This window comes from Lathyrus oleraceus, chromosome 5 (assembly GCF_024323335.1).
Source record: "Lathyrus oleraceus cultivar Zhongwan6 chromosome 5, CAAS_Psat_ZW6_1.0, whole genome shotgun sequence".
Taxonomy (NCBI): domain Eukaryota; kingdom Viridiplantae; phylum Streptophyta; class Magnoliopsida; order Fabales; family Fabaceae; genus Lathyrus; species Lathyrus oleraceus.
In genome coordinates this window covers 512,309,540-512,428,861 of record NC_066583.1, presented here as the reverse complement: position 1 = coordinate 512,428,861, position 119,322 = coordinate 512,309,540, and the positions used below count along the sequence as shown (strand labels likewise).

The window sequence follows — 119,322 nt, the reverse complement described above, 5'->3', positions numbered from 1 at the left end:
TGATGAATGATGAAAAAAAGAGTGTGTGCAAATTGTGAGAATTTGAGAGAATTTGTGAATTTGGAGTTTGGATCTAAGAAAATGATTTGTGATTATGCAATTCTGTTACAATTAAGACTTTATACCTCACACTAATCCACTTGTTAATCTCAATTAGGCAAATTGGAATGATTAGTGCAAAATGCATTTGTTAAGCAAAGTGGCCAAAATGCCCTTTTTCTTATGCAGCCAATGTATCAGTCAAAAATCAGTCCAAGCAAGTTCAAAATGGTATTTTGGATGTGTTGCAATTGGTCCCAAGTGCATATGGCTTGTATTTTTGAAAATCACTATTTCACACCAAAAATTCAAATGAGTTCACTTAAAAAATGCCATTTTGCTATGATGATTTTTGGAAAAATGTAATGATGCACCATGCAATTTCATGTTAAATGTGGTTTGCTCAAAGAAAAATCAACCAATTTGGCCATTCCATGTGAAAGTTATGGCACTTTGAATTTAGGCATTTTCTGAAAATGAATGGACCATATCTTGCTAACCACACATGGGAATTTCAAGTTCTTGGACTTTTTGGAATGGTGAGATCAAGATCTTCAACTTTCATGTTGGACAAAATTCCATTTGAAGCTTGTATGATGAAGTAATTTTGAGGAGAAAAACCTTCCATTTTGGGCAGTTGAAATTACAGGTCACCTGCCATTTTAGGAAACTTCTTATCTGACCACCAATTCTTCAACCTTGGTCTTTGATATGTCAAATGAGACTTATATGGACATGAATGAGGCCTTTCAAACCATCTCATACCTTCCAATCCATAAAATCAGGCATAGTTGACCACAGTTGACCGCAGTTGACTTTCTAAGTTTTCTGAAGAAATTCAGCTTGACTGTTGAGCTTTGATCATCCAATCTTGGGCCAAACCACTTCAAAATGATCACATAATCACATGAACTTGATAACCAACCTTAGGGCTTTGTCTCAATGAAAATAACACATGTTTGCTTGTTTGACCTGATCTCCTGACCAGTTTGACCTAATCTGTTTGAAGAACTTGCACTTGGGCAAAAGGCAATGCAATGTTATGCAATGGACTATGTTATGTTAATGACCTAATGATGAAAATGTATGCACAAAAGGTAGGGTGCAAATTCGACGTTTACCAAGACCAACAGAGAGGTAACCAGACATCAACGGACGACGGATGAACTGGGAAGACTCGACCAGACGTCATAGGACGAAAGGGAGAAGCTCGACGTTTATCGACACCAACGGAGAAGGAGAAAGCCACTTCACGAGGGAAAGGCACCACAATCAGAAACCGAATAGGACGTCTACTGGGGATTCTGGCTGGGAATCAACCAGACATTAATGAATGACTGGAGAATAGGATGTACAACCAAACGTCAGCGGACGAATGAGAAAAACTCAACGTTTATCGAAACCAACGGAGAGGAGAATCCGCATGGGGAAGGGCACAACTAGACGTCATAGGACGACTAGGAAAAACTCGACGTTTATCGACACCAACGGAGAGGAGGAAACTCTGAGGGGAACCATATGGTATTACCAAATGATTTGTGGGGAATAAACAACTATACGTCAACGGACGCACAGGAAAAACTCGACGTTTATCGACACCAACGGAGAGGAGGTTCAACTGGGGACGACCCTGTGGGGAAATATATCAACTATACGCCAACGGACGCATAGGAAAGACTCGACGTTTATCGACACCAACGGAGAGGAGGAATGCTTCACTAGGGAAGGAGAACGACGTTACGAACATCGAAAGATGATGTTTACCGACACCAAAGAAGAAAACCAGACACTACGCATGACTGGGAAAGCACCGAAAGATGGTGTTTACCGACACAAAGGAAGACCAGACACTACGCATGACTGGGAAAGCACCGAAAGATGGTGTTTACCGACACCAAAGAAATAACACACGCGGGTGTTAACAGAATACTGACATCTACATGTCAGGGCAAGGCTACACACTTGCAGGGGATCTCACTGGGGATCAAGGTCACGACAGCGAGCAAACAGGAAGGAACACCAAGGATACCGGGTTGTAGGCATGAAAACCGGTGACCGACCAAGGCGTGAATTGGTTAGTGTTCCAAAACACTCATCATCCTGAAGAGGGCTAGAAAAGTGATCTTGTTAAAGGATGGACATTCGATTCCACAGGGAATACGAATCTTACTCTGCTGGAGAAAGCAATCAAAAGATTGACCAAAGAGTGCATGAGATATATCATCTATAGCCGTCAAAACGTAGATAACATACTCGCATGGAAGATTATCCATAACCGGGTTGTAGGTTGTTAGATGGATAAATCGACCGACATCATCCTGAAGAGAGCAAAGGCAAACTTGTTAAAGGATGGACATTCGATTCCGAACAAAGGAATACGAATCTTACTCAACTGTGGAGGACGACTTCGACCCAAGAGCGCATGAGATATATTATCTATAGCCGTCAAAACGTAGATAACATACTCGCATGGAAGATTATCCATAACCGGGTTGTAGGTTGTTAGATGGATAAGCGACCGAACAGAAAGGCATCGGGGTACCAGGAATAGGTATGCAAAAGATGACCAATCAAAACAGGATAAAGTTGCTTAATCAAAGCAAATATCCGAGAGGCGAAAGGAATCTCAATACCGAGACTGGGTAAGGATAACCACAAAGAGGGGATTACATCTACCGGTTAGTAGGCAGAAAACCACGGAAACAGGAACCGTTATCAACTAGGATGAGCACAAAGGGTTGACTCCACGAAGGGGAGAACAGAGGATTCACATCTACCGGCTAGTAGGTAGAAGACCACAAAGATCGGACTTACAACTACCGGGTTGTAGGTAGAGGCCAACAAACAGTCTGCTGAGAGACAGAGTGAGAAAAAGGATTCGCAACTACCGGGTAGTAGGTAGAAGACCGCAAAATCTGCCAACAATTAGAATGAACCACAAAGGTTACCTCTGCTAGGGGATGAAAGTGGGATTTTACAACTACCAGGAGTAGGTAGAAAACCACAAAGATAGGACTTACAACTACCGGTTTGTAGGTAGAGGCCCACAAACCCCACTGAGGATAAGATGAATGAGTGCCGGTTAGTGAGCAACTATTCATTTATACCACAGGGAATCACAAGAGGCAGCCACAAGGAAGCCAATTCATGATCGATCCGAAAAGGCAAACGGAATCAAGACATCCTAATGAGGAACAACCCAATAGGGAAAACCCTTCCCAAGGGGAGGGAACGGAAACAACCGTCATCCACGAGGATCTAACTCAGTGGGGAGCGCAGAAGGAAATGATCGACACTTTCTGCCTAAGGGGTCGACTCTACATGGAGAGATCAGACACACCCACATCTGCTAGGGATATTGACCCAATCTTGCAAGATGCTACCAATCGGGGAGTAACAATGCTGGGGATACCCACTCGACTAAAGAGTCACTTGTTGGGGAAACACTTCTCTCGACCCTACTGGGGAACCCAATTCTGAAATCGATCCAAGCGATGCTAAACTCTTTCCAACAATCTATTCTCGGTCACCATGGCTAAGGGCTAATGGATATGCTTGCAATGCAGATGCATGAGAGTTTTTTTTTTAGCGCAATGCCCCATGATCACGGAAATGCTACGCACTAGTGATGCAATATGCTATGCTTATCTAAATGATGAATGCATAAAACACACGTCTCCTCCAAAGACGACACCGGGGAACTCCAGGAACTGTGCTGAGGATCTCATTACCACGTCAATTTCCACCCTGCCGGGGAACGATAAACTTTGCTGGGGATGACCTCCATCGAACCCGATCCGCCTGGAGATTACCCTGCCAGGGGAGGCAGCCCATGCTTATCTCTACTGGGGATGATTTTCTCCGAACCCGATCCGCTTAGGGACCTCGCTGAGGGAAAACCATCAACACAACCTCTGCTGGGAGGACAGCTTCAGACTTGGAAAACAATCACAACTCCGCTGGGGATATGGTAACCTTCAGGCTTGCTGAGGAGGCACCGATCTCGAATCTGCTAGGGAGGTGACACTCTCAAACCCATTGGGGAAGTACGGTCTATCGGACACGGGCCGCCCTTCGATTCGTCGAACACTGGTGTTCACCATCCTACCACAGTGTTGACTTTCCACTTTGGAGAACTCCCAGACTCATATGGACTCTTCTGATTCATCCCACGAAGATCGAATTCCTGGGATCCACACAAACTTTCCAGTCCTCAGACTTTGAAGAGTCTTCTTGATTAGCTTTCAGGGATCGTCGTCGTAATCCTTTACCGTCCGTTCATTGTTCGTCTATCCCTCTGCCCCTGGTTAGACTCTGTGGGGATTTCTTTTTTTTCAAAAGGCTTCATATCACCACCTGTCAGCGAATGAAGATAACTAACAGCACCTGCACAAGAGATTGTTAGATAAAAGCGTGCCCCAGGCGTGCCAACATTTTAATACCTAGGTCACTCAAATTTCCGAATAAGATTTCCAGATTTCAATCTTATAAGCATGCATCGGAAGGGACCTCTATGTTTCAAAATGCAAATATTCTTATCAACAATGAACGGATGTTTTCGTAATCAAAGCGGTAATGAAAACAAAAACAAAACTATTTGACTGAACGCATTTATTGACTGAAACAGAAAAGGTGGCTCAAAACTGAGCAATACACAGGAGGCAAACCCTGGAAAGAGGTGATTGCGCATAAAAGTGAAAAATCTACCCTAATGGCAATGTGAAACCATGATCTCATCGGGTTCCAACTCGGTTACACCCCATATGTCCTCAAGACTTTCCGCACTTTCGGCCTTCTGAACCAGACGCTTCCGATCGATCTCTGTCGGAGATTATCCAAGTCACATCTCGAGCACAAACGGTCATGCTGGACGCAGTTGTTCGTTTCAATCCCTCTTTTGCCTGGACCGCCCTTTCGGGTTTCAGTCCACCGGGATACCCTTTTTTGCCCAAGTCACCCTTGTGGGGTTTTCGACTCGCCGGGTGTACAGTTCTTTTCTTTTATTATCCCTAACTTTTGCCCGAACCTTTTCTCTTTTTCTTGGTTCGCCGGGATGCCCCTTTTTTTGCCTGGACTCTTTTTATTCTTTTTGTCCAGCGGGTCTCCTTTTTTCCACGAAGTATCTTTTAACTGCGTCCGCATCCGTAGGGGATGGAAAATCCTCGCCACTCATGGTCGTCAGCAACAAGGCTTTGTCGGAGAAAGCCTTCTTGACCATGCTGGGGATTCATGACTGTATATCCACTTGCCCCACGATCGTCTCGAGGAGGAAGGATCCTTTTCAACACCAACTCTCTTACATGGTACGCACGAGGTCACACTTCTCGGTTAACAACACGCTTCATTTACTGGGTACAACTGCCCCATGACAAGTAACTGTCAGCCCTCTTCCTCAGTCAGGCTCCAACGCGTCATACCGAGTCCTAATCCACTCATCTTTTTCAAGTCTACGTCCAACGGGACCCCATGACGAAACCGGAGTCTCAAATGGTAGTACAACCTTCATCCCATACCGGAGTGAGAAAGGCGTTGCCCCAGTAGATGCACGTACCGAAGTACGACACTCAGGATACCAACTTCGTACTCAGCCACCATAGTTGGTGCATTCAAATGTTATCGGGGAAGCACTAGCTCACTCACTTTAAACTCTCCCCATCAGACATCAGAATCCGTTCGGATTCAGGGTCAGGCCCCTCCTCCGGGATCGGTCACTCTCAATCTTTCGATTTGAGCACCTCGAGATGTCCTCATCAGGGACCTCAGACTTCCTTGGTTGACAATCATCAGTGGGTTGCTGGGTGAGATAATCATACGATACCCTCCTCTTGGTTGCTTTCTGGGAGGCATACTGAATATCATATTCAGTCGACACTATTTGCCCTCACGCAACCCGTCCGTTCAATGTTATCTCCTCAAGCACATACTTGATCAGATCCATTTTGGACATCCACAAAGTGGTATGAATCAGCATACTGTCTCAGTCGGCGAGCAGCCTATGCCAAAGTACATCAAGTTTTCTCGAGCAGTGAGTGTATTGTTTCACAGTCGATAAACTTTTTGCTTAGGTAAATTGCATGCTCTTTTCGACAAGACTCGTCATGCTGACACAATGCACACCTCATAGACCCCTTTGAGGGCCGTCAAGTACCAGATTAACAGTTGTTTCTTCCACGGAATGTCTCAGAATCAGAGGTTCCTGCCACTCATTCTTTTATCTTTTCACGCCTCTTGGCAGTCATCATTCCACCTGACCATTTGATTTCTTTCTTTTTTTTCGGTTCAGGCGTTTCTTGCACTGTTCTTTTTTTTTTTTTTGCAGGATCGACCTCGATTCCTTCTTCATTCTCAACATGCCTCGGCAGCTTGCCGGACAGCACTCCATAAGTGCGCGACTTCGAACTCAACAGTATGAGTTATGTCAAACAACTTGATCAAGTCCACCGGATGCCCCTCTCTTGCTCGGGACTTTGTCATCATGTCCTCCACATGGCGTTTGCTTTCACGATGAATCATATCATGAAACAAAGTCACCGTAGCCCTTTGATCCGTGGCACCGGCCTCCTTCTTCACCTTATAACAAGAAGGTACTCTTTGGTGTGATGGACATTGTTTACTCCATATCATCTGGCGACAATTCCACTTGATTTTGGCCAGAAAGCCATCCATGGAGGTAAACACCGAGAACTGAGCTGTATTATCAACCAATACATCAATGTGAAGTACCGGGAATTCATCTCTCGAACTAGCTCTATTCACGTCTCGATAGTCCACACACATTCTCATCTTTTAGCACCGAATTCCGCCTCACTGGAGGACAGCCTTCTCTCCATGGTAGCTCGTGCCCCACAACATGGGTATTCCACCCTGGTGTATCTTAATGCAACCAGGTGAAGATATTAACCTGCTCTTTCAACAGGGCTACCATTCTGTTCTCGACTCGCCTCTGAAGCGGCCTCAACTTTCATTTCCCTTCTGACCTCGGCGGTGCCTGAAATATCAATCTTGAATCGCTCCTCGTGCGGTTGAATCACCTTCTCCTCTTGTTTCAACAACTTGGCTAATTCTAGCAGATCACAATCTTCTTCGCCTTCTTCTTCGGCATGATAGATTGGATTATCGAAGTCATACAGAGGTGTAACCAAATTGTTATCAATGAGATCAGGAGGATAATCACTTTTGTGGTCGGAACCAAATGAATCAAAAGGAAAGAGAATGAAAACATTGCCACTTTTATTTTTATTTTTAAAACTGCAAAAAAGTGAAAAACAGGGAACACCGCTTTTAATCACAAAAACATCCATTTATTACTGATGCAAAATGTTGCACAATGAAACACATGAGATGGCCCTTACAATGGACCATTACGTTTCGGGCAAAACGTATGGCTTTCATGCAAACAAAATAAAACCAGAAATCCTACACCTCAGGATGAGTGACAGTGGTGATTTCGGAGGCCTTCCAGTTGCCTAGTACGCACGATTTTATCCACAACTCGAGCTCGCGGTCACGGTCGGTCTCTTCACTCACTGAACAAGCATGATCAGAATCCAGCATTCCTGCACTGACAAAGATGTACGGCGGACGACGTCCTCTGCCTGGTCTAGACGACTCTTGATCTGGATAGCCAATCCCGAACATGTCTGCCTTTACCACTATGTCAATGATCCTGCCCCAGCCTCGAGCCTCTTTGTTCTTCACCACCTCCAAAGCTTGTTTATAAGAAGAAATGGACAGCTTCTTCTCTTTCTCAACAACAGCATCCTCCACCTTGATGGTTTCGATTGCTTGACTGGGTGCTTCAACTTTTTCACTGTCCATTTCCCCTTCCTTCATCCCCTGGGTCGTATCTTTCATCCCTACACACCCCTCTGTGGCGATGGTAGCACAACAATTATCAATAGCAGGGAAAGCTCCCTCCCGTACCAGAGGTTTTGGGACCACAACCATTGGAACCTTTAACTGATCTTCCTCAACCAACTCCATTCCTTTCTTGACCTTTTTCACCATCTTCACTTTTATAGGACCCTGCCTGGGTACAGGGTTAACATCACCATTCATTATTTGTGCCAAGTTGATGGTCTTGGAGTCCACCATGTCTTGGATGACATGCTTGAAAGCCCTACAACCCTCAACGTTGTGCCCGGGTGCCTCGGAATGGAACTCGCACCTGGCATTCTCATCATAGTGTGCAGGCCTCTTCTGTTGTGCTATGGGAATCAAAATCCTTGGCCGGACTAACCCCAAATCCCTCAATCTCCTGAACAGAAGAGTGTAGGTCACAGGTGGTTCCTCAAATTGACGCTCCTCCTTTTTCTTCTTCACCTGGCTCCTAGCTCTCGGTGCCTTCTGTTGAGGTGGTGGTTGTTGCGGTGGTACAAGTGGATTACCAACAGGGGCGGTTACGGTGGCAGCATAAGGGTGATAACGATCCTGACTGCGTTCCCTTTTTACCGGCCTACCAACTGACTCAACCTCCTTCTTGAACGGACCACTGCCAGAGGGTTCCTTTGCTACAGAGTCAGAGGGATTTGTCACTTCAGATGATGGAGCTTTTCCTTGAACTTTCTCCACCATCAGCCACTTCTCAATCTTTTCCAATCTCTCAGCCATGGCTTTCTGCCCCAAGGCAAGCCCTTGCACAACACTGAACAAATCCCTCACCATCTCTTTCAGTTCAAGGATGTCGGTGTTGGGAAGATCCATCAGTTTGGATTTGTTGCCCCTAGCAGGATATCTTAGCAAACGAGCTATGCGCACCGGTTGACACCTACAAAACAGCAAATTGGTTAGTATGACTCACACATGCAATGTCTATCCGTACCAGGAATATTCCTTCCTTTGATTCTAGCGTCACTGAGACAGATAATTTTTCATCAATAACAATCTGACATCTGGATGTCTCTCAACCAGAATCTCAATCAACAATGGACCCTGAGTACGGATCGACATGGGTTGAATGCGGATGAATGCAAAATGGGATGATGCAAATGCATGAATGCAGGTCACTGCGTCACCAAGTCATCTGAAGACCCATTCTCTGAACCAGTCACAGTCAACTGAGTCACCATAAATCCGACTTGGGGAGTTCCGAAATAAACGGAACTGGAGGTTACATCACTATTATCACAGAAACATCCACTGAACGGATGACAGCCAGATCCTCTGAACAGGTACTCTCAAATTCAACCCGGGGATCCGAAATAAACGGAACCCGCTGATAAACCACGGACAGAACTCCGGCATCCCAGAAACAAATGTCCATAATTCACAGTCACCATCAGTACCAAGAGTCACCAACAAGTCACCAACAAGTCAGCAACAGTACCTGTAAAAATGATCATTCCCTCCCCACTCACGGGTGTCATCTAGGCCAGGGTAAGGTCGAGAGAAACGCAGGATAAACAACCCTTTCAAGAATATCATCCTGTGCACACCAGATGTATGCACCGATAATACTCCATCAGAGTCTGAACTGCTCGTGATATCAATGTTCCGCTAAGTGGCGCATACCACCCGCTTCCCATGAATCACTCTATTCCTAGGTTTCCTAGATTTCACTCATAGCCTGGGTATTGGGCCTTTTACCTCGAGTAACTCTCACCCCCAAACAGAGAAACACAGCCAGCACAGCAGATGAATATGAATGAATGCAAACATTAATGCAAACAGTAAATGCAAACAATAAACAATGAATGCAATAAATAAAGCAGCACAAAGCAACCAAAATCCTAACCTAGAGAACGCTAGGAGAGACTCGCTCGGGGAAGATGGACCAACAGAAGGTCAACTTCTCTTGTCCCCAGCAAAGTCGCCAGCTGTCGCATTACGCGAAAAACCGGCGGGAAACAAGAACAACAGAGCCGCCACCGTGCGTTATTTATCCCAAAAGAGGGAAAGGAAACGCTCAGAGTAAACCTGGAAAAAGCATGGTCTTGCGACCAAAGAGAATGGGATCGGGAGTCGGTTATGCGAAGGGAAGGTATTAGCACCCATACGCATCCGTCGTACTCGACGGGATCCACGCACAATAGGAAGGAAAATGGTTGCTAAAACACTGCTCAAACACACCCACACTGGCTGGAAGAGACACAAGAAAACAAACGAGACTGACTCGGCAGGACATCGCGTCCTGGGCCTACTTAGCCTATCAAGCATAGACATCAGAGTCAAAGTAGTTCGAACTGGGGAAACGACACATGCTCGCTAGGATGTCGCATCCTATGCATACGTATCTCCTTTGGACGAAGGAGAATCAGAGCATTCGTAGCTCGGCTAACACGCTCACAAACAAACACAGGCAAAGGCAAACATGGAGCCTGAATGCCAATCACTGGACTTACATCAGCATCCGAACCAAAACACACACAAGAAGGCAAACGCGGAGCCCGAATGCCAATCACTGGACTTACATCAGCATCCGAACCAACAAACCCACACTAGAACCCGAATGCCACTCGATGGACTTACATCAGCTTCCAAGCACACAACAACACAAAACAAAGACACAGGCGCCCGGAGAGATCTGCTCATCTCCTGCCTACGTACCTCATCTGGTATGAGGATCAGGGCGACGTAGTTCCCCTACGGAGGGACACAAGGCTAGCCTAACCAGATAACAGAGGGAGACACAACTAGGGAGACTACGACTCGAGCCTAGATGTTATCATGCAAAATCATCCCTAAGTTAAGGTTTCTAGCTAACTTGCACAGGAAGCAAGCCTATCCTAAAGCACAAGCAATAGCAAATGATCACAAACAGCACGCACTATATGCACACAAGTGAGGCTCAAACAAGGGTGGGGCTGCAAGAGCAAGCCAACTGTACAGGGTGAGTTTTGCTCTTAACCTTGACATTGAGAGCCAAGGTGAAGCAGATGAAAGGAGAGTGAAGATAAGACTTCACAGCTCTTATCCCTGGCCAGGGAAAGCTTCAGACAAAGGAGCGTGGGTACAGAATGTGGGAACCCTTCTACACTCAAGACACGGACTCAACTGTACAACTGTACAAGATCTTGGGTTTGTATCCCAATGCATCAACACATTGGTGTGAGCAGAGGGATGACTCAACAGAAGAGCGGGAGATAGATTGCATATCTCTCTTATCCGCCAATTGCCTCATAGAGGTCTTTACCTGCTTGGGGACAAAAATAAACAAGCACAAACATTGCCTCTTAAGGAGGACTTCAGACAGGTGCCTGGCTAGGTAACAAGCCAGGTCTTCCAGACTACATGGAGACAAGAATGTTATACCTCAGTGCAAATTGCTTATCAAGCAAAGCAAAGCAATCTTAGCAACTAATGTACCTGAAATCAATCAAATACAATCAGTATACCAATCATAAAACCAAACAGCAAATGGTTCACAATTAACTATACACAGACAAACACAAGCCAATGCACAAATGTGCAAGCCATTAAGGCTCAAACTCAAATATCAAACCCTGCAAAACAAAGTCAAAATTAGCTATACACAAGTCACAAATCAAGTCCAATGGGAGCACACCATCAAGCAAAGGCCATTTGTGCTATTAACCTGAAACACAACTCAAAAGTGAGATCACAAGCCACTAGTCCAAGACTAGGGTCAAAAGGAGATGAAAAATCCAAAACAGCAAGTGAAAAATGATAAAAACCAAGATAAATAAATTAAGAATAGAATCCAATTGGTCTCACATCAAAGCTATGCACCAAATTCATTTCATGCACAATTTAAGTCAAACTAGGCAAGTGTGAACCACATATGAGCAAACAGAATGATCACAATCAAACAAATACCAAAACAGCTCAATAAATTCTACAAAAATTCAAGTCTAAACAGAACACATTCAATGAGCTTAATATCAAATTTCATGCTATTTGGACAAGAGGAAGTAGGGAAATTAAATTCAACAAGTCAGGACATGCAAAAATCAATCCAAACTAGGTCACCAAAGGCACATCAACTTCAAGCAAATGTAAAACAGTGACAACAAATGAGAAATAAATGGGACCAAAGCCAAAATGACATTGAACATGTTAAGAATCATTTCACCAAATTTCATCTTCATATGATAAGGTATGAGAATTTCACAAGTCATGGAAGTTAATCACTCAAGAAAAGCACACAAATGATCAAACAGTAAACAAAAATACCAATCAAATAGGAAATTGATCAACAAATCCTACAAAATATCATGGTGAAACTAGACATACAGATGGTGTCTCATGCAAAAATTGGGAGCAAATGGCAAAGCATAGGCATGGAAACAAAATTCATGAAGTTGACATAACATAGTGTGACACACATTGTCACACTCAACTTAATCACATCATATCTCTCTAACCAGGAACTCAAAATTAGCAAACTATACATCAAAATCACCAGGAAAGAGTCAAGAACATGCCTATAAAATTTCATGCATTTTGGCTAAGGCATCAAGATTTCATGATTAAAATGGTAAAACATACACATGAAGCATACATATCAAAGGCATTAGACAAAGTCAAAAAATTCACCAGGCACAACTTTGACTATCATACCTAAAAAAAACTAGAGAAAATTTGGAGATCAACACAAAAATCCCCATCCAATTTGGACAAAAAATGAATTAATTGTGATTTTTTGAAGATTGGTGAAAAAATGAAATAAACATTTAAACATGAAAATGATTTAACATGGCGCCAGTGGCAGAAGCGTAATTAGCTGAACCAGGGGGCAAAACGCCCCGTTTCACTAAATGAAACGGCATCACGTGATTGGTTGGTTTGAGCGGTAAACAGGAAATTCAAATGGAAACGCAGGAAAATGGATCAAACGCGAAACTGGAGAAGTTCTTCGCGTGTTCATCAATGAAAATTCCAGAAAATCCAAATGCACAAATCTTTCACCAAAATGAACAAATCCTATATGGTTGGAACCGTCTAAGCTAACACAATCACGATATCCACATGAAATTTCCTAATTCCTAGTGTACTGAACAAATCGAGCAAGAATAGGTTTTACATTCAAAATTCAATTCAAGATTTCTCAATGAATATCCAACGGAAATGCACGATTCAAGCTTCAGATTACTCAGCAATGAACACTCTATTGAATCCATATCTTAATTTAAGCAATTGAAATAATTGATTTCTGACCTCAATTCGAGTGCAGGTATGGATTTGATCGCTTCCAACCTTGAAATCGTGAAACAGTTGCGTATTGAGGTATGGACAAGAATATGGAGTCAAGATTTTAGCTCGAAACAGCTTGCACTAGTGGTAATCTTCAACTGTCATGTACTAGATGCAAAAGCCATAGCCATGATTCTTCAAAATCCTTCTACTGTGAGCTTCAACAGAACTCTTACTCCACCTACAAATGATGATTCACACCAGAAATAGCAGAAAAATGGAAGAAATCTTGATGAATGATGAAAAAAAGAGTGTGTGCAAATTGTGAGAATTTGAGAGAATTTGTGAATTTGGAGTTTGGATCTAAGAAAATGATTTGTGATTATGCAATTCTGTTACAATTAAGACTTTATACCTCACACTAATCCACTTGTTAATCTCAATTAGGCAAATTGGAATGATTAGTGCAAAATGCATTTGTTAAGCAAAGTGGCCAAAATGCCCTTTTTCTTATGCAGCCAATGTATCAGTCAAAAATCAGTCCAAGCAAGTTCAAAATGGTATTTTGGATGTGTTGCAATTGGTCCCAAGTGCATATGGCTTGTATTTTTGAAAATCACTATTTCACACCAAAAATTCAAATGAGTTCACTTAAAAAATGCCATTTTGCTATGATGATTTTTGGAAAAAATGTAATGATGCACCATGCAAGTTCATGTTAAATGTGGTTTGCTCAAAGAAAAATCAACCAATTTGGCCATTCCATGTGAAAGTTATGGCACTTTGAATTTAGGCATTTTCTGAAAATGAATGGACCATATCTTGCCAACCACACATGGGAATTTCAAGTTCTTGGACTTTTTGGAATGGTGAGATCAAGATCTTCAACTTTCATGTTGGACAAAATTCCATTTGAAGCTTGTATGATGAAGTAATTTTGAGGAGAAAAACCTTCCATTTTGGGCAGTTGAAATTACAAGTCACCTGCCATTTTAGGAAACTTCTTGTCTGGCCTCCAATTCTTCAACCTTGGTCTTTGATATGTCAAATGAGACTTATATGGACATGAATGAGGCCTTTCAAACCATCTCATACCTTCCAATCCATAAAATCAGGCATAGTTGACCACAGTTGACCGCAGTTGACTTTCTAGGTTTTCTGAAGAAATTCAGCTTGACTGTTGAGCTTTGATCATCCAATCTTGGGCCAAACCACTTCAAAATGATCACATAATCACATGAACTTGATAACCAACCTTAGGGCTTTGTCTCAATGAAAATAGCACATGCTTGCTTGTTTGACCTGATCTCCTGACCAGTTTGACCTAATCTGTCTGAAGAACTTGCACTTGGGCAAAAGGCAATGCAATGTTATGCAATGGACTATGTTATGTTAATGACCTAATGATGAAAATGTATGCACAAAAGGTAGGGTGCAAATTTGAGGTGCTACAGTATGATAGGTTAAGTAATTTTCTTTGCGAACATGGTTTCAAAAAAGGTAAAGTTGATACGGCTCTTTGTATCAAAAGAATTAACCATCATACTATCTTAGTTCAAATTTACGTAGATGACATCATATTTGAATCCACAAATGAATCTTTATGTGAAGAATTCACATTAATCATGCAAGGAGAATTTGAAATGTCCATGATGGGTAAGTTGAGGATATGCACTTAAACACCTATGTCGATCACCGTGAGACGCAACCATTTGACTATATAGTGTTATACTCTGGATGGTTGGATCACGGTTCACGTCTGACATTTCCTCATCTGCCCGAGCGCGTCATGCGACAGTTCGATTACACCCAAATTATTCTCAGACACCCTGATGTCTTCGCTCCTCCCGTTATGACACATAGATATATGGATGTCATGTTTGATGATTATCTTAGTCATTTGGTACCAGAGGAGGCATATAGTACCATAACTGATAGTGACTAGAACTATGTAGATGGATACATCAGGTGGTTCTTCAGGGTATCACATTCATAGATGGTGTAGGCTACTCCAAGAGATCCATCGAGGTCAACTCATTAGGAGATACTAAAGGAGGAGCAAGTTAGGTTAGGTTAGATCATGCTCATGATGCTTTGCCTAGATGTCACCGTATTGTGGAGATTGAACAGACAAATATTGACAAATGTATATTTTTTTATGGTTTTGGGGTGAGGGAGGTCCTAGATGCCATTATGATGGAGGCACGAGAGGCACTAATGTACCAGAGACAGCGTCGGAGGACGGGGTGAAGATGATACCGGGGAGCTCTAGTCCGTCATACAGTGTAGTTGATAGTATTTGTAGTTTGGATTTATGTTCGGTTGTTTTTTATTTTTACTTATTTCGACTTCATTGTATATTTCGATTTTACTGTGTATGTCATGATGATTTATTTTGACTCCGTATTTATATATGTCATTTTTTGCACATCAGTTGTATGGTTTAATATTCATCATATAACAAATGCCTTAACATTTATAAATCATCATTTTCATCTGAGTAATCATAAAACTAACTTAACATGCACTATTTGACTGGTTACGGAGATGCATCTCCGTAGACCCTAAACGGAGATGCATCTCGAAATCGATAAATATTTCAAATGGGTCTTTCAGAGAGGGCTGCATAGAGTGTGTTTTGAAATATTCCAAAGATGTATCTCCGGATCAATTATAACATTTTGACTTAAGACAATTATGCGTTCGGAGATATACATCTTCGGAATCTGAGGGCCATTTTGAATTTTCCATAAGATGGGATAAGAAATCCCCTCAAATATTTAGGCTAGCCCGCAGGACAAATCCTAGGAAGTTTATTACTCGGAATCCCATGTTGAAAGTTATTCGAAAGAGACTAGGTTCGTGGCAGAATAAATCTTTGGGAGGTTCCTTGTTGCAACTCATATATTATGTTTGATTTGATTTTTCTAACAAATGATTATCCATACAACAATCATCTGCAACAGGTAGATTTCATCAATGCAAGTAATAGCAACGAAATTGCATACATCTTTCATAGCAAATTGAAACATCCATTGTACTTGTTTATAGAAAAAGCATTCACACAACACCACACACAAATGACAGAAACAGAAAAAGAAAACAGAAGCATTGGTCTATTAATAGAGTACACATTCCTTGATTATATAGTAGATGATTCAATTCAAGGAAATAATTTATTAACCACACAAACTGCATCTTCATGTGAGCTGCAACATGGAGAATATGAACCTGTTCGCATGAACACAGAACTATTAAAATCGAGTATGACACAAATAGCACAAGAGAACCATAAAATAGTTAGAGGAAAGAGTACCTTAATGTTTTAGATATTGAGTTGAGTAGGAATCGGGCGCAACTCGTAGTCATGAAATCTTGATCCTACTTTCTGACGAATTAGTACTAGCGGAATATGATTGATAATCCAATGGCATGGTCCATCTTTCTCTAGATCAATGCTGTCAACTAATTCAACCGGCATATCAGCAAATCCGAGAAATTGAAGTTTTTTCAAGTGTTGAAGGTCTTGCGGAACCACCTTCAGTTGAGGATTGTTGTTGAATCGGAAGTGTTCGAGACAAAGTAAAGCTTCTTCGTCTATCGATACGGAACTTAGTCTATTTAATCTAGTCAAGTCCAACTCCTTCAGCTTATGAAACCCTCCTTTCTGAAAATGCAACCTTTCGCCAGAAAACGCATCATCCCACAAATTCAGCCTCAACAAATTCGGCAAATTCTTCAAAGAGTCTAGTGGATCGTCTTCGAAGTTAGACAAACCGAGTCTTAACTTCACAAGATACTTGAGATTTGGAATCCATTTAGGCAACTTTGTTAGTTTGCATTTCAAATTCAGCACTCTGAGATGGATTGGAGCTGATACAAGATCCAAGTCAAGGATTTCATCCTTCGCTATAGCACCGATATTCAGAGATTCAAGGTGATCCATCTCTTGTATTGCTTCACATAATGCGTCTCCGTATTCTCTCCGAACATTCTTTATGCCTAACTTTCTTAACTGTTTCAACTTTTTGAGCTCTTGGATAAGGCCTTTTCCACCATGATCTGCTTCCAAAAAGTATAGTTTTTGTAAAGATATCAAACTTCCAATACCTTTTTGCATTTTCACTCCGATCGTAAAGTTCAACATAGAATAATGCCCTTCGTATTTTCTATAATAAGCCGGAAGAAGCCTTAGCTTTGTGAGCTTGTTGATCTCTTTTGGTAACTCATGCACTAGAGTTTGCCTTAGATCCAAGGTTTCTAAGTTGACTAGCAAACCGATGGATTTGGGAAGAACGGTAACTTTCGTATGACTCAGGTTCAAGTACCTTAGATGGAAAAGATTCCCTAAGTTATCAGGAATAGAATTCAACAAAGAATTCTCAAAGTCAAGCACTTTCAGAAGCTTGAACTTGGTGGATAATCCATCCATGAGCTGTTTAGGAGATTCGCCTTTGTCGAAAACAAATATAGCGCGAATTCCCGAGTTGCTAGTGTTTGTCAAGTCGTTGTTGGAGATAGCTGCTATCGAAAAGCGTCTAGTTATTCCAAGAGTGACTTGTTCATCATCTTTATGGCATAAATGACAGAAGCTTAAATCTTTCATTTTTCTAATGATCACTTCGCGCAACAAATCATGAACTTGGCAACTTTTGACTTTTCCATCGAAACCGCCTCTGGAAACATTAACCAAACTTCTTTGTATCAACTCTGTTAGGCACTCTTCAGCAGCTTCCTCCAAAGTTCTACCCTCCTCGTGCCTAACAAACCCTTCGGCCATCCATTGTCTCGTAAGTCTCTTCCGATTGATCGTGTAGTCCTCAGGATATATACCAAAGTATAGCATGCATGATTTCAAATGGTAAGGCAAGTCATCATAACTAAGCGATAAAATCTTGACTAGACTAGTTAAATGCACGTTGCGATCTAACTCCATTCTCAGATTTCGACTCACCTTTTCCCACTCGAACATGGTTTTGGATTTTGTTGACAAAAGACCACCGATGGCCACAATTGCTAGTGGCAGCCCTCCGCATTTTTGAACGATTTCTCTGGACATCTCCTCGAGTTCTGTTGGACACAGCCCTCTAAACGCCTTGTTGCAAAACAGCTCCCATGCTTTGTTTGGAGGCAAAGGTTGTAGCTCATGAACATGAACAGGAAAAGATCTCTTAGAATATTCCGCTACGTGCATTTTTCTAGTTGTCACGATGATTCTACTTCCTTTGTTGTTACTAATCAAGGCATGTTCAATCTCATCGGAAAAATTGTCTTTCCAAACATCATCGAATAAAACCAAGTACCTTTTCGACTCAAGGTATTGTCTCACTTGATTAATCAACGCTTCGTCATCCATCTTCTGCAGACCCCTCGGAATAGGCTCATTGCTGTCCTTGCAAAACTTCTTTATCATTTCTGTCAACAGCTCTCTGATAGTGTATGTTTGAGAAACCGTGATGAAAGATCTACAATCGAAGCTCCGTTTCACTAGCTGGTTATTGAAAACATGCTTCGCGAGAGTGGTTTTCCCGAGTCCTCCCATGCCAACCACAGCAACCAACATGAGCTCATTGTCTCCCTCCACCAAGCATCTGACCAACTCATCTCGCGCAGACTCAAAACCGACAACTTGAGTCTCTTCAATGAAATACGGAGCCATTCGAGGGTCACCAATTCTAGGAGCTTTAGTCCCTCTATGGCTTCCCGCTTCATTTTCAGACCGAAACTCAAATCTCGTACTTCTTTCTTTGATTCTACCAAGCGATATCTTGATGTCTTGAATCTCAGAAACAATCTGATGATCTGTATTCATGATTGTGTTCAAGCCAGGAATCATTTGGATCACAGATTTGAATAGAGAATGGCTTGCCCTCTCTTCCAAATACATGATGTAGTAATCAATGACATCTTCTATGCGAAAAGACGCTTCTCTCACCTGCTTCACCCAAGTTTTGACTCCATTGGATCCTCCTCCTCCTCCACCATCATCAGAAGCCTTTCTATCTGCATCCTTGAGGAAAGCATGGATGCTCTCAAGTTCATCTTTGATGTCATTGAAGTCTCTTTCGATCCCTGCTACCGAAGATCTTTCTTCTACTGCAAATTTGCAACTTTCTTTTATCACAAATTGGCCTAGTTCTTGCAAAACAAATGACACAGCAGTTTCTGCCATATCATATCATATCATTGTGTTCATGAATCAGATTAGCTTTTGCAAGAATTTTTTTAAGCAATCCAATTAAGTTCAAGTGAAGTGCATTGTTTTGGTAAAATAGTTGTGATTTGTGGGAAGAAGTTGACTAATGAATAGTTTAGTCTACATGACACTATTTTTCTATTGTAGTGTGGGGGACAAATACAACTCTTTTCAATTTTGGCTGCTAGACTTTTGTTTTTTTATATAGTGCTTGCAGAAAATGTAGGTATAGTAGGTAGTTGTGAATGTTATTAGTTTAATCTTTGAAATTTGGGGTAAGCAACTATGAAGCACGGATTTTGACACGGACACGGATATTTGGATACCGATAATATGAAAATATAGGACACTGACACTGCATATAATAATATTTGAGTTTCATTTATCTCTCTATTATTAAAAGAATTAGAAATATTCTAATTCTAATCAAAACTAGTATTTCTAATTCTTCATTGATATCATCGTTTTAAAACATGTTTAACCCTTTTAAAAATGTATGAGATTTGACCAAAAAATGTATAAGGTATGATGAAGGAAAAAAATAATTTCTTTTTGAAAAAGTTGTATAAATTGTGTGACACGTGTTATATGAGTGTGATACGGGTGTCGGACACCGATTCAACAAGTGTCGAAGCATATAAAAATACCATTTATTTAACGACACTTGTTTGACTTTTCCGACACGTGTAGTACGGGTGTCATACAAGTGTCCGACACCGACATGTGTCGGACACCGATACGTGTTAGACACCGACATAGTACGAGTATGAATTTGTATTTTGTTTTAAAATGAGATCTATAAACTATATTTGGATATCATAAAATGAATGAAGTGGACTGGAGCAGAACTGAATGGGGGCATAATGGAGATTCGTTTCCATTGTTTAGAAATTTTAGTACGACAAGTTCTCCGTTGCGCCCAAATCAAAAAAGAAATATGATGGTAAATGATGGAATGAAATGAAATTCTTACTAATTCATTCCACTCCATCCGATTTTAAATAATTCAAACAATGAAATATCATTTCATTCCATCTCATACTGTTTTCCTCCATCCAATTCCATCGATTCAAATAAATAATTTTCCATGGACATTGGCTAGGCATCTAATTCAAAAAATACTTTTCACATTTAGTCATTTAACCAGTGCTTTTAGGCTAGGCTATGTTTGAATATCACAAAATGAACACCGTAGAATGGATTGAAATATAATAGAGCGGAATAAAGATTTCATTCTATCATTTAAAAAATTTAGGACGTAAAACACGAGTTCTTCATTCTACCTAAATCGGAGAAAAAGAAATATACTGGTAAGTAATATAAAGAAATAAAATCTATACCACTTCATTCAGTTCCGCTCCATTAGATTTTAAGTGATCTTAACAATAAAATACTTCTTCATTTCATCTCATCTCATCCCACTCCACTCCATGCAATTTCATTGATCCAAACAAAGCCTTAGAGATACTTCCACACTCATGCTGAATCTAACCATTTACTTAGCAACTACACACATACCAACAATATTTGACTTTAAAGGTACCTCCACACTTTTGCCAAACTCATAATCAATCTAACCATTTACTTGGCAATTACACATACAACAACATTTGACTTTATAGGTACTTCCACACTTTCCTAAATGACAAAATCAGGAAGCATTGACTTAGGTTCATTTCATTGACATGTTCAAATGTTGCATTTGAAGCAGTGCAATTCCTCATACAATTACAATTTATTCTTGACAATATCAAGATGATACAACACAAGACCAACTTCTTACAGAAGTAAAAAAAAGTTTAGAACATCAAAAGAAAAGGGGAAGGAAAACCTATGGCTCCTAGCAGCAACTTATATACCCTCAGTGCTTAAAACACCAACAAAAACATGTGTCATGGCTTTAAGCCAAACACTAGGGCAATGATTAAAACTAGGAAGGAAAAAAACTTGAGTTCATAAACACAAGTTGTATCCTCCCATGTAACCACAACGAAGCCATTAATATCGAGACGAGCTTCCCCATTCATCTTAGGAAAAATACGAGGCGTGAAGAAAAAGAAAAGACAACGGTTACGCTGATATTTTCCTGCATAATCGACTTGAACTAAAACACCAACTTTATCTATACATAGTATACTTGTCTTTCTCTTTCTTTCACTAGTTCCTTCTCACAAACAGGATTTGTGAATTAGGATGTTGCAGAAGAGGAAGATTTTTCAATGGTTCCGAGTCATAATCCGAGCCCGAGTTGAACTTTATCTGCATATAAAGCTAACATTTATATAGGTCCAAAAATAGTTGTTATCTTTATATGTAATTTTATGATGTAGATTGTTTTCGCGTCTTTTTCTTGTAAGAGAAGTTGCAAGAGCAAGAAGAATTATTCACGGGACAAACCTCATATTTCTTGAGTAACGATGCCAGCAATGTGGCAACAGCTTGGATAACAAGTTTCTGCCCAACGCAAGAACGTGTACCGGATCCGAAAGGAAGAAATGCTGCATTTTCGCTTGGATCGTTTAGTACAAACGAGCTGATTCCATAATCAAGTTGTTCTTCAGAACCTATAAGAAATATCAGTATCGAGAGATTAGCGATGGTATCGAGTATTGCAATAAAGGCACGTCAGAGTAGTAGAGACATAATCCATAGCGAATTGAGGTTACTTATAAGATACAAAACCTGTCAGCTAAGTAACGAGATTTGTACCTGATCCTTCTGTTACGTTTGACAGAAATCGGTACGGATTAAAATCACTTGCATCTTTCCCCCAATTGAAGTCATCCTTCTGTACCAATTGAACCGGAACAACCAGTAAAGCTCCAGCAGGCACGGTTACACCATTTGCGAATCTCAAGTCTAACACACGGATGAACATTAATGAACAAGAAGTTAAATTTCCGCATTTCGAGTAATGAACATAATAATCTATATTATACTTGCTGCGGTGAAGAGTAAGGAATATGTCACCTTGTTTCGTAGAACACCTCTGCAGCATGGGACCGGTGGGGAGAAGACGCGCAGATTCATAAATTGTCGCCAATAGCAAAGGCATCCTATAAACATCTTCATGCTCGTATTTTGAAGGGTTTCTCCCGACGATGCTAATCTCCGAATAAACCTGCAAAAGCATTGAAAATAAGCAATAGGGAATTGTATAAGAAGATTCAGTATAGGACTCAAAACCCAAGGTTTTGATCACTCGAGAATAAACAAAAATAAAACGATTGTAGCTGTGAAATTTAATTACGAACCGGATAAGTAAAGACAGAATAAACACATTTCTACCTTATCTTGTATTTCCGAATTCATGATAAGATTAGTCAACACGTTGGCGATTAAAGTAGCTATAGTTTGAGATCCATGAAGCATCACACTCATGATGTTACCGTAATGTTCTTCCTTAGAATTTTTCTGATCATTTGCTGATTTTGTTTCTGGGTTGGAACTCTCGCTACAAACATTTTGATTGATATGGTCTAAAATCTCGAAGCTCTTTCTGCAATGAAGAATCTCTTCAGTTAAGCATCTTAACTTTTTACATAACCGTCGATACCTCCAAAATCCTCGATTCCAAAACGGAGTAACATTATAGGAAGCCCAAAAGCAAGCCTCTTTAGCAATCATCATAAGCAGTTCTTCGTATATCGCAGCCTTCGGCCACGCCAAGAAGCCGTCTCCGAAGAATGTGGCTCCCATTAATGTGAAAGCCATATGCCGAGAAACCAAACCACAACTAATGCTTCCTCTGACTCTAATCTTTTCTATTTGATCTACGATAAAGTCTGCAACCTTCCGAGGATTCAAATCAGCCGTTTTCATCAATCTTTCGTCCAATTCTGTTTCCAATAATTCCCTTCTCTTTCGAACCTAAAGAGAATTTAAATTAAATTCAAAGCAGCTTATTCAGAATTCGAACATGTTACATAAAGAAGACAGAATACGACATTCCTTCAGATATTTGAGATGCATATCGAAAATACACAAACAAAGAGTAGTCAGATATTTCAGAAGCTCACAAAACTTATCTACTAGCATAAACACCAGTGAGATTGTTTGAGTTTACGAAAACAACTTATGCCATGTTCATAAGTCTTTCATGATAGCTTATGAAAACAGCTTATAACTTATATATATAAAAAATGACAGTTAAGAACCTTTTCATACAAAGGAGAAAAAAAGCTTGATTGGCCAAAAGCTAAATGAAATGCTTTTCCAGAAAAAGGCAACTTATTCTCAGCTTTTATGAGCATCTCTTGAATTATCACTGGATCTTTAACCGACACGAGAAGCTTAGTAGGACCTAACCACAGCCTAACAATCGGTCCATACTTCTCGTGAGATTTCGATAACACATCTGAAAATCATAATCAAAATCAAAACCAAAATCAAAATCAAAATCAAAATCAAAATCAAAGTAACACATACGATATATTACAGAAAAAGAAAAATAAAGATAATGATCACCAGTGAGATTTTCTTTGGAAAGAAGCTTGAAATGTCCGAAAAACGATGAAGCTGGAGGTCCAGGAATGGTTCTAGCTTTATACAAGAAGGTGAAAACATTGAAGAGTCTTGTAAGCAAAAAGGAGGTGATAACAAGAAGAAAAAGCCATAGAAAAGCATTGAATTCTCTTGCTGCAAAGTCTCTAAGAAGCTGAGAACGAGTAAAGAGAAGAGTGCTGTTGTTACAGGAAGATGAAGATCTGATTTTGGAGTTGAGAAGAACGATTCCTATAAAAGTATTTGGAGCAGAAAAGGAAGAAGAATCAGTGAAACATGATGAAGAATCGTTCATTTTGTTTCATGGATTGTTTATTAAGGTTTGGTGGTTGATGAAGATGATTGTTGTTCTGTTTTTTTCTTATTGGTGTTTAGAGAGAGAAAGAGAAGAGAGTAAACTAAAACAACGTTGTTGTTTGTTTTTGGAGTGTGTGACGGTGTCGTTTTGTTACAATTATTGTGATTGAATTTGTGAGTAAGATGAGAAAATTGTTATGTTGTTTTTTGTTATTGTCATAATTGGAAGCTAATCATGTGAGTATAGTTAATTGACTTGATTCATACTTAACAAAGTAACTAATATTTTGGATTTATATTTCTTAAGAATTTTAATCAATTATTAAGTAAATTTTGAGAAATAAATTTCAAAAGATGTTTTTAGAATATTGAGAAAAAAAAAGTTGTCTGAGTGTGTGTATGACTATAGTACTTGTATTAGATTCGATTTTATAATTATTGATTTTAGAAAGATAAGACAGTTGATCACATGATCAAATGGCGAACTTCTAACATATGAGACAGTTTCTTGATGTTGCTTTTTAGTATTTGATTCTTTTACATCAATCATCATAAACTTCTCGCTTGTTGATTTAATTCAATCTTTCTTCTTCATTTGATACGAAATTCATGGCTTTCAAAGTAAACAAAGCTAAGAATGTTGTTAGTACATCCTTATCTAAAATTGTAAGTGCTCTTTCACTTCTACATCCCACATGTGTTGAAGAAATTGAATTTTTTTCCAGAAATAGGATTGTAGTGAAACAACATGTCTATGATCATGTGGTTGCTGCACAGTTGCACATTCCAGAGATTGTTAATCTTATGGAGCATCAAGAGATTAATAACTTTTTGAAGGTCTCCATAGAATACAATGAAGACTTAATAAGAGTATTTTATGATGGCTTAGAATCAAGGGAAGGATCTACATTATGTTTGAAGATGGGAAAGAGTTCCTACCACTTTACGGGAGACTCATGGACGGAAGTGTTTGAGATTTATGTGCTCTCTCATCAAGCAACTTTATTTGATCATGCCCTTCATCCAACTTTCGATTGGAAAAGTCGCTTGAACTCATGTCTAAAAGCACCAAGGTTAAATGAGAACTTGGATAAATTGTCAATCGACTATTTAAAGAGAGATCCTCGTATTCTTCATTGGATTATCACTCATGTGTTATGTCCAAGAAAAGGAGGTCATTCTAGGATTGACCAAGTTGAGGTACATCTCCTGTATATTTTTCAGAATAAATTTAAGATTAATTGGCCAAACTATTTTGTGTCAATGATGTTTGTTGTTAGAGATTGTAACAGAGGGTCTTCCTTGTGTTACGTTTCGATGATTGCAAAGATTCTTAAGCACTTTCGTATTAGTGTACCAAATCTTCAATGCATTTGATCCGATCAAGCTCAAGAGTTTAAAAGGAGCTGAATGACAAACATGGGATACCATTGGGATGCTAATATCAAGACTTATTTTTATCGCATGATGATCCTGCTAAATTTGGTCATGTTATTGTTGAAAAACAACCTGTTGAAGACCCACATCACCATGTGGATACGTAAATGGTTGATACTCATAATGAGTATAATGATGCATGGCTTCATGATGAAGAGCAACATGAAGACCCACATGAGTGGGGTCAGTGGCAACATAATTCTTTGACCTAACATGACATGGCTTATGGACACAACTCTGGAGTTGACTCAAGTGGTGAAGAAACTTCGATTATCACCTTGTTGAAAAACATGCGTGTTGAGCAACAGAAGCGCCGCTAAAATGAGTCATGTAAGCATGATGCTTTTGAAGCTGTTCAAGAGGAGCGCTTCAGATTGGTTCACGAACATATGAATGCCTAAGAGACCAATTTCAACAATTTTTCCACATATGTTATTGAATAGTTTAATCAAATCCGTCAAGACATGACATTCAACCATGGTGCCACTAAAATCGGGATCAATGATTGAATTTCAAAATGATAATCACCATCATTATCAACAATTTTACAGGGAGATGTATGATTTTTTGGATGTCGAATATGGAAACGATAGTGTGACTTGGTACCGGGGTAGGATACCAGAAACTAGGGGTAGTAGAGGTCGTAGGCATTAGTTAAGTTTCATTGTGGATCAAATCCCCTTTGGAATGTCTATTTGGAGCCAAGTGAAATTGTGGTTGGAAATTAACTTATAACATGATTCCAATCAGTGTGTCTCGTTTGTTAAATCATGTAATTTATTGCGGGTGACTTTTGGAAAGGAGAAGACAATAGTGATTTGGATATCGTCTTGCTGGATTATTTGGATGGGGAGAAACCACACTTTGTTCCAAAGTAGAGTCTTTAATCTGGATGAAGTTGTTCTATCCATTAAATTTATTTCATGGAACTGGTTAATTGTTGGTAGTTTTTTTGCCTAAAACTTATAATTGATACGATTGATCTAGTGTGCATTTTCTTTGTCCGAAGAGTTTGTAATTGGTCGTAGACCACTTTGTAAGGGTTAGAGTACCCTTATACTCTCTTTTTAATATTTACTTACTTATAAAAAAATGAGATTGCAAGATAAATAGTTATTTAGTTGTCCATATTCTTCTAGCTTAACTTTTCTTTACTACATACACTTTTCAAGGATAAAGGGAATATTTTGCATCACATTGGTAAATTGTTCAATTTTGATTTTTTTCAAACAATATAAAAACATAATAGCTTCAATAGGGTAACAACAAACTCTTCCACAATTCATCAAAGAAAGTTTCATCACTTTTGAACCAATTTGTAGTTCACAATTGCATATGAATCATATTGCTTATACCTTTTGGTTATTGGTTAACTTTTGTTGTAATTTATAATAACAAGAGAAATGTTTGATTCTACTTTCTGATCTGATTTTGCTTCACTAAGTTGATCAATGGCTTCAGAAAGTGTTCCTTTATTTCCATTCACCCAAACACCCTTTATGGGCAATGGTTTATCATCTGGTGCCACTTTACTTTCCAATTGTTCTTTGTGCTTTCCCCATAAAACTGAATATAAGCCTATGACAACCAAGATGGAACCAATTGCACTACATTCACAAATTTAAGATCAAGTTATCAGGTTAGATAGATGTCATGGAAAAAAAATAGATATAAAACCGATTCATTCGGCTTAAAAAAATTATTTTGAAAATTGTACATTAACTTTTTCAAAAATTTAAACTTTATTTTTTTTCAATACAAACATTTTGCAATTATGTTCCTAAGAAATTAATTAGTTGTATTGTTTTGGTTTCTTTTTAACATAGACGAAATGCTAATAACTATAAGAAACTCACACATAAAACTGTGAGGATGGGGATTCAAATTTTAGTGTTGATATTCATGAAGCAGGATTTGAAATTTGATAGAATTTTAAATCTTCAAAAAGAACTATTCATTGTCCCAGTAATTGAATATTATGTTGTTAGCTACTTGAATTAAAGAAAGATGTTATTGTATAATTCAACTATTAAATGATTCGAGGTCAGATATGTCATTAAGTAATTTTAGCTCTTCCCAATCATAGTTAAAAGTTATTTTTTTTTCTCTATAATATCTTCCATTTCTTTTTAAGTGGCGCTTTTTTTATACTTTTTATACATATTGTTATTTTTTAAAAACTGATTGTTTTTTTTCTATTATATCCTTAATTTTTTAGTAATTTATTTAACTTTTTTCTCTTTATAATAAATGATTAAAGATAATTTTGACAATACTACAATTAATACTACATTAAACTTTAAAATGAGAATTAAAAAAGAACAAATTTTAAAAAGAAAAAACTATAGGAGTACATGTGGCTATATTTTATATGACATAATTATACGTCAATGTGAGGTATATTGATTTTTTTTATATTATATCTCTATTGTTGTTTATTTTATTTATAAATAGTTAACTTTTATTATTAGATGTATATAATTTTTTTAATTTATTTAAACGGTGTAATTTATGAGTTTTATTTTATAAAATAAAATCGTTATATTTATAAAAATATAAAATAGTATAACCTTTAATTTTTTATGGAAATATAATTAAATGATTATATTTGTTTAAAAAAAAAGAACCGAATGAGAATTTCACATCATCTCATTACTTTGGCATCTTTGAATTAATTAGTAGTGAATAAATATTTGAAACCAACCTGTCACCTTTAATTGGCACTTAGGTGTGTGATCACCAAACCATCTAAGAATGTCTAATAGCTATAATAGTTTTTAAAATGATTGTAACATTCTTATTACTACCTTTTGAATTTGATTGAAGTTCACTCATGAAAATGGCTTTTCTTAAAATCAGAGAGATCTTTTTTCTTAATAATCTTTCTCTTATTAGTCATTATTAAGCCTTATAGATTAATCACTAATTAATTAGTAATATATTATTACAAGTAGTATTTTTATTAATATAATTATTAATTTTTAAAAAACTTGTGTAAGCCTTTAAACTACCCATTATAAAACCCTTCATTAATAAAAATAATCACCTCATAAAATAAAATAAGCTATATTATTATTTCTTAAAATAAAATATTGAAGTGTCTTTATGTAGGGTTAGGGAGGCATTGACCTAGAAATTATACCTTCCAAGAAAAATCTGTTCTGCAAGGAAAAATGAACCCATAATTGCCACAATGATCATCATCAAAGGACTAAATGAAGTTGCAAAAACAGGTCCTTTCTTTTTTATTACCAATCCTTGTACATAATATGATATACTTGATGCAACTATCCCCTGATAAAAAATAAATTATTATTCATATTTATCAAAATAACATATAAAAAAATGCAAAATAAGTATAAACCGATTATCTAGGGTTCAATTCCGATCAGTAAAACGTATTAGTTTAAACAAATTGTTAATATTTATAAATTAAAAAAATTATTTTTCAAAAAATTATTTTTAAAAAATTAAATAACCATACTACAAACATTTTATTATGCTAAAAAGGTATTGTAACAAAAAAAAATAATCAAAAAAAAAATGTATCCTATCAATTAGCAGGCATCTATAATAATGATTAATAATGTGCCCCTAGAGTATATTCTAATATTCAAGAGTTGAGATATTTTGCATTTAAAATTTGAAAACCATTTAAATGATAAAAAAATATCTGTTCTAAATGAAGATTTAATCTATGTTCTTACAGCATATGCAGAAGCTAATAAATTCATATCCCAACCAATAGTCCACACTGAAACTTTGTGTTCCATAACCAAAGTTGCAGCAAAAGCCAGAAGTGTTCCAAAGAAACATATAAGTGATGTGAGTGTTAGCTGATGATTCTTGTATGTTTCTATAGCCCTAGCCTGCTCAACAAAATTTTAAAAAATAAAAATGATTAATTATATAATTTCAACAAATAACAAAATTAATAACATAACATATAATCGACTATTTATTAAGACCCGACAGTTCACATTACAGTTTTACGCTTTTATTCTACTAAAATCAAAATGCAAAATTTTGTCTGATGAAGACGATATGATCATTAGATAAAAAAAGTCGAACAATAAATTTTCGGCCGAAAAAAATTAGGGCTTACTTGTAACACAAAGAGAGATGACCATGCAAGTGTAGCAATTATGAGTAGAATGGAACCAATGAGCCAATTATTTTTGCTTGAGGATCTTGTGATGTTTGTTGAAATTTGATTACTATGAGGAGAATCTTTAGTCCATAGCAAATCCAAAATAGGACCTTTGTATAATGTCATCAACATTGCTCCAGCCACAGTTAATAAAGTCCCAACCACCTTTGCTTGGCATCTCAACTTCTTCATGTTTATAATTTCCATCCTTTTTTTCATAAAATCAATCCATTTATTAATAAAATTAAAATAAATTTTAATTAAAATTTTTTAAAATTAAATAGATTGAATTTAAATAGTTATTTACCGGCATAAAACCGCGATCGCGAAAGTCATTGCAGGAAGCATATTGCTCATTGCACATGAGAAAGTTGGAGATGTTAATTTCAACCCAGCATAGTATAAGTTTTGATCTATCACTGGCCTGTTTAGAAAATATTTAAATTAATCTAAGAAAATATGTATATACATAATTTTATTAAAAAATATATTAGTGCATTAAAATTAGGAAATAACCCAAGTAAAGCTAGGAGAAGAATTTGCATGAAAATTGGAAATGTAATCTTTGGTTGAGCCTTCCTGGAAAAATTATAAATAATATGCATTAGCATTTGTTTATAAAATAACTCAAAAACTCATAATACATTACAATATAGACACAAAATATTCATGTAAGCATCAAATATTTTGAGTTAAGAAATTAAACAAAATTTCCAAGACTGAGTATGTTTTTGAATTTTTTTTATATACAAACCTTTCGAAGATAATGGCGAACGGAGCTATCGCGATGGTTGCGAAAGCGTGGCGATAAACAACAAGAACATAGTGACTCATGCCACCATTGAGAGAAAGCTTGGTTATAATGTTCATGCCTGCATAGCCAAACTGCAAAAGGATCATGGCAAAATAAGGCATAGAGTTCTCAAAGAAGTTTGCATAAGATCTAAGCTTTTCAGACCCCATTTTAGGGTTTGGAGACAATAATGAGGATAGGCTTAGATTTATAAGGGTAAGAACTCTTGAGGAAGATTTGTGTATTTTCTTCCTAAGTTATATAATGGTGAGAGAACTATTATTTATACAATATGAAATTATTTGTCAAACATAATCTATGAAAATTTATTTAAAAAATTACAAATTCATTGTTGTATTAAAAATTATCAATCATAAGATATAATCTATATAATAGATTAATATATGGTTAATAATAATATGATATAATTTATGTAATACAGATATGCGATAAAAAAAATAATACGATGTAATTTATATAATATAGGTATATAGAAAAAATTATCAGAAGTATTATAATTAATATTGAATTAAATATATATTTTTACTATAATTAATATTGAATTAGATATATTTTTTTACTAACTTTTAAATTTATATTTTATTGATGCGTGTGTTTGTTTTTATTTTTTTAATTCTAACCTCTCTTTCATGGGTTTAGCAATCACATTCATAGTGATATGATGAAATAATATTATTGGTCATGGGATAACAAATTAGCAAACAAAGTAAATAAATAATGGTTAATTAATCATAGAATCTTAAGGGATGGAAATCTATCTAGCTTTAAGATTTAAAAAAAATAAAGGAGCCAGCTTCATTTCCAAAACGAATCTTTTCACAAAATCAATTTCATTGTAAATATCTCAAATGGAATCTGAATATCATTTATTTTTGTATAAAAAATGGATTAAAGAGTAGTAGTATAAAACAAAGTCTAACTTACATCAAAAGTTTAAGAAAATTCAGGTTTCAAATGCTCTCATGGCTAAGGCGTATGCAATGTTTTAGGCAATTGGTTTAGCTTTCTGCATCTTTACTTGTATTTTCGATGAGTACAATACTAACTATTCTTCTTGCAATATAGTTAACAAGAGATATTTAAGATTATGATATGTAAAAAAAAGATGATCTAATTTAGTTAGCGAGGTAGCTAAATATAGCTATTTTTGACATAGCTAAATGTGTAGAATCGTGAGGTTACAATCTCGGGCATTGCTCACACAAACCCGCCCCATTAGAAAACATCTTACATGATTCGTCACCGAAGATATAACAAGACCTTACTCTACTGGGTAGCATGGTGGGTAGCTCATAACTGGGGACGTAGAAAGATGTGATGAGTTCGACCTAACCTCATTTATGTCCTTTCTATTCATCTCATGTGGTTGAAGGCGAGTGAGTCGAGGTTGTTCACACTGTGTGCGCTTGGGTTCTAATATTTCATAACAACTCACATCTACCAAGTACGAGGTGTGTAGAGGCACGATATTTGAGGAAATACATAGCACCTAGCTTAGCTACTCCCCAAAGCACGAGGTCTATATGGTGAAGTGTTCAAGTATGGTGAGATATGTAAAGATAATGATACTTAGTGGTTAAGGTTGAGTTAACCATAGTCGTTTGATTGGTGGAGATGGTTGGGTTTACTGATCTAGAGGTTTTGCAAAATCTTTGAGTTTCTTATTAAAGTGGTAATAATTAAATGTTTCGGGAAGAACCATTTAATCTAGGACATCCATTTAACTACATGCTTGGAAGCATGGCCCTTGATTCCTAACATGACAATGATGAACACTTGTCTCGAGGGATTCTTGGTTCCTATAAATTCTAGGGAAAAATTAACCCATCTCTATTGCTTTATGTCCCCACTTGCTCCAGCCAAGAGTGTTTCTTCTACAATAACATTTATTCCTACAAACCCAGTTCTCCTAGCAACTTATGACGCCTTTTAACAAGTATTTCCTTCTCCTTTTTTATACTTTTTTTCCTTTGTCTTTAGAGGATTGTGTTCCTTATGGATTGTGACAATGACAATAATATGGTGTAACATGTGACTCGTGAGGAGAGATATGAGTTATGACACCGTTGTATTAAAAGTTTGTGGCGAGCGATTGAAAAATAGTTAAGATGGGAATGGTTGAAAGTGATGATGATAACTTTAGTAGTAGTTCAGATAGTGGCGCGTCTAACGATAGTGATGTTATTTTGGTCATTTCTTTCCTAAGACCGGCAGAAAGTTCAGTGAGATGACAAATGGAATCCATGGACACAAGTTTGGATCACCTTTCCGATGAAGTAATTAATGCCAACTATTTAATAACTAATGATGCAAGGATAAGGGAATTTTGGGACGATTTGACGATATCTTATACGGGAAGTGAATGTGAAGTTATGCTAGAGCCTTTGTGGAGGGCTTTAGGCCTATTACCATAATGAAGGCCTCTTCTTCCAATGAAGTGAATGCCTCATTTTCCAAAAATCATAAGGTGGACCTATGGAAGGGCATCCTCGTAGAAGAGGGTGTTACAAGTTCCTCCCAGTGGACCATTTTTATGACATTTTCTAAAAGCCAATAGGATCCTTAATTATTGGATAAGAAGTTTGACAACATTGTTTTCCCGCCGATCACCTCAACAAATCTACTGATTCTAAGGGTAAGACAGCTAGGTCCGAAATAGTTGTTCCATGTGAATAGAACATGTTCAAGGAGTTTGATTTGGAATAAAAAAAATAGGGGACTTGGAGTCTAAACTTTAGAAGATGAATGAGAAATTTAGGCTGGACAAGATGTTGTAGGCATCAGCAAACAAAAATTTGTCTTATGTAGATAAGAAGCACGCAGAGGCCCATCGAGCTCTCGAGATATCTAAGTCAGATAAGAAAAGTATAGCAGATGCCTTCTGTAACACCCAAGGCCAAAGAGGGTGGGGGTGGATGTAACACCCGAGGCTGGAGAGGGCGGCGAGTGGTCACCCAAATTCACATCGGAATAAGAGGATTTTGATATTGTGTAGGTATGGGATTGAATGGTTAAATGAAGACTTATAAGGATTAAGTGGTATTACCTATACCAACAAGATGCATCTTCTTTTCGGTACCCTAACAAATAAGAACTCCATAGTTAAGTGTGCTTGACTTGGAGTAGTATTTGGATGAGTGACCTTCTAGGAAGTTTCTCAGAAAGCATATGATTGAGGATAAATCATGTTGAAAAGACCATTGTTGATTTGTGGGGTCAGTCGGTAATCCTGAAAGCAGTCTGGGGCATTACAAATTATATAAGAGTCATACCTCTCCCAGTACGATGTGGTTCGGGGATGAATCAAGCGGAAGTTGGTGAGCATGTAACATCTGAGGACGAAGAGGGTGAGGGATGGATGTAACACCTGAGGTCGAAGAGGGCGGGGGTGGATGTAACACCCGAGGACGGCGAGTGGTCACCCTAATTCATATTAGAATGAGAGGATCTTGAGGTTGTGCATGTATGAGATTGTATGGTTAAAGGAAGGCTTATAAGGATTAATTGGTACTACCTATACAAACAATATTCGTCTTCTTTTCAGTAGCCTAACAAATAAGAACTCCATAGTTAAGTGTGCTTGACTTGGAGTAGTATTTGGATGGGTGGCCTTCTGGAAAATTTCTCAGAAAGCGTGTGAGTGAGGACAAAGCATACTGAAAAGAACTGTGTTGGTTTGTGGGTTCATTCGATAATCCTGAAAGCAGCCTGGGGAATTACACCTTCAAATTTAAGTGATGAGGTCGCAAGGTTGAGAGAAGTGACTGTATTCAACACCAATGCAAGGAGTGCTTTGGAAGTTGATATATAGGAAACTGGTATGGATGTCACTCGTTCCATGGATCGAGTTTCAAGAAAGAGAAAAAAATAAAGTTTTATTCTTATACATTAATCTTGCTTTATATGAGCTTTGACTGTTCATGGTGGTTAAGAACGAGAAATTGGTGGATAAGGTGGTGGAAGAAGGAGAGGAGGTTGTGTTTGGCCAAGAAGCGAAAGGTGCACTCACTTAAGAAGAAGAGGTCACGCCCATTGAGGATAACTAGGATTTGTTTTCTTATATTTTGTATCTTTATCTATATGTAATAATGTCCTTATATGGGTAAAACATCAATGAAAAATATTTCATTCCAACTTAATTATTATTTGAAAACTCTTCATACTTAGATATTTTTGTGTCTTTCATATTTCAAAATAATAGTCGACTCAAATGTCTTATCCTTTTGTTAACTTTTTTGTTGAATATTTGCAAAGAAAAACACCAAATCTTTCATGAATGAGATAGTCGCATACTTTAACATTTTGGTTTCTGGGCGATACAATTCGAAACTCCAAAGCCAATCCGAGAACATCCTGGAGTGGACGGGTCCCGATACTGTAGCTTTCACTTATGGAACGACCATAACCCAAATAGATTTGTTCGACTGAAAGATAATATTAAAGATATGACTAAGAAAGGTAGGTTGTCTAGGTTTACCATTGATGCACCAAAATATTGGATGCTAAGATGGTTTTTGGAGATATTTGAAAATGGTACAATTTACCCATTCTTATGAATATCAAGGGAGACCCTCACCATCCAAGGAAGGCCTTCCCCATCAACATTCAGACATACCCAAAGAAAGTGAGTGAAGAGGTCAAACAGGTAAGCCAACATTTATGGGTCAAGGCACATTAATTACAATAGGGGTAATTTTAAAAGAGTTCCCTTGTTTTAAAGGAGACTTTTGTAACTCTATAAAGAGGATAATAAGGGAAATGGCGTTTCAGGATAAAAAATTACCAAAAGAACCATCCGTGAAAGGAAGGTCACACATCTCCATGTATCACAAAATGTTGGACAATGGAGCCCCGGACTATCACGTCCCATTATTGATAGTATCTATTATTTAAAACATTGGTGTATGACGTGTTTTGGTGGATCAAGGGAGCTCGTGCGATATTATGTTCACCAACATTTTAAAAAGTTACAACTAACTCGAGAGAAACTCATCCCATACAAAGGAAGTAATCTCCATGGATTTAATGGCTCAACAACAAGACCTTGCGGTCATGTTAAGTTAATGGTATCTGTTTGGAGGTAGGAGACCTAGAAAACAATAAAAATCATATTCTTAATAATGGATTGCAAGTCAATATACAATTGTATTATTGGAGAAGCGACAATAGCCACCCTATGAGCCGTATCTTCGACAGTTCATTTTAAATTAAATTAGCACATTGATGAGGATGTAATGGCTACTAAGAAAGTGGGGTTGGAGGCCTGTCGTTATTATTTCTTAGTGTCTATGACAATTCACCAGGGAACCAATATTAAATAAAGGAATGAAGGGACCTAAAGACTCAAAGAGCAGAGAAAAAACAAAGGAAAATGACCTTTTAGGCCATCATAAAATTAGATGAAGTTTGGGAAAGGGCTGAGTTTGATACAAGAGTTTTTGGGAACCAAGGGAATGAGAAGGAGGAAATGTTAGACAAATGACTCCTAACACAAGAAGGAGGTTAATTGTGGTGGTTTGAAAAACGAAGTCCAATTAAAAATTATTTGCTAAATGAAAACTTTTTGAAATTTTTTTAGAGCAAACAAAGAACGAACATCTTAATAAATAAAGAAAATGAAATCAAAATAAAGAAGAGAGTAAAATAAAGTGGAAATAAATAAATAGCGAAAATATAAAGAGATAAGGGTTGTCAGAATTGCACTAGAGAATTATAATGGTTCGGCCTAACCATTTGACCTACTCATGTCCCCATGAATTTCCTCTTGAGAGTATCCACAAAAGATGTGAGATTTTCAAAGGTTATTCCTACAAACCTTCTTACAACCAAACGAGAGTTTTACAACGACTATCCTCCAAACCAAACACGGGATTTTTTACACCAGGATAATCTCAAAATTAAAAAGAGTTTTTACCAAAGATAAGTTTAGTAACCAAACTGATATTTTTATCAAATAATCTCGCAAACCAAATGAGAGCTTTTACATCGGGTTGAGCTCACGAACCAAACATAGATTTTGACTAGCTAATATCACAAACCAAATAGAAGCTTTTCACTAGTTTAGGTCACGAACCAAAAAATAACATTTCACAAGAGATATTGCACAAGAGACAAAGTCCTATTGAGTAAATTACAAGAATATCCCCAACACTAGAACGAAACTTTTTCAAGTATATTTCACTCTCAAAGCACTTCTGCAAAAGTAGTGAAGAAATAAAAAGACTGGAGAAGAGAGTTGAGAAAGATAAAGTATATTAGAAATATGTTTTCTGGTGTGATTTGAAATAAAGGGAAGCTCTTTATTTATAGGGAAAAATATAGCTCAAAATGGAAAATGATTCATGGACTTTTTAATGCTTCTAATCAATTAACAAATAGGGTTAATGATTAGATAGCTAAAAAGGGAACATTTTAAAACAACGATGTCACCAGTTGATTATAGGCGACTATAATTGATTAGAAGGAATTACAAAAGTGTTAAACATTACAACCTAATGGGATAATCGATTATACCATGTAAACTACCTTTTAATTGATCAGATCATGTCCTTAATATATTAGGTAAGCGTATAGACCATTTTTTTGTGTTTTAGCAAAGTCAAAGAGACTTGTGTATGTGTGTGTGGGGGGGGGGGGAGGGGGGTTGTTTGTGTGTGTGTGTGTGTGTGTGTGTGTGTGTGTGTGTGTGATTTTCCTTAATAATTGAAGAGCTACTCTTATACATTTACAAGACATTGATAATTCAACACATACTAGACGACCTTCACACTTCCTCTCTTTCAGAACCTTGAGCTTCAACATCCCTTGCTTTATTCATCATATAGTTAGAATTTCATTTGGGACTTGAATCTTCTAACTTGATGATCTTTGACATAGCTTCTTTGACAGACAACATCATTAGAGGTTTCTTGATAAGGGATCATTAGAGACTTCACCAAACCTTGTTTGACCTTTGGTGTTGTCTTCTTCATCTTGATCTCACAAAAACATCATGATCTTGATATATCATCTTAATAATTTCTTATTATTGATAGATGAAACTTCACATCATTTTGTTTAACATATAATGTTATTATCATCCAAACCAAAATATTGACATTGTCATTAATAAAGTCATCCTGATCATCTTAACAGTTGCATATAGTTGTACCTACAAGAACATACATCCATATTTTCCCCATTTTTAATGATGACAATGCATATCTCAGGGAGGTGCTAAAATATAAAGAAAATGATTAAAGATTGTAGTAGTTAACCCCCTCCCTCACATAAAAAGAGATTACACTTTATCCCCCCTGAGAATATACTTCTCCCTTTGTCATAATCAAAAAGGAGGGATGAATAAAGAAAATAAGTGAAATCCAGGTAAAGAAAGATTAAAATTATTCAAGCACATAGATCACAAGATATACAAAGATTCAATTACAAAATCAAGAATTTTTCATTAAACCAAAGGACTACAAAATAAAATGTACTATATACATAAACAAAGAACACAAGAAAACAAACAGGTAAGAACTACTCAACGTCCTCATTATCATCACTAGACAACCCGAAGGCAGTGGCATTCCATTTTGAACAAGCTATCGTGCTAGGTAGTCAGTCTTCTTATTCTTTTTTCTCATCCCTTTGATGAGAGTGTATAGGAGTGCTTCATTAGGTGTAGTATGAGGGATTTCATTATCAAACTCCTCCAAGATTGAAGTTCCCCCTTGCTGAGGTGGAGCTTGTTGGATTTGAGCGAATTTCTTTTCTTGCATAAGTTTTAGAATCAACACTCCATTGTTGATTTCTATCCACATCTTCCCTAATGCAAACTTTCCTATCACTGTCAAATTTTTCTATGATTCTTCTTCTTCAAGGTTGAAGCCAAAGTGCTCCAAGATTTTCGTTACTAAGTCACCATATGGAAACCACTTATTCTTTTTTCTCTTGCTCCACATCATGTGTTGGATCACTGTACTTGCCGAATTTGTTTCTATTTTATTGGAAAGTAACCAAACTATGGCAATATTAGTTTTTATTCATTGCCTAAGGTTGTGTTTTCTTGGAATAAGAATGTGGTTTTCCACATAGTGAATTATGTGAATATATGGGCGCACATAACCCATAGTGAAAGGAGAAGGAACGCCAGAATTTGGATTTGACAGGAAAGAAACAGAAGCAACATCGGAAGAAAAACCTTTACCTGCATTAAATTTATCTGGATTTCATAATGAGTTGCTGCATGGAAGATTGTTGATCTCAGCAAATTCTTTCAGAGAGAGAGAAATTTAATGCTTATCAACCTCATAGGTGATAATTCCACAAATATTTTTAAGGTTGGAGTAGAACATCTTCACTAAAGTATGATAAATCTCCTTTGAGACGTTATTGATAAAGCTCCTCAAAATTTCCTCATTGAAGTTCTTGAAAAACTCACAATCTTCAAATATTCTTACTTCCAAGGAGTAGGCTGACAAGATTTTCTATTTGCATATCTCCATTAAACTAATTCTCTAGCTCTAGAGATGAGAAGTCTTCTGAGAAGTAGGTTAGACATAAGAACTTTTAAATGTTATAAGTTTCTTAGGTTCCATGATGATGAATGAAGAACTAGAGTAATATGCATACAAACTTACCAAAAAAACATAACAACTAGAGAGCAAGAAGGATAAGAAGAGAATGCAAGAAGAGATGATAACAATAAAGAGCGAAATACCTTTTATATAGGCATATTTTTATCGATTATATGGGATTCTAATCGAGTATGCATTTAATGTAATCGATTCTAATTGATTTGATTGAGGGTGGAACATGTGTTTTAAGGTTCTAATTGATTAAGCCATTAGGGTTAATTGATTATAAGGGAGCATATTTTGAAATTCAAAAAGCACCTAATTGATAAAATATTTGTGTTTAATCGATTATATGACCCTTTTTTAGCTTCATTGGTCTTTTTGGGCCTTGGATGACTTGGGCTTTGACTTTGACTTTATGCACCCCTCTTTAGTTTTTCTTTGCACCCCTTGCTCAAAAAATCTCAAAATCTTAAACCAAAAGGTTAGTAAAAATAAAATTTAATTGACTAGACAATTCAATAACCATTTTCTAGAGGTTTAATCAGGGCATTCCTATTTTAATCTCTATTAAGTGTTTTACCTTAATACGTCTTAAGATATCTTTAGAAACACCCATGTTTAAAGGAAACAACATCACACTATCAATTTTCCATCTCTACGAATCCCTTAACACGAGAGTTAGCTCAAATTCCTCAAGAGTGATAAAACCATCAAAGAAAATTCCTCAAGAGTGATAAAACCATCAAAGATCTTTCTACTGAAACTTCCAAGAAGTTCCATGACCGTCCAGATTATCAAGGTCATTAAAACATTATCTCGATCAAAGTCTATCAAAACCAGCAAGCATCAACTTGATTAAAACCATCAAATTTCATCTTTATTTGGTATACTCAAAGTATACGCATGCTTTTCACAACTTCTTTAAATTTGCAATTAGGCCCTTCAAAGATGCAAATCATTCTTGCAAAACAAATTAATTTTTCACCTTTGGTACCTAAATCCGTTTGGGTCCTAAGTTTTAGTGACTTTAAAAGGTCTATAGTTATTCTTTTTATACCATATTAATTCATTTTATTTCATATAACAATTAGGTTCCAAATGACCAAGCTTATTACAGAAATTGCACTTGAAAACAAAACTATTATATTTCTTCCAAACATGTCAGATATTACTAAATAACTTATTAGGTTTATAACCTCATCCATTTTTATTATGAGAAACTATTTGACTAGATAGGATCAAATTTGATTTCTATTTATACATAGTAGATTTTCCTAGGGTTACATGGAAACTAATTACTTCATTTCTTAAAGATTCACAAGTTTCATAATTTTTTCTAATTGTCTTCTAATACTGAATATCTCATATCCGGACACTTTATTACTATTCTCAGTAAATTCAATATACCCTTCTAAGTCTTTAATTTCTTATCTAGTTTATTATTCTCTATACTAAGTTTAAAACCCAAATTAAATATTTGATCATGCGTTAGAGTTGTTACCTCAGTGTCATCTTCCTCATCAGCGGATTTGAAGAAAACATGTTCTTCCTTCATTGTTATTTTGGAAGATGCATCACGTGCTATTTGAACTAACTATTGGGGATATTGTTGAAGACACATTTGCATTAGTGTCTTAATGTTTCATCCTCTTCATGTGATAATGAATCTCCAAATGTTCTTTATCTTGTTAACCTTTCAAAGATTCTACTTGAAAAAGCTTCTTCATCATTTCTTATTTCAAAGATTCTACTCGACGAAGCTTTTTCATCATTTCTTATTTCAAAGATTATACTGAATAGAGCTTCTTCAAATATTATAATAGATAAAGTTTTTTCATCATTTACATTGGATGGTGACTCTTCAAATAATTGTTCATTTATCCTGATAGTTATTTTAAAAGACACCTCTGATGTTGATCCTTCACTTATTTATTTTTAATGATAAAGATGAAGTTGATGATGACTCTTCTAATGTTCTTGAGTCGATTCCTTCATATTTTAACAACTGGATTAATTAGTTGATTTTTTAAATGATATCCTTCTTCCTGAATTTTTACTAAAACTCAACAAAAAGACTTTTGTATTTTGTTGGATCAGATTTCTGGCTCCAATTCTTGAATCTCATATACTTATTAGTGGCTAAACGGTCCCGAACCGCCGAGCATGCATGTTTTTCCCGCACTTTTACGTAAGGAGAGTGGAGGTTTTAGGCTCGCACCCCTCAAACATGTCCATCCAACTCCATCATGATTTTTACGGACTTTTGCGAGCACGTGCATTAACATAAGTTTTTATAATTTTTAGGCTTTACAGGTGAAGTGTGTGCAAGTTGTCTTGCCCCGCTCTTATTTTTTGCAAGGAGTTTTTAGGTCCACACCCTAAACCATGTCTTCCCTTCCTTGCCTTGCTCTATTTGTAACGCTTTTTGAGGGGTGGTCGTGCTCGTTTTCCACCTCTACTTTATTATCAACACAATAAGCAGGAACAACTGAAATGTTTATTACAATGTCCCACAATTCAAGATTATTGACTTCCATGAAAATCTCATTCTAGCTTTCTGTATATCAAACCTTTCACCATCAAAGGTGGAGGTGTATTTCGGAAAGTCCTAAATTCAAATATTTGTTTGAAATCATCATTCTACCTCCTAAGACGATGGGTCTATTAATAGGAGTTGGACTCTGATACCACTTGTTAAACATGTGACTCCAAACATAAAGGGGTGAATTGTGGAGGTTTAAAAAATTAAAGTCTAATTAAAAATTATTTGATAAGTGAAAAAATTTAAAATAGTTTTGTAAAATAAACAAAGAATAGACATCAAAATAAAGAAAGAAAGGGAAATTAGAGTAAAGAAGAGAATACAATACAACGAAAATAAATGAATAGCATAAATATAAAGAGATAAGGGTTGGGGAAATTGCACCAAATAATTATATAGATTTCGCCTAACTAGTAGTCATACTTCTATCCCATGAGTTTCCTCTTGAGAGTTTCCACTACAAATATGAGATTTTCACATGTTATGCCTACAAACCTTTTTAAAACTAAACTAGAGTTTTACAATGGCTATCCTTCAAACCAAACAAGAGATTTTACACCAAGATAATCTCATAACCAAACAAATATTTTACACCAGACTGAACTCAAGAACCAAATTGAGATTTTAATGGATAAATTCATGAACCAAACGAGAGATTTTACACCAAGTTGAGCTTACGAACTAAACTAAAATTTTGACTAGCTAATCTCGCAAATCAAACAAGAGTTTTTCACTATTTTAGCTAAAAAAACCCAAACAATAACTTCTCACAAGAGATATTACACAAGAGACAAAGTCCTCTTGAGTAAATGACAAGAATAACCCCAATACCAAAACAAAACTCTTATAAATATAATTCACTCTCAAAGCACAAGGCAAAAGTAGTGAAGAAAGAAAGAGAGTTAAGAAGAGAGTGGGGAAAGAAAAAGTATATTAGAAATAAGTTATGTAGTCTGATTTTAAATAAGGAAAAACTTTATTTATAGAATAAAATTTAGTTTAAAAAGGAAAACGGTCTATGGGTTATTTGGACACAAATCCTCTCCTACTGCTCTCTCATGTTTTACATGTTGCTCCAATCTTAACCATTTATGCAGTAATTAATATTAATTACTTTTTATATTTGACCAAAATGAGTGGCTAAGATGGAGCAGGACCATTCAGCCACTGCAGAGGATCCATGTCCGGGTTATTTAATTCTTTTAATCGATTAAAAACTATGATTATTGATTAGCTAAGCTAAAAATGGAAAGTTTTCAAAACAGCGTTATCACTAATTTATTATAGGAAACTCTAACTAATTAAGAGGTATTAAAAAGTGTTAAATGATTAACCTTAATGAGTAATCGATTATACGATGTAGAAAACCTCTTAATTAATTAAATCATGTCCCTAATCCATTAGGTAAGCATATAAAACTTTTTTGGTGTTTTGGCAAAGTCAAAGGGGAATAAAAACATTTGAAAATGTGTGTGTGTGATTTTTCTTAATGATTTAACAGTCACTCTTATGCCTTTACTAGACATTGATCACTTGACACGGACCAAAAGAGCTTTCACACTTCCTCTCTTTCATAACCTTTAATCTTCAAGATCTCTTGCTTGGTTCATTAGAGATTTAGAAATTCATCTAGAACATGGATCTTTTAACTTGATTAAACTTGACATAGCTTCTTTGATATACACCATGAACATAGGTTACTTTACAGAAGATCATTAGAGAATTCACTAAATGTCATTTGACCTTTGTTGTTGTCTTCTTCATCTTGATCTCACAAAACATCTTCATGTTGATAGAACATTTTGGTCATTACTTCTTATTTATAGATGAAGACTTCAAGAAAAACAAAGTGTTGTGATCAACAATTCCAAAGTGTTGACATCAACAATTCCAAAGTGTTGACATCATCTTGTCATGAAAGAAATCATCAGTATCATCTCAACGGTTGTAAATAGTTATACCTGCAAGCACATAGATCCACAAGAAATACATCATTAAAGATAGTCAGTAGTTATAGAGATGGTTCAAACCCTAAGTTTGTGGTATCCACTCCTAAGTAGTTTATTCTCTTTTTTATGAAATGAATTTAGCCATATAAAAAATCATCATGTATTTGCAAGTATTGAACGTTTTTAAAATATCAAGCATTATGTCTGCTTTATTATATCTCCATAACCAACTTCCTCAAAGAATGAAACTTAACGAATGTTATCCCTGGGAGAGGAAAAGCAAAGCCAGAGCTACAATTGATGGCTAAGGAATCTCCCTTCTTGATTTGACACTAGTGGGAAGAAATGTCACTAACAATAATAATCCACCCCATTTTCAAGGTTAAATCCTAAGAAGTGGACAAAGCAATGGGGTATCCTTAGGCCAAGATTGAACTTAATGCGAATTAAAAAAGAAAATTGATTAATAAAAAAATATGTCCAAAGAGACGAAAATCCAAAATAAAGACGAACGAAAGAACCATTACACAGTCATACAAAGTAACACATAGTCATAGTCAATTACAAATGATTGTAACAAAGGTTCCTCAAACAAATAGAAAACTAACACGTCCTCACTCATTATGGGATTCCCATACCACCTTGTTTGAGTCTAGGTCGAAACCCACAAAAATGATTGAAGGATTTAAAACACGAAGTTAAGCTATCTCATTTTTAAAACCCCGTCCATTTGCACCGGCAACCGCCACTTCAAAGTATAAAAACGCCATACCCATCCAAAGAACTTTTGAACTTAAATCATAGCTTCTCTTTTCAAAACAATGACAAACCTCCCAATGAATTCTCCTTGTAAGGATTTATTCCAAGCCAAACCAAAACTTCAGTTTTTGTTTAATTGAATTACAATTTAAACTAGATATTACTACGCAGTCCTTGAGATCGATATTTGGGAAAATTTCCTATTATTACTACATCAGCAAAATAGTACAATTGTTATTTTTTCGAACAATTGTCATTCTATCTTGCAATGCTCAAGTTCAAGCTTACTTGTCATTCGACCATGACACACTGAATGGTTATCCAGGTCGATAGCTTACTTGTTATCGACAAACAACTTCATTTTCTTAGGTTACATTAACTTGAGCTTTTCGAGCAACATCTTTATCCATGTTGCTCGACATACTGCATATGATGTAACCACATGCTTAGCTTCACATGATGACAAAGCCACAATGCTTTGCTTACTTGAGCTCCATGAGATTGGAGCGTCTTCAATCATGAATATGTAGCCTACATTACTCTTCTTCTCGTCTTGATCTCCACTTAAATCTAAATCAGTGTAGCCACATACATCTGCACATGTTTGGTCTTCTTCCATTTTGGCATCAGCACACCATGATCAATCGTATCTTTGATGCATCTCAACACTCTGTTGACTACAATGAGATGACATTCTGGAGGTTTCTCCATGAATCTGCTCAATAGTCTGATACTTTGACAAATATCTGGAATGATATTGCAAAGATACCTCAAGGATCCAATGATTTTTTTATAGTATCGCACTTACAAATTCATCATTTGTCTTATTCTTCAACTTTTCTCCAGTTTCTAATGGCATAGCAGATGTATTACAGTTGCTCATCTTGAACCTCTTCAAAATATCTTGGGAATACTTATTTTGGTGCAGGAACACTCCTTCACATGTGTCTTTGAACTCCATCCCTAAGAAATATGACAAATTCCCTAGGTCGGGCATTTCAAACTCTTGCATCATCTTTGACTTGACTTTTCTTATCTTTGCTTCATCTGCACCTATAATCCATAAGTCATCTACATACATGCATATGATGATTTGAATGGCCATGTCTACATTATTGACATACACTCCATGTTTAGAGACATACTTTGTGAAACCTGCTTCGATCAGGAAGTTATTTATACTCTTATTCCAAGATCTTGGGGCTTGCTTCTAACCATAGAGAACCTTCCTAAATTTGTACACCTTTGACTCTTGCCCCTTGATTTCGAATCTTGGTGGTTGACTGACATAGTGTTCTTCTTCCAAATGTCCATTCAGAAATGTTGATTTTACATCCAACTGGTGTATCTTCCACCCCCTGTATGTTGTTGTCGACACAATAATTCTAATGGTTTCCAGCCTCACCACAGGTGTATACACTTCATTGAAATCAATACCATGTTTTTGCAAAAAAAACCTCTTCCACTAGTCTTTCCTTATGCTTAACAATTTCACTGTTCGGCCTCTGTTTCAGCTTGTAAACCCACTTCACATCAATTGGCTTATTGATTGACTCTTCGACGAAGCTCTTAGGTCTTATTCTTCTCGATTTCCTTGAGTTCTTCTTTCATAGTTTATAACCAATTCGAATGCTTCACCCCAAAATCTCTTTGGCATATCTTTAGCTTTCAACATACTCCTAGTCATCGTCAATATACTTTGATTCTTCCTCTCAACTATGTCATTATGTTGAGGTGTATAGGGTGCAATGACCTCATTCTTTATACCTTCCTCATTGCAAAATCTAGCAAATTCTCGAGAGGTGTACTCATAATCACCATCAGTTCTCTGTTTCTTCAAATTGCATCCAATTTACTTCTCGACGTGCAATTTTAACTTCTTGAACCTTGTGGACCTCACGATTTCTTTCAATAAGGTAAATCCACATATATCTTGTGAATTCATCTATGAAAGTTAGGAAATAGCATTTACCTCCATTTGACCTTACTTCAAATGGTCCACACAAATCAGAGTGAATTAGCTCCAGATTTTCCTTCGACCTCATAGGCAAGTCATGTTTGAATGCTTTCCTGACCTGCTTTGCTTTGCAACATTTCTCACATACCTGACTTGGTTCCCTCGCCTGAGGCAAGCCATACATCATATTCTTCTGGTTGGCCATACCTAAAATTCTGAAGTTTAGATGGCCATACATGTGATGCCATAGCCAATTCTTGTCTTCTTCTGCAATCGAAGCAAGACATTTGTGATCAACTGGGTTGATCTCTACTTTGAAGGTTGATCGGTAAAATAGCAAGTGTACTATTTGCACCGATCTAGTAATAAAATGGGAGTTATCCCGAGTATCGACCTCGAGGACTGTGTATTAAGTACAAACCTTTACAATAATTCAATTGAACAAAAGATCAAAGGGGTTTTGTTGATAGTTTTCGAAATGATAATTACGAGAATAAATTACACAAAGCGTATAAAAGTCTTTTAATCGATATAAGAAAGCATGCTAGGGCAAGATGTATGAATTGCTTTGTACTACACTACTTCCATAGTATATAATATCTACGTTGCAATTATTCAACACCGATTCTCAAGAATTGTTTTCTCTAATTCCTTAGCCGAAAACCATTAACAGTCATTTTCCATCCTAATTCCTTAGCTATTCAAAATGACGTTAAGAAATACGCAATTGTAACAAGAATTTACGGCTACTACAGTTTGATCCTTATTCCTAAGCGATTATACCGACGTATTATTATACAAAAAGCGATAAGGTGGTTTGTCTGACCTAAACCCTAACCAAAGATCAAAATTCTATTTGTCCGGAAAAAAAGCATTAAGAACTTTGTATAATAATTTGAATTAAGAATAATGTTGATGATCATAAAAACATAGAAATATTGTTCATACATTAGCAATTCAGGGACACCCCCCTAACATTGGGGGATTTAGCTTCTCATAGTATTCAAAGAAAGCAAATTACAAAATAGAGACATTACAATTCTTTGGTGATGAAGGTTGATCTTCAATCTCTTCCGATCTTGAAAATCTATTCTTTTCCAAACCCCTTGAAAGCTCTCTTCTCTTTTCTGTCTATTCTTCGTACCATCCAAAAGTCCTTTTTTTCTTCACCAATAGTAGACTAAATAGTTCCAAATCCTCCAAAAGCATCGTGAAATACCAAGATTGCCCTCCAGAATTACAAAGAGACTTGAAAAATAAAAATCAACAAAAGGAGCGAATTGGCCAACACGGGCCGTGTCAGCTGACACGGGCGCCCATGTTGGCTCCCTGTTAACTTTTTTCATTCAGACTTTGCTGACACGGGCACCCGTGTCAGCCCCCTATTTTCTGCTTTCTTGCTTTCCCACTTCTGCACAGGCTGACACGGGCCGTGTCAGCTGACACGGGCACTCGTGTCAGCATCCTGTTTTTGCCTTCAAGTTTTCCACCTTCTACATAAGCTGACACGGACACCCGTGCCAGGCACCTGTTTTGCGCATATTTTGCTTTGCAAACCATTTTTTACTCCCGTTCTTCCCTTACGCATCTTTCGGGCTTATTGCTGGACCTGGAAACCAAATAGAACTACCACAGAAACGCATAAAATGCGACAAAAAGAGATGAACCACTAATAAAACATAAAACAAGAAGGAAATTATGAAATGCGATAAAACTTAGGAAATCAACTAAAAGAAAGAACAAAGTGTTACCGATTCTTGAAAATTCATGTTGGATGGATGATGGAAACTAAGTACAAATGGTGACCGATCAAAGGTCTTGTTGTTTGCCAATGGTACCTTCAGAATCAGCCTTTCATCACCATGATACACCTTTATATGATTCTTTTCTAGCTTTATGTTGTACCCTTTTGCAAGTAATTGACCTATACTTATCAAGTTACTTGCATTGAATGTACATACAACACATCAGTGATGCTGGATTTTCGACCATCCTTCCTGACAACAGAGATATCTCCTTTTCCACTTGATGTGATGTGTCTGCCATTTGCAAACTTTAGCACTTTTTCAACTGATTCATCTAGCTTGATGAATCAGTTTTTATTACCAGACATGTGGTTACTACATCCTGAATCTAGGTACCACATGTTGGTTTGCTCAGTGTTCGACTGAGTGTTGGCCATGAGTAGCACATCATCATAATCAATATCTCTAGCATGTGCATATTGCCTGCATCACTATCTTTTACTCTTGCTTCTTTATTTCTTTGACAATCTCGATCATAATGGTCAAATCCTAAACAATTCTAACTCCGCACCTCCTTCATGTCATCTTTCTTCCCATAATACTTGTTGTTCATGCCTTTCTTGATCGGATCATGGTGATTCTTTGAGTTCTTGCTTGACTTCTCATAATTGACAAGATTTTTTCCCTATTTCACCTTCTCTTTCCCAGATTTCTTAACGAATCTTGCTTGTAGTGCATGTTCAATTGCCTTCTCCCTTTTTGAGTTCTTCTTCTTCAGCCTCATCTCATGAGCCTCTAATGAAGCTTGAAGTTCTTCTAACTTCATCTCAGCTAAGTTCTTGGACTCTTCAATTGACATTACAATGTAATCGAAATTCGCAGTTAGAGATCTCAACACTTTCTCAATCTTCTACGAATCGTAGATTGATTCACCACACGACTTCATCTGGTTCGTTAACAACACCACATGTGAAAGGTATTCCGAGACCGACTCATCTTCCTTCATCTGAGTCATCTCAGGTTGTTTTCTCAACGTTTGTAATTTCACCATTTTCAACTTTACATCTTTGTCGTACAAGTTCTTTAACTTGTCTCACTCTCCTTTGGTTGTTTCTTCTTCAATTATCTTCTCGAACACATTAGAATCCACACACTGGTGAATCAAAAACATACATTTTCCATATTTCCTTCTTCATTTCTTGTGTGCAGTTTGTTGAACATCATCTGCATTCGCTTCTAATATCGGTACTCCATCATTCACGATTTCAACCACATCTTGAAATCAAAGATGACCTTCATCTGAATAACCCACTGTTCATAATTCTCACCTTTGAAAATCGATAGATTTGTTGGGAATTGCGTTGATGTTGTTATTCCGTTTGCATTTACAAATTCTCTCTAAATCGTAATCCGGACTCCTTAATTCCAATTTGTTGGAACAAAAGGTTTTCAAGAAAGATGAGAGAAGAAGAAGAGAGCAAAGAGAGAAAAACTATAAATTAAATTGTAGAAAATTAGGATTTATATTGAGTGAAGTTGTTATATTTTCATCATACAATGTCATTTATATAGTCAACTAAAGTCTATGTCCAAAACATACAAAATACGACATACAAAACTACATGTTACATTTTGACATAACAATTATATATTGTATTCGACATAATCGAGTACAACTGATTCTTACATCTCGACTAGCTACTTTAACATAGTCGAATACTAGCTTTCGACAAAACATCGAATTATAACTTTCTAACATTACAAATTATTTGTTACATTGAGTTGGTATTCTTACTTTTGTCGGATCTTCGTGAAAAAAGTTTTTTTTAAAACTAAAAAAATTAAATTAAAATATTCTATCATGTCTAGAATGACAACAATGCACGAGTTCATACAAAACATGCCATTATAGCCTCAACAAACAAAACAACTAATAAATCAATGTGAAAATTAAATACAAAGAACTAGAATGACAAGAATTCAAGAGTTGAAACAAAAATAGACAACAATATTCCGAACAAACAAAACAACTAACAAATTAAGGAGAATTTAATTTGCCACCACCAGACTTGCTAACATTCTCATATTTACAACATTTTTATCATTATACTTTTTTTTTAAACCAATTTTTTTTAAATTTATCTACTTTTATCGGAATTTGCATTATATATAAGAAATTTTCAAATATTCCATTTTTTATCGAAACTTCCAATAAAAAATCAATATTTTTGAAAAAAAATTGAAGAATACCGAAATTTTTAAAAATTTTAATTTTTTTTTACACTATCAAGAATTTCAATATTTCCGATAGTGCTAAAAAAAATTATTGAATCTGAACTATCATAAATTTTACTTTGGTTGAAATTTCCGGTATAACATGATATTTTTATACATTTTCGATAATATTGCATATTCACATAAATTTCAAAAATTCTGATATCTCGAAAATTATGAATAGTCTATTAAAAATTTAGTTTGTACCGAAAATTTTGATTTGTTTACCAAATACGAAAATGTGTTTTAAATTTTTAATAGGGACAGTTATAAAAAAATTGTTGAAAGTTTCCATGTTATAATTCATATGTTTTTAAGAAAATATTATAGGCTTCTTCCATTAAACATTAAACATTCAGAAATCAGAACTACCTATTGCACCCACTCTTTCTGAAAGCAGTATATAAAATACAAACTTCAAAGATTAAACAATCAGAACTACCTACTACACCCACTCTTTCAGCAAGCATGATATTAAAAACAAATTAATATAGAACCAACAAATTGAAAAGAAATGTATTTGTCCCCGGACAACAATAGAAAATTATTGTCTTGTAGAAAACTATGTTACAGATAAGTTATTCATTAGTCAAAGTTATTCCACGAATCAAAGCTACTTTACTGATAAACAAAGCACCAAAAAAAGGCACTTCACTTGAACTTGCTTGGATTGCCAAAAGAAATTCCTTGCAAGGACTATCCTGATTGATGGAAACGTTGAAATGAAATGGCAGAAACTGTAGTGTCATTTGTTTTGGAAGAACTCTGCCAATTTGTAAAAGAAGAAAGAACTTCGGTGACAGGAGTTGAAAGAGAATTCATTGACATCAAAGATGAACTTGAGAGCATCCAAGCCTTCCTCAAGGATGCAGACACAAAGGCTGATGATGATGGTGGAGGAGGTGGAGGAGGAGGAGGATCGAATGGAGTCAAAACTTGGGTGAAGCAGCTGAGAGAAGCGTCTTTTCGCATAGAAGATGTCATTGATGAGTATAACATGTATGAGGCACAAAGGGTCAACCATTCTAGATTCAGATCTGTACTCCAAATGATTCCAGGTTTGATCAAAACCATGAATCCACACCACCAGATTGCTTCTGAGATTCAAGACATCATGTTATCGCTTGGTAAAATCAAAGAAAGAAGTACGAGGTTTGAGTTTCGGTCTGAAAGTGGATCCGGAAGTAGCTATAGAGGGACTAAAGCTCCTAGAATTGGTGACCCTCGAATGGCTCCTTATTTCATTGAAGAGACTCAAGTTGTAGGGTTTGAGATCCCGCGAGATGAATTGGTTAGTTGCTTGGTGGGGGGAAACAATGAGCTCATGTTGGTTTCTGTGGTTGGCATGGGAGGACTCGGGAAAACCACTCTCGCTAAGCATGTTTTTGATAACCAGCTAGTGAAAAGGAACTTTGATTGTCGATCTTTCATCACAGTTTCTCAATCATACACTATCAGAGAGTTGTTGACAGATATGGTAAAGAAATTTTGTAAGGACAACAATGAGCCTATTCCAAAGGGTCTGCTAAAGATGGATGACGAAACATTGATTACTCATGTGAGACAATACCTTGAGTCAAAGAGGTACTTAGTGTTTTTTGATGATGTTTGGAAAGAAAACTTTTCTGATGAGATTGAACATGCCTTAATTAGTAATAACAAAGGAAGTAGAATCATTGTGACCACTAGAATGATGCATGTAGCTGAATATTTTAAGAAATCATTTCCTGTTCATGTTCACAAGCTACAACCTTTGCCTCCAAACAAAGCATGGGAACTATTTTGCAACAAGGCATTTAGAGGGCAGTGTCCAACAGAACTTGAGGATGTATCCAAAGAAATTGTTCAAAAATGTGGAGGGCTACCACTAGCAATTGTTGCCATCGGCGGTCTTTTGTCAACAAAAGCCAAAACCATTTTTGAGTGGGAAAAGGTGAGTCAAAATCTGAGAATGGAGTTAGATCGCAATGTGCATTTGACTAGTCTAGTCAAGATTTTATCTCTTAGTTATGATGACTTGCCTTACCATTTGAAATCATGCATGCTATATTTTGGTATATATCCCGAGGACTATGCAATCTATAGGAAGAGACTTGCTAGGCAATGGATGGCTGAAGGGTTTGTTAGGCATGAGGATAGAAGAACCTTGGAGGAAGTTGCTGAAGAGTACCTGACAGAGTTGATACAAAGAAGTTTGGTTAATGTTTTCAAAGTTGGCTTAAATGGGAGAGTCAAAAGTTGCCAAGTTCATGATTTGTTGCGTGAAGTGATCATTAGAAAAATAAAAGATTTAAGTTTTTGTCATTTGTGCCATAAAGATGATGAACAAGTCACTGTTGGAATAACTAGACGCTTATCTATAGCAGCTATCTCCAACAATGACTTGAGAAACACTAGTAGCTCAGGAATTCGTGCTATATATGTTTTCGACAAAGGTGAATTTCCTAAACATTTCATACATGGATTATCTGCCAAGTTCAAGCTTTTGAAAGTGCTTGATTTTCAGAATTCTTTGTTGAAATCTATTCCTGATAACTTGGGGAATCTTTTCCATCTAAGGTACTTGAACTTGAGTTTTACAAAAGTTACCGCTCTTCCAAAATCTATCGGTAATTTAGTCAACTTAGAAACCTTGGATTTAAGGCAATCTCATGTGCGTGAGTTACCAAAAGAGATAAACAGGCTCACCAAGCTAACGCTTCTTCCAGTTTATTATAGAAAATATGAAGGCTCTTATTCTATATTGAACTTCACAACTGGTGTGCGAATGCAAGAGGGTATTGGGTGTATGATATCTTTAGAAAAACTTTACTTTCTGGAAGCAGATCATGGTGGAATAGACATTATCCAAGAGCTCAAAAAGTTGAAACAGTTAAGGAAGCTAGGCATAAGACGTGTCCGGCGAGAATATGGAAATGTATTATGTGCTACAATACAAGAGATGAAGCACCTTGAATCTCTTAATATTACTGCTATAACTGAGGAGGAGATCATTGACTTGGATTTTGTATCAAATCCACCTAATCTTAAAGTGCTTAACTTGAAAAGTAGATTAACAAAGTTGCCTAAATGGATTCCAAATCTCAAGTACCTTGTGAAGCTAAGACTTGGCTTATCTAACTTCGAAGATGATCCACTAGAGTCTTTCAAGATTTTGCCTAATTTGTTGAGGCTGAATTTGTGGGATGATGCCTTTTCTGGTGAAAGATTGCATTTTCAGAAAGGAGGGTTTTATAAGCTGATAGAGTTGGATCTCACTAGATTAAATAGACTAAAATCTATATCTATAGACAAAGAAGCTTTACTTGGTCTTGAAGACTTCAGATTTAACAACAACCCTCAATTGAAGGCGGTACCCCAAGACCTCCAAAACTTGAAAAACCTTCAAATCCTTGAATTGATTGACATGCCAGCTGAACTAGTTGATAGCATTGATCCAGATAAAGGTGGACCATGCCATTGGATTATTAATCATATTCCCCTTGTACTGATTCGTCAGAAAGTAGGATCGAGATATCATGATTATGAGTTGCGCCCAATTCCTACTCAACTCAATATCTAAAACATTAAGGTACTCTTTCCTCTAACGATTTTATGGTTCTCTTGTGTTATTTGTGTCATACTAGATTTTGATAGTTCTGTGTTCATGCGAACAGGTTCATATTGTCCATGTTGCAGCTCACATGAAGATGCAGTTTGTCTCTTCATTCCTTCTTTGGTGTGCTTAATAAATTATTTCCTTGAATTGAATCATCTACTATATAATCAAGGAATGTGTACTCTATTAATTGACAAATGCTTCTGTTTTCTTTGTCTCATTTGAGGTGTTGTTTATTGTTGGTTTTTGTGTGGATGCTTTTCTATAAATAGTACACCGGATATTTAAATTTGCTATGATATTTGCAGGATGTGTTAGATTGATGAGTTAGTTGCAGCATACTTAACAACTTCTTGTGGTGTTTATTCAATTCTAATTCAAGAACCTGTGTGTGTATATTTGTAATATTAAAAGAAGGGATTTGGGTGATTTCATTTGTAATCCATATTTTTTCATAAGAAAGTGTATAACTAAGACCTATGAAGGACAAACACCGAACACGATACCGACACACACGTGGATACCGGTAAATTAAATTTGAAAAAAAAAAAATTGAACGTAATCACAAGTGTCGTGTCGGAGTCCGACATTGACAGACACTGACACAGACATACATTTTTTCAGAGGTGTCGGTATGACGGAGACCAATACAATCAAATCCAAAGAAACCTCACACACACAAACATTGTGAATCACACACTCAAACAAGTTATTTTGAAAAGGTTAGGGAAGCAAGAAAGAAAACCTCCGAAAAGCTCTTCGGTACTCTAGGTAAATGCAAATAACATCGCGATGGTGATGCAAGGAGATTGCATTACCTAGATAGATTGAATTTGTAAGTTTACAATGAAACACAATAACTTGCATCCAATATTCTCATACTTGATGGAAACCCTTTAAAAAAAATACAAGTGAATATAAAAAAAAACCTAAATCCTAAACCTTAAACGAGAAGCAAGCAAGATTAATTATTGAAAACCAGTATAAGCCAATTAAAAAAGCAAGATTGAAGAAGTAAATAACCTGATAGAGGCGAAGAAGAACCTTTTGTCTAGTGGCATCTTTTCCATTGCTCCGATACTGCATTATATGATCCTAAAACTGAAGTAAATAGAGTTAAATTGAAATTTGACACAAGCATTAACACTCAAAATCACAAATTAGATAAACATTGTAAAACTAAAAAACTTGAATATTTATGTAAATGTTGTCAAGTAAATAATTTGCTTCCAATTTAACAATGCTGAAAATGTGACTAATAGCAAACAACCTATGTATCACACACACTCCGAATATGACCTCAACGCTGCCGCGACACCGGTAATAATTTGAAAAAAATGAATAAACTAACCATAATCACAAGTGTCAATGCAAGTGTATGATACCGGCACGAACACAGACATGCCTTTTTCAGAAGTATCAGTGCTACATAGCTAGTAACAAGAAAGAGAAACTTGATCATAATATATAATTATTGATTCCCAAACGAGGATAAAAGTATAAGAAATAAGGAAAAAGGAACGAAAAAACCTAATTAGAGAAAAATGACGAGTTTCAGTAACCAATTTCATGTGGAAATCGAGATGGATTGAGAAACTTACTGATTCGAGGAAAAATCAGTAAGCTGCGGTGTGGATGGAATGGAAGCGGCTGAGATTTGGAGCATTGTAGGTAACAGATCTGTCTGATAAAGCCTTGTGGCTAATAGATCTCGCGGTGGTCTAGTGGTGGCTATCGCGGTCTCGTTGTAGTCTCACGGTGGTTATGATAGTTGTTGGCGATGATGAGTGGGAGATAAAAATGGAGGGAAATAAATTGATTTGGCCATGGAAATGTTTAGGCTGTAAACCTTTTAAACACACTCTTTTATAACCCAAAAAAAAAAGCATGCGTTTGTTATTTACACTATGTAATAAAAATGAGTGTCTAAGTCCTAATAAAAATTTGCATACATTAATCGAGACATAAATTCTTTAAATAATTTTGATAATTATTAACAGATATGTATACTCACGGGTTTGAATACCATTAAATTTATATATGTATCTTTGAACTAACTGATGATTAAATATCCATTAATTTTATTCGGGGATGTTTGATAAATCATTAAACATATATTTGTAATGAATTTTATCGGTGGATACCCACGAATTCGGACTTTTTTGCCATCACTAATTTAAATCATATGGTATAAATAATGTACACGTCATTTTTGTTTTTTTACAGTATTTTTTCTAAAGGATAATGATTTATATTTTTTACAGATTAAAAATATTAACTTGTTACAAGATAAATGTTTAAGAATAAATTTGTTAAAACATCTAATTAAAGGATAAAATTGTGTATTTGACTTATAAATTATCTTAATCTCATTCTTCTTCCGTCTCATGCAATAGCAAAGTATCATAAAATAAATGTCATTTTAAATATAATATTATTTAATCAAATAGTTGGGTTAAAGTGGTTATTGATAGGAGCGTACATGGATTTAAATAAATCTAATTAAATTAAACCAAATTGATTCGAATCGACCAAAAAAATATATTGAATCGAGTTATTTGGTGAACATGGTTTCATACACAATAGCAAAGCATCACAGAATAAGTGTTGTTTTATGTTTTTAATGTAATGTTATTTAACCAGATAGTTAGATTAAAGTAGTTATTAACACGGATATACATGGGCAGGATAAATCCAACAAAACTGTTTTAAAACACAAAATGTGTTGGTTTAATTGGTGAACACGGTTTTCAAATTTTAAAAGTTATTTAAAATAATTGGGTTTCCGGTGAACCCAACTCATGAAATCCATTGAATATTGGGTGCTTATATTTTTGGTTGTTTTTTAAAAATTTGATGAGTGATGACTTTGATGTGTTTAGACTTAATTGATTCAAGTTTACTCTCTTGAATATTTTTTACTTTGTGAACCATAATTTTAACTTTTTTTTTAGATATTTCACTTTGCTTATTTTTATGTTAATACTTGTAAGTTGTAAGTATTTTATGCATTTTTAAATATTATCGCAATCCAATTTCAGGTTTTACAAGTATTTTTATGAGAAAATTTAGGCTTAATTTTTTGGTTTGGTAAGTTTGTGAGTTTTTTATTTTGGTCCACGCTATTTTTAAAAAAATGGTGAGGTGTCTAACGGGTGCTGATGTGTAATTATTTTTTCATTTTCTTCATTCATGACATGACTTATATAATTATTTTTTATTGGTCCACTTGTTAATGACAAATTTAACAAAATAAAATTTTGCAACTTATGGGATTCAATCCCACGACCATTTATTAATATACTTCATCATTTACCACTCGACCATAGGCTTCTTTTGTTCTATAATAGCACGGAAATTCTAATATATATAAAAATTGAAGTTCAATTCTAGTTCTTGAGAGAGATCATGCAATTGAAGCCCTTGTTCAAACTAATTTATGTTCAATACTTATTCATAAAACATGAGCGTGATACTGATAATGGCAGATTTCAGCTTACACCCTTCTTAAACCAACTTGACCTTGCATTATATCTCTCTCATATCATTGTCATAGATGTATATACATACATGAGCATATTTATTTTAGAAAATACTTCATCACCATGCATATAAAAATCACATTGGTACTTTGAGAAACTAAGAATCCAAACCTTCTTTGTAAAACAAACATGAAGATGAAGCTTTAATGGAAGATGATGGTGAAGATTGTGAGAGAAAGAGTGAATAATAAAGTTACATAATCAAACTACCAAAGACAATTATAGTTTGAAATGGTGGAGCATAAAATAAACATGCATGAATACCTCATAAACAAACACATATATTCTCATCGATTTGAAAAAATTATGGGTTTGAATGAAGGTTGTGCATGAAGATATGAATTCAAACTGAGAATTATGGACTAAAACCCAAAAAAAAAATCATGTTACAGAGACAAAAATCAAAAACGCACCAATTTATAGGGACGAAAAGACTATTTAATCCAAAATTCTGGAATTTTTTGTTCATATCTTCATCCTCAACCATCATACAAACCCTGAATTTTTTCAAACCCAAAATTATTCTTTGTTTTCCTTTTATATAAAGATGATTTCCCACACTTCTATCAAGATCAAAGACTACAATTGTAAAACAAAAGTCCACCATAATTTCTATTAAATGATTAAGCTTGCAAACACATCTCTCATCATTAGAAACAACAATAAAATTAAATAAAACAGAGTAAAGTTACCAACTAAGGATTTGAAATGGAGTAAAGTTATCAACTGAGTACATAGCCATGAAAGAAGGTGTAAAGGAAGAAGAATACATATTAGAGGAAAGGAAGAAGAAAAAGTTCAAATTGCAAAATCATTTTATTTTTGGATTTAGTTTTCATTCTCATGTGTAATATATATACATATGCATTGCAATTATTAAATAAGAAACACAAGTGGCTTAGTGGAGAGGCATCATTGTTGTAAATATAAGGTTCAAGGGTCAAACCCTCTTAGGACCAATTTGACATCAGCAACAAAAAAAAGATTTAGAGACCAAAATAAAAAAGTTTATTATATGTTCAGATATTACCAAACTTAATCTAGCTTAACTTGTCTTCTGACCGGACCAAACTTTGAGTTACCAAAACTATTTTTCCATAAACTAAAAGGAAAAAAACTCAAGCACACAAACACATACATGAGATTTTGCTTCAAGGCTTTATTCACACACACACACGCGCGGTTTTGCACCTTTAAATAAGAATGAATAGAAGAGATGAAAATTGAGAAGAGAGAGTAAACACACTTGCATTGTTATACAATGATCACAATACAAGAGCATATATATGGTTATGACTTGCACTACAAGGCATCAACAAACTCTAACTAACCACACTTCTTTAATTATCATAACATACTTGTTAATAACATAATTATAATACACATTAACAATTACTTGTATTCCAAATATCTAAAATTGAAACACTAATGAATTACTCTCAACATATCATCTAATTCATTGTGGCCAAGTTCTCTACACACATTAAACTTTTAAGCTTATTAAACACCTCGACTTGCATTGCCTCATTCAGGATGTCTTCAACTTGGTCTTCACTTCTGCAATGATCTAAGATTAATGTTGCATTGCTAACTTGCTCCCTAAGGTAGTGGAATCTCATCTCTATATGTTTGCTCATGCCAGGTGCAACGACGTTTTTAGCCAAATTTATGGTTGAAATCTTATTAATCTCCATGGTCATAGCTCAATGATGTTGACCTTCAACTTCATCAATTAGATTTATCAACCATATAGCTTGCCAGGCACATAGTGATGTTGTAAGGTTCCTTTATTGGACTTCAAGCTACTGGTGCACCACCTAGCAAGAACACATAATATGTTGCTAATTTCCTATCATCAGCATCACCATACCAACTAAAATTAGTGTATCTAACAAGCTTACACACCTTCCCTTTATATGTTGTTGGAAAAAGATACCATAATCTAATATGCCTCTAATATAACTTATTATCCTCTTAGTGTCTATTAGATGTGACAATTTTGGCATTTGCATGAAACTACTTAGAATGACTATACTGTATGTAAGGTCATGTCTTGTGTGGAAAATATATCTTAATGATCCAATAAGCATTTTGTATTGTGTTTGATAAATGTCTCCCTTATCTGAGTCCTTTGCCAGTTATAGTCTTGGCTTAACTAGTGTTGTTACAAATTATTAGTGTTCCATCTCAAATCTCTTGAGTATTTTACCTGCATACCTTTTCTAATGCATTAACACTCCCTTACTTCTCTTGTAAAACTCGGTTCCAAGGAAATATGAGATGTGACATAGATTAGTCATCTCAAATTCATTTGTTAGATCTAGCTTGAAATCATCAATTACCTTCTCACAACTACCAGTGATTATCAAATCATCAACATATAGGTATAGGACTATAAACTCATCATTTCTACTCATTCTCATATAAACATCATGCTCATATGCACACTTCATTATTCATATCTCTCGGGAAGTCATCAATTTTATTATTCCAAGCTCTTGGAGATTTCTTAAGCCCATATACAATGCCTTGTGCAGTTTGTACACTTTGTTTTTCTGGCTTTCTTTCTCAAAACCAACTGGTTGTGATACATACACTTCGTCATCTAGAGGGTCATTTTGAAAAGGACACTTTACATCTATCTGACACATTAATCAGTTGTTGATACTGAATAAAGCAGCAACTAATCTTATTGTTTCAATCCTGACAACAGGTGGAAAGACTTCATCGAAGTCAATTCCTTATTTTTGAAGAAACCCTTTGATCACAATACTTGCTTTATTTCTGACCACTTCGCCTTTAGGGATTAGTTTCACCTTGAATAACCATTTCACATTAATTGTTTTTTTGCCCTATGGTAATTTAACAATGGAAGATGTCTTGTTGACCTTTATAGAGTCCAACTCTTCTATCATAGCTTTCACCCATTTAGGATCCTTCATTGCCTCAATCACACTTACTGACTCAGTATCTTCATAAAAAGAGTAGTTTACTAGCTCACCTTCATCATTGACCATATTATCTGGTGTGACTACACAATCTTGTAGTGTAACTGGCATGTTTCTAACTCTTTGAGGCTTGTTGGTATTTGCTTGAGTCTGCACTTCATATTCACTAGTTGGTTCTTCATATATGATTCTCACTAAATCCTTTTTAACACTATTGATCTAATCCCATTCCATAAACTCATCTACAAACACATTTTTACTAGAGATATGAATTTTAGGCAATCCTGAAACAATATTATGCTTCTTCATATGAATAATATCTCTAAATTGAGATGACCAAGCCTATAGTGTCATAACCAATCATCCATGTTAGCTGCAATTTCTTATTACTTATTCTCCAACACATCAAGATAAATATTGGAGGTTCTATTTTGTGACATAGGTTCCTTCAATATCAATCTACGACATGAGTTATAAACTCTCATCATCTTGTATTTTATTAACGTTTTATAATTCTTCTCAAACAATTGACCAATGTTGAGCATATTACTCTTCATACTTTGAATGTATAGCACATTTGAGATCAATGATTGCTTGTTATATTTTCTCATAATCATGACATCACAAATGCCTAATGTTGCTAATGTGTTATCATTTGCAAACTTTACTTTGTTCTTCATAGATTTACTAACGTTGATAAACCAGTATTATCTACCAGTCATATGAGATGAACACCCTGAATCCAAATACAATTGATCTTTATATCTTTCTTCTTATTTTTTGTTACCATCAACAAAAAATCCACATCTTCTTAATTTTTTCAGTTTTGCGTCATGTTCTTGATCTTTCTTGATCCCATAGCATTCATCGGGAGAATGATCATATTTTTGACAATTGTAACACTTAATGTTACTTTTGTCAAACTTATTTATTCATAATTTACCTCTAATTTTACCACCACCTCTATGGCCACCTTGATTATTACTCCCTTCATTCCTTTCTAAGTGTCACTTTCTTGATAATTTTTTATTCTTTTTTAATTGTCATTTGCAAAGTTCAAGGTAATATTAACTACACTTTTGTCAAAATTATCCCTAGGTAATTACTACAGAGACAGAAAAAATAAAATGAATTTAAAAAAGAATTAAGGGTATTATAGGTAAAAAAAGAATTATTGTTTGAAAAGTAACAATATTGATTAGCTTTTTTGGTATGTGTAAAAAGTTAAAAAATGACACTTAAAAAGGAATTGAGGGAGTACTTTATTTCTGACTTGATGAGTTAGCTTCTTGATAATAGATTCTACCATTTGAATTGTTGTGTCCATCTCTGCCTTTGTTTTCATTCCATTTTCCTTTACCCTTCTTGTCTTTATTTGATTATGCTTGAAAATCAAGCTCTAATTTTGCCTTGCTTGCATTTCTCTCCATAACTCTTTGTTCATGTGATTCAAGAGACCCTTGCAGTCCTTCTTTCGTCACAATTAAAAAATCATTGGACTATTCTATGGCTACCATGATATGATCAAATTTTGGAACAAGGATCTAAGATCTTTGCAACTATAGACTTGGTTGATATCACTTTACCACACATTTTGATTTGATTTACCAACTTTGTCACTCTTGTAAAGAAATCACTTATGCTATCATTTTCTTTCATTTGAAGCAACTCATACAATCTCATGCGAGTTTATAACCTTAACTCCTTCACCTTCTCAACACAACCAATTGATTGTTCCAATATGTCCCACACTTCCTTTGATGAATCAATATCTCCAAGCTTCTCAAAAATAATTGGGTCAACACACTTGTGCATTATAAAGAGAGATTTATAATACTTCTTCTTCAACTATATGTACACATTCTTATGTGTAAGTATGAGAGTGCAACCTAAGAGAGAGGGGGGGGGGGATTGAATTAGAGTTGCAGGATTTTTCCTGAGTTTGCGCTTATATTTTTAATTTTATTCGGATATGAAAATGATAAGTTCTTAGCAAGATAAATTACAAAAATAAAGTGCTGGAAAATAAAGGAACACAATGAATTATCCTAGTCCCCCTTACCAATAAAAGGGTACATTTAATCCCTTCACCCCTTGAAGGATTTTCCATTATGTCAGATCTTTGTACAAACTTCACACCAAGACCTCTCTTACAATAACTTATACACCAAATATATGGTGGACTTGGAGTCAACCCAATTCAAAAGACCTTTTTACAAACACCGAACACCATGGTGAACTTTGAATCTCCCCAAATCAAAGAACCTTTTACAATAAACACGAAACACTATGGTGGGGTTTGAATCAACCTGATTCAAAGAACCTTTTACAATAAACAACTTATCACCACAAACTTGATGATTAAGTCACAATAACTTTTAACAGATTTTGAATATATGAAATATTATTGAATCAATTGCAATACAAAAAAAAATGATCTTTTCTTTCAATGTACAATTCAAATATAATAACATCAATTTCACATAAATGTTTTGCAAACATATGACAATTTATGCATACACAAAAAGTTTCAATGATATTTGAGAATGAACACTTGAAATGAATTTGAATTGTTTGAAAAATTATGTGAAAGAGGTGATTTGAAAACTTATGTATTTTTCCTTAAATACACCTTAGTATACCTCTTGGATTAGATGGAATTTATTGGAGAAGTTTCATGAAGAAATGCATTGAACTGGATACACAAAGGTTCATAATATTTAAAAACTAGCAGGTGTAATCAATTACTACCTTTGAAAATGGTCCAAAAAAAATTGGAAGAATGTTGATGTAATCAATTACACATATAATGCAATCGATTACACTATTGTGAAAATTGAAAAATAAGTTTGAAACTTGCTTGGCTTGAGTGACATTGAAACATGGATGTTTAGGGACATTAAAGATGAAAAGATGAATGATTTTTATGAGCATCTAAGGATATACATAATGTAAATTGTAATTGAATACCTTTACTTCATGATCAATTTCCTTTAATACAACATCGAATGGCTTATGCAATCTTGATATTTGAATGAGCTTAGACTTCAATTTTTTCTTCTTTGATAAACTTTTGTCTTCATTAAAACTAAACTAAGAAAGACGATGAACGTATTATTCACATTCTGATCATCTATGGCACGATCACTAATTGGTGTAACACCATTCTTCACAATATCCCATACATCTTGATAGCAGAACACCACTTTCATTTTCTTACACTAATTATCATAGTTATTTCCATTTGGAATGGGAAGATTTACTAGGAAATGACCATTTGGATGATAAGTCATTATTCAAAATCACCCAAGAACATAACTAGGTGCTTTGGATACCAGGTGTTGGAACAAAGCTCAAGCACACAAGCACATACACGAGATTTTGTTTCAACACAAGCGGATTTGTACATTTGAATAAGAATAAATGGAAGAGATGAATAACGAGAAGAGAGAGTAAACACACTTGCACTACTATATAATGGTCATAATACAAGTATGTATATATATATATATATATATATATATATATATATATATATATATATATATATATATATATATATGGTTGTGACTTGCTGATCAGTCACCATTTATGCTAGACATTCCACTATTTAACCGTAAATAAATCAGGTAAACTGTGTAAACTGAAGCATTTTTAGTTAGAAATAAGCTCAATTCTATGATATTAAGTGTGTTGTTACTGATGAGTTTCTTGAGGATATTTTACACTTTTTGGTATGTCAGCAGGTAAAAAGCTAGTTTGGAAGCTCAGGGGATCAAACGTCAGATGAGAAATCGAGCCCGAGCAAGAAAACGGAAGAAAAAGTCAATTTTTGGAGAACCTGCTGTCCATACGCGTATGACCTTATATGATACGCGTATGGACCTTCCCAGTACGCGTACCATACGTAAATGACCAGAGGGAAGGAAAATTCAGCCAAAATACAAGCTTCTGGTGATACGCGTACCAGCCTGGGCAATACGCGTACCAACTTGGGCAATACGCGTAACAGGCTGGGCAGTACGCGTACCAGATGCTGTGTTACGTCCAATACGCGTTTCCTACTAGGCAGTACGCGTATGGGACAGCGCAGTACGCGTATGGAGCACAAATTCAGGAAAAATCCAACTGAATAGCTATTAAGAGGCCAGACCACGATTTTCCGGGGGTTGGACATTTTGGAGAGAAAATATACGCGTTTTGAGAGCTGGAGACTCAAGGAAGATCAAGGGTTTCATATGTTCAAGAGTTTTCCGACTATTGAAGATTGATTCCTCACGAAATTCTGTAATGACAACAATATTAATCTTTGTTTTTACTTTTCTTATGAGTAGCTAAACCCCCCATTGCTAGGGGGGTGACCCTGATTCTGAATGTGACAGTATTGATGTTTATGAAAGTATTGCTTATTTCTTCTTTTCCATTAATTTGTTCTTATCGCCGTTCTTTATGCGTTATTCGTCGGACCAACGAATGATGATTATTATGAATAGTGTAAGCTGGACCGCAATTATTCATTGACCTGGATAAGAACTTTGGATAGTAAAAATAACCTAGGACTAGGGATTTTCTATCTGACCGGTAATTCTTGATATGTGAATGCTTGAGTATGAACCTAATTGTTTATGGACATAGTAATTAGGTTACATAATCAAAGGTCTATTACTAAGGACTTAGGAATAGATACCCTTGAGGACCGGAATTAATTTGACAGGAATAGCTCTACGCCGTCATAAATTATATCTGTTACAAGAAGTTTCATTCACCGAACCCTAGCAATCTTCTCTCATTTGTATCTCGTTCAACCTTTTTATTTGTTTTATTTATTTGCAATTGGTAGTATAATTACACCACAACACAAAAACCAAAGGCTTTTGTCTAATTGAAACAATCTATAAACTCTGTATCGTCAAGCAGTCCTTGAGATCGACAAACGGGGAATGTCCCTTTTATTACTACAGTGAGAAAAATAGTACACTTGCTATTTTCACATCAAGTTTTTGGCGCCGTTGCCGGGGACTGCCAAAGATAGTAGAGTTTATTAATTTATTTTCAATTAGAATTTTGTTGCTCTGCATCCAAAATTTTATTTATTGTTAATTTTTATTTTTATTATTATAATAACTAACTTCTTCTAATCTGTGTATGCGAGGTAAGGCCTCAGCTCGTTTTCATTTTGACGCAGAACCAGAGAGAACACTGCGCAAAAAGCTCAGAGAAGCTAGAAGAAAGAAACTGGCCAACTCTGACACCGAAGAACCGGCCACACCTGTCACTCCAATTTCTGTTCACTCCGAAAAATCTGAATCAGACACAGCTTCACATCCAGACACCGAAAACATGGCTGCAGACCCACCTCCAGCGGAGAGACTTTTAGGTGATTATGGCAGACAGAATAACCCAGCAGTGCGGTTGACCATTGTTAACCAACCTGTTAATGTTGCTCACTTCCAGTTACATCCCTCAACCATCCGCCAGTTAGAAAGTAAACCTTTTGCAGGAAAAATCAATGAGGATGCAAACAAGCATCTGCAGAGGTTTCTGACTATGACCACATCATTAAAAATTGATGGGCATTCTGAAGAGGCAAAGAGATTGGTCATGTTCCCATTCACCTTATCTGAGGACGCTGAGGAATGGTTCTATTCCCTACCCGCAGGAAGCATTACTACTTGGCAACAAATGGAAACAACATTCTTGAACGAGTATTTTCCTGCTTCTGTGTATATCCGTAAGAGGTATGACATTGTGAATTTTAAACAGAAAGACGGAGAGACCCTTGGAGATGCATACAAAAGATTCAAGAGATGTTTAGTTGCATGTCCTACACATAATTTGGATGAAACTGAACAAATGCATAATTTTGTAAACGGGCTGAAAATGAAAACTAAGCAACTCATTGATACAGCTGCTGGTGGCTCATCTAATTTTTCAACAGCAACCGGTATCAAAAAGATCATCGAAGCTATTGCAGCAAATGAGCATTTGGAATTATATGACCGCACTGTGAATCAGCCGGAGGGGAAAATTGACTTGAAATTAGCAAATCAGGTAGTGAAAATGGAAGACCAAATTGCAGCTGAGGTTGAAAGAAGATTGAAAGCTATGAATATAGGTACCCAGACTGTTGCTCAAGTGCAACCGGTTCCGACCATGATTTGTGAGATTTGTAGTGGACCACACTTTACCATGCATTGTGTTGCAACCGCAGAACAAGTGCAAGCTATAAATTACCTGAGGCAGAATAATCCCTACTCAAATACTTATAATCCGGGGTGAAAAAATCATCCTAATTTCTCTTGGAAAGATCAGCAGGGTAATATTCAAGGACCTCCACAACAACAACCACCGTACCAACAGCAACCTTATCAGCAACAGGTACCGAAGAAAGCGGATTGGGAGATTGCTATAGAGAAGATGGCAACTCATAATATGCAATTTTAGGAGGAAACCAGGAATAATCAGAAAAGCACCAATGCATCAATTAAAAATCTGGAGATTCAATTGGGTCAGATAGCACAACAGATAACAAATGCCCAAATACCAGGCGCATTACCTAGTGCAACAGTGACAAATCCAAGGGAGCACAATAATGTGAGTGCGGTAACAACAAGAAGCGGAAAATCTGTTGAAGATCTTAAGAAGAAGGATGAGGAAGAAGATACATTGTGTGAAGTGGACCTGGAAATCTTAGAGAATAAGACACCACCTGAGGAAGAAAGTGTGAAAATGCCGGTGGTACAAGAAAAGCTACCTGAACCAAAACCCATCATTAAGCTTCCTTTCCCACAAAGAAACAAAAAGAAGAAGCAAGATGAGAAAAATTTTCAGAAATTCATGGAATTGTTCAAGAAATTAGAAATCAATATTCCATTCTCTGAGGCACTCGAGCAGATGCCTATCTATGCGAAGTTCATGAAAGACATCATCTCCAAGAAGCGCACCACTGACACTGACCCTGTTATATTAACTGAAACTTGTAGTGCTATTTTGCAGGGTATGAAGATTCCAGTAAAGAAGCCAGATAGAGGGTCTGTGACCATCCCGTGTACCATTGGAGATAGGTCTTTTAAAAGGGCGCTGATTGATTTGGGGGCTAGTGTTAGCCTTATGCCTTTGTCTATTTACAGGAAGCTGGGAATTGGCAATGTTCAGGATACCAGAATGACACTTCAATTTGCTGACCACTCAGTGAAGAGACCTTTTGGGGTGGTTGAGGATGTTCTGGTCAAAGTTGATAAATTTGTTTTTCCTGTTGATTTTGTAATTTTGGAAATGCCAGAAGATGAAGAGATACCTCTGATTCTGGGAAGACCGTTCTTAGAAACAGGTAGATGCATGATAGACATTGAGGGAGGTACCTTGACCCTAAAGGTATATGATGAAGAGCTCAGAATTGATGTCCGGGATACTATGAAACATAAAGAGGAAATGTGTACAAACCACTCTGTTGAAGTAATTGATCAAATAGTGACTAGCACAATGCAAAGAAAGTTTCCTGAATTACCATTGGAAAGAGTTCTGAGTCTGTCAGTCAGAGAGATTGAAGAGAATGATGATGAAAAAGAAAAAGAAGTGCTTGCCATGCTGGATACACAACCTCTTTGGATGAAATCCAAACCACGTCGGTGGGAGGACCTGAGATCTTCACCAGAATTAGAAAATGAAAAGGTAAGTAAACCAGGTATAAATTTTGAATTAAAACAATTGCCTGTAAATCTTAAATATGTCTTTCTAGGATCTGGGACAAATTATCCTGCTATTATCAGTTCTGAGCTAAATGCCATAGATGAGGAAAAGTTAATACAGGTACTAAAGAAGCATAAGAGTGCTATTGGGTGGACTATTGAGGATCTAAAAGGTATTAGCCCCACAGTATGCATGCATAAGATACTGATGGAGGATAATCAGAAACCGGTAGTGCAACCACAGAGGAGGTTAAACCCAGCAATGAAAGAAGTGGTAAGGAAAGAGGTTGTAAAGTTGTTAGATTCGGGAATGATTTACCCCATTTCTGACAGCTCGTGGGTGAGTCCAGTGCATGTGGTACCCAAGAAAGGAGGAACCACAGTAATTCTAAATGAAAAGAATGAATTGATCCCAACTCGCACAGTGACAGGGTGGCGAGTATGCATCGATTACAGAAGACTGAACACTGCAACAAGAAAGGACCATTTTCCTCTCCCGTTTATTGATCAAATGTTAGAAAGACTTGCAGGTCATGAGTATTATTGCTTTCTGGATGGATATTCGGGATACAACCAAATTGCTGTAGCCCCGGAAGATCAGGAAAAGACGGCATTTACATGTCCTTATGGTATTTTCGCTTACAGACGGATGCCATTTGGGCTATGCAATGCCCCAGCTACTTTTCAGAGGTGTATGACATCTATATTCTCCGACATGCTTGAAAAGTATATGGAGGTGTTTATGGATGATTTCTCTGTGTTTGGTTCTTCTTTTGATAATTGTTTAGCTAACTTGTCTCTTGTTTTGCAAAGATGTCAGGAAACTAACCTTATTCTCAATTGGGAGAAATGTCATTTCATGGTGCAGGAAGGAATTGTTCTAGGACACAAAATTTCCCACAAAGGAATTGAAGTGGACAAAGCCAAAGTGGAGGTGATAGCTAACCTCCCACCTCCTGTGAATGAAAAAGGGATAAGGAGTTTTTTGGGTCATGCAGGTTTTTATCGCAGGTTTATCAGAGACTTCTCAAAAGTCGCCAAACCATTGACTGATTTGTTAGTCAAGGACAAACAATTTAATTTTGATAAAAACTGCATGGTAGCTTTCGAAACTTTAAAGAGTAAGTTGATCAGTGCACCTGTTGTCATCGCCCCCGATTGGTCCTTGCCTTTCGAAATAATGTGTGATGCAAGTGACCTTGCTGTGGGGGCTGTCCTAGGACAGAGAAAGGACAAATTATTGCATGTGATTTATTATGCTAGTCATGTCCTTAACCCGGCCCAAATGAATTATGCAACTACCGAAAAGGAGTTGTTGGCCGTGGTTTACGCTTTTGACAAATTTAGATCATATTTGCTTGGTTCAAAAGTCATTGTGTATACTGACCATGCTGCTTTAAAGTATTTGTTTGCTAAGCAGGAATCAAAGCCGAGACTTTTGAGATGGATCCTCCTCCTTCAGGAGTTTGATTTGGAAATCAAAGACAAAAAGGGGTGCGAGAACACGGTCGCGGATCACTTATCTCGCATGTCCCCAATCAAAGAAACTGAGGAGGAACATCCTATTCAGGACACATTCGTTGATGAGAAAATACTTGCTGTTCAAGAGATACCATGGTTTGCTGATTATGCAAATTATGTGGTAGGTGGGGTTATACCTGATGACTTTAATTCTCACCAAAAGAAAAAGTTTCTTTATGATTGCAGGTTATACTTATGGGATGATCCATTTCTTTACAAAAAGGGAGTGGATGGTTTGATCAGAAGATGTGTTCCAGAAAGAGAGCAAGCCGACATTCTGAAAGCTTGTCATAATTCTGAGTACGGTGGACATTTCAGTGGAGATAGAACTGCAGCAAAAGTCCTCCAATCGGGTCTGTATTGGCCGTCGCTATTCAAGGATGCAAATTCTATAGTCCGAGAATGTGATAGGTGCCAACGAATAGGTAACATTACAAAACGGAATCAGATGCCACAAAACTCCATGCTAGAAGTTGAGCTGTTTGATGTTTGGGGAATTGATTTTATGGGACCCTTTCCGCCATCAAATGGTAAGAATTACATATTGGTTGCGGTCGATTATGTGTCAAAGTGGGTAGAAGCTGTGGCATTACCAACTAATGATGCTAAAGTGGTGGTGAAGTTCTTGAGGCATAACATCTTCTCTAGGTTTGGGGTACCACGGGCTTTAATTAGTGACCAAGGTACACATTTTATAAATAAACTCTTTGAGAATCTGTTGAAGAAGTATAATGTCAAACATAAGATAGCCACACCATATCACCCCCAGACGAGTGGGCAAGTGGAGGTATCCAACCGTCAAATAAAGCAAATCTTAGAAAAGACGGTAAGTGCTTCCCGGAAAGATTGGTCAGTAAAGCTGGATGATGCATTGTGGGCATACAGGACTGCATTTAAAACACCAATAGGTATGTCTCCCTATCAATTAGTTTACGGTAAGGTTTGTCATTTACCACTCGAACTCGAGCACAGAGCCTTTTGGGCCTCCAAATTCCTTAACTGTGATCTTTTCAAAGCTGGTGAATCCCGAATTCTTCAACTTCACGAGTTGGAAGAATTCAGGAATCAAGCTTATGAAAATGCCAAAATTTACAAAGAACAAACAAAAAAGTGGCATGATAAAAAGATCCAGAAAAAGGAATTTCGGGAGGGACAACTTGTACTTTTGTTTAATTCCAGGTTGAAGTTATTCCAAGGGAAATTGAGGTCAAGATGGTCTGGACCGTTCGTCATTAACAAAGTACTTCCTTATGGAGCAATAGAGCTTAAAAATGAGAAGAATGGCGACACTTTCAAAGTTAATGGTCAGAGGTTAAAGCCATACAATCCCGGTGAAGGGGGGTCAATTGAATCCGTTAAACTCCTCTGAGTATGAGGTGTCCCGTCGAGCCATGCGACGTTAAACGAAGCGCTGCTTGGGAGGCAACCCAAGGGAGGTTTGATTCTTTCTTTCGTTTTATTTTTGCCGAGTCAGTTAGTATGTAGAAAAGAAAAAAAAAATTTAATAGATAACAAAAAGAAAAAATTTTGAAAATGAACCTGCCAATACGCGTATGGGTTTATGATACGCATATTGGTCATCAAAAATGCAAGCCTCTGGTGAAACGCGTATGATACGCGTATAGACGAAGCATACGCGTATGATACGCGTAAGGGACCAGGCCATACGCGTATCATCTTATGATACGTGATCTGTTACGCAGATCACTTTTTACACTTGTTTTTGCAGCGTATCATACGCGTATGGCAAAGTGATACGCGTAAGGTACGCGTAAGGCAGTCTGATACGCGTATTTGCAGCGTATCTTACGCGTATCTGTTTTATGGGGCTGTATATATATTTTTTGTCCGTACGGACTTCATTTTCTCACTTTTTCATTACGTATTTTCTGCGTATTACTGTGAATTTTCTCTGTTTTCTTTTTTTTCATTCAGTCCACAGAGCAACATCATGTCTCAATCACCGTCTGAGATCAACAACTTCCGTACCACCCACCATGCAGAGCGTTATGAACAAATAAAGGGACGAAGCATGGTTGAAGAAAAACATTGGATGTATCAGAATGATACGTATCCAGAGGTCACGAATATCCTAAAGAAGCAGAAGTTGATCTATTTTAATGACAAAATCCAACCGGTTTCACTGGATTTGATCTGGGAGTTTTACGCGAATGCGCTAAGGGTAACATCTGACGAAGACGATCCCACAGGTAATGCAGCGTTCGTATCATGGGTCAGGGGCACAGCGATCAAATTTGATGGAAGAACGATCAATAGTGTGCTGAAATGCAAGTTTTATGATTCCGTTTGTCCGTTTAATGAGATGAAACGGTCGGACAAAAACTATTGGCCTTACGCTGACATGAAAAATTCACTGATTAGGCCAGGCCACGATTGGGCACCCACGTCCAAAATCTCTCCTGCAAAGGTTATGGTGGTTGATCTAGCACCGATTCCGAAGGCTTTGGCCTATTTCATTCATCACAATTTGAGTACTAATCGAAGCGGGTCAGAATTAATATCCGAACGTGCCTTACTGCTCCATCAGATCCTGCATCAGAAACAAGTGCACATTGGACAAATCATAGCTGCTGATATGGATGACATAGCTCAGTCGCCTAAGAAATCCTTAGGCCATGCGACTGTGATTTACCTGCTGTGCAAGAAAGCGGGTGTCCCGGACTTCTCTGATTCGCTGATGTTGCGACCAGCTGCACCCCTGAACGCCCACTGGATGAAAGAGAGGACGGTCACAGATGATCAGCCCCGCCCTCTGAGGCAACCACGAGACAGGGAGGGAAGCACCAGTGCTCCGCAGCAGGAGGCTCAGCCGACTGCAGCAGAAACACAGCCACCTTAGCCTCCTCCGATTGATGAGAACTCCAGAGAGTATCGGATGCAGATGTCCCAGTTTTGTTTGATGCAGGACTTCTATTTTCAGTATGGGCTGTCAGGGAGAGTTCTGACTCATCAGACGGATCTGTGGGAGGAGGCACAGCGCTTCAGAGATAGATTCTCGGGACCGCCTCCAGCCCCTCATTTTGGCCAGTTCACCTATCCTTGGTGGAACCAGCCAGTGCAGATAGGGGGAGAGATTCCGCAGCAGCCACCGCAGCAACCACCGCATCAGACACCACCTCAGCAGCAGCAGTCTCCGTCGGGCCACACAGAGACATTGACGCCTATCTCGGCATTCGCACGAGGGCAGACTATTTTGGACCCGACAGATATGATTAATTTTGATACCCACATGCAGGACGGTGGACAGAGTGATTGACTTTGATTGTTGTTTTTGTACTTTTGGTTTTATTTGTGTAATTTTTGGTTTTTTTTTAGTTATGCAGCTTTAATTTCTGTTGCTTTGATGTAACCACCTATTATGGGTTGGCGAATTCTAATGAATGTGATTTGGTTTATCTCAATTTTCCTGTTTATTTCCTTAGATACGTGACTATGTCTGGCTAGTGGTTTCGCGATCACTTACACCAACTACTTGGGCATCCTCCCTTTCAGTCCCCTGACGTTAGATACTGTTGTTTATGATTGGACGCACTGGTTAAGATTAACATCAGAACCACGAGCATGAGCTTTGAACTCAGAGGTATGATAGAACAAGTCAGCTTAACCCGTCCTAGTGAGTTCATAAAAAGCCAAACACTTATTATCATATGAGCGATATCAGGTATGTCTTTATCAATATTGGTTTGCGTACGTTCTTTTGTTATTATTAGCTGTACGAATACACACACTGAGGCATGTTTTTTGTTATCACCTAGAGCCTTTCTAGCCATCCCATTATTATTATTATTATCCATTGTTTTACCCCGTTGAGCCTTTAATCATTTATTGTTGATATACCCGTTTTTTTTTAACCCATGACCCTGGACCTATCTTACCCTGTTCAGAGTATGTGAGAAGTGAGTTCATATCTACGTTTCTATCTAAGTTTGGGGTTGCTGTTGGTATAGCAACCTTTAAGTTTGGGGTAGCTTTGCAGTCAATGAATAGTAAGTGAATGTCGTATAAAAAAAAAAAAAAAAAAAGAAAGAAAAAGAAAAAAAAAGTAATAATAACCAAAAGAAAAAAAGAGAAAAGCGAAGAACAGCTTTTGAAAGATGCTACATTCACTAGAAATAAAAGGAAAAGAGGATTGCATAACCCTACAGGAATAATAACAAAGAAACGTAGTAAGAGAATGATTTCATGTACTCTGAACCAAAAAAAAAAAAAACAAAATACAATAAACATAAACCCTAGGTTCCACCTTCATAGCCTACCTAAACCCAAGCCCCGTTACAACCCTAAAAGACCTCAAAAAGTGTGTGTGATTGTACATGTTGATAGGATGAGAGAATTTATTCAAACTGTTGATTTGATATTGCATATTGTGATTTGAGAGTGATAAAACTTTAACCCAGAGAGACTTGGTGAGAGTGTGATATAAGCTGACAGGTAAAGTCATATCTCTGAGGGAAAGAGTTTCTAGCTCGTTGGCTATGTGGAAGAATCAGAAAACCTGAAAAACATCAAGAGGTCCAGTGCGAAAGATTTCAGCAGTATTGTGGTAAGAACTGTTTTACAGTAAGTTTGGGGTGACATGATTTTTGATGGTAATAAGATGTTACTTGAGGACAAGCAACAAGCTAAGTTTGGGGTTGCTGATCAGTCACCATTTATGCTAGACATTCCACTATTTAACCGTAAATAAATCAGGTAAACTGTGTAAACTGAAGCATTTTTAGTTAGAAATAAGCTCAATTCTATGATATTAAGTGTGTTGTTACTGATGAGTTTCTTGAGGATATTTTACACTTTTTGGTATGTCAGCAGGTAAAAAGCTAGTTTGGAAGCTCAGGGGATCAAACGTCAGATGAGAAATCGAGCCCGAGCAAGAAAACGGAAGAAAAAGTCAATTTTTGGAGAACCTGCTGTCCATACGCGTATGACCTTATATGATACGCGTATGGACCTTCCCAGTACGCGTACCATACGTAAATGACCAGAGGGAAGGAAAATTCAGCCAAAATACAAGCTTCTGGTGATACGCGTACCAGCCTGGGCAATACGCGTACCAACTTGGGCAATACGCGTAACAGGCTGGGCAGTACGCGTACCAGATGCTGTGTTACGTCCAATACGCGTTTCCTACTAGGCAGTACGCGTATGGGACAGCGCAGTACGCGTATGGAGCACAAATTCAGGAAAAATCCAACTGAATAGCTATTAAGAGGCCAGACCACGATTTTCCGGGGGTTGGACATTTTGGAGAGAAAATATACGCGTTTTGAGAGCTGGAGACTCAAGGAAGATCAAGGGTTTCATATGTTCAAGAGTTTTCCGACTATTGAAGATTGATTCCTCACGAAATTCTGTAATGACAACAATATTAATCTTTGTTTTTACTTTTCTTATGAGTAGCTAAACCCCCCATTGCTAGGGGGGTGACCCTGATTCTGAATGTGACAGTATTGATGTTTATGAAAGTATTGCTTATTTCTTCTTTTCCATTAATTTGTTCTTATCGCCGTTCTTTATGCGTTATTCGTCGGACCAACGAATGATGATTATTATGAATAGTGTAAGCTGGACCGCAATTATTCATTGACCTGGATAAGAACTTTGGATAGTAAAAATAACCTAGGACTAGGGATTTTCTATCTGACCGGTAATTCTTGATATGTGAATGCTTGAGTATGAACCTAATTGTTTATGGACATAGTAATTAGGTTACATAATCAAAGGTCTATTACTAAGGACTTAGGAATAGATACCCTTGAGGACCGGAATTAATTTGACAGGAATAGCTCTACGTCGTCATAAATTATATCTGTTACAAGAAGTTTCATTCACCGAACCCTAGCAATCTTCTCTCATTTGTATCTCGTTCAACCTTTTTATTTGTTTTATTTATTTGCAATTGGTAGTATAATTACACCACAACACAAAAACCAAAGGCTTTTGTCTAATTGAAACAATCTATAAACTCTGTATCGTCAAGCAGTCCTTGAGATCGACAAACGGGGAATGTCCCTTTTATTACTACAGTGAGAAAAATAGTACACTTGCTATTTTCACATCACTTGCACTACAAGGCATCAACAAAATCTAACTAACCACGCTTCTCTAAATGTCATAACTAACTTGTTAATAACAAAATTTTAACACATATTAACTATTCCCAACAGAGCATATCTGGAATAATACCTTCAATTTTTACAGTTTATTACATTAGCAATAGAGGTGGAGTTGATGGTGATAGGCACACCAGATACAACAAAAAGAATGGAATGCTCTAGATTATGTTCTTGGACAAAAGCATTTATCTAGAACTCCTTGATCATGTTAAGGTAAGTAGGACCATAAATCATATCAAGGAAATTATCCCAACCATTTTGGGAGATAGTGTTTTGAAGATCAAAGCCATGAGCCATCATTTCTTAAAAATCCACAAGTCTTCAATGATGATTACGAATTGGTTTTCAATATCAAGATTAGATCTAGAGGCAGTCTTAGAGAATGGAATATCTCAAAAAGAGAGAAGATAAAAATGAGAATACAAAAGAAATAAGTTTCCAAAGATATAGACATTGAATTGTAAAAAAGATGCAAGACAATTGTCTTTGCTTTAAGACCACTCAAAGATAATCTTTTAGATAAATATAACAATAATAAAAAAAACATAAAGTGATGACAGATTAAAATATTCATAGAGGTTAAAGAGGTTTCACATCATTACTCAATAGTCTTTACCCATACAACTATTTTGCAAGATAATTATCAAACATGTGAATGCTACCTGAAGCAAATAATCCACTTCATAGTCTCAGAGTCTAAGGTATTTCAGAAGCCACTCTTCATCAGAGACTGTTTCCACAGTTCTGACTAAAGCTACTTCTAATTAACTTCAGACTTTGATACTCTATCCAGAAGCAATCAATAATCTTCAATAAAAACCATGTTCAGATTCCTTTTTATAAAATCAATTCTTTCAATAGCTAAGGCTTTTGTAAAGATATCAGCTCATTGATGATTATTATTAATGAATTAAATATCTATTACACCCTTCTGAACATAGTCTCTGATAGAGTGATACTTAATTTCAATATGCTTGGTTCTAGAGTGTTGAATTGGATTCTTTGTTAGACAAATAACATCAATATTATCATAAAAGATGGGAATATTGTTTCCATAAATTTGATAATCCTCTAGATGATATTTCATCTAGAGTAGTTGTGTTCAACATTTTGCAGTTGAGGTGTATACTGCTTCCGCTATAGATAAAGCAATAGTTGCTTGTCTCTTACTAACCAAGGATATAAGGTTTTCACTTATGAATTGACAGTTCCCACTAGTGGATTTTATTTCAATTCTATCCCTAGAATAAGCAGCATCATAGAATCCAACTACCTTATAATCTAGGGTTTTTTTATACAGAAGTCCCAGATTAGTTGTTCCTTTCAGATACCTAAAGATTCTCTTAACATTAGTGTCACATCTCGAAAAATATGATTCCTCGCGATGGTCGCGGAAAAAATGTTGTTCGAACAGAGTCGCCACCGAACTTTATTCATCCCAATAAAGGGATAGGGAAATATCGATAAAACCTTTAGGAAATGGAATAATGTTCATCGCAACCATACTCGGGTTCGGGAGTGGATTACGTAAGAGGAAGGTATTAGCACCCCTTACGTCCGTTGTACTCAACGGGAACCTTTTAGTTCTAATACGCGTTTCGAGTGTTAATTTATGTTTGTTTATTATCTTTGGGTTATAAAATTATTTAAAATAGAAATGGATGAGAACCTCAGAAAAGGAAAGGGGAGGTTTTTTATTAGTGTGCTCGCGAAGATACAACAATCTCCTGCCTACGTATCCTTATGGTATAATAAGGAAATCAGAGCATTCGTAGTTCGGGGAACTACGGTTGGTTGGTGTCTTTTTAATGAACGACTGTCTAGATCGCATTCTAAAGGATAAACGTTGGCTTGTCTACTCTCGGTGGAGGCTTAAGCACTAGTTTGTTGTGCGCATTAGAAAGGATTAAACAGTGTTCTTTTTAAAGAGAGTTTTGATCACACGAGGGTGACAAGTTGGATTAATATGTTTGACGTTTTGTTTGATTGGTTTTGATCGCACGAGGGCAAGAAAAGATAGATTTGATGTGTTGAGATGTTTTGTTGGATGACGATTACTCGGATAGTCGAGTAAGACAACTCGTATCCTAACAGTCCGGAAAGGGAATAGAAGATTCTAGACCACTTTCTTTTTCATCCTTAATTATAGAAAGGATTTGATAATAGTTAAGGTGTTTTGAACGGATGACGAATACTCGGATAATCGAGTAAGACAACTCGTATCCTAATAATCGGGAAAGGGAATAGAAGACTCTAGATCGCTTTCTGTTTCATCTGAATATTTATGAAAATAAGGTTGTATATGGTTGACGTATTTTAGAATGAACGACAAGTACTCGAATGATTGAGTAAAATAATTCATATCCAAGCATTTGAGTAGAGGAGTTGAAAGCTCAAAACCATCTCCTTTTTTGTACAGTTTGTTATGAAAATGATTTGATTAAGTTGTAAGTTGGTGGAAAAATGACAATTGTTCGACTGACCGAGTAAGAAAACTCGTATTCAAACAATTGAGGAGAGAAGTCGAAAACTCAAAATCATCTCCCTTTTCATTTCTTTATTATGACAATGTTTTGATTTAATCGGGGTTTGGAAGTTTGCAGAGGAACGACAATTATTTGACTAACCAAGTAAGGGAACTTGTATTCAAATAGTCGAGGAGAAAAAATTGAAGACTCAAAGTCATCTCCCTTTTCGTTTCTTATTATAAGATGATTCGATTTATTTGCGCTTAGGTGGATAGAAATGACGACTATTTGACTAACCGAGTAAGAGAACTCGTATTCAAATAATCGGGGAGAGGAATTGAAAACTCAAAGTCATCCCCCTTTTCATCTCCAAGTGAAATGTTGTTTGATGGTGATTGGATACGTTCTTTTAATTTTTAATGAAAATACTCGACATCGGATCGAGGTTTTAATTTTGTGTTTATGAATGAAATGAATTTTATTTTAGTGTATTATTCTTCTACTAAATTAATTAATAATCGAATAGGTCTCATTGTAAGAAAGCCCAATAGTAAGCTATGGGAGGTTGATGGCAATGCTTAAAAGCGATCGACTTACAAGGGTATGGAAATGGGCTTGACTTGGAATCAAGAACTGTGATTTAAATGGTTTAATGATTTGATGATGAAGTGGTAGTAAAATAAATTGATCAATTTTTAATTACCAAAATTAATTGATTAATATACGATTAAATCGATTAATTAAATCAATTAAGGTTAATTATCAAAATTATTCAATTGAGTCATATAATTAAGTTAATTAAAATTAATTAACAAAAATTAATTAATTAATCAAAATTTAATGAATTAACTAATTTAATTAAAAGAGTTAGAAATAAAGTGAAAATGTTGATTTGAAAAATGATCGGATTGAACAAGTCACAATGTGCTCAAGAACCGGTTTGCGCGAAATGACAACATGATTAATGTCATACGCAAGGCCATAACACGGTGAAAATCGTATTGTTGTATAAACACTTTAGTGGCATGATGACGTAAGATTGTCGATACCATGCGAAATCTGATTTTAACACACTGGAATTAACAACCAATTTGTTTATGATATATAACCCATCAAACAAAATAATAATTTATACACATAATGTCATCTTGGTTAATACCCATTAATCTATAAAAACTGTTTTAGTCGAATGAACAATATCCATCTATTTGTAAATAAAGGTATGACCAATTTTTAATCCATAAAAAACAAAACTAAGTTAATATCAGAAATGATTCTTAAATGGACAAAAATAAGATTTAAAGAAAGCATAACATGGGAAGAAGGACTTATTTATGGTGTGTTGGTGTTCGTACCGTCTCCCTCTCATTTCCTTATATTCGGCCTACTTAAGCGACCCCTCTATGTTTAAGATCTTTTCCTGCATACAAAATTTCAACCAACACAACCAAAGAATATGATAGTGACACAGTCTCAAACTGATAGCTAACGGTATTGACTCACACGAAATTCCACCGTCGAAATCGAATCGTCATGTTGATGATAAATACAAATGGATAGAGGTCGCAATGAAACTGGTGGATACCAAAGCAATCTCGATCCAAATCATTATCGCGTACAAACAATCATAATAACAACATAATGCATATCACATTGTTACAAACCTTTTTTAGAAAAAAAATCACAGTGTAATCGAAATCCAGCCATAACGCGATGAGCTCAAATCGAAAATTGAAACAGAAAGACGAATATATGTGATGTAATCAGATGGACAACCGGAGTTAATATTATAGTAGGAAATACAAGTTAAAATTTTTTACCATCGTCGAACATAACATTAGCATATCATCATTACTTGCGTCGAATCGGTATAACCGCGACATCCTAATCATCATGGAGTTGAAAATCAGAATAGAAACATTAATGTATTGACAGCATAACCTCTTTCTACTATCGCAGACCAAACATGAATCGGACCGAAAATTTGTTGGTGAATAGTAGGTATTACATTTGAGTTTGGTTGTTGTGTAAGAAGAGCGAAGGAAGTTTGTGGGGGAAGCAGCGGCGGTGAAAGGGTGTCGGCGTGTTCGCGGTGATGGTGGTCGCCGACGAAACAGTTTATAAAAAAGTTTGGGTTTGGAAGTTGTTGTCGGAAGATTTGGCGGAGGTGTGAATGGATGTTATGGGGTGAAGAAGAGGAACAGTGGTGTGAAACGGAGGCGAAGGTTGACGTGATTTGGAAGGTGACCGGCGGAAGTGATGGTGGTCGCCGGAGTTGATTCCGGTGCAGATTTATGAGCGGATAGCAACGGAGCTTGGTAGGTTTTGTATGGTTAATGGAGGTGAATAGTTAAAGAGTTTCTTCTGCTTTTGCTTTTTACAGAGAGAGTATATATTGAAATGGGTGAGCATTTTGGGAAAAAGAAAAAGTCCTTTTTTAAAGTTATTTTTGTTTTCCTTTTTTATCAGTAGAGAGAGAGAGAGAGAGAGAGATGTAACATGGAAAGGTGAGGTGGAGTGTACTGAGTGAGAAAATGTGAGTGAGTGTGTGAGAGGACGTGTGGGAAGCGTGAGAGAGTGATACAAGCTGGATTTTCAGTACGGTTGGAAGTGTGCCAGCAGTAAAAAAAAAGGAATCCAATGTTAATTTCATTTTATTATTTTTTGAAAACAATTACTATTATTTAAAATTTCCTATTAAAAATTTCTAATAAATATTTTGATTTAAATAAATTCTAATTATTTTAGTTGAATAATTAACCTAACAAAAATAGTGATCGATTATAAATATAAATCGGATATAAATTTGCTCGGAAAATTAAATCGGACACACCAAAATGATCAACATAAAATATACTTATTGAAAAAAATACAACGTTTCTTTAAATTTTAAAATAAAATTGCACCGGTTAAAAGGCTCAGGCGGGTCCAAACGCAACCGAAACAACCGCTGAAATTTTAATGATACTGGCGTAGATTAATGATACTGGCGTAGATTAATGATACTAGCGTCTGCAATTTTAATTTTGAAACTTTTTACCCGCTGATTTGTGCACGTTCTTGAGAAATGATTCAACCGATTTGTCTGTATTTTTAATAAATTTATTCTGACTGATATTTTAGTTATTATTTATGATGGAATGTGTGCCATGTTGTGCATATGATGCAAATTAAAAATGAAATCGATTTTACAAAAATTTAAATATGCCCGGACAAAATTGGGGTATGACAATTAGTTAAGTGAGTTTCTCTAGGATCTGATTGAAACCTTGCACACAAGCAGACACTGAACAATATATCAGTCCTAGAAGTTGTGTGGTAAAGTAAGGAACCAATCATACCTCTATATAACTTTTTATCCACCTTGGCGTTACTTTCATCTTTGCTCAGACAGCAGGTTGGATGCATAAAAGTTGACATAATCTTGCAGTTCTGAAGATTAAACTTCTTCAGAAGCTCCTTTGTGTACTTGGAATCATGAACATAATTTCCATTTTTACTTTGATTGATTTGAATTCCTAAGAAGAACTTTAATTCACCCATCATGCTCATTTTAAACTCAACATGCATAGTCTCATCAAATTCTTTGCATGGAGATGCATCTGTTGAACCAAATATTATGTCATCAATATACACTAGTACAATCAAGATTTCCTTATTCAAAGTCTTTCTGAATAATGTAGTAACAACCTGGCCATTTTGAAAACCTTTTTCCAGCAGGAAATTGCTCAGTCTCTCATGCCAATCTCTTAGAGCTTGTTTGAGTCCATAGAGTGATTTCTTGAGTTTATAAATAAAATATGGATGGACATAGTCCTTAAACCCAGAAGGTTGTTTGACATACACTTCTTCAAAAATGACTCCATTTAAGCAGCCACTCTTGACATCTATTTGATATAAAACAATGTCATGGTTAATAACATAAGAGAGAAGAAGTTTGATGCCTCTAACCTTTCCACATGAGCAAAGGTTTCAGAGAAATTTATACCTTCCTGTTGACTGTAACCTTGAGCTACAAGTCTAGCCTTATTAGCACTTCTCCTTGCCCATTTAGTTTTTTTTTCTATATACCCATTTTGTTCTGATAATGTTCTTATGACTTGGCCAGGGAACCAGATTCCAAACATCATTTCTCTAGAACTGGTTCAGCTATTCTTGCATAGCAATGATCCACCCATCATTTGATAAAGCTTTATCAACTGAAGTTGGCTCTATCAAGGAAATGAATCCTAGCATATAATTATCATCTCTAAATGCTGATATAGTGTTCAGAGGATTATCTATATTCCCAATGATTAGCTCTTCTGGATGAGAAACTTTATACTTGAAGGGTTTCTTGGGTTGAGTTGAGACTTCTGAACCATCAGGGGTTTCTTCAGAATCTCTAGCTTCTAGATGAGCTTCAGAAATTGGATCAGCTTTTGGTAATCCAGCATCTGAGCCATCATCTTCTAAGCTCCTGATTTTTGAAGGTCCATCCACTAGATGATCTTTAGAAACCTGAATATCTGCAAAACTTTCAACAAGCTCTAACATATGATAATCAAGCTCTTTGTCATTAAATTTGACATGTATGGACTCTTCAACCATTTTGGTTTCAGAGTTTCACACTTCGTATGCTTTAGAGCGTTCATAGTATCCCAAAAAGATACCCTTTTGAGCTTTAGAATTAAATTTCTTTAAGTGGACTTTGTTGTTCAAAATAACAAGTACAACAAAACAGATGAAAATAAGTTATGGTTGGCTTTCTTTCTTTAAACAATTCATATGATGATTTTTTCAGAATTGGTCTGATATAAATCTTGTTATCAACATAACAAGATGTATTAATAACTCATTCCCATAAGTATTTTAGAAGATTATTTTCATGGATAATTATTTTGGCCATTTGTTACAAGGACCCGTTCTTTCTTTCTATAACTCCATTATGTTAAGGAGTTCTAGGAGAAGAGAATCATAGATGATTTCATATTTTTCACATAATTTCTCAAATGGCTCATTTTCGAACTAACCACCATGATCACTTCTGACTTTCAAAATCTTTGATTCCTTTTCAGATTGAACTTGTGTGCTTAAATTGCTAAATATCTCATATGACTCGTATTTAGATCTTAGGAATTTAACCCAAGTCCATCTGTTATAGTCATCAATAATGACAAATCCATAGTTCTTCCCATTGATTGAAGTAGACCCAACATGACCAAATAGATCAATGTGAAGTAATATTAAGGGACAAGAGGTAGAAACACTTTTTTTAGAGTTAAAATAAGTTTTTATAATCTTTCCAACTTGACAGGCTTCATAGAGAGCATATGAGTGATAGTCAAGATCTGGCAGCCCATTAACAAGTTGTAGCTTGCAAAGTTTGCAGATCAATCTCCAGTTAGCATAACCTAACCTTCTATGCCAGACCCATTTTCCATCACTCACTGACACAAGGCAAACTACCTTCTGATCAGTTAGTTCATAAATATCAATCTTATAAATATTTCTATTCCTCTTACCTTTGAATAAGATGGATTTTTCAGATTCATTGATGACTAAACATATGTTCTTATTAAACACGACTTCATAACCATTGTCACAAAATTGACTAATGCTCAACAGGTTATGTTTGAGTCCACTTACTAACCAAACATTATTGATAGAGATTAAGGAATTACCAATAGTACTTGTATCTATGATCTTCCCTTTATGTCCTCCTCCTAACCCCACACTTCCTTCCTCCTTCAATGTTGGGGTTTGGAACATATGCCCTTCCCCTGTCATATGTCGTGAATAACCATTGTCCAGGTACCGGGATTGTTGTCTTGTTTCTCCTTTTATACATATCTGCAACAAAAATAATTTGAGATTTAGGTACCCATAATTTTATAGGTCCTTTATTGTTAGTTGTTACAGTCTTCTTTTTATTCTGAGCCTTTTTATGATAAAAGTATCTAGACTCATTCTAGACTTTTGACTTATAATAGTTTTGTCTATGATAAGTTGTGACTTTGGCTTCTGACCCTTTTAAAACTTTTGATCCATAAGTCTTGGGTTGTGATACTTTTAGAACCCTCGACTTTAGATTTTTAGGTTCAGGATTCTTCAGAACTTTTGACTTCTGAATGCTAGGTCCTGATCTCATTAGTGTCTTTGACTTTGAAGTCTTAGGTACTGATTTGGTCGAAACCTTTGATTATATTATCCTAGGTTTTGATGGAATCATAGTTTTTCCTTTATCAGAAGCAAACACAAAATAATTTTTCAGCAATATTTGAGCACTGCTTGAAGAAGAAAGATCTTAGGGTTTTTTCAAGAGTTTAGCTTTTTGATTAAAACATCCTTCATTGTAACCCAAACCTATTTCTTTTCTCTTACTTACTCCATATATGATGGAGGCAAGTTTTGTTCTCTCAAGGCCTACTATGATAAAATCTTGAAGAACCTTTTCATGCTCACTCAGATATTTATCAGTCATTTCCTTTAATTAATCAATATGATCCCTTTTCAAAGATTCAATTTCATCTTGAGAAAACTTTAGTTCTTCTTTCAAATGATCCCTTTTCATATATTTTTCCTTGTCTTGTAAACGACACATTAGGTCTTGAATAAAATATATTATATCAAAACGAGATGGATTAGAAAATACCTCGTCTTCTTCATCTCATTCTGAATCATAGGTTGATTCATGTTCTATGTCAAATGATAAGAGAGCCATCAGAGCTAGTTTTCTTCTCCTTCATCTTTGCCTGAACTATCTTCATTATTAAGGTTCATCCCATGTTGCCATGAGACTCTTCTTGATTTTACTTCTAAAGTTTTCCTTCTAGAGGCTTTCTTTCTTTGATCTGTCATTTTGCAGGTCAGGACAATCAACTTTAAAATGATCATGCTTCCTATAATTGAAGCAATTCTTCTTACCATCTATGTTGTCTCTGGAACTAGATCCTCTAAAAGCCACTGCTTTTACCAAAGAATCTTTTTTTTCCTTTTTGTTAATTGTTGAAACCTCCTTATGTAAAGGCTATCTCCTCATTATCAGAGTTACCATCAAAAGCTTCTTCATCAAAAGCTTCTTCTAATTTCCAGACTTATGAGGGTCTTACAACTTTACCACCATATTTTTCAGTAATTGACTTTGACGCCTATGTTTTATATTTCACCATAGGCTCATCACCATTCAGTTCCATATCATGGATTTATAGGTTGCTAATCATACTTTTAAGACTCATTGTATCCAGGTCTTTAGCCTCCTGAATAGTTGTGACCTTATGTCTGTATCTAGCAGGAAAACTTTTCAAAATCTTCTTGACATGGTTAGTTCTTGTGTAACTTTTGCTCAGAACCTGAAGGCCTGATACAAGAACTTGAAACCTAGAAAACATGGTTTCAATGTCTTCATCTTCCTTCATTCTAAACAACTCATAATGTTAAATAAGAAGGTTGTCCTTAGCCTCTTTTACTTGTTGGTTCCCTTCATACGTGAAACACAAAGATTCAAAGATAGTTTTAGTAGTTAACTTATCAATGATCTTAATATATTCAGAATGAGGTAGGGCTTCTATCAGAATTCCTCTAACTCTATGATGTTTTCTGTAGCTTTTCTTTTGATCGGGTGTAAGAGTTTTTCTGCCTTTTACCATTCCAACACCATTAACATCAATGTTAATACCATCCTAAACGATATCCCACAATTCATCATCAAGATTAATGATATAAGTATACATTTTACTTTTTCTCCATTCAAACTGAGTGAAGTCACCACTGAATGAAGGTGGTCTAGCAGAGTAATGACTTTTCTCAGTAGTATTATAGCCATAAGGAATACTAGTACAACTAGTCATTCTAGATGAATCAGACATGACGAAATAAGTATTTTTCTCACGATCTTTAATTGTACCATTGTAAAGTGTCTAGCACAGACAGTGTTCTGATGCCAACTGAAGGTGAGAAAAGTACACAAGAATGAGGGGTTGAACTATGTATAGATTCTTTTCGTTTCTGATGAAAAACTCTCAGCCTCTAATCCAATTCAGAGTCTAATATCAGAGTGTCAATAGCAGCAGAATAATAATAGAGTTCATAAGAAATAAATAAATCAACACACATAGATTTATCCATGCTCCTCTCCTAAATAGAGAGTAGTCCATTCCCCTTGCCACACACGATATTTTTCACTATAGTTAATCTTGATTACAACTTTTCTCAATCAATTTAGAAAGAGACTTCACAGCTCAATCAATCCTGAAAGAGACTTCCGTGTCGCATCCGCGAAAAACAACCGGCGGGACTCAAATAAAAACACAACACAGAGCCGCCACTGCGCGTTATTTATCCCAAGATAGGGAAAGGAAACGCTCAGAGAAACCTGGAAAGGAAATGGTCTTGCGACCAAAGAGAAAGGGTAAGGGAGTCGGTTACGCAAGGGGAAGGTATTAGCACCCCTCACGTCCGTCGTACTCGACGGGATCCACGCTCTAAGAAAAGAAAAGGTTGCTAAAACATCACACACACACGCACCGAAGACAACACAGGTGGGGTTAAGAGGAAGAGAGCTCGATAGGACGTCGCATCCTATGCCTACATATCTTGTCTGGAACAAGAATCAGAGCCACTGTAGTTCGGCTTACGCACGCCAAACAACACAAAACGCACAAACAGATGGCAAACATGGAGCCCAACAGCCAATCATTGGACTTACGTCAGCATCCGAACCAAAACATACTCAAAAGGGCAAACGCGAAGCCCGACAGCCAATCACTGGACTTACGTCGGCACCCGAACCAAAACACAATCAGACAACAAACAAACACACACAAAAAGAAAAAAAGTGCCCGGAGAGGTCTCGCACGACCTCCTGCCTACATACCTCGTCTGGAACAAGGATCAGGGCGATGTAGTTCCCCCTCAAGGGAAAGAAAAACTAGCCAGAAACCGAGGGAAGACACACTACCAGGGAGCTGTACTCGAGCCTAGTGTTGTCATGCATCGTTACCCTACGTTCAGGTTTCTACCTACTTGCACAACTGCAAGCTAACCCTATCCAGGAAGAAAGCAAGCATACAAGCATACAGATCAAAACAAGCATTTCAGGCAAATATTCACATAGCACACACTATAACCAATCAAGTGAGGCTCACACAATGGGTTTGACTGCCGAAGCAAGTCGTCTGTACAATGGTATTATTCGCTCTTAACCTTGCCATTACGAGGCTAAGGTGAAGCAGATGAAAAGGTGAAGTGAGGATGAGACCTCACAGCTCTTATCCCTGACCAGGGAGAGCTTCTGACAAAGGAGCATGGGTCCAGAATGGAGGGACCCTTCTACGCTCAAAGACTCTGACTCGATTGTGCAACAGCACAGGATCTTGGGTTTGTGTCCCAATGCATCAACACACAGCCGTGTGAGCAGAGGGACGACTCAACGAATAGTGGGGGATAGATTGCATATCCCTTGGCTTCCACCAATTGCCTCATAGAGGACTTCACCTGCTTAGGCACAATATTAAACAATCACAAACATCGCCTCTTAAGGAGGACTTCAGACAGTTTGCCCGGCCAAATAACAGACCGGGTCTCCAGACTACATGAAGAATAGAAGTCCTACCTCAAGTGGTTTAAAAACCAAGCAGCAGCAAGCAAGTTCTTAAAGAACTGTAAGCGACTAAATGTACCTGAAATCAATCAAGTATCATCAGTACTCAGTCAGACAACAATAAACAGCAAATGTTAATCAGTCAGACTATACAGATTAAGCAACACAGGTTAATGCACATAAGTGCAAGCTATAAGCTCAAGCTCAAGCTTCACAACCTACAAAACAAATCCCAATTAGTTCTCAACATCAAACAATGTCAATTTAATCCACTTGGTTCAATCTCCTTAATCATGGTGCTTTTCATCCTGAAAAATCAAGCAAATGTGAGAGACAAGACCACTAGGCCAAGCCTAGGGTCCAAAAGTGAGAAAAAAATCTAAACAGCAAACAATCTTCAACCAAAATCAAATTCAAACAAATCAAAAGCAAGGGCAATTGATCCCATACTCATATCATTTACCATATTCATTTCATGACCAAAACAAGTCAAACTAGGTCAAACATAACACCAAACATCCAAACAGAATAACTTCAACCAAATCCATATCAAAACAATTCCAAAAATCCTCAAATAATTTACACCTAAACAGGACATATTCAAGGTACAGCATGTCAATTTTCAGCTCAATTGGACAAAAGGAACTATGTCAATGAAAATCAAGAAAAATAGACACAAATATTCAAGCCAAACCATATCATCAACACATGCATTCATTTCAAAATTTCATAAGTCAATGAAAACAATTAAGAAATGAATGAGACCAAAACAGGGATGTCCTACAATGTGTCTACAACCATCATACCAAATTTCATGTTCATCTAAAACCATATGAGCATTTCACACAAGATATTCAAACATGTATCACATGAACTTGTATAATTGACCAACAGAGATGAAAAATATCAATCAAATTGAAAATGCCACATAAAAATCCAGAAACATTCACATAGCATCTCAACACATCCATGATCATACATGCAAAATTTCAATCCAATCCAACATCTCTAGGTCATGAAAATAAATCCAGAAAGTTGACCTAGCTAGGTGTGACACAAATTGTCACACCTAGATTCAAAAATTCATAACTCAATCATCAGGTATCCAAAATTCACAAAATTTACATGTAAATCACCATTAACATGTCTACAATCACCACAAAAAATTTCAGACATTTCTTTTTAAGTATGGGAATTTCACAATAGAAATGGCAAAATGTGCACAAATATACCATAAGTCAAACAACCCTAGGTCAAACTAATTTTTCACCAAGCACAATTTCTAAAATTATGCTCATAAAATTCTACAGAGAAAATGGGAACTATAGAAAAAATCCTCATATTTTTCTGATTATTAAAATATTTTTTATGAATTTTTTAAGATTGAAATGATTTTTAAATAATTATTTGGAATTAAATTAAATTAATTAAGTTTCCAATGGCAGTTTTGTAATTCTCCAATCAAAGGCGCGGTAAACAGGATTTTCAAACTGGAACGGCACTCACGCGGATCAAACAACAAGAATTTCCAGAAATTGCTTCTCCTTCAACGCATTTTTTCCAGAATCACATGAACATGAATAACATCAAACTATCACCAAAATCTACAAACTAATATCCGTTGGAAAGGTCTCACTCTCAGGAATCCAAATATGTCCATGATTTCAACCAATTCTTCCTAAATCTTACGAATCGAGCAAATTAGGTTTTGGCAACGAAACTTCTAATTAAGATTTCTCTCAACTCGCTCAATCATTTTACAAACCAATTGCTACATCGAACTCTACATTCAACAAGCTACAAAACGCATACAAGCATTAAAGCAATGGTGAGATTCGAAAATTCACCTTACTTCGAAGGCAGCGATGAATTTGAAGATGCTTGAGCCTCCTGATCCAAAACAGATTGAGAATGACGATGTGTGAGGTGAGTGAAGTGCTCAGGTTCGATTGAATTTGCTCCTAGTGTACGAAATTCTCAAATGCCATGGATGAACCAAACTTGGACAGTTGCATTTGGTGATGAATTTGATGATGATCTCCAAAAACAGTTCAAGAGGAAGTTGAATGAAGATCGAACCAAAAAGAATTTTCGAGTTTGATGAAGAATTGGAAGAGATTTTGTGATTTTTGCCTTTTTGTGTTCTTGAAGAATTTTGGTGAATTTGGAGAATTTTGAGATTGTAATTTGTGATTTCTGGGGATTGTGAAATTCTGTTAGAGTTTGTTATGATTAAGCTTAAATACCTCCCATTAATCAAGCTCCTTAATCATCTTAATTAACATAATGCAATGTTTAGCAAAATGTCATTTTCCAAACTAAGGGCAAAATGGTAACTTCACATGCCAGCTCATTGACAGCTCACACACTCTCAAAATGACATGTGTGAGCTGTTGCAACTTGTCTCATGTTGATTGGATGTGTATTTTGGAAATTCACTATGTGATGGCTAATTGTTCATTTTTTCAAGTTCATTTCAAAAGTCAATTCTCAAACCACAAGGCCTTGGCATGTTATGAGCATTCTAACAATTTTCAAATGGCATTTGTGAGGTGTTGCAAAAATCCCCATCCAAAAATTCTCATTATTTCTCAAGTTGGACAATTTTGCCCCTGGACTTTTAACTGTACAGTTGAAATTTGACTTTTTGCATTGACCATTTTTGAAGAAATCCAATTATGCACCATGAAAGTACATGTCAAATGGAGTTTGTGCATAAAAAGATCACTCAATTTGGACACTCCATGTGGAAGTTATGCCCCTCTGATTATGGGTCATTTTTGAAATTGAATGGACCATAACTTGCCAACCATACATGGGAATTTCAAGTTCTTGGACTTTTTGGAAAGGTTAGAACAAGATCTACAACTTTCATGTTGAACCAATTTTCATTTGAAGCTTCCTTGGACATGTAATTTTGTGGTCAAAAACTTTCCATTTTTAGAAACTTCCATTACAAGTCACTTTCTATTTTTGGCAGTTTCTCGTCTGACTTGATTTTCTCCATTCTTGAACTTTGAAATATCAAATAACACTTGTTCCAACATGAATGAAGTGTATCCAACTCTCTCCCACCTCCAAATCCATAAAATCAAACACAGTTGACCATAGTTGACTTTTCAACTGATAGATGAATCTGGCAATGCATAGATCAATCTGAGCCCCAATCTTCTGATGAAATAGCCCAAGGATGAAACCCTAGCCTCAATAAGCACAATAAAACCATAAGATGATCCCCATATACATCATAGACCCCATCTCCTGATCATGCCCTGATTGGCCCAATGCAACTGATTAGGGTTGACCAGTGGTCAAAACCCTAATCTCAAGGTATCTGCTTCAATACTTGATGATATCTGTCATACCCCAAAATTTGCCCGTTGACATTACAAAGCATTTTCCAAGACCCTCTGACTTGTTCTGCAAGGCACTGATATCAAATGGACAAAAGCTCACTCATAACAGGCCCAACCCACAGGCGGCCCAAAATAGCTTGCTCGCTAGGCGAGCAGCTCCTTCGCCCAGCGAGCATTTCATCATGCCACTCGCCCAGCGAAGCACCAGATCCAGCAAAAAAGCCCAGACCTAGTTTGCTCGCTAGGCGAGCAATTCCTTCGCCTAGCGAAGCTTGCGAGAATTTGAAATTTTGGACCTCATTTTAAGCCCATTAGGTCACCATTGCCACTACTATAAATGCATGCTCTTCTGCCACGAAAAAGAACACACAGAGACGGACGAAGACAGACGGAAACACGCGTCCAGAGGGAGAAACACAGAAACCCTGCTGATCCAAAGAGTTCAGAAGGCGGAAACCCTGAAGGCCGCCTACCCGCTCCGAAGCTACCGTCGCCCAACTCAATCCGGCTCGCCGATTCAAGGTTGCAACTCGATTTGCAAACAGGTTTGCATCATTATTATCGCTTTAGTTTCTTACTTGGCATATGATTTAGGATTCTTAATCGGCATGTGATCATCACGCTATGTTCTTATTTTGCATGTGGTACCGCTTTAGCGTCTTAATTTGCATGTGATATCGTTTTGTATTCTCATTTGGCATATGGTACCACTTCATGTTCTTAATTTGTGGAGGATATTATAATTGAATTCATAAACATTTTGAAGTTTTGCATGAGAATTTAAATGTGCTTGAATATTGTGAAGCTGAACCATATAATTATGTGGTGGATGCCATAAGCCATGCTGCAGGTTGAGGTCATAATGTTCTCAAATTTCAAACCCGTGGCCGCTCGCTAGCTCATCGCTAGGCGAGCCCGCAGCGAGCCTTCGCTGAGCCTTCGCTAGGCGAAGCAGAGGCGACCGGGCCAGGGGCTGCTTTGCCTTTTTGCTGCTCATTTCATGTTTACCTGATGATGATTCTGCGTTATTTGGCTTAAATTCCTGGCTGTTATATTCATCTTATGGTGCAATTTCCAATTGTATTTTACCTCGATGCTTTAATTCGTGTGTTCATGGTGTAAGGGCTAGCATACTTCCGAAGAAATAGCCGGCTAGGTACTCCGCTTTATGCATGGGAAGACTTTCATGGAGATGGACTCTAAATTATTTCGCTTCAATGTGAAAATTCATATTGGTTGCCTAACCAATTTTAATGTATTGATCTTTAATGTGTTGATTTTAATGTATCGATTTAATGCGGTATCACCATAATTACCTAATGAACTTAAAACATGGACTTTAAATAAATGATATCGGACCTCTCTTTATTACCCCACGATTACAATATTACGGTCATGTCCCGCGAATATGGGGATATCCTTAGCAAAGACCCTTCGGTAAAATCATCATAGTCCCTCGGATGTTGCCTTCGAAAATACGATTTTGTCCCTCGATGACCCTTCGGTGTAGCCTACGGTTAAATGATGATAGTCCCTTCGAATGCTAAGGTATCCTCACAGCTGTTGCCTTCAATGACCAATCGATGACCCTACGATGACCCTCCTACATCCCCAGGATAAAACTACTTACTTCTCAATAGTAAAGACAGTTTTACCCTCATAAGGATAGGAAATGCCCGGAAAGACCTCGGACAGGTATAACCTTAATTGCTCATTCATAACCAAAAAATGCTTTTCACACCTCACATCTTTCAAACATCTTTTTTGGAAAATCACCACTTAGCATACATCCGCACTAGGATCATTGTCGAGTTATGTTTTTCTAAACTACCTTCGAAAAACCAAACGAGATAACCACTTTGTATACATTCATGCAAGAATCATTACAAAGTTAAATTCTCATTTTCAAAACATTTTTCACACAGTTCTCAACCACCTTTTTCAAACTAGAAAACATGAATGATTGAGCAATTAAGAGCCCATGGATAACCATGGATACAAAGGGTGCTTACCCCTTCCCTTTGTATAAAGTACCTCCCGAACCTAAGAATCTGAAATAAGGTCTTTCCTGTTCTTTTCCGCCTTTCCTTAAGGGATAAAAGAAAAGTCGGTGGCGACTCTTGCTAACCGCGACATTGCGATTAAAAATCCAATAAAGTCCAGTTCACCGTATGACAGAACTGGCGACTCTGCTGGGGATGATAAAGAGAGGTCCACCTTAAAAATCATTCATGTTTTAATTGTTCTTTCGTTCTAAGGGATTGCTTGAGTGAAAGATCCTACACCCGGATCTAGTGTACCTTAGGTAAGTAGCAATAGATCATCGCGACTATCCGGCGTATACTGGAATGGTTAACATGATGGCTACGGTTAATGTGGCACTTTGGTTGTCCTGATGGTCCTCATGTTTACTTGAGGAAAAATTTGGCTTCCGCGTGGTGTCATCAAAGCATTAATCAGACCTTTAGAACCCTAATTGACTCATCCTAGCCATTAGAAAGTAGTCAGATAACTGGCTTCGGTTCCGACTGAGGTTGGTTGATACTCGATACTACACTCTTTGAGATTGGACTTTAGGGAAGCTTCGGTCAACCACTTGGTGTTGCACTGAAGTGGACTTAAGGAAAGGTCGATGATTTGAGATCCTTCTAGAACCCGGTTACTATTCTAGGACAGGTTGAACCAACCAAACTTCAGTGGGGAGGGTACTTACCTATGGAACTCATGCAAGCCCTAAAACCTAGGAATGATTGTTGTGTGACATGCTTGTGCTTGCATAACATCATAACATCATAACATCATAACATCATAACATCATAACATCATCATACTAACCATTTCAAGGACTTAGGAATTTAGCTTTGCTCTGTTAAACAGGTTATGGCTTCCAGGAAGACTATCCGGATCAATCTTGTAACGATCTCTCCTCAACTCAAGGATTTGGTGTTAGAACTTCCCGATCATGCTCAGTTCAACAAGAAACATGGTCATCTTCTCAACTTAGTTACCACTGGTTTCAAAGAAGATATGATGAGAGTCCTATTCCAGTTCTTCGATCCTAAACATCATTGCTTCACTTTCCCAGATTATCAGTTGGTACCCACATTAGAAGAATTCTCCCAGCTGCTCGGGATACCTATCCTGGACCAAATACCTTTCAGTGGTTTAGAAAAGATGCCAAAGTCTGAAGAAGTTGCCGCAGCTTTATGCATGACAAAATCTGACATTGAGACCAATTGGGTAACAAGGAGTGGAACGAAAGGTTTACTTGCCAAATTTCTGATAAGTAAGGCCCGAGAATTCCTAAAAGTTGTGAATGTCCATGCTTTTGAAGATGTTTTAGCATTGCTAATCTATGGTTTGGTGCTATTCCCTAATCCGGACCAATTCATAGATGTGAATGCTATTAAGATATTCCTCACACATAATCCTGTGCCTACCTTGCTTGGAGATGTCTTGCATTCCCTTCACACTCGTACTATGAGGAGGCAAGGGACTCTCATGTGCTGCGTACCTTTGTTGTCTATGTGGTTTATTTCGCACCTCCCTCAATCAGTCTTGAAGAATGATCAAAATCTGAAGTGGTCTCAAAGGATAATGGCACTCTCCCATTCAGACATCCGTTGGTGTTCTAACCTCAGAGAAAATGTTATCATCATCGACCGTTGTGGGGAATTCCCTAATGTACCCCTCATAGGGATAAGGGGAGGTATTACTTATAATCCTGCCTTAGCCCTACGGCAGTTTGGGCATGCTCGAAGAGATGGTCCACATGAAATGATTATTCAAGGTACAGTGTTTGACTATGACAATGACTCTCAAGGTCTCCGCCAAAGGTTTGTACGAGCTTGGGGCATGGTGAAAAGAAGCAATTTAGGAAAGAAAAATTCTATTCCTATGGAGCCTTATCTCAGATGGGTGCGCGCCAGAGCTCGCGAACTTGTCATGCCATATCTTGCAGTCGGACCATTGACTGTTGAATCAGAGGTCGAAGGAGTTACTTCCCAGATCATTCCTTATCCAGATATGCCTACTGATGCTGAGGAATTGAAAAGATCCTGGACCCAGTTGAGAGAAGAGAGAGATACTTTCGAAGCTCAGTTCAATGCAGAAAGGAAGAAAGTGTTAGAGCTCACCAGTCAGCTTAATGAGGAACGAAGACTCAATGCATATCTTCGCCCGAAAAGAAGCCGCCCCTGGGAGACTTGAGCTTTGTATTTTTACTATTATTCCTTTTGTAATGAACATTGATCAAAAAAAAAAGTAGCAATAAAACATTTCCCTCTTGTTGGGGATTTATGCAGAGTTAAATTCCAAAAGTCCTTGAAAACATTTCATGCATTGCATCGCATAACATAACATTGCATAACAGGTGTTCTAAAAGACCATATTCTCACGGTCTGCCTCTTAAACAGAAAAATGGATCTCGAACAAACTGTCAAAGATCTCCAGACTCAGAATGCTCAATTCAAGGAGATGATGCTAAGCTTATCCAAGGGGCAGGAGGAGCTGAAGGCTCTTTTGGCTGAAAAGAAGAAGGACAAGAAAGCTGTGAGCTTCATTAACCCGGGTAGAAGGCGTAAAGGACAGGCTACGGGAATCAAATTTGGAATCCCGAATGGCCCAGAAGAGGGGGCGGAAAATGATTCAGAGGAGGAGAATGTTGATTTCTCTAACCCTGAGGATGATGATGAGGAGTATGAAAATGAACAGTACTCTCCGAGAGATGATAAGTATAAATTGCTGGAGGAACGCATGCTAGCCATGGAGGGTCAGAAGACACCTGGTCTGGATTTCGAAAGTCTGGGTCTGGTCTCCGATGTGACCATTCCCCGCAAATTCAAAATCCCCACTTTCACTAAGTACGATGGTGCGTCTTGTCCTCAGATGCATCTAAGGGCTTATGTGAGAAAGATTCAGCCGCACACCACTGATAAGAAACTGTGGATCCATTTCTTCCAAGAAAGTCTGTCTGGCACCCAGTTGGAATGGTATTATCAGCTCGAGAGCTCTGACATCCGCACCTGGACTGATTTAGCAACAGCTTTCTATAAGCAGTACCAGTACAATTCTGAATTAGCGCCTACTCGGCTACAGTTGCAGAATATGGCTATGGGATCTAAAGAAAGTTTCAAAGAGTATGCTCAGAAATGGAGAGATTTGGCTGGCAGGGTCAAACCCCCTATGACTGACCGAGAATTAGTAGACCTGTTCATGGGTACTCTGACTGGCCCATTCTACAGCCACCTACTGGGGAGTTCTTCATCAGGTTTCACTGAACTTATACTGACAGGTGAACGGGTGGAGAGCGGCATTCGAAGTGGAAAATTACAGGCAGCTACTTCTACAAGCAGTAAAAAGTCCTACCATGGGAAGAATGAATCGAATGCTGTGTATGGTCAAAAGAATCATAATAAGAAAATCGGTGACCATGCCATCGGAGCAGTGACGATCGCAGCCCCGCCAGCTCAAAACTTCCAGCAAAGACAAGACAGACCAAGAAGGCAGTTTACCAGGCTCAATATGACTTTAGCACAAGCACTGCAAAGTATGCTGAAGGTAAACCTAATCACTCTCAGAGGTCCTCCTGCAAATGTCAACACTGCTTCGCCTCGTTATAATCCCAATGCCAGGTGTGCATATCACTCCGATAGCCCCGGGCATGATACAAATGATTGTTGGCTGTTGAAGAATAAGATTCAGGACATGATCGATGCTGGGGAAATTGAGTTCGAGCCTCCGAAGACTCCTAATGTCATCGATGCACCTATGCCTAATCATGACAAGGCTGTTAATGCTCTCAATGACGATTCTCTCATCACTACTGTAGCGGACTTAACATCTCCTCTCCCGATCATAAAGCGGAATTTATCGCAAGCTGGTTTATTTCCAGGTTGTACTGAAGATTGCAATCTCTGCACACTTTGGCCCAAGGACTGCTTGAAATTGAAAAATGGCATTCAAAGGCTGATGGACGACCGTACAATTCTCTTTGAAAGGGTTTCTAAAACGGAAAACCCTATTGAAGAAATATCTATGATTGCAAGGTCCAAAGTTCCGGTTAAGATTACCGCTCACAGGGTACCTGTGAAGATCATTGCTGAGCCCAAGGTAGCTCCCCTGATCATTACTGCACCTGGCCCAATACCGTACTCCTCAAGCAAGGCCATTCCGTGGAATTATGGAGGTGAGGTTTACATCCATGGCGTAAAGCAAGTTGGTGACTCTGCTAATCCTAATGACATTGTTGGGACTAGTAAAGTTACTCGAAGTGGAAGGATCTTCTCTCCAGAAATCTCACCCCCAGCTCCTGAGACTCGAGGAAAGGAACCAGTCAATCCTTCTCAGTCAGAGACACCTGTCGAAGATACTACTGAAGACGTTGCCAAACGAGAAATGGAAGAAGTGTTGAAAATCATCCGCAAGAGTGATTTTGATGTGGTAGAGCAGTTGGGGCACACTCCTTCCAAAATCTCGATGTTGTCCTTGTTGTTGTCTTCTGAATCTCATGCCAATGCCTTGATAAAATTCCTGAAGACTACCCATGTACCTCAGGAGACCTCCGTCGATCAGTTCGAAAATTATGTTGCTAATCTGACTGTCGACGGTGGCCTAGGTTTTTCCAATGCTGACCTGACACCAGCGGGAAAAGACCATAATAAGGCTCTACATATCTCCATTGAGTGTAAAGGGATCACCCTGTCTCATGTGCTGATCGATAATGGCTCTTCTTTGAATGTGTTACCAAAAACCGTGCTCGAGAAACTTGACTGCAAGAGCGTTGAACTGAAGCCTAGTGACATTGTGGTGCGGGCTTACGATGGTGCAAAGAGTGCTGTCCACGGTGAAGTTGTTCTCCCTATCAAGATAGGACCTCAAGTTTTCAACACTACCTTTTATGTAATGAACATTCGACCTGCCTACTCCTGCCTACTGGGGCGCCCTTGGATTCATGAGGCAGGTGCCGTGGCTTCGTCCCTCCATCAAAAGCTGAGGTATCCAATAGAGGGCAAGATCGTCACTGTGTGTGGGGAGGAAGAATACATTGTCAGTAGTGTGCATACCTTCAGATACGTTGAGATGGATGGTGAATTCTTCGAGACTCCAACTCAGTCATTTGAAGTGGTTTCTCCGCCCGATCCTGTCCTTAAGCCAACTCCCTGTGTGCCCAAGGTTACTCGTGCTCCTCCTGCTATGATTTCTCTGAAAGATGCTCAAGCTGTGGTTGAAGATGGTGGCTGTACTGGCTGGGGTCAACTGATCAACGTACCGTACAAGTCTGACAAAGCTGGTCTGGGATTCAACTCTGAGAAGACGGTCAAAGATCAAATCAACGCTGTAGAAGATGCTGACAGTGATTGTGACTTGGATAGCTGGATCTACCCAACAATTGGCGACGGACTCAATAATTGGAAGGCTGAAGACACTATCCCGATCTCCTTTAGTCAGGAGTAATTGTTATTGTCTATTTAGCATTGCAAATTCTAATTGAACTTCTTAAAGCATTGTGTCTATACCCGGGGCACAATAGCTAATTTGTTAAGGGTTTTGTCATTTCATAAGCATTTTCATATTCAATAAATCAATGGACATTTTCGCATTCAAATGTTGCGCTCTTTATTTTTCCTGTCGTCTTTCAAACAAGCTATGCTTTCTTACACACACTCACGTAACAAATTGCAGATCCGTACTCACTCTGGATCCTATTGGTAATAATTCCGCTACTGTTCATTATGACTTTGAAAATCCAATTTACCAAGCCGAAGATGGAAGTGAGGAAGATTGTGAAGTCCCTGGAGAGCTTGCCAGATTGTTACTGCAAGAGGAAAGGACTATACAGCCGCATGAAGAGTCCCTCGAAATTGTAAATCTGGGTACTGAGGTAGACAGAAAAGAAGTCAAAATAGGAGCAGGATTGGAAAGCAGTGTCAAGGAAAGATTGGTTCGGATGTTGCATGACTATGTAGAGGTTTTCGCCTGGTCTTATGAAGACATGCCTGGGTTGGATACTAATATAGTGGTGCATCGGCTGCCTACGAAGGAAGACTGCCGTCCTGTCAAGCAAAAGGTTCGCCGCATGCGTCCCGAAATGTCTGAGAAAATCAAAGCCGAGGTTATGAAACAATTCAATGCCGGTTTCCTAGCCGTTACTTCTTATCCTCAATGGGTTGCTAATGTGGTGCCAGTGCCAAAGAAGGATGGTAAGGTGCGAATGTGCGTAGATTACAGAGATTTGAATAAAGCGAGTCCCAAAGATGACTTTCCACTCCCGCACATTGATGTTCTGGTAGATAACACCGCTCAACACAAAGTATTCTCATTCATGGATGGATTCTCGGGTTATAATCAGATTAAGATGGCACCTGAGGACATGGAGAAAACTACGTTTGTGACGCAATGGGGCACTTTCTGTTACAAAGTAATGCCATTCGGTCTAAAGAACGCCGGGGCAACGTACCAGCGTGCTATGGTGGTTTTGTTCCATGACATGATTCATCATGAGATAGAAGTATATGTGGATGACATGATAGCCAGATCTCATACTGAAGAAGAGCATCTCGATCATTTATACAAACTGTTCGAGAGGCTGAAGAGGTACAAGTTGAGATTGAATCCGAACAAATGCACTTTTGGAGTAAGATCCGGTAAACTCTTAGGCTTTATTGTCAGTGGTAAAGGAATTGAGGTTGACCCGGCTAAAGTGAGAGCTATTCAAGAAATGCCAGTTCCCCGTACGGAGAAAGAAGTCAGAGGTTTCTTGGGACGCTTGAACTACATAGCTCGATTTATCTCCCACTTGACCGCTACCTGCAAACCCATCTTCAAATTACTGAGGAAAAATCAAGAGATGACATGGAATGATGAATGCCAAGAAGCTTTTGACAAAATCAAGAACTACCTCCAGGAACCTCCAATTCTGATACCACCAGTTGAAGGAAGACCTCTAATCATGTATTTGACCGTATTAGAAAATTCAATGGGGTGCGTATTGGGGCAACATGACGAGTCTGGTCGAAAAGAGCACGCCATATACTACCTGAGCAAAAAGTTTACCGGCTGTGAAACAAGATACTCACTGCTCGAGAGAACTTGCTGTGCTTTGGCCTGGGCTGCTCGCCGACTAAGACAGTATATGTTGAATCATACCACTTTGTTGATTTCTAGGATGGATCCCATCAAATACATGTTCGAGAAGCCTGCCCTCTCCGGAAGAATAGCGAGATGGCAGATGATCTTAACAGAGTACGACATCCAGTATACTACCCAGAAAGCAATCAAAGGAAGCGTGCTGGCTGATCATTTGGCTCATCAAGCGGTGGACGATTACCAATCTATGAATTTTGAGTTCCCAGATGAGGATGTCATGCTTGTTACGGATTACGAAAAACCTAAACCAGATGAGGGATCCGAATGGGGATCCCGATGGACTATGGTCTTTGATGGATCTTCTAATGCATTGGGCCATGGTGTTGGGGTTGTACTCATTTCTCCCGAGGGTTACCATACGCCTTTCACAGCTAGACTATGTTTTTATTGTATCAATAATATGGCTGAGTATGAAGCATGTATTTTTGGACTCAAAGCTGCTATAGATTGGCGAATCAAGTTTTTGAGTGTGTACGGAGATTCGGCCTTGGTAATCAGTCAGATCAAAGGAGAATGGGATACTAAACATCCAAATCTCATCCCTTATCGAGAGCAGGTAATGACATTAATCCCATACTTTGAAGAGATAGCATTTGAACATATTCCACGAGAGGAGAACCAGCTGGCAGACGCATTAGCTACCATGTCATCTATGTTCAGAGTCAGATGGGGCAGCGAAGCTCCCATGATTACCATTGGACAGTTAGATGAACCAGCATACTGTTATGGACTTAACACTGAGAAGGTACAGGAGAAACCTTGGTTCCACGACGTAAGAAGATATTTAGAAGCTCAGGAATACCCTGAAGGGGCATCCATCAAAGACAGAAAATTCCTGAGGAAGTTCTCCGCTAAATTCTTGCTGAGTAATGGAGTGTTATACAAACGTAATCACGACTCGACTCTGCTTCGCTGTGTGGATAAAAAGGAAGCGGAAAAGATTATGGAAGACATGCATGACGGTATTTTTGGGACTCATCCTAATGGACATACCATGGCCAAGAAGATTCTGAGATCAGGGTATTATTGGTCTACCATGGAAGCTGATTGCCACCATCACTCCAGAACCTGCCACAAGTGTCAGATCTATGCGGATAAAGTACATGTACCTCCTGCTCCATTGAACGTGTTAACAGCTCCTTGGCCCTTTGCAATGTGGGGCATCGATATGATTGGAGAGATTAAACCTACGGCTTCTAATGGACATCGCTTCATTCTCGTCGCTATTGATTACTTCACAAAGTGGGTAGAGGCAGCCTCCTTCGCTTCTGTCACCAAGAATGTAGTGGCACGGTTCATCAAGAATAGTCTTATTTGTCGGTATGGCATCCCTGAGAGAATTATCACTGACAATGGTACTAATTTGAATAACAAGATGGTTACTGAACTCTGCATGCAGTTCAAAATAAAGCATCATAATTCTTCTCCGTACCGGCCAAAGATGAATGGCGCCGTGGAGGCTGCTAATAAGAACATCAAGAAGATCATACAAAAGATGACAGTAACGTACAAAGACTGGCATGAGATGTTACCATTTGCTCTCCATGGTTATCGCACTTCAGTACGCACTTCGACAGGGGCAACTCCTTTCTCTTTAGTCTACGAAGCGGAAGCTGTTTTACCAGTGGAAGTCCAGATTCCTTCTCTAAGAATCATGAAAGAGGCGGGCTTAGACGAAGACGAATGGATTCAGACTCGACTTGATCAAATAAACTTGATTGACGAGAAGAGACTTGCGGCTGTTTGTCACGGGCAGATATATCAGAAGCGCATGACCCAGGCATTTAACAAAAGAGTCAAGAGACAGGTGTATCAAGTAGGCGACTTGGTGATCAAACGTATCATTCTACCACAAGGGGATCCCAGAGGCAAGTGGACTCCCACATACGAAGGGCCATTTGTGGTTAAGAAGGTATTCTCTGGTGGAGCCATGATACTTGCTACAATGGATGGCGAAGACTTCCCGCATCCTGTGAACGCGGACATAGTTAAAAAATACTACGCATAAAAGAGACCCGCTAGGTCGACGTACCTAGGCAAAAGTAAGGGCATCCCGGCGAACCAAAAGGGTTCGGGCAAAAATTAGGGATAAATATATAAAGACGTATACCCGGCAAGTCGAAAACCTGAAAAGGCGGCTTGGGCAAAAACGGGTATCCTGGTGGACTGAAAACCTGAAAAGGCGGTCCAGGCAAAAATTAGGGATTCAAGCGTATGACTACGTCCCGTTCTCTGTCAGCTTCAACCAAGTTCAAGGGACTGAACAAGCCAATCACCTCTATTCGACAACAGGAGATGAGATGCTTGAAGACATGATGACAGTAGTGGAATTAAAATCAATAGGACTTTTTCTGCATAGCTTTCTCTTTTTCTTGACAATTTCCTCTTACTAGGATTTCCGTCTCCTTGTACTCAAATTGCCTATTTATAGGCCCTCTTTCAAAATCAATACAATTTCATTTCCAAAAAGATGCTTTTATTTTTACCTTTTCTGTTTTGTTTGCGTAAACGTCCATCGATTTAACTTGAATTGACTTATGCACTTGAATATGACCCATGTTTACAAAAGTGCATGCCTAAAATAGCAATAGCAATTACTACACGACTTCAGGATCGAGGAGAAGGTCTAACCACGCTTTCCAAGGAGGCTGTTACTAATTCGATTCCCCGGCAACGCCAATTATTCCCCAGAAGAGGTCGGCATCGCCCTACCGAAAGGTCATCCCTTCCATCCCCAGCCAGGCCCCGTTGGACAGAACCCAAATCCCCAGCTAAGGAAGGGCCATCAATACAAATATCTCCGACCCGAAGACTGAGATTTGTTTCCCCAGTAGTGTCCCCTGGAAGAATGTTTCAGACGCCTAATGCATTCATTACATCATTTCATATTACATACCTACATACAACGCTCACATTTACTTCATTCCACATCATATACTTTACATAATATATACATGCATGCACATGCATACCAGGTTCGCAAGCATAAAACATCTCATGCATCATGACATGGCATGAAGCTAACTGTATTTTTCAGGTTAATTATCCTTTTGATACAACCAACACAAAGGTCCAGTCAGACGGACATCTTTATCAATTACATTCAAGATTCAACTATACCCCTCAGATACTGCCTAGCATATGGTACATTCCGAGGTGTAGTCTAGCGTACGACTACTTTCTTCTTCAGCTACACCTTTCAGATATACTCCATGTCAACATTCATTCTGACATCCTCCCAACGATGGCATCTATAAGCCCATCCCAAATATTCATTGCAAATACTATCAGATATAGCCTAGCGTACGGTTCATTCTGATTCAGCCCAACATACAACTCTTTCAACTCAGATACGGTCTAACGTACGATCCATTCTGACTCTCAACAACTCCAATATGGTCTAACGTACGACCCATTTGGATATCCCTTTCTCAGGTGCTACCTTCGGACAGGTACATTCCTGAATGGTAGTCTAGTATACGGCTACTCCCTTTCTCAGGTGCTACCTTCGGACAGGTACATTCCTGAATGGTAGTCTAGTATACGACTACTCCCTTTCTCAGGTGCTACCTTCGGACAGGTACATTCCTGAATGGTAGTCTAGTATACGGCTACTCCCTTTCTCAGGTGCTACCTTCGGACAGGTACATTCCTGAATGGTAGCCTAGTATACGGCTACTCCCTTTCTCAGGTGCTACCTTCGGACAGGTACATTCCTGAATGGTAGTCTAGTATACGGCTACTCCCTTTCTCAGGTGCTACCTTCGGACAGGTACATTCCTGAATGGTAGCCTAGTATACGGCTACTCCCTTTCTCAGGTGCTACCTTCGGACAGGTACATTCCTGAATGGTAGTCTGGTATACGGCTACTCCCTTGCTCAGGTGCTACCTTCGGACAGGTACATTCCTGAATGGTAGTCTGGTATACGGCTACTCCCTTTCTCAGGTGCTACCTTCGGACAGGTACATTCCTGAATGGTAGTCTGGTATACGGCTACTCCCTTGCTCAGGTGCTACCTTCGGACAGGTACATTTCTGAATGGTAGTCTGGTATACGACTACTCCCTTGCTCAGATGCTACCTTCGGACAGGTACATTTCTGAATGGTGGTCTGGCATACGACTACTCCCTTTTCAGCAGCTTCAGCCTAACGTACGGCTCATTCTGCAACTCAGATACGATCTAGCGTACGATCCATTCTGATCTTTCATCCCCAGCAAAGTCATCCGCCTAATGAATAACTCACTCTGGTACTCAGATATGGTCCAGTATATGACCCATTCTGATCCCTTATCCCCAGCAGTATACAGCATACTCTGACTCCCCAGCGAAGTCAACAGCATGATGGGGGATTCACTATACGGTCTAGTGTATGACCCGGTATGACATCCATGTCTTCAGACATCGTCTAGCGTACGACACAATCTGGAAATCTCCTCATCAAACTACCTGGATGGCATCTTTAAGCCCATCTCCACCAAGACTAATTGGCAAGTGCAAATTTTTGGGGCATTCTAGTGTTCAATAATCTTTCACCTCCAGACCACGAACGGTACATACCATTCTACTCTCTCGGTTCAAGAGTATTGAACAGGGGCAGCTGTCATACCCCAAAATTTGCCCGTTGACATTACAAAGCATTTTCCAAGACCCTCTGACTTGTTCTGCAAGGCACTGATATCAAATGGACAAAAGCTCACTCATAACAGGCCCAACCCACAGGCGGCCCAAAATAGCTTGCTCGCTAGGCGAGCAGCTCCTTCGCCTAGCGAGCATTTCATCATGCCACTCGCCCAGCGAAGCACCAGATCCAGCAAAAAAGCCCAGACCTAGTTTGCTCGCTAGGCGAGCAATTCCTTCGCCTAGCGAAGCTTGCGAGAATTTGAAATTTTGGACCTCATTTTAAGCCCATTAGGTCACCATTGCCACTACTATAAATGCATGCTCTTCTGCCACGAAAAAGAACACACAGAGACGGACGAAGACGGACGGAAACACGCGTCCAGAGGGAGAAACACAGAAACCCTGCTGATCCAAAGAGTTCAGAAGGCGGAAACCCTGAAGGCCGCCTACCCGCTCCGAAGCTACCGTCGCCCAACTCAATCCGGCTCGCCGATTCAAGGTTGCAACTCGATTTGCAACCAGGTTTGCATCATTATTATCGCTTTAGTTTCTTACTTGGCATATGATTTAGGATTCTTAATCGGCATGTGATCATCACGCTATGTTCTCATTTTGCATGTGGTACCGCTTTAGCGTCTTAATTTGCATGTGATATCGTTTTGTATTCTCATTTGGCATATGGTACCACTTCATGTTCTTAATTTGTGGAGGATATTATAATTGAATTCATAAACATTTTGAAGTTTTGCATGAGAATTTAAATGTGCTTGAATATTGTGAAGCTGAACCATATAATTATGTGGTGGATGCCATAAGCCATGCTGCAGGTTGAGGTCATAATGTTCTCAAATTTCAAACCCGTGGCCGCTCGCTAGCTCATCGCTAGGCGAGCCCGCAGCGAGCCTTCGCTGAGCCTTCGCTAGGCGAAGCAGAGGCGACCGGGCCAGGGGCTGCTTTGCCTTTTTGCTGCTCATTTCATGTTTACCTGATGATGATTCTGCGTTATTTGGCTTAAATTCCTGGCTGTTATATTCATCTTATGGTGCAATTTCCAATTGTATTTTACCTCGATGCTTTAATTCGTGTGTTCATGGTGTAAGGGCTAGCATACTTCCGAAGAAATAGCCGGCTAGGTACTCCGCTTTATGCATGGGAAGACTTTCATGGAGATGGACTCTAAATTATTTCGCTTCAATGTGAAAATTCATATTGGTTGCCTAACCAATTTTAATGTATTGATCTTTAATGTGTTGATTTTAATGTATCGATTTAATGCGGTATCACCATAATTACCTAATGAACTTAAAACATGGACTTTAAATAAATGATATCGGACCTCTCTTTATTACCCCACGATTACAATATTACGGTCATGTCCCGCGAATATGGGGATATCCTTAGCAAAGACCCTTCGGTAAAATCATCATAGTCCCTCGGATGTTGCCTTCGAAAATACGATTTTGTCCCTCGATGACCCTTCGGTGTAGCCTACGGTTAAATGATGATAGTCCCTTCGAATGCTAAGGTATCCTCACAGCTGTTGCCTTCAATGACCAATCGATGACCCTACGATGACCCTCCTACATCCCCAGGATAAAACTACTTACTTCTCAATAGTAAAGACAGTTTTACCCTCATAAGGATAGGAAATGCCCGGAAAGACCTCGGACAGGTATAACCTTAATTGCTCATTCATAACCAAAAAATGCTTTTCACACCTCACATCTTTCAAACATCTTTTTTGGAAAATCACCACTTAGCATACATCCGCACTAGGACCATTGCCGAGTTATGTTTTTCTAAACTACCTTCGAAAAACCAAACGAGATAACCACTTTGTATACATTCATGCAAGAATCATTACAAAGTTAAATTCTCATTTTCAAAACATTTTTCACACAGTTCTCAACCACCTTTTTCAAACTAGAAAACATGAATGATTGAGCAATTAAGAGCCCATGGATAACCATGGATACAAAGGGTGCTTACCCCTTCCCTTTGTATAAAGTACCTCCCGAACCTAAGAATCTGAAATAAGGTCTTTCCTGTTCTTTTCCGCCTTTCCTTAAGGGATAAAAGAAAAGTCGGTGGCGACTCTTGCTAACCGCGACATTGCGATTAAAAATCCTATAAAGTCCAGTTCACCGTATGACAATATCAAACCATGATGATGATGATTTATCACTTCAAATAAGATGAGGACCAATCTCCTTGAGAATCACAAAACCCTAATTTGGACCTCCACATCCTCAGATGATTAATGACCAGTCCAATAAAACCCTAGCTTGCACTTTGACCTCTTCATCTTCCGATCAAGACTTGAGAAGATGGCTTGCACAATGTAACCACATGATATGCAATATGCAATGCCTAATGACCTAAAAATGTTATGCAATATGTTAGCTAGTCCCAAGAGAGGAGGGCAAATTTTGAGGTGTTACATTCCGCATAAGCAATCTTGCAAGAGACTTCTGCTCAATCACACCTGAAGGATACTTCCTTTCTCAAGCACACAGGAAAGAGACTTTCTTGCTCAGGTAGCCTTGCAAGAGACTTCCTCTACTTTAAACAAACAGTTTAGTATAAATAATTACAACTATACTTAGATACACAACCAAAAGTATAGAAGTATTGTAACAACTATAGTGTTTTTTAAACACTTAAGATTTCAAAATATACAAAGATAAGAAATCTTAAGAGCTTATGCAAATGAATAAATGAAAATTTAGCTCAAAGTTTATTCTCAACGTGTTCTTCTAGATTGTGTAGTAGTTGTGTTTCTTTCCTTCAAGTCTTCAACTTCCTTTTATAGAGGTAGATAAAAGAGTCGTTAGAAAGTTGTTTGCATAAGAGAAACATTTTGAAATGCAACAACTCCAAGAGAGAGTCATTGAAAGACAAATCTTATTAAGATCTTCAACCAAAATGTAAAAACATAGTCCACTACATACTATAAATAAACCAAGTCCCATCATCTTTTCTTGAGCCTTGCATTAAGGGACTCTAGTTGACTTTTACCCTTAGTCTGATGTTGACAAGATATGTCTGTTATAGGGACAAAGTACAAATCGGGGGTTGAGATTTTCAAGGTAAGGACTCCAGAGTCTGAGATGTCACCAGAGCCAGATGTATCATGACTAGAGTATGATCCTTCAGAGGTTGATCCTTCAGAGTCATTAGATTCTGATCCATCAGAATCTGAGAAACTAAGCTTGTCGACAAATGCTTTCAGCAGGGTTAATTATGAGTAGGCTTTAAGCTTTATGATCCTGCACACTAGAATATATATTAGTATATCTAATTGTTCTTTAAGTACATTATTATCATTAAAACCTAAGGGATATGAACAAATCTGATTCCAACCGAATATAGTGTATAGATCCCCTAGAGCTCACCTAACTAGAACATGGTGCATGCTCTAATGTAAGTTAAAATTGTGTTGTTCCACTAGAAAGATGTCAGGCATAATATGTGGGACAATGTGTATGACAAGATTAATGCAGTAAAAAATAAATTGCAATTAAAGTACAAAGGACATAAGGAATTATTAACCCAGTTCGGTGCAAAGTCACCTACGTCTGGAGGGCGTTAACCCCAGAAAGAAAATTCACTCTTAATAGTAAAAGTACAAATCGATCTTAGTTTAACCCGTCTAGTTCAAAACCTGTTTTCTTAATATCACTTGTAAATTTCTATTCAAAACTCTCCCTGAATATGAGACTTCTCTCACTTTCTCTAAAGCACTCTCCTAAGTGTTTGGACATTTACACATTTTTTTGAATGATGAAACCAATTATAACTCAAAATAAACTTTATTCCTCTATATAGGAATGTCACTAGAGAATAGAGTTTAACAACATAAAACTAACAACAAAAACAAAAGACTCAATAAAACTAAAATACACATTGCTTTTTGTCTCAAGGTCTGAGTCTTTTCGTGGCGAGATCCTCTTTAAATAGAAAGATAATTAAGTTGAAAAGGCAATTAGGGTTTGTAATGTTTCGTGCAGCTGAAGCAAATCCAACAGCGCAAGTAATTATTCTTCACTAAGTTGACTTGCAATCTTTGATTTGATAATCTTCAAAAAAACATATTTATTCTCTTTAATACTTTCAAATTGATCTATTGGGAAAACTTTTCGTTTTCTATAAAACACATAAATCAGATTGAACAAGAATGAAAATAAATTTGCAACAGGTGTGATATTTACTCAGCGCATACTAGCTTCTGAATGAGATAAAATATCTCACAGTTTATGGAACATCTTGTTCTGCATGTTGCCTCCTTAGTTGAGCTCATAGAGATAGAATGTCTCACACAATATCATGATATTTTGTTCCACATGTTTCCTATTAAAATATCTCCAATTAAATGTAACAACAAAAATAGTTTAGAATATTAAGTGTGGGGAAAAGATATGATTAAAGAACATAATTGAATAAGGAATCATTAGTTATAATCCAAATCATATAGTTACTATTAGTTTAGTAAATTTCGTGACGACATAATTGTTGTTTGTCTCAAACACTTAAATAACTGATTTATGAAGACTAAACTCAATACCCTTAAGAAGTAGAGCAACATGTTTCAAAAATATTAACGATGATGAGATTTTATATTTGGTATTCTTGAAATAATGTATTAGGACAATCATTATACTTGCTGATCATTATAATTTTTAGATACATGAGATGGATGTTAAAATTATATTTCTTAATAAAAACATTAATGAAATAATATGGTGCAATGTGATCAACCTTTGTGTCAATAGATATAAAATAGACAATATGCAAACAAAGTAATCTACTTATGAGTTAATGAAGTTGTCTCATTAGAAATATTATAAATTCTTATAAATTTGGTCTGAACACCTCTTCGGTCTGGATACCACTTCGGTCTGGATACCACTTCGGTCTGGATACCGGGAAACTGGCCAGATTGCCGCAAGCTGCATCGATCTAATCATCGTGAGCTTCTTCGATCTGGAAATCGGAAACTGGCCGGATTGCCACAAGCTCTTCGTCCTGACTGTTGAGAACCTCTTTGATCTGGAAATCGGAAACTGACCGGAATGCCACAAGTTCTTCGTCCTGATGGTTGAGAACCTCTTCGATCTGGAAATCGGAAACTGGCCGGAGTGCCACAAGTTCTTCGTCCTGATGGTTGAGAACCTCTTCGATCTGGAAATCGGAAACTGGCCGGAGTGCCACAAGTTCTTCGTCCTGATGGTTGAGAACCTCTTCGATCTGGAAATCGGAAACTGGCCGGAGTGCCGCAAGCTGCATCGATCTAATCATCGTGAGCTTCTTCGATCTGGAAATCGGAACTGGCCGGAGTGCCACAAGTTCTTCGTCCTGACTGTTGAGAACCTCTTCGATCTGGAAATCGGAAACTGGCCGGAATGCCACAAGTTCTTCGTCCTGACTGTTGAGAACCTCTTCGATCTGGAAATCGGAAACTAGCCGGATTGCCACAAGCTCTTCGTCCTGACTGTTGAGAACCTCTTCGATCTGGAAATCAGAAACTGGCCGGAGTGCCACAAGTTCTTCGTCCTGACTGTTGAGAACCTCTTCGATCTAGAAATCGGAAACTGGCCGGATTGCCGCAACAACCCATACTGAGGATGACAAGCCCTGAGCCGACTGCTCTCTATTCAACCCTGGCATACAAACACTTCGCGTTTAGCTGGGGATTATCTTCTTTCTTGTTTTTCTTGAACCCCGGAATCGCGCTGATCGCGTAACGTCTTCTGATATTATTTCCATCTCTGTCCGACGGAAACATTTCCTCCAATATCGCACTACTGGGGAACATTGCTGATCTGACGTCATGATGCTAAACTCCATAGAGTAACATCTTCGCTTTCTGGCACAACCACCTCTCAAACAGTAACCACGGCTTGAGACTAGCTCTATGCTTGCAACAATGATGCATGATCTTTTTCTGCGTAATGCTCCATAATTATGGAAATGCTACGCGATTTATTTTTTCTATGCAACATGCTATGCTTACTCTACATGATGAATGCATAAAAAGCATCCCCCTCAAGGGACTCTTCTGAAGAGCTCGAGACATTCTGCTGAGGAACTCGACATTGCTCCCACTCCACCCTGCTGGGAAATAGCACTGCTGTTGGGAAAAGGTAACCCTTGCTGGGGAAGAACCTCCTTTGCACCCAATCCGCTCGAGAAACTGCTGGGGATAAGAACCACCAACACTCTGTGGGGATACAACAGTCTTCGACTTGCTGGGGATATCAATCCCGACTCTGCTTTGGGAAACCCTCACAGATACCTGACGACTTCACTGAGGAAATGCTCACATATAGCCCCGCTGGGAAACAGCAACCTCCAGGCCTGGCGACTGGGGAAACATCGATTTGACACCTGCTGGGGATAACCATCCAAACCCTACTAGGGAAAACGAATGCTACTCCACTGGGGACAACCCATGCAATCCACACGTAGGATACACTCAGCTGGGGATGCAGATCTCGGCCTGCTACGGAAACTTGTCCAATCCACTGGTAGGATGAACACTACTGGAGATATATTTCATTGAAACCCGCTCCACTCGGGGAGTAGTAACCTTCAGACCTGACTGCTGAGGAAACACCGTTGTAAACCTGCCGGGGATAACCATCCTGACTCGGCTGGAGAATCCACAGACCTTTGGATCTGCTGGGGAGTTGGTCCTTTAACTCTGCTTGGGGACCTAGCTGGGAAATGAGAAAAGTAGGTACAGAACACCCATCGACTCATCGAACCATGGTATCCACCTCCCAATCTCGTACCGACTTTCACTTTTGAGAATTCCCAGACTCGTATGGACCTTTTCTGCTCCATCATCTTGTATTCCCAATCGCTCCACGCTCGACGGAGAGCGAACTCCTGGGGACTATACAGACTTTCAATCTTCCGACTTTGAAGAGTCTTCTTGATTAATTCCAAAGGTCGTCGGACGTCTCGACGTCTCCCCTCGTCCCTTCATCCTCATTCGTTTCTGGCCGAACCCTGCGGGGAATTTCTACAGACTTTCCAATCTTCCGATTTTGAAGAGTCTTCTTGATTATCATCAAGGATTGTCGTACGCCTCAACGTCATCTTTGTCATCCTTTCATTCATTCGTCCCCTGATCGGACTCCTTGGGGATCTGCTACAAAGCTTCCACACCACAACCTGCAAGTGAATGGAAATACCTAACAGTTCCTGCAAAACAGATCGTTAGATAAAACCGTGCCCCAGGCGTGTCAAGATTTCAACACTTGGGTCACTCAACCTTCCAAATAAGATTTCAAGCTTTCCATCTTATAAACATGCATTGGAAGGAACCTGTATGTGTTAAAAATGCAAGATTCTTTATCAAAAATATCTGGATGTTTTTGCAATCAAAGCGGTAATGAAAAACAAAAACAAAATTATTTGACTGAATATGCATTTTATTGATTGAAAAAAGTGTGGCTCAAATGAGCAATACAAAGGAAGCAATTCCTAAAAAGAGGTAATTGCGCACAAAAGGAAAAATCTATCCTAATGGCAATGTGAAACCCGTGATCTCATCGAGTTCCAACTCGGTTACACCCCACATGTCCTCAGACTCTCCATGCTTTCTGCCTTCTGAACAAGACGCTTCTGATTGATCCCTACCGGGTATTATCCATGATGCTTTAACCAAAGCGCAAATGATCATGCCAGACGCAGTTGTTCGTTTCAATCCCTCTTTTGCCTGGACCGTCCTTTCGGGTTTTCAGTCCACCGGGATACCCTTTTTTGCCCAAGTCGCCTTTTCAGGTTTTCGACTTGCCGGGTGTACATTTTTCTTTTTATCCCTAATTTTTGCCCGAACCTTTCTTTCTGTGTTTGGTTCGCCGGGATGCCCATTTTTGCCTGGACTATTTTATTCTTTTCGTCCAGCGGGTCTCTTTACACGAAGTATTTTTTAACTGCGTCCGCATTCACAGGGGATGGAAAATCCTCGCCATCCATGGCCGTTAGCAACAAGGCTCCACCAGAGAAAACCTTCTTGACCACGAACGAACCTTCATAATTCGGTGTCCATTTGCCCCAGGCGATCGTTTTGAGGAGGAAGGATCCTTTTCAGCACCATATCACCTACGTGATACACCCGAGGTCGCACCTTCTTGTCAAAAGCACGCTTCATCCGTTGCTGGTATAACTGCCCATGACAGATGGCTGCTAGCCTCTTTTCCTCTATCAGGCTCAACTCTTCGTACCGGGTCCTTACCCATTCAGCCTCTTGCAATTTCACGTCCATCAGGACTCTCAAAGAGGGAATCTGAACCTCAACGGGTAACACAACCTCCATTCCATACACCAATGAGAATGGCGTTGCCCCAGTAGATGTACGCACTGACGTTCAATATCCAGGATGCAGACTTCGTACTCAGCCACCAACGTTGGTGCACTCAACTGTCATCTTGGCCACAAAAGGAACATGGGATCCTTTTGGCGTAACCAAAGCACCACCAACTCCTTCACACTAACCCCATCAGACATCAAAATCCGTTCGGATTCAGGGTCAGGCCCCTCCTCCGGGATCGGTTACTCTCAATCCTTCGATCAGAGCACCTCGAGATGTCCTCATCAGGGAACTCAAACTTCATCGGTCGATAATCCTCAACGGGTTGTTGGACTATGTAATAAGACAATACCCCTTTGATGGCTTTCTGAGAGTATACTGATCAGTCAATATTCTTTTGCACTCTCACAACCCGTCCGGTCAATGCTGGATTCTTAAACCCATACTTGATCGGATCCTTTTTGGAAATCCACAAAGTGGCATGAATCAGCATACTGTCTCAGTCTGCGAGCAACCTATGCCAAAGTACAACAAGTTTTCTCGAACAGTGAATGTATTGTTTCACAGTCGGTAAACTTTTTGCTAAGGTAAATTGCATGCTCTTTTCGACAAGACGCGTCATGCTGACCCAATACACCTCGTAGACCCCTCGAAGGCCGTCAAGTACAGATTAACAGTTTCTTTCCACAGGAGACAACAGAACCAGAGGTTCCTGCAACTTATTCTTTTATTTTTCAATGCCTCTTGGCAATCATTATTTCACCTGACCGTTCGATTTTTCTTTCAATGGCTTGAATAGGTTCCCACGTGGCTGTTAGGTGAGATGTGAACCATGCCATGTAGTTCAATCTACCCAATAGACCACGAACCTCTTTTCCTGTTCGGTTCAGGTATTTCTCTTATTGCTTTTTTTTTTTTTTTCAGGATGAACCTCGATTCCTCCCTTACAATGAACCCCAGCACCTTACCGGATCGCACTCTGATAGTGCACTTACTCGAATTCAACCTCAGTCTGAATTATCTCCACTGGTCAAACGACTTGCCCAGATCTGCCAGATGTCCCTCTTCAGTTTGGGGACTTTGCTATCATGTCATCAACATAGCATTCAATTTCATGATGAATCATATCATGAAACAAAGTCACCATGACTCTCTGATACAGGCACTGGCGTTCTGCTTCTTTAGAGGACAATCTTCTCTCCATGGTAGCTTGTGCACAACGACATCGGTATCCGACCCTGGCATATCCTGACATGACCAGGCGAAAGTATCCACATACTCTTTCAACAAGGCTACCATTCTGCTCTCGATTCGCCTCTGAAGCGGCCCTAATTTCACTTCTTCCTGACCTCGGCGGTGCTTGGAATAACAACCTCAACCCGCTTCACGTGCGGCTGAATCACCTTCTCCTCTTGTTTTGACAACCTGGCTAATTCCAGCAGATCACAATCTTCTTCGCCTTCTTCTTCAGCAAGATAGATCGGTTTGTCGAAGTCGTATGAGGTGTAACCAAATTGTTATCAAAGAGATCCGGAGAATTATTTTTCGACTTTGGGACGAGACAAATAAAAAAAAAAGAAGAGAAAAATGAAAATAAACATTGCCATTTTTATTTGTTTTTAAACTGCAAAAATAAATGAAAAACAGGGAACACCGCTTTTTGACTGAAAAACATCCATTTATTAATGATGCAGAAATGCAAATTTAAACATGAGGTGGCCCTTACAATGGACCATTACGTGTCGGGCAACACGTATGGCTTTCATGCAAATAAAACTGAAAACAAGAAATTATTACTCTTCAGGATGAGTGACAGTGCTAATCTTTTTAAGCCTTCCAGTTCCCTGCCACGCACGATTTTATCCATGACTCAAGTTCACAATCGCTGTCAGTCTCTTCACCCATCCCACAGGCGTGATCCGAATCTTCAGCAATTGCACCCACCATCGCCTGTCCATGCACCGGCATGGGATTGGCATCAACATTCAATGACAATGTAAAATTGAGGGCCTTGGAATCCACCAGATCTTGGACAGTATGCTTGAAGGCTCTACAACCCTCAATGTTATGCCCAGGCGCACCAGAATGGAATTCACACCTGGCGTTCTCATTATAGTTAGGTGGCCTCTGATCTGATCTCAATGGAGCTAACATCCTTGGCTGAACCATCCCCAGATCCATCAACTTTTTAAACAAAAGAGCATACGTCATGGGTGGCTTGTCAAAATGACGATCAACCCCCTTTCCTTTCACTTGACTCCCAGCTCCCTGTATCTTCTGTGGAGTTGTCTGAGGTTGCTGTCGGACTGACTGTTTACCAGCAGGGATGGTTACTGCAGCAGTGTGCTGGTAGTAACGACCCCTACCGTGTCCTCTCTGGGCGTACACAACACTCGATTCACCCTCATCCTTGTGCTGGTCATTACCAAAGAATTTCTTCGGTCCAGATGACGAAGCGTTTCCTTGCATGTTCCCCATCTTCAGCCAGTCTTCAATCCTCCCCACCTTTTCGGCAATTACTTTCTGCCCCAAGGCGAACTCTTTCATGACATTGACCAGCTCTCCCATCTTCTCTTTCAGCTCGAGAATGTCAGCGTTGGACGGATTCATCATTCCTGTGTCAATCAAACAGGTTAGAAACTGACACCTGCAAAACAGAAAACAAGTTATTATGCATGAATGCAATGTCCATCCATATGAGGAACACTTTGTCTCTCGATCCTGGCTTCATTGAGACAAATAATAATCCGGCAGCAATATTCTGACATTCAGCATTTGACTTCCCCGTTCATATCAGAGATATATGATTTAGTATGAATACCCCAACCATGTGTGTGCTTGTGTGAGTGCATACGGTAAAGCAAATAAAGCTTGAAGATCAACCACTGAATGAAAAATACCATCACATAACAAAAGTGCACAAACAGTGCCATAGTCATACATCAAACCAGATAGAATTCAAATACAATCCTCCAGAATCAGGAAAGAAATACAAGCAAGTAGATTCCGTCAACAAGCCTGACGGTAATCCAATACAAATGAAAGATCTAGCTGGATGAGGGTCCCACAGATGGCCCTATCTCATCTTCCATCTTCGCGAACTCTACGGCGAACCTGAGCTCGGTGTTCTCCTGCTGCAATCTCCCCACTTCTTTCTGATGAATCTTCATCTGTCTGAAGTAGTGGTCTCTCTCAGCAATGTAATGATCTCTCTCGGCCATGATCTTCGTTTTCTCTGCTTCCCACTCTGTAGCAAGGCTCCGGGCTCTAGCATCTCTCTGATCCTTCACGAGAATCTGCCTCCTCTTCTCATCTTCAATGACTTTTGAAGCTCTAGCTAATCTCTCTTTGGTGATGTCGTGCTCTCTGGTAGATGACGCTAAGGCTTGGCTGACCTTCCCATAATAGGCAGTATCCATCTCAAAGCGCTTTGCTTCTAAGGCATGTCACTTGTCTTGATCTTCCATCTTCACTCTGATCTCCTGATTAGCTGTCTGAATTCGAGCAACACTCATTTCCAATTCCGCTTTCTCTGCAAGTAACTGATCTCTGGCACTCTTCATCTCGAGGAATTCTTCCATGCTGACAGAAGAACTTGGACCCTCAATCCTAGGACACACAGGATCACCTCCAGGAAATGGTATATGTGTAACCTCAATCCTCTTCCGCAACCAGTCATCAAATAGAGGAAAATACCGGCAGTTGACTTTGCCAAACGGAACCTTACCCTTTCTCTGGATGTTGCGCCATGCCCCAGACACTTGCACCAACTTGGCCTGATCGCCCTCAGCTGAGAAGTAAAAGGACTCCTGAATCTCTCGCTCGAGAGGAGGAACTTCCATGGCAAATCCCATCTGTCTCCTAAGAAGCGTTGGGTTGTAGTTAATGCAACCCTGAACACCTATGAGAGGCACATTGGGAAATCTCCCACAGCTGTATATGAAATCCCGGCCAGCCATACCGTTATGAGTCCATGCTATATCATCAGCCCGCAAACCCATCAACCTGAATGACCACTTGACAGTAGGATCAATAGAAGCAAAAGCACCTCGGGAAGGCAAATACCCCATAAACCACCTGAAGAGCAACTGGGCACAGCACCTGATCAAACCTCCACGTCGCTTCTCATTCCTGTTATGAACCGAGTAGTAAACATCTCCAATCAGTGTAGGAATAGGGTTTCTCTGCATGAACAGTCTGATAGCATTATGGTCCACAAAATTCTTCTGATTAGGAAATAAGATAATCCCATAAATGCTCACAGCAACCAAAGCACAAACCGTCTTCCAATTACCCATAGCAGCATGCTCCTTGGCCTTAGCTTCCAAGAAACTCAAGTGAAAACCCGGTAATTTTCCTTTCTCCTTCAAACCTTCCTTGACCATCTCCGAACTCAAATAAAGAGCACGGGAAATCCCAAGGACATCAGGCTCTCCTCTAATAGCACAGAAAGGAATCTGATCTCGGATCGGAATACCCAGCATACTAGCATAGTCCTCCATCAGAGGTCCCAACAGATAATCCAGAAACACGAAGCATCTCAGACCCGGGTCATAGAACTGGAGAAGAGTATGAATGGCACTTCTGTCACTGTCAGTGAGTCTGAAAACCATCTTCAGGATACTACCGTATGACTCTCTGAACATCCCCACATGGTCGGGTGTAATCAATGCTATCATATCTCTCAACTCATCAATCTCTGGGTTGAAGAAACTGTAGGCAACGTTATCTTTCAGACCGGTCCTCATATCTGAACAGAAAGTCTCTCTACCAGGATCTCGATAAAAATGTCCCTGCATATGGATAAACATGTGTTAGATGCAGGTAAATGCAAAATGAAATGATGCTGATGAATGAATGCAATGCATTGCCATCCTCCAAGTCATCTGATCATCTGCACTGAAACCTGGTCTCTGGACCGATCATAATCATCTGAGGAGTATGTAACCATAAATCCATCTCAAGGGTTCCGAAATAAACGGAAGACAGATACATCATCATCATCATCAGACCATCTCTGAACAGATACCCACAATCATCTGAATCGGCCCAGGGAATCCTGAAATAAACGGATCCCCACTGATAAAATCGGCCCAGGGAATCCTGAAATAAACGGATCCCCCCTGATAAATATCACGGACAGCACTCCGGCGTCTCGGCAATAAATGGCCATAAATCCGACTTATAAATATGACTCTGATCCACGGAACAACAAGTCACCATCTGAGTCACCATCTGAACATGCATCTGTAAGAATTATCCCTCCCCTCACAGGTAAATTCTAATCAGGTCATCCTAAGGCGGATAATAGTCTCGACAATCGGGCAGAGATACTCAATGGGTTTGCCCTTTCGGGTGTGCCATTGTAGCTCTCCTGAGATCGTCTAAACCAAAGATCCGGGAAATGATCGGTCACCAGAGTCAACAGCTCAAATGAAGTAACTCAACCAAAGTGGAATATTCCACAATGGAAAGCACTATCAGATGAACCTCGTCCGGCTTGTGGCATGTCACGTTGCAACAATATGCTGATTTAGCAATTGAGGAACGTGAGACCACACTAATCCTAGGTGTATACTCGGGCCTGGGTTTTAGCCCCACTCAGAACACCCACCCCAAAACAGAGGAACCACCTGCACAGAGGACGGCAACAATATGATAGTATGATGCATGCAAATATTTATGCAAATATATACACAGGTTAGAATAATAAATGCAATAAATAAAATAAAACAAGCAACCTAAACTATCCTAGAACGCTAGGAAGGACTCGCTTAGGGAAGATGGACCAGCACAGGTCTACATCCGAGAGTCCCCAGCAGAGTCGCCAGCTGTCGCATCCGCGAAAAACAACCGGCGAGCTGAAATAAAAAAAACACACAAAGCCGCCACTGCGCGTTATTTATCCCAAGATAGGGAAAGGAAACTCTCAGAGAAACCTGGAAAGGAAATGGTCTTGCGACCCAAGAGAAAGGGTAAGGGAGTCGGTTACGCAAGGGGAAGGTATTAGCACCCCTCACGTCCGTCGTACTCGACGGGATCCACGCTCTAAGAAAAGAAAAGGTTGCTAAAACATCACAC

At 38.0% G+C, this 119,322-nt stretch overlaps 4 protein-coding genes and 1 long non-coding RNA gene across 9 annotated transcripts; 1 reads left to right on the top strand and 4 right to left on the bottom strand.

Moving 5' to 3' along the window:
- Positions 1 to 16,102: 16,102 nt before the first annotated feature.
- LOC127085923 (disease resistance protein RPM1) lies at positions 16,103 to 19,502 on the bottom strand. The gene is made up of 2 exons (XM_051026466.1): positions 16,448 to 19,502; positions 16,103 to 16,362 (listed from the first exon to the last, which is right to left on the bottom strand). Exon 1 carries the CDS (start codon positions 19,301 to 19,303, stop codon positions 16,457 to 16,459), a length of 2,847 nt encoding a protein of 948 aa, XP_050882423.1. The 5' UTR covers positions 19,304 to 19,502; the 3' UTR covers positions 16,103 to 16,362; positions 16,448 to 16,456.
- A 1,468-nt stretch (positions 19,503 to 20,970) lies between these two features.
- LOC127085922 (geranylhydroquinone 3''-hydroxylase CYP76B74) lies at positions 20,971 to 24,280 on the bottom strand. Its single transcript, XM_051026465.1, has 7 exons — positions 23,795 to 24,280; positions 23,485 to 23,684; positions 22,616 to 23,197; positions 22,298 to 22,448; positions 22,037 to 22,186; positions 21,725 to 21,891; positions 20,971 to 21,586 (listed from the first exon to the last, which is right to left on the bottom strand). Exons 1-7 carry the CDS (start codon positions 24,123 to 24,125, stop codon positions 21,485 to 21,487), a joined length of 1,683 nt encoding a protein of 560 aa, XP_050882422.1. The 5' UTR covers positions 24,126 to 24,280; the 3' UTR covers positions 20,971 to 21,484.
- Positions 24,281 to 26,933: 2,653 nt separating this feature from the next.
- On the bottom strand, positions 26,934 to 35,076 carry LOC127085921 (WAT1-related protein At5g07050). Of its 2 annotated transcripts, XM_051026463.1 has the most exons (8): positions 35,066 to 35,076; positions 30,469 to 30,657; positions 30,231 to 30,293; positions 30,022 to 30,138; positions 29,670 to 29,922; positions 29,272 to 29,433; positions 28,707 to 28,858; positions 26,934 to 27,171 (listed from the first exon to the last, which is right to left on the bottom strand). In XM_051026463.1, exons 1-8 carry the CDS (start codon positions 35,074 to 35,076, stop codon positions 26,934 to 26,936), a joined length of 1,185 nt encoding a protein of 394 aa, XP_050882420.1. The 2 variants fall into 2 exon arrangements, with proteins under 2 accessions (XP_050882420.1, XP_050882419.1); XM_051026462.1 differs by lacking the exon at positions 35,066 to 35,076 and having other exon boundaries at positions 30,469 to 30,677.
- An 8,134-nt stretch (positions 35,077 to 43,210) lies between these two features.
- Positions 43,211 to 55,785, bottom strand: LOC127085920 (uncharacterized). 4 transcript variants are annotated; one of them, XR_007789315.1, is made up of 4 exons: positions 55,515 to 55,785; positions 54,937 to 55,014; positions 54,659 to 54,731; positions 43,211 to 43,592 (listed from the first exon to the last, which is right to left on the bottom strand). It is a non-coding gene; the product is annotated as an uncharacterized LOC127085920 (long non-coding RNA). The 4 variants fall into 4 exon arrangements; XR_007789316.1 differs by lacking the exon at positions 43,211 to 43,592 and adding an exon at positions 52,337 to 52,485; XR_007789314.1 differs by lacking the exon at positions 54,659 to 54,731.
- On the top strand, positions 50,700 to 54,331 carry LOC127085918 (disease resistance protein RPM1). The gene is made up of 2 exons (XM_051026461.1): positions 50,700 to 53,886; positions 53,972 to 54,331. The coding sequence occupies exon 1, from the start codon at positions 51,043 to 51,045 to the stop codon at positions 53,875 to 53,877; it is 2,835 nt and encodes a 944-aa protein (XP_050882418.1). The 5' UTR covers positions 50,700 to 51,042; the 3' UTR covers positions 53,878 to 53,886; positions 53,972 to 54,331.
- Positions 55,786 to 119,322: the final 63,537 nt, after the last annotated feature.

What these genes read in the sequence shown, in the direction of transcription:
- LOC127085923 (XM_051026466.1), bottom strand. Translation starts at nt 19,303, where the DNA reads ATGGCAGAAACTGCTGTGTCATTTGTTTTGCAAGAACTAGGCCAATTT.
- LOC127085922 (XM_051026465.1), bottom strand. Translation starts at nt 24,125, where the DNA reads ATGAACGATTCTTCATCATGTTTCACTGATTCTTCTTCCTTTTCTGCT. An exon ending in GAGGTGTTCTACGAAACAAG is followed by an intron (nt 22,187 to 22,297) that starts GTGACATATTCC and finishes TCCGTGTGTTAG; the next exon opens with ACTTGAGATTCGCAAATGGT. An exon ending in AAACGTAACAGAAGGATCAG is followed by an intron (nt 21,892 to 22,036) that starts GTACAAATCTCG and finishes TATTTCTTATAG; the next exon opens with GTTCTGAAGAACAACTTGAT.
- LOC127085918 (XM_051026461.1), top strand. Translation starts at nt 51,043, where the DNA reads ATGGCAGAAACTGTAGTGTCATTTGTTTTGGAAGAACTCTGCCAATTT.
- LOC127085921 (XM_051026462.1), bottom strand. Translation starts at nt 30,677, where the DNA reads ATGGGGTCTGAAAAGCTTAGATCTTATGCAAACTTCTTTGAGAACTCT. An exon ending in TTCGCCATTATCTTCGAAAG is followed by an intron (nt 30,294 to 30,468) that starts GTTTGTATATAA and finishes TAATTTTTCCAG; the next exon opens with GAAGGCTCAACCAAAGATTA. An exon ending in CTTCTCCTAGCTTTACTTGG is followed by an intron (nt 30,139 to 30,230) that starts GTTATTTCCTAA and finishes TTTTCTAAACAG; the next exon opens with GCCAGTGATAGATCAAAACT.